This window comes from Pezoporus occidentalis, unplaced genomic scaffold (assembly GCF_034315485.1).
Source record: "Pezoporus occidentalis ecotype Australia unplaced genomic scaffold, CSIRO_AGI_Poc_V1 ctg213, whole genome shotgun sequence".
In the NCBI taxonomy this organism is placed as follows: domain Eukaryota; kingdom Metazoa; phylum Chordata; class Aves; order Psittaciformes; family Psittacidae; genus Pezoporus; species Pezoporus occidentalis.
In genome coordinates, this window is record NW_026913997.1 from 1,856,710 (window position 1) to 1,983,034 (window position 126,325).

The 126,325-nt window shown below is 40.4% G+C and overlaps 1 protein-coding gene across 2 annotated transcripts; it reads left to right on the forward strand.

The window, feature by feature from the left end:
• The first annotated feature begins 37,348 nt into the window (after positions 1–37,348).
• SPATS2L (spermatogenesis associated serine rich 2 like) lies at positions 37,349–121,443 on the forward strand. Of its 2 annotated transcripts, none has more exons than XM_062619708.1 (13): positions 37,349–37,456; positions 57,208–57,277; positions 76,120–76,181; positions 87,980–88,088; positions 92,792–92,841; positions 93,817–94,057; positions 98,476–98,676; positions 99,109–99,244; positions 111,817–111,875; positions 115,213–115,322; positions 116,593–116,695; positions 118,624–118,844; positions 120,017–121,443. In XM_062619708.1, the coding sequence occupies exons 3-13, from the start codon at positions 76,143–76,145 to the stop codon at positions 120,413–120,415; spliced, it is 1,668 nt and encodes a 555-aa protein (XP_062475692.1). In that variant the 5' UTR covers positions 37,349–37,456; positions 57,208–57,277; positions 76,120–76,142; the 3' UTR covers positions 120,416–121,443. The 2 variants fall into 2 exon arrangements, with proteins under 2 accessions (XP_062475692.1, XP_062475693.1); XM_062619709.1 differs by lacking the exon at positions 37,349–37,456 and adding an exon at positions 77,530–77,668.
• The last annotated feature ends 4,882 nt before the right edge of the window (positions 121,444–126,325 follow it).

Genomic DNA, 126,325 nt, shown 5'->3' on the forward strand with positions numbered 1-126,325 from the left:
CTCAATGGGTGCGTCTCATTGTGTGATAATGCAGGCCTGGGGTACCCAACCCAGGCTGTGACTGAGGAGAGGTAATCCTTTAGGGTCTTCCTCAGGAGTGTTTGCTGACAATTTTAATTCCTTGTCTTTCCAAGAGGACTTTTCAGTGGGTTCAGTGTGATTTTCATCTCTCGGATCTTGCTCTGTGAAATGCAGGTTGTACAGTTATGTAACTTACAGCCAGTGGCAGACTTACTGTCTTCTGTTGTTTGTTGGGTTGTTACTTATCAGGCTGTTCTCTACCTTTCTGCTTGTTGCTCTCCAGTTCGCCTGTTCAACTGAGCAAAAGCATTCCCTCATTTCAGTAGCTGGGTATAGCTCTAATAGACAGGTCATGTATTCATAACCACAGTGCTGCCCTTGTTCTCATTTTAATTATTTATTGTAGCAGGCTGCAACCTTGTGTTTCCCTGAATTGCCAAAACCAAAATCAAAGCTGATTGACTCTTGGTGTCCTTGTAACTTATCTTAAATGGCATTAACGTTACATAGAGAGAGAGTTGACAGCATAAAAGAACACCTCATGAGCTCTTCTGGTAAAGAGTTGTGCCAATTTTTGCTGTGTGAGAATCTAATCCATTGTATGGCAATCTGTGGTATTTTTCTAGATGTACCATAACGCCTGGTTCCTGTGAACGTATGCACATGCATCCTTGCTTATTGGTGCCATTGCTCTGTGCTTGTCTGTCCACTTATTCAAAAGAATAACATTACAGAAAGTATTGCTGAATAAAGAGCTGTAAAAATCTGTGTTGAAAGGGGCAGCCAAGTTCTGTTTCCCCCAGAATTATAGGACCCATCCAAGTCACCTAGAAATATTCATGGTTGTTGTTAAATCTGTTGTGTGATCTGATGGATAAGCACACACAGAGAGCTATGTATTCCATGCTTTTAATTATTCACAGTTTCCCACAACTTTTGTCCATGGGCATCAAACGTCATTGTCTCAATAGGCAGTTTAAATTGAGAGCAATAAGAAAAGGTTACTGTTAGTGTCAAAACAGAGTTGATTATGTTGTAGCATGAACCAGATATTTCTTCTTGTGGGAAGACCCTTCCAGCTTCAGATTTAAAAACAGGCACTGATCCAGTATTTCCGAAGCTTTTACTGACAGCTGGAATAGGCCTTCAGTACTCACTGGCCCACTACCTGCTAAGTCCTTGGCTCCTCTGTTTTCTGGCATCTTCTGCAGTAGATTAGAGGGTATGAAAAAAAAGCCTTGGCTTCTAGTTGCAATTTCACATATGGTAAAGTGAGCTCAGCACTTAGTTATGTGGTGTTTTTCTTCATCTTCCCTCCTGTTGACAATTCCAAGAGCATATATGGAAAATGGAAGCGGAAAATAGGAAAAATCGAAACAAGTAGTGGAGATCTGACAGTATGTGGAGGTCTTGATACAAGCATTATATGTCAAACAGAAAAACCTCTTCAAACTACCTCTGCAAAGCTCACAGAAGAAAATATGATGCGTGGGGTTTTGAGTAAAAGATGAAGAGTCTGGAATGTTAATGCTCTGAGCTAAGTTGGAGGTATTTCTGCTGGCCTGATACAGAGGCAATAGCATGAATGAGGAGGATTCAAACCTGTTAGTTAGCCAGCACTTGCTGCAAACAGACATTGAGTGAAGCACCAATAGAGCCAACAGGACACGAAATATCTATTATACTGGCATGGTCAGCATTGTAACCAAAAAGGACCCTACCTTGCAGACTTTACTAGGGCGGGCTGAAGGATTAATGTTGAACTATATAGTTAACATCTTACAGAGCTGATTCCAACTTTTTGCATCCGTGACAACCATGTATTATTTTAAGCTTACCTTTGATGAACTAAAATGTATGTATTTGGTCCTGGATATTTGGTGGGATTTTTTAAGCTGCCCTCCTGATAGACCACTACTAAATGTCTTCCTCACTCATACACACATTTGCAGTTCAGCTACTGAATTAAAATTCTAGTTCTGTAGTCATGACCATTATGTTGAAACATTTATCTCCTTTCAAGTGCAGTTTTCCTAAAGTCAGTAAATTTTTGCTTTTTAACTGGGAGAAAAAGCAGAATTGCTGCTAAAAGTCAGACACTGAATTTATAGAGATACATCAAAGTACAGTAACCACAGTGAGTCCAAGTCCATCACCAGTTCCACTCTGTGGGATAATAATAGAAAGGAACTTGCTTGTTAAGACCATGTGCAGGTAGGATCACCAGATCACTTTACACAGGCTTACTGAGCAATTATCTCAGCTCAAGATGTAATTACCACTCAACTCACAGCATTTGTCAGGACATGCATGGTTTTGACATAGCTTGTAGCAGACGTACATCTGTCTTTGAGCCCACTCTCAATTTCCCTTCCTTCCATAACCGCTGCTGCTGCTTTAAACTACAAAATCATATTGCTGGAGCTAAATGTAACAAAATTAGCACGAAGATGTGATTGGGAAGTATAAAATAACTTTTCAGGTGACAAACATTAAATGCTTCTTAACAAACATCTCTACTGTGAGGCTCTGTTTACGTGTTTAATGGTTAAATGATTAACCAGCAGTCTGTTCCAAAAATGTCTTTCAGTTTGGCTTGCTCCTACTGGTTTTCTAGTAATTGAGGAAAGTGCTCCTAGCCATTCTGTGAGGCTGACAGAAGAACAGACCCACGAGATTTCAGGGATACAAGCAAGTTCCTGGTAGCTGTAAATAAGAAATGTATTATAATGTCTTCATGTTAGGTTGTATTTAGAGTTCTAAATATATGCTGCTGTGGGCTCTGTGGGAGATGTGCTGCTGCTGTGCATCTCCCCAGGGATGCCAGGCTATTCCAAGGTCATGCAGTGCTCCCAGTCCTGCTCTGTAGTGAGTTTTCCTCCCTGACATGCAGTGTCAGCAGTCTGTCCACAGCAGGGCTCTGCATACACACACCGAAGGGGGAGGTTTTATTTCTGCACTGTGCCGTATGGAGTTGTATGCTTTAATGCACCCTGATATGTTGGCATTCAGCAGACTTGTCTCAGACCATTATGGCTGATGCCTCGCTCTTGAATGCAAAGATCAAACAGCCATGATTATCAGCTGGGCATTTTGAAGAAGAGGGTGCTCAGCTCCTGACGAGACTTGAGACAGGTGATTTTAGATGCACAAAAACACTCTGAGGATGAAGGGAACTGGGTATCTGTGTAGCTGTGGTGGGGCTACTGCTGCAGGGGTCTGTACAGCAGATGGCTTCCTCCTACGCTGGTTGTTGTGGATGCAGGCACAGAACAACTGTGTATTGTCACTTTAGCATGTCCACCAAATGTCCTAGGAATATGTGCCCCCTGTGACAGGAGCTGAGAGGGAAGGGACAGCCTTCTCAAAGGTTTTCTGGTAAGTCTGCTCCAGATATGGGACACTGGCTAGATACTGTGGCTGTAGTGGATTTGTGGTTGGGTTGAAATTAACCTTTAACCTTTACAAAAGAGTAGGGTAAAAGAAGCGAAAGCTTCTTGAACTGTAACTGACTTAATCTGAAATCAATACCTACATTTCCTGGAACTCCTTGGCAATGATGACAGGGTTTGGGTTTCTTGAAACTGAGTTCTCATCAGCCTCAATCCTTGCTTTTGCTGGAATAGTATTATGTAGGTGCATCCTGGGACCATGGCATCTTACTAATGCAAAAATTAAATCACACTGATGCATTTTGAACCAACATTTTTGTTTGCCTGTTCCCAGTTGTTAGTATAGCATGGGAGTATGTGATGTGATTTTTGTTGGTTGTCAAGAGGAGGATGGGCTGAAGTCCAGTGATTTGTGAGACTTCAGCATGACTTTTGTATACAAATGTCTTAAAATAAAGGAATTGTTGTTCTTGAAGCTTTTGATAGCTGGAACTGCCTGAGATTGCCTTAATACTAAAGTTTTGCCCCACTTCTGCAGCAGAACAATGAACTCTTGTCTCTGTTACCTAGCAAATGTCAGCTTTTTAAAACAACCAACGTTAGCATCTAAGAATTGTGACAGTTTTAGTAACCATTATAGCTTCAGATGGAAAAGCAAGATTTTGCTCTTGTGAATTTTTCTTTCAAATGAATGATACAATGGCTAATCGCTGGCACTTAACTGAGTAGTTAGAAGAAGGGCTGGTACTGATAACACTAGAGTTGAACGATTTTTACTGTGGCCGAAGTGATTCAGTTCCAAGTGCTATTTATTTTCCTGTTTTGAGCACTGTTGGTATGTTTGATGCACCAGATAACCTATTGAAACCAGCAGGGAATTGTTAGGAATTTAATGGGTCACCCAGTAAGTTGCTGTTTCTGGAAGGACTTAATGATTCATACAGGATACATACATCCGTACATAACAGGATGACATTTTTTGTTGTGTGGGCAAGCACAAGGTACCTGAGTTCTGGCAGTGTATGTGGTACAACTTTGTGAAATAAGCCACTAGTGAAATGAGTTCCAAGAATCTATATAATTAATCTGCTGAAATACATAATTGAACTGCTGTAAAACCACTGTGTTAAAGTACTATGTACTTATTGTAATGGAGGATCTGTGAAGTTTCTGGGATAAAATCTAGCTACAAATTGCCAGTATTTTTTTAGTCTCTTATGCAAAGTGACTTTTTATTGGGAAGTTTTCGTAGTTTGATAGTAGCTTCGTTTAAAAAATTACAGTCTGTCCTCTCTTGCTACGAGGGAGGATTATCCAGTGGAAGTTAAAACTGTTAAGCAAGATAAGGATCTGAGATTGTTCTTCTTGCTTCTAATGTAAGTAAGTTTTTGGTACAACTAAGCCAGAAAGTGTTGGTTTATAATGTGTCACAAAGTATTTAAAGCTTTGCCATGAACTGCTTTATATGTGAACTGTGACTGATCTTCTGTGGTGCAGGTCTCTGATATGGAAAAAGGTGTGGGGGAAAGAGACAGATCTTTCCTGGTCTGTGAGTGTGGATCTGTAGGGAAAGGTTGTGAAGATTACTGAAACCATGAGTACTCAACTGCTTAATAAGTAGGGGAGAGGAGGATTCCTCATTCCAATACCCTGATATAAACTCATACAAAGCTTATTCGGGTTCTTACACAGGGGAAAGAAACTGAATCATCAGTACACATACAGCAACATTTTATTGCCTTTAGGAACTGGATTTTGCCACCTTTATTTGCCACCTAACAGTAATAATTCCCAGGTTTCTAGTAAGTCAGCTCATGGACTAGGACACAATTAAAGATATATGTGTACTCTGAATCTGGCCACTAAATGTTTAACAGAGGTTTTAGATAAAAGGTAACATATATGTTGTGAGGCTGCCTTGTTGAGTCACAGAACTGGAATAACAGGACCTTTTTGTCACTGTTCACTGAGCTGTTCATTTGCATGTGGAATTCATTTGCATGCCATTGACATTTGGGGAGAGTGCTGGGAAGCGTCTGGGAGGATCTGCACTCGATGCAGAACAGATCTCTGGCTGCAGTTGGACAGGAACAAAATTAGCTTGTCCTGTGGGAAAAAAATGACAAACTTGGCTTCATGAAAATGTCTCTCAAATGTACACTTTTGTTTGGAAAGATGCAGCAATGCCATGTAGCTAAGGCATAAGTCCTAGGTATTGGTGGGAATTGGTAAGAGAGTTTCATTGCAAATCACTTTCTGGGCTGCATGGGTAACTTCCGTCTTTGGGAAGTTCTTGGGGATTCACTTTTTCCATCTTCAAAACACTTTCCTGGTTTATTGAAGGGCTCTGTAGATCCTAAAGTTTTGTTCCTTATGGTGCTGACCTGGTTAATCTTGTATGAAAAAGACTTTTTCAGAGGTATCCTGTGAATGTTTTCTGAAATACACCAGCTGCATGCTTGTCAGCAAAATGTTCCTTTGGCTTAGTAAGTACAGGAGCCAGGAAAAGTTGCCTCATGTTTACCAGGACCAAACAGTCTGGTGGAATGAGTATTCAAGGTAGTGAACTATGGCTGGAGTGATGCAAATGTGTGTGGACACTCAAAGCTGCTCTTTTGCTTGGAGTGAATGTTCATGACACTTCTGTGTCTCACGGTGGATTCATTCAGACATTAAGTCACTGGAAAAAATACTCTCTGAAAAACAGGCACACGTTCCTCCTGACTAAAAGCCTTGTAATAACAGCATGGTTACAAAAAAAACACACTAATTATTTTGTGATCTTAATAATCAAATATTGCCAGAAAATACCCTGGATTCTGACTGACATGGTCATTTCAGTTTGTCCAGGATATTTAGCTTCCCTGTGGTTCAGTTAAAGACTAGGATCTGGGATGTCTATTGCGTATAACCGAAGATGGCTTGGAGCAATTGGTGAAGTTGGACTGAAGAGAGGATATTTATGTTAAATTGCTGTATTGGGTAAATCATTCTTTTGCAAAAATATTTTTCAAAGATGATAACAAGGTGACGGGAGTGATTTAATTTATTATTTCTGTAATAGCATTAATTTCTAGCCTGGCACTGAAACTGTGTAGAACCTTAATTAGTGGAAGACTACTGTCTGAGCAAACAGAGCAGCACCTTTGGGGCTGCACCTGAGGTGAATATATTAGGACATTTTCAACACAGTCAATTACAGCAATTACAGTAAAAGTAATTGCTCAGCTTCTGCAGTTGTGGTGTGAGTGTTCTTGGCAAGGAATAGCCAGTTCTGGATTTGATGAGTCTTCCTATGTGATTTTGGTCAACTTTTATTTGCTCTTTCTCTGCCTTGGGTACATCTGTTTGAGGCTGATCATTCTCCTAAATTTATTGGTTTGGTTGTTCTTTAAGGACCTTTACATTCTTCCAGGCAAAGCTGTCTCCTTCCCACTCACTGGGTGTATAGCAGCTGGCACAGTATGTCCTCACAGGTGCTATTGTAATACAGAGCTCACTACTATTAATAGTTGTAAAGAATTCCCATTCATGTGAGCAGGAGCTGAGCCTCAGTAAAACCGGGGAAGAGGCTTGATCAGGTAAGGTGGAGGGTGCGTTGGCCTTGTGCTGGTATCCCCCAGAGGAGCTTGAAGTGTCTCCTGCATAAAACAGAGTTGGCCACTCCAGTGTGTTTTTTCATGAGAGAAAGTTTCAGATTCATGATGAGCTTTAAGCTCTATATTTAGCACAGGCACCTGCTTCATTCACATTGCATGTAGTAACTGTACAATGAGAGTTTAAGGGAGTTCAGTTTAGGGTAGGAGTGGGAGAGGAAGAAATACACCTATTAAAAAATTCCTCTCCACTTCTACAAAGATGCTGGCCACATGAGCAGTGGCTGGCATCTCCTGAATGGGGAGTACCTGCATATACCATAGAATGGTTTGGGTTGGAAGAGACCTTAAATCTCATCTAGTTCCAAGCCCCCTGCCACAGGCAGGATCAGCTTCCACTAGACCAGGTTGCCCAAAGCCTTGAACACTGCCAGGGATGGGGCAGCCACAACTCCTCTGGACAAACCTGTTCTAGTGCCTCACCGCCCATATATGCTCATAAATGAGCTACCCTCCTACTAAGATGCTTCCTGCTAAGAAATTCATAGCAATATGCTTAAGCAAGGAACAAATAAAACCATCACAAAACAGTGACTTGCCATTTTCTCCTTGCAGGCTTTGTTGGCTTTAACATATATGCATGTTCTTTATATGTATTATTTTAAGTATGGGGACAATACCCACCAGCTTACAAATCAGTTCAAACCTAAGTGCTTATCAAGCTTGAAGATTAATTTGCAGCATAAACTGCTGCTAGCTGAACACTGAAAGGAACATTAGTTTCCAGTTTCTCCTTCAGTGAGTACTGACAGGAACATGGATCCCTCAAGCCTGACATAACATAAAACTGTTATTAGGATGTGGATTCCATATTTTGTCTTTTGGGTTCTATTCTGTTAGATTTAAGCATATAAACCCAGACCTTGGAAATGTCTGATTGGTGTTGATTTACGTCAGCTAAGGATCTGGTTCAGGGCACATGTTGGCATTCTAACTTGGACAAATTCAACTACAAAGCAGTTACTTTCAGTTCCTGTATTCCTATAGCGACTAACTTTGATTTTCACAGCACACTGTAACTGAAATATAGTTCACAGTTAATCCAAAGTCACTGCTGAAAAGCTGTTTCAAAAGGGAGTTTACTTAAGTTTGAAAGATATTCAGGCACTTAGAAATGGCAGGCAAATCCCTCAATGCTTTTGAAAATCCCATTTGGTGCTTACTCCTTGTTGACTTCCATGGGAATTGAGCGTGTTTGTGTTCTTTAAAAACCCCATGTGTACTTACATGCATCTTTACTTATAATTCTGACTCTTGTCATTTTGGAAAGTGTCATCTGATTGCTAGCATAACTGGAGAGTTCATTTGTGTTCCTGTCCTGGATTTCAGACACAGTCCTGTCTACAGGGTGTAGCTTACTCTTTCGCTTAGCATAAATATTACCTTATGGCAAATGCCAGTTGACTGATTTGTTGTTAATTATGCATATGTAATAATTATTCTTCTGTGTTTTAAGGTGTGTCAGCTGCATGGGACAGAAGGGATTTCTGTTCTTGGAACTAAAAGCATACAATACATGTTTATATACATACATGTTTAGAGATGCAGTTCCTATTGCATTGAGCAGATTTTCATGAAACCAGTCTGACCTTTAGAGTGGGCAGCACTGTATTTAATGTGCTTGTAAGCTATCTGAAGGCTTCACTGATTTTTGTTTTACCTTTTAATATCGGACACATTTCCATTAAAAGGGATTCTGTCAAGAGCAATCCAAATCACAGTTGAAAAGGAAAAGATGCAGAGACAAACACCTCATCCCCCTTCACTGTTCGTAGCAAATCTGTATGAATGAGTATCAGGTATCTGCCTATGCTGATAGGTTGGTGATTTTTAGGATGAGAACCAGCCAGCTTGCACGTGTAAAAAGTGTTTCTCTTCTGAAGTGCAAATAAATACCTAGAAATGCATGGTAAATTTAACTTTATGAAGTGTTGGAAGTGAAGAAACTGACAGATTGTGGAAGTCATCCAGCCAAACTAAGCTGGATTTGAGTAATTTAAGAAAGGTGCAGAGTAATTTGTTCATTGAGCGCTAGCAAGAAGCTATGATATGCAATGATACTCTGCAAAAATATGCAGCCAAGACAGGACAGACAACTGCAGCTGACACTGGCTGCTCAGTGAAAGAGCTCAGATGGGTTTTAGCCCTGTGGGTTTTTAGCTTTCTTACTGCAGTTCCAGACCTAGAAGTGCTTTGAGACAAGCAAAACTTCAATAGCTAATAGAAAGTCACAAACACTGAGTAGGAAGATTATCACTGATCTCCTGTCCTTTCTAACAGGGGAGGTTCAAAGGCCTCGGAGCAAAACACAAGAGTTACTGTGTCTGTGATGGGTCCCACCAAATACTCATCCATCTTATTATTCTTCTTAGCCTTTTGGCTACGATTGTAATGTCTGTTCTTGCCTGCTTCATAGCTCATAGGTCTTTGCTGTGAGGACTTGCTATTAAATAGATCTGTGGAGCTCAGCTATGGCCTGTGGCCTTGCTTTGTCTTCCCTGTTCAATGAAACCCTTCAATGACCCATCGCAGTAGAGTACAAGGGAGAACAAGGCAAATAAGGCGGGGAAAACACTGCTTTCCTGTATGTCCTCACATCTTCTGTCATTTGCAGCTCTGGGATTTCCTAGACCAGTGGCGTTATCCTTGTGATAAGCTCTTGATGGAATGTGATTGTCATCCTGACAGTCTTCATCCCTTCGGGAAGCTGGGGATACATGTAGTGATTAAGAACAGTATCTTTCACTGGCATTCTCTCTGGATCTCAGTGGATTGCTGATCTGCAGTACACAGGTACAGGTGGGGTTTAGAGGCTGACAGGAGCAAGCCTGAAGGTGAATTGTGTGAAGTGTCTGTGAGAGACTGCTGAGGACCAGAACCGTCTGTGGGAGCTGCCTCTGAAACAAAGGCTGATCTGCCGGGTGGTGCTGTGAGGACTGCAGTCATAAGGATTGTTTGCAGCAGAGTTTATAAACCTACACGTGGCACTGGGCAAGAGGCGAGCCGTGGTACATGAGACAGGAGGAGCCTGTGCAGACTTACGCTTTAGGCAAGCCAGAAGGCAGAAACCAGATGCTGGAGGGCCTGTTACCTGGATAGAAGACTTAAAAACGTGGCAGAGCCAATGGGCTCCACATCATGCAGCATTGCTGACTGAAATGAGTTATTTGCCTTCAGAGATGAGTAAGACTGTACAAATACAGAAAAATAGTGCTGGAAATGAAATTCCTGCCAAATTCAAAATTAGCAACCGTGAGTGACAATTGTTAGCAGATGTCAGGTTTCTATTTATTTACTTGTTTTCTGGGATGTTTATAGGTTTCATTTTAATCTTTTTTTGTACGTTAGTCTTTCAAATTTTCTCATGTGAGATGTAGAGAATTTGTATACCAGCTCTTGGCAATGTTGAGACACCTGGGCGAGATCCTACATGACAAGGAAAACTCTGTACGTGTTTATTGCAGCTGTAGATCTTGTTTATTTACTGAGTGACATGTTATTAAACAACTTGGGTGATAGGCAGAATAACCAGTCTACCCTCTCTGGGCTAGTATTGACCATCATCTCCCACCTGGCTTCGTTGCAGAGCCTGCAGAAAAAAATTAACATCCCTCCAAAACCTACGTAGCTGTCAGACAAGAAGCCTGGGCACTAGCAGTGCAATGGCAAAACCATTCCCTCCCCTGGAAGAGAAGAGCAGGGACTTGCAACTTAAGGATGCCACTGAGCCACAGTGGCTCAGTGCTCTGGAGCCACCCCATGAGCTGGTGTCTGCAGTGCAACTGCCAGGCCTCTGGGTCTCTCGACATTTGCAAGGAAAGCATGAAGGGAAAAGGAAGACTGTAAAATTTTGCTTCCAAGATGGTCCTTTCGCTTGCGGCTGTTGACACTGTTCTTGGTCCAATGAACACGGCAGAAATCCGTGTTAGCAGCTGTTTTCCCTATCAAAGCATTCTCTTTGGATGAGAATGTCAGCTGGCTGAAAACTGTCTCCAACCATTTGATTTTCCATGGTGGGGGTGTTACTTTTATCACCAATAAAATATGAGAACCTTTGGATGTGGTATTACCTGGCTTACTTACACATCCTGGTAAAATTTCCAACAGCTTCTCCTTTTTTGTGACTGTCAGCTTAATTTAAATCTCTTATTTTTTCTGTGCAGGGAAATGAGCAATGCAAGCTGAAGGGTATATTTTCAATATGCTTCTTCCCCAAAAGGGCATACACTTTGTGTGCTGAGTGGGGGGAGATGGAATGGGATGGGATAGGATGGGACACAAACTTGCTTCTCTGCATTTTCAAAGGAAACCTGAAAACTTGTTTTCAGTTTATGTGCAATTTCCTTGTGTAGGCAGCTAGACCCTTGGCAAGGACTTAGTGTCCCTCACTTCAGGAGGCTTGAGAATTTTCCTTGTTGACTCTGGTTTCATTCCATTTTAGAAACATATGGAAGAGGGGGGCAAAAAAGAGTTCAACAGCCCACTTCAAGAAAACAGCAAGGTGGACTGGAGAGGACAGTATGCTGGGAGGGCAGAGGCATAGGTCCTATCCACATATCTGTCATTTGATGCCAAGATGAAGGCAAATCTCTTTAGGTCTCCCTTACATTTTATTCTCATGCTTTTTTTTCCCTTGCCTATTGAGCGTTTGAATGTACAGCACTTAACACAATGAGAACTAGAGGTCTGGTTGGGGCTGCCATTACTGGTAGTCATTGCGACAGTGTCTCTGCAATGTGTCAGCTGTGAAACATCTGCCATTCCTATTTGGCAGTGGCAGCTTGTTTTTCTTACATATATTGTCTGATGAAAAAAGTAAATTTTGTTGATCTGGAAAGTTCTACGGTAGTGAACAGTTGGGCCAGCATCCAGGATTCAGACAACTCTGTTTACCTTTCCTATGCTGGTTGTCCTTAGGTTTAACCTGTCACTCGTGCTTTTTGGTGACTTTGTTCTCTCCTGAAATAAAGTGTTAGAAAAATCTCCTACATACAAAGGTGTTACCCAATATATACCCAGAAACGCTGTCTATTACAAGTACTGCTGTGTGTTTGACGTTGCTGTGGAGTATACAGAGAATGAGTGGTTATAGTAGAAGATACGTAATCTTTCTGAAGCCTTTGTATGGAAAAACAATGCATTACTCCATAATGCTCTTGCTTTTGGTGGGCATTGATGCAAAATGTTGGCATTAGCATTTGATAAATATCATCTTTTGTCTTAATGGGTGAAATGGGAACTCCAGGCAAGACAGCAGCAGATCTGTCAAAGACATAACAAAGAGCTCACCTTCTGCTTTAAATCGTGTTGCAAAGAAGAAAATTGGATTTGAGGCTGGAGGCCACTGTCTGCAGCTATTGCTTATTCTGCTTATTTAGTGCTCTGATATCTTGCAGAGACTGGAAAGCAGTTACGTATGTTTCAGTGCACAGGTACTCAAAAGCCCGTCTTCATTGCAATGCAGTGTTCTCCCAGCCATAGGCAGAGCTGCCGTTGCTTAGCCCTATCTGCACCTGCCCACAGAACAGCATCTTCCCTCTGTGCTGTCAGACTGCTCTGCTTAGTTGGCTCTGACAGGGTCTCCAGGGACTCTGTCCTAGGATTCAGCCTTAATTTGAATTTACCTCCACTCCCAGAAGCTAGGCTATGAGATTATTTTAGGAGTGTAAATGTATGTGTGATAATTCTCATGTGTCTGCCTCAGCAGGGTCTGATAGACTGCTGTGCTCTTTGACATCATGAATTACAGCCACACTTGCATAAAGCCATCTACTAATTTTTTCCAGTGGTGACTTTTTTGTTCCAGAAGGTCACGGACTGCGCTGCTGCTCGCTGTTTACTTAAAGAGAAAGAATGTAGTCACATATGTTCACATATATAAAGCATAACTGGTCTGATACTGTACTTTGTACATTGCTTTCCTTTGAATAACTGAAAACAGACTAGCATATGTAGCTTCAAAAGTTGAAGAATGAAAAAGGAGGAAAACAACTGAGTGCATTTTGTTTTTCTTTTGGGTTTTTGGTTTGTTTTTTGGTTACTTCGTGTGGTTTGGGGTTTTTTTTGGATTTGTTTAGTTGGGGTTCTTTTAATCTTATACCAAGTATGTGGGTACTGTAAAGCAAATAAATGTGTAACTTGTTTGAAGTTTCTGCCCAGTCAGGACATGGCTAACTGATAAAACTGAAACCCTTTTGCAAACGTTTGGAAAGACAGTTACAGTGATGTGAGAACCCCTGGCACAGTGTAACTGAAGCATTTCTGAACAGGGCAGGAATGGCTTTGTAAAATCCTGCTTCGGTGGTGATTTTTGAAGAAAATAGGTCAGGACTCTAGATTGTAGTCTTGTTGAGAAGTCTTTAGTGCCTTAAGATAACTTCAATACTTAGCTGAATGGCCTTTGTATCTTCCTGCCAAAGGAAGCATGGCTTTCAAATTAGAGTGAATCACACTAGTAGGTGATTTCTGAGGTCCGGTTATGACAGCTGAGTTCCAAAGGCTGAGAAGCACATTACATTTCCAGCTATCCAACTCTCTCTCTCCAGGACTGTCAAGTAACTTGACTAGTACAGTTCCAGAGACCTGGCAGAAGCTTCTTTTCTGTAAAAACTTGCTAGAATGATTACTATAGCTTTTAGTTTAAATTGCAGAACATGAAAGGGATTGTGCAGAAAACATCAGGTTGTAGATAAGACACTGAGCTGTGGGGGAAAATAAGCCACAAAACACTGTAAAGGAGTAACATGGACTAAACATGGGAAGTAATATGGGAAGAAGATAGCCTGGTGTTGGTTTATCAGAGGCTGACCTGCATACCAACCGTGGTTTAGTCCATGCATTATGTAACACTCGGGTGACTCAAATCGTGCATCCCCAGGACCCATGTGGTTCTCGTTGAAGCTTCTGAAACGTTTGATTCCTCTCCTGGTAATTCACAAGTGGTCTGCACGTGCAGACCTTGCTGCTTACATCATGGTATTGTCATGTGAACTCTTTTTGTTTAGCTGTCAAAAGTACATGATTTCATCCTTAAGAATAAGGAATGAGGGTTACAGGAGCAAATAGGAGACCTAATACAGGTCAGTAATTAATTTTATTTTTATTTTTTTTTCCAAGGCTTATAACTGTGCATTAAGATGTGCTAAGCATATGGATGTTGTTGTAAGTGTATATACAGCATATCCATGATCATAGAAGTGTGCAAAAAAATTATGCATGCACAGCTAGGAATGCACTTCACTAGGACATGTACCCTGGCAGTAATGCACATTCCCTGCTAAATGTTTATCGTATCGTATCTGTGTTTATTTAGATGCCTTAATGTGTTTTTTGAAGCTGTGGGGCTCCATTTGCAATTGTTTCCCCGACCAAATATTATGTGGTAGACAGGCAAACTAGCTCATTAGTGAAAGGCACTAAATAGAAATCAACACATTGATGTCCTCTGAGTACTGATCTTCTTCTGGATTGAAGGGTTGTGCTGTTGATAGTGAAATGATGGATAAGGACAGAGGATGATCAGTTAGAATTCAGTTGGAGTAACTGATCTAGCTTAAGAATGCTGTCTTTATAGCTGACATTGTCATTTAATGATAAGCATAGAGTTGTCCATTGTTGGACTGGAAACTATGCAAAGAAGGTTGCTATGTGGTATGCACTGCCTTTCCTCTGTGGAGTAGCTGTGAACAGACTGAACTAAGACTATCTGCTTCTTCTGAAGACCTGAGAACAGGATGTCTAACTAGCATGGTTAAAGCATACTTAAAAATAGCTGAGAAGAATGTGTCCTTCAGATAACCCTCAAAACTTCTTGAAGGACAGAGCGTTCTTTTACATACCAAGGCCCAAAGTAGTGAATTCCAAGGAGAATAATCTCTATTTCTACCATAGCTGCTGCCACAGGTCTGGGCTGCCGCACTCCATCAGATACTTAGTTATTTTGTCCTTCTGATTTATGCACTGTGCTTTCCTCCTCCTGATTTTTGCCCTGTGGTTTCCTCTGGTGTGTTTAAGTTGTCCATCACACTGAATGCCTTGTGACTAAGGAAAATAGGCTGAGGCTCCTTCAGAGCTCTTGGCTATCTCTCTAGTCATAAGGAAACTAATTGAAAAATTAAGCCCATTAAGCCTGAACTATTCTTTCTCTGACCCCAAGACTTTTCTTCTCCTCTGGATGCTGTGCTTGGGAGAATTGTTCCTTTGCTGCTTTGTAAGGGATTTCAAGGAGGATTTCAAACCAAATACTTTAAAAATGAAACAAAAACTAAACCCCACACATGCAAAAGAGTTTCTCACTCTGCTGTGAGTATTATGAGAGTGAGTGTAGCAAGAAAAATATGTGTCCTTTTAGGGAAGTAAAAAAAGGAAGGCAAGAACCCATCTGAGCTTACAAGAGTATAGAAGGAATTTCTGCTTTGAAACAGGAGTAATTGTGCTGAGAGAGGGAGGCTGACTTTATACCCAGTTACCTATCATGTGATTGCATTACTCCACAAGATCTCCTTCACAACTGTATGCAATATGATGCTGCAAAATCAATCTGTTGGTTTCTGTATGCAGTGTACTTAGTGGCATTAAAAAATGCAAATGATTTTGTGTGAAATAGAGAATAGTTTTAAGTTGGTAGAAAACTAAGTGAAGCTTATGGTGTCATCCAAAGTCCACTAAATTCAATAGCATGATTTGTATCGAGCCTAAAGTAACTAACTTAAATTTATAGATGATCAGCATGTTAATTTTCTTACTGACTTTCTAATGGAGAAGTAGATTTTTCTAGTAATGCTGAAAAAGACTTCACTGTCTTACTCACAAGGGGGAAGGAAGAACCTCCGGTTACACATTGATTTCAGTATGCATAATGCTGCATATTCATTTGAAATTGCTAAAAATTTTCCATAGGAAAAGTGCCATTCACGTGCTTAGAAAGTAAGGCAATCTTGAAGATAATTTATCTGCTGTCAAATTTAAAGAAGAAATCCACAAACGTTGTTAGTGAAAAATGGTGGATGAAGAACATTTCAGAAGCATAACATTCCTGTTCCACATCATGAGCTATAGTTGGAAAAGGCTGTTAAAACAAATCTGATTTCTGTAAATGTAAACCAGCCATCTCATGACAGATTTTCAATTGCAGTTTGTAATCTAGTCTTAGGCCCAGTTAAAAAGCTGATTTAGTAGTAATGTAACCAAGGTTACAGCATATGTGTGTACATAGTCACTAGATTCATAATAATCTGTGCTACATAATACAATGTGGATTACTGTGAGTTTAGCAACTATGAGGAATCTAGCTTAAAATAGAAGTACAAGCATTTTGATACTGTTTTGGACATGTGTATCTGTGACCTTTGCAACAGTTTTGCTGGAAGACAGTCAATTGTTCAGCTGCTGTAAATCTACCACATTCCAAAACCATCAGGGCATCTGCATTCTTTTGCACAAGCTGACAGTCTCTCTCAGAGGATACTGTATTCTTCTTATACTAATACTAATAGCAGAAGCATGTAAATAAATTAAGGGGAGAAAAAACTGTTGGGTCACAACCTACAAAATTAACTTCAGCTTAACTGGAAAAAAATAGATCATTGTTTTCTAAAATGGGTACTTAGCAATAGATTATGATATTCATATTTGGGCAACTCTGTGAAGGAAGGTGCTGAGAATTGAATTCTCCTACTCATATTGGCAGTATTCCTACATATTCAGCATACTAATCTGCTAGGCTGAGTAGAAAAACGAGTGCTTAGCTTTCAAGAAAACAAGAGCTGGGCATTCTTGGTCAGTGTAACTCCTTAATTTAGTTTAGTTCATTCTTCTGACATCATAGGAACAACTGCTTACCATTTCCATTTGCTCAGACTTGAGGCTTGTAGAAAAGAGATGCTGGGAATAAAGAATCTGCATAGGATTCAGTCCATGGAAACAGAAGCTAATTGTCCAGATGGTGCTGGGAGTGATGGTGGTTATCAGCAGTCCATCCCTGCACTGGCCTCCATTTGTAAACTGCAGGTCAGCACTACATTTCCTTCATCTCCCTTGACTTGGTAGGGTTTCTGCATTACTCCTGTGTTCACACTATTGAGAAGTCATATGATATGCTTTTCTCTGTGCTGTTCCATACTAACTAAATCCATTGATGCAGTGTAGGATCTGGCCAGTAGCATCAGAGCCACAGTTCGGTGATGTTTTACGTAGTCATTTGGTCTGTGGTGTGACAGAAACTTATTCATTTGAAAAACAAGTACATTTTTCTACTTGAAGAGACCCTGCTTTTCCCTTGTGTGTTCTTCTGTCACCCACTCCTTCTCAGCAGTTTTAGTACCCTGGCATTATGCTGTGAATAGCTTCAATCAGTGCTGTGGGAATCATGGAGCAGCAAGTCATTCGGGTATTGTGCATTCTTGTTCTACTGGCATTAGTCGCAGTATAAAGTCATTTCACATTCACATGAAATAACATGTAGTTCTACAAAAAATACCACATACCGTACACTACTCTAAATTGCAGCCTGTGAACCTGAGTCTAATACCTGAAGCAAGAGTGGGGTTGGAATTTGAGAAGTGGTCAGTAGTGGATAGTTTGTTTGGCACTGAAAGAAAAGTATTCCTGATTCTATCATCAAAGGAAGAATCTTTGTCTATATAAGCAGCCCCTGAAGCCTTTTCAGTGGGATTCTGCACTCTTTCACTGCAGTGTAAGGCAGCACTATTGGGCCTTCCAGTAGTAGACCTCAGTCAGGTGAAGAGCCCTATGACTTCTTCCAAAGCTGATTCCTTTACAGTAAAATTCTAATACAGTAAAAATCTTTCTGAAAAGGCACTAAAAACATTTACCATGACCCTGTTTTCTGTTACAAAATCTCATTACCCAATAGGACTTGCAGAAAATATCCCGAGCTATGGTCAGCCCACCTGTTGTGTCCTGGCCTGAGAGCGCCAGTGGTTCAGTGAGCAGAGCAGTCAGCTAAGAAATGCAAGATTTTCTGATTTGAGTTTGATCTGTGTTGACATGCAGGATGTGCAACTCGCTAGTAAGCAGTTCTGCCAAAATGTTTACAAACATCATGGTGTTCTCCCATCAGCCAGGTATGTAGTGAGTCCATCACTAGGAGCTGCAGCATGTGTGAGAAAGGGAGGGACCCTTTGTTGCTGTACCAGAAAATAGAAAGATAAACTGGTTATGAAATTATGTGAGTTGTCTAGATAAAAGATTAGCATAGTCTTTCAAACAGTGTCACCTTTTCCATCTATAATAGATTGCAATTATGAAATATGCTCATTTTGAGTTATATATATATTTTTATATATAAAATTAATTTGGTTCACATTATAAGTACCTCTCCAAGCTTATCTGCATATTCCATTATAATTCATAGTTTTCTACTAAGATAGCCCCAAACTAATCAGTGCTTTACAAGCTAATCAGCTCATACCATCACAAGGGGCATAATGCAAGTAATTAATGCTTTAATTCAACTTCCAAACAAGGAGAAAAAATCAGATTGAACAAAAAGAGGCTTATCATGAACTCATGAATTGATAATCATGCTTAATGGAGGTTCACTAGGAGAAGATGTGGTTCAGTCTCTTACCTGTGACCCTTTCATTGGGTTTTCTGTACGTCACATATGCATTCAAGTGAAAGGACAGACTGTTTCTCTAAAATGCTTAATTATGACAGTGGATTCCAGGTCCTGTTCTTCACTGTGTTCTTCAATCTCTGTAAATATATGGACAATAAATCTCTCTGTTTAATATTTATATAGCGATCTGCAAGGAAAGGTGAATAAAAGCACAAAATAGTTTTGCCGGAGAAGTTAACTTTTAGTAGGCATTTTGTTTTAGAAAAATGCTTTGAAAGTAAAGAGAAGTAGTAAAAGTTCCTTAATTGTGTAAAAAATGGTCCGTATAGTGCCTACTCTATATCAGAAATCACAAACCAGATAAACCGTTTTTCCCTGGAAAATGTATCAATATCAAGGCAGAAGCTCCATTTTATTTAGCACAGGTATGATTTTTCTGTAACTTGCACACATTAGGCTACTTAGAAGGCATTCATTAGAACTTCTGTTGCATTAAGACTGGTGTTTGAGGAATAGATGGATTAGACTTCACTTGTATATTTGCATTTGCCACTCGGCAGAAATAATGAATGGCTTAAAAAGGATAAATCAGGGTAAGATCCGGGCACGTACTGTCTGTCAGCTCAGCAGTTTAACTTTCTTGGGAATGAAATTGAGATCTGGTGTGCCAGAAGAGAGCAGGGGACTGACAGTGCAAACAGTGTTCTATTTCTCTGGACAGTGTGCAGTGTAATACTCGGGATTTTTTCCTGTGCCAAGAAATTCCGCATGATATTGGATTTAAAAATCTTATTATTTTTAGAATTTACCTATTCTCTAAACTGAAAGAAGAGAATTATAGTTATCCGATGAGACTGAAATAAAGATGTTTTAAACCAGTTAAATTAAATATGTTCTTGTATAATATATAGTGTCTTTTGGCAATGAGTTCCATCAGTTTAAGTCCCAGAGATTAACAGGATTTAAAAATCATTAAAGTATAGATGTTGACATTAACTGTTACATAAGCTTTTAAAGATTAGCTTATATACTCCTGAACCTTGCAGCTGGAGGATATGAGAAGAAATCTCACTTTCATCAGGTCTCCAGCGAAACCAACAGCTCAGCTAACCAGGCTAGAACCGGGAGAGCTTGGTTTCCATGCTATGCTATAAATGTCATTGTTGAAATTGGGTCACAGTAAAGAACTTTAGTGCTTGCGTTTCAAGGACATGAGCTTAGTCGAGATATTTTGTAAGTCTTTCTGTATTTGTAATTTCCTTCTACACAGGTAATATTTTTCTTGCTTTTCTGGAGAATGACGAAATAAGCAGGGAGTAATTGGTTTGTTCATTTATGTCTTAAGGTTTTATAATAGGTATATATGTAGGTAAAGTGTTCCTGAAACTGTGCAATATTGGATCTTGAAGGATTCTTGTACTGGCTGAAGATCCAGGCAGGTTCTGTTCTGGTTGTAGTAATCTGGGCAGTTGAAGTGAATGCAAACATTGCAGTTTGCATCACACGCCACCTGCCACAGGCAGACCAATACCCAGGCAGTCTCTAAACAGCCACTTTGGAAGCAAACCCCCATCTTTTCCTTCCTCTACCTCAGTTTATATTCTATTTCTGAGGATGCACGGTATGGAATGTCCCTTTGGCCAGTCTGGGCCAGCTGTCCCGGCCATATCGCCTGCCAGCTTCTTGCCCACCCTTAACCTACTGGCTGTGGGGGTAGTGGGAAACAGAGAAGGCCTTGACAGTGCGAGCACAGCTCAGCAATAGCCACAACACTGCTGTGTTATCAGCACTGCTGTAGCCACAGAACCAAAGCACAGCACTGCGTGGGCTGCTATGAAGAAATTTAACTCCATCCCAGCCAGACCCATCACAGCCCCAAATCATGCTACTTTTTAGTTTATCTTTATACATCCTACTTTACAAATTCCAATTTCCCATTTTCTTTGGGATCATTTTCTTGCTGTAGGGACATCGAATACGCTGTTTTCCTCAGGTGATTATCACATTTCATTGCTGCTGCAACTCCTTGGCCTATTCACTTCAGTTACTATTTCTATACTGTTTCCCACTAGCCCCCTGGGGCCCATATTTTCTTATATTACTAGCAAAATCTGTCTTGCTTAGCCTGGCTTTCTTCTTGGTACATGTAATAGCTCTTCACAGGTTCTTCAAAACTCTTTATTTAGGGCCGGTAGAAAAAGCTAGTAGCAGTCTTTGTTTTACTCAGTCAAATGTCTTTTAAATCTACCTATCTATTAAATATCTCCAAGCGATCTCTGTTAAGATAGACATCTAGCCCTGTTTTGGCAGACTGTGGGCTTGCAGGCACAGCGAACATGCTCACTCTATGCCAGTTGTCAAAGTCATCATGACAAGATTCTGGGGCAATGCTCCATCCCCATTACAGTTTACTACCAGGCAAGGTGTGTCTGGTTTTTAATCAAATTGCTGTGTATAATGCCTAGCTCTAGACTGCTGTATCACTGCATGTTTGCATATACTCTGTATATGCATTTGTGAGCAACTTATTTTTGCCTTTATTAGTTTATTTCTCCATGACTGGAACCCACTTAATTTCCTCAGGTTCTAAGGTTTAATAAATGTCTTTATTAAAACAACAGCCCACATCCATTGTTATCTTTGCACAGTGATTCTTTCAGGTTACTGGTTTGAGCAGCTGGATGCCAATTTCACTCCTTAATTCACAGTGCTAAGAAGTCTTTATTTGCCTGGAGGAACAACCCCAACCTTTCATTGACCCTCTCGTACCTATTACTCTGGCAAGGACTTCTTGCCCAGCTTCAAATATTCCTAAAATAGATGGCTGATTCCTTCTTCTCAGGTCAGTTATACTCTCCTCTAGACTTTCTCTGCCTATCTTTTCATATCCTTATGTTAAAAACATTTATTAGGTTCAGTTTTCACATGGAGTGAAATTAGTCATACAATTTGCCCCCTTCACCTGCATTAGCTGAAAGATACTACAAATACTTGGATTTGCAGAAAGGAAGGCTTTTGATCTCTTTCCCTTTCCTTGGCATCTGTGGCTCAAGACTTTTGAGCTACTCCCTAGACTTCTCTCTGAGAATAAAATATATATGTTTGTTGCAAATTTCGTCACCTTTGTAAGAAAATGAAACATTCCAGTCCCTTTAAAATGTTTAAAATTCAAAACTGCTATTGATATTATGCATGAGTTTTATAGTGTCTGAAATGTGGGAGGTGCATTACAGAATACGCATCAATAAAGTTCCTATACCAAATGTAATTGGAAAAATACTGCATGACAAGACAAAGACTGTTATGGAGGGATCATGACTCTTTTGTCAGTGATGAGACTCTTGATTGGCAAATTAATGTAACTATATTAAATGGTAATGTATTTTTTTCTGATGGACTTAATGTAGCAGTGCTGTTCATATATGTACTTTTTGGGGCATACGTAAAATAGGTCACCCGTTTTTTGTGAGAACTGCACAAAGAACCTGAGCCTGGGGAAACTGGGATAATAATGAAAGCGAAGAAAATGAGGTTTATGAGATAAAGCAAGGGAAAGGGACTTTTTAGTCTAAAAAAGAAAAAGCTGAGTGAAGATAAAAATGAGAATGTAAGAATTGTTCTAAGAGGAACAGTGATAAGTTGTCCTTCCACTGGACATGGGGAATTTGGTTTAATTTACAGAAAGGAAAAAAGGAGTTTGATGTGAGGAAAGATTTTCTGACTATACAGGCTTTGAAATGCTGGAGAATTCAAAGAGGCTCAGAAACTTCCCTCGGCAGTGTTGGAACAGGCACCTGCCAGGATAGGCTGGGTCTGTTCCTTTACTTGTGGGTGTACCTGGAATACAGTGCTGAGTCTGTCTCAACTGTGCTAAGTCAGTTTAATGTATTTTTCCAGTGTTTCAGATAAGAGAACTGACTGGCACGCACATGATTTCTGACTTCAGGTCCTATGCAGCAAACAGGAAATGTCTCCACTTTGTGCAAATGGCAGAAGTGCCAGCTTTTGTTAAAATGAGACTGTCAGGACAAGGGTTTTGTAAAGTTCTCTCCATTTATACTGATGTAAGTTGCTTTCATTGAAATCTCTGGGTAAAAGTGAGCTTGCTGAAAGCAGCTCTGTATTTGATTTACATCATTTGGCTTTTAAAACGATATATTTTTTGTATGCATTGCAAATTATTATGAAATATTTCTGCTCTGCATATGAGGAAAAGCCTAACCTGATACATTTGGCTCTTTCCCTGGAATTTGAGCATGTAATAATCATAATTTCCTTTTTTCCTTTAATTCTGTGTGTATATAATTTAGAGTAATATAGAAAAGTATTTCTCCCCTTCATTTATCTTATACTCGAGACAATATTTTCTGATTCATTTTACTGAGGGCTTTAAAAACATGCATTTTCCTGTTTGCAGGAAGCTCTGAGTCCCAGACTTCTTTTGGTGTTTCAAACCTGCATTCCAAGAAACAGTGCAAGAGATAAATATTCAATAATCATTATATGTTTAGTGTTCAAGAATTTGGGATAAAATTCTCCCTTACTGAAGTCAGTTTTTTTTAAAGCGGTTAGATTTGACCCTTTCCTAGGATTGAACAGAAAGTAAGTTTTCCTTTTAAGCTTCATTTGACTTAGGCTGAATTACTATAATGCTTGCATAAAATCTAGTTAAAGTTCTTTTGAAGTTTGCAGAAGTAGAATGAATGAAATTTCCAGAGTCTGGCCTGCTGTTTCTCCAGAGTGCACCTTCGACTAAAGACAGCCTTTGGAAACACCAAGAACCTAACACAGTTTAGGCTTACCTTCTTTCAAGCTCTGGCAGCCTCAGAGCAAAATCAGACAAGACCAAGAAAATGTCCTTCTCCTCTCCCTGTCTCTCAAGCGTTAATCTTTCAGTTCTGCAAGGGGCTTAGGAGCCTGGCCTTGGTCAGTATGGAGACTTTGGGATTTGTCACCCATATAAAGTGACACACTCCAGTGCTGCTTGGCATTTCTCTTTTTCAAACCCTGAAAGATTAAAATCCTGATAATTTCCACCATGCCAGAAGAAATGTGCCCTAGATGAACTTTTCTGGAAGCTGGGAAAGTTCAGTGGAGAAGGCACACTGCATGCTTTCTCTCATTACACTCCTTTTTTAAGCATCAGTTACTGACTGTGATTCTGAGAGATGAGACACTGAGGTCAGACATGTGACCTGACACTCTGCCACTGATATGCTCTTTTCTGGCTGAAATGTCATTTTTGCAGCTGACAGGAGGCGAGTCTCTTCATCTTTAAATTCTAGAAATGAGCCTGCTTTACAAGGTAGACAATATCTGAAAACCGTGAGACTGACAAATATGCCTTTAGACCTGGTGCTGCAGATTGCCAGGTTGCCAGGTTACAGAAGGCGAAATCCAGGTGGCACTAATGGCATTGGGCCCATTAGTTTTTCTCTCTTACATGTCTGATATGATGGGAAAAGATCTTGATGTCTTAAAAAAAGTTCCTAGTTTTTGCACAGTTAATATTCTTAGGATATGTGTTTTACCAGACCTCATTTCTGCAGTTATCATTCTAATTATTAAATGCAAACAGTCAGAAACTGGCAGTAAATGTAACTGTACTGAAAGTTTGTTTCAAGAACCCTCATAGAAACTTCTTGGCTCATTCAACAATCAGATGAGCAGGTTGACTAGCAATAGATCACACTTTTAAAGTGACAGTTGAATATCTTTTATTCGGAATGATGTATCATGGGGCAAGAGTAAAAGATATCACAGTGTTACATTTAAATGATACACAGAATGATAAAAAATGGCTGAAATTTGGAGGTCCTTACTGGGTTTTTGATTCCGTGCTCTACTTTAATGGAAGTGCCTGAATAAACATCAAGTAACAACTGATTCTGAACCTCAAAACGTGACCCGGTAATACTTACCACTTACGTTGTGCTCTAAACTTTCAGAGTTCTTCTGTGGGTCAAATCTTGAACACAAAGGGGCTATTGAAGTGAGCATGATTTGGTCAATTAACCTGTTAAATCTTTGTGTGCAAGGCAGTCGGAGGCCAACTGTGGTTTTGGAGAGGGGTTACTCTGATCCAGCAATTTACAATATGTTGAGAATCGCTTAGAGGTTGTATCCAAGTAAGGGACTTGTTGGACTCCTGCTCCTCATGGAATAAGAAATCACATGGTACTTTTTCAATTAGAAAAACATATTAACATATCTGCTGCTCCAGCTGGAGAGAACAGAGTCATACTGATGTATGATAAATTGCATATATTACTTGTATCCATACCATTTGTGAAATATTGTTTTCCCCTCCAGTTGAAACCACAATGACATGTAGAAAGGGTTCTCTATAATGCACCATCGTTACAGACTGGAGGAATATTAAGGACTAATTAAAAGCATAAGTCACCAAAGTTGATTACAATACAAACTAGGCCTGAGTTCATGCAGGATTTATTAAAGGCAGACAAGGTTGTAGTAGAGAGACAAAAAGGCTGAAGAGCTGCTATATTTAGATAAAAAAACCCTGTACACTTAAGCCAAGAATCCCACGGAGAAGAGATGAAGGGTCAAAGTGACAAAAGCAATAGGAAGCACAAACCAAAGAGAGGGAATACTGTTGCTGCATTTCAATCACATTGAAGGCTTCTCTGAGGTGACTTACTGGAGCAAGCTAAGCAGGATTTGGTTAGAGTCAGTTATCTTGAATTGGCCAGCATGCTGATTCTTTCTCCTGATGCTCCCACTCTGAATATAGCCTGTGTTTATAGCTGCTGGAGGCTAGTTACTGTGAAAGCACTGGAGGTAGGGCAGTGGTGGGGAAATCATGCACATTGCTCAATATGGACCAGGACCAATACTGACTGGGAAGAGAACTAAACTTTTCTGCCCAAATCAGGTGAAGAGATGTGTGGACACATCCTTTGTTTAAATTACAGCAGCAGACCTATTTTTTCCCCTTCAAAAATCAGCATGGCAGGATAGGGTTTGTTTTTAATAACCCTTTTGATATCCTTGCTGTGTTGTGGTTCTGAGCAATTACCATGCTGCTTTTCCCTTCATCCAAAGCTTTCTAGAGGCTGATAGCAGCTTCACATATTAATTCTTAGCACCATCCCTCCAGCCAGCTGTGTCATCACAATTGCTCAGCCATTCGACTCACTGTGGTTACTGGTTTGATGAATTACAATCAGGATTTTGATCTCAGAGCAGCTTTGCAATAGCAATGAATGCTGAGCATGACAAATGATATCTTCCTGAATCCACATTTGGCTAACCGTGAGAATTTAATCTTACTCAACCACTATGTAGCTTTCTATCTTGTTAATCACAATTCTTTGATGAGAGGATTGTAGCCAATTGTTGATGTCCCTGGAACAAGTACCAGAACTGCATTTTACTGCACTTTTAAGTCCGACCTTAGATTTTATTCTAAATCTGGTGTTTTCTCCCTTCATGGAGCCATTTTAGAAGAAATATGTACAGGCTTGTCTCTGTGTTATGTTTTGTTGTTTTGGGCTTTGCTTTTGGAAATGCAGCTGTTGCTTTACATAATTTAGTTAAAATTCACAACTGATTCCTAGCCTGTTTCATTACAACTCACTGCTTCTGGGACTTGAGGTTTGACATTGCACGTAGTCAAGTTTGCAATCCTTAATTTACAGCCGTTACTCATAAAAACACGACTGGCATTTGGTGAGGTCCTCTTCATTATTCATTGATCTATACAATAGATGCAGATCTTTAATTTTTCATGGGGAAGATGAAACTTTGGGAATTCTGACATGATTTGAGAGCTGTCAAATCTACAAAGTCTGGAGATGAACCCTTTAAATACTGAAGCAAGATCTATGCAGTAGAAAATAACAATGAAGTTCTCCCGTTGTTCTCTGTGGACATTACCCATTGGTTTGAGAGCTCCCTTAAGCATGCCTCCTCTTCTTCAACTTTGTGCTTTCTTAACAGAAGAGTAGATTATGTGGATTAGATTGGCAAGGCTACCATATTTCTTCAGGTAAGTGCAAACTTACTCTGTTTAGAAAGTTATTAGCATTTCTGCTTGATATTTATAGTCTAATTTTATGCGGTGTAGGAGACAGAAGGGAAACCCAGCTCAACAACTACAGCATTTATTTGTTCACATGGTATATTCTCTTCTGTGGCTCTTGATCTTTTCAACACGTGACGTTCACAAAGATGCTACATTATTTTTTACTGTAGTTTATTCAGGCGTTTCAATTGTGCAGCTATACCATTCAGCCTGTGGATTGTAGGGATCAAGGTGAAGTTTCTGAACTGTGCCTGCAAAACAATGTCAGCTGTTACTGTAACACTTATTACTGCCGCAGCTAATAAGTGTTGGATGCGGCACGGGAGCTGTGGGAATGGTGGGGTCTGCACGTAAATTTTCCACTGTTTTTTTCCAACACTGAATATCCAGTTTAGAGTTCAAGTGGAGTCATTTCTGCAACCATAAACAATGATGCATACTGAAAAGCTGTGCTTTTTTTTTTTTCACATAAAAAACCTGTTCTACTTCAAAGGGTTTATTTAAAGCTGGGAATCAAATGGCATAGCTGTTGCAGCCTGCAGCTTAGCTCTGTCTAGCTTTCTTTCTGTGTCTTTCTCTGCTCTGTTCCTGTGAGGAAATTAACTCTTACTTTGCTGTAGACAAAACACAGCTTATGTAGTACTTGTGACATAATGGGGGAACAGCTAAATACTTTGTTATTTTGTGGCCAGCTGAGCAAATGATGATAGGAGAGGTTTTACAACGGGGCACAGGTTGTTCAGGCAACTGTCTTCTGAGACCTGCATGAGCAAACTACTTTGTTGGGTGGAGAAGGCCATCTGGATCTTTCATGATGTTCACACACGCTGAACCTCTTCTCCAGGAGACTAAGACCTGCTTTATTCTGCTTCCCCTGCATCCTGTCTTCTCATCCTTCCATTCAGGTTGTTTTCCAGCCTGTTTGTGCCACAGTTCTGTTTCATCAAGCCTTGCTCACCTGATTTCTCTGTCTCCTCCTAATTGCTTCTACCCAGGAATGGTGGGAGAATTTGTATCAGTAGTTTTACTTGTGCAGCTTTAGTGAATGGGATTGGTAGAGGAATTCCTTTAATGTGAGAATCTTTAATTGTTTGACTTGTGTAGAGCTGGATAAAGAGCCCGACCCAGCTGGGAGGTGGTCGTTACTTGTTATCCATCTGTAGCATTCTCTCCCTCTGCTCTTTATTCCTTAGGGGTGGACTGTCTGCAGTGTGTCCAGTAAATCAGGAAATGCAGTTCTGATGCCCTAGCAGCTGCCTTCTGCACCAGTTGTCATGTTAATATTTCTAATCTATTGGGTATGCAGATCAGAAGTATAATCATGGCTGGCATGTTACATGGTCTTGACTACTCCTCACTGTTTTATACACTTTCTTGATGTACCATTATTTCATTGTACCATGCTCTTTCTTCTCAGACATACCATGTCCTGTAGGCAGCAGCAACATCCTGATCGATGCACTTGTTTGTGGGCAATAAAAGAAGATGCAGGTAGTTTCTGGCACATTTTATCCCAGCAAATGCTTGTTCTGAGTTTTGTTTGATTCTTCTTATCCATTTTGTACTGTAAACAGCACAATCAGCCTCTTAATGTTCAGTTAGCCTTATGAAAGGACAGCCTTTTGTTCCACCTTACCTTGTCATTAAATTTCGTATCAGATTGAGCTTTTAGGACACAATGCAAAATCTGGCCTCTAATTTCTGTTAAGGTTCTGAATTTGGAAGTCAACTGGCAGTTCTGCTGAGGGACAATGGAGCAGAACAAAATGGTCTTTGCCTTGCTGTCATGGTAATGGCAGTGAAGTGCTGATAAGCAGCAATATGCATCTATGTGAGTTAACTCCTTACATGTCCTTCTGGCATAGTGTTCTGGCATAGAATAATATTTTTCTTCTGAAATTCTGAAGCCAGCCTAAGGATTTTAATTAATAAAGAATTATATTCTCATATAATACAATGGGTTGCAAATGCAAAATGTTCATTACATTCTAGAAGATTTGGGAACCACGGCTACGGAAGTATTGCCTGAATTCTGTTACACGCAGTAGGGCACTTGTACAAAGGATGACCCCAGAGTTGTGTTGGGGTTTTTAATTATGTGTGTATATATATGTTGCTTTTTCAGTTTTGTCTTCTGTTCTTGTAGTGTCAGCTCTGTCTTCTTTCAGCCCATGAGCTGTTACTTCTGGTCTTTGACAGTAGTAAGCTGTATTTGTCATTAAATCAAGAAACTGCACATAGACAAGTGGTGTTCTTGTTTTAGCCAGAGTGCTGTTTTAAGTAGATTTAATTTAGGGTAACTTTCAACAGGTGCTATAAGGTGGAGTCCTGCTGGAGGGCTGCCTTCAATCCTTGGTTCTCATAAAGCCTTCCTGTGCCGCCATGGGTGAGGCACTCGCTGAGCTGGGACTCCCTCCTTGTTAAACAGCAGTGCTGCTTTCCTAGTGCACAGAGGCATGGGGACACTTTCCTTTTGCTTCTGAGGAATTTGGATTCTACCATGTTGAGCTTCACTTGAGTCTTTTCAGAGATAAATGAATCTGTGCTTGGCATCATTCCGAATTAAACCTTGTTACCTTCTAAATCACGCTGCTGGTGTATTTTCTGTTATGATTGTTATTCTCCTAAAGCACACTGATGATTGATCAAACCTTGTTACCCCTTGTTTTTTTGATACCTTTTAGTTTCATCCGTCATTATTATCTACTTTTTACTACTTTAATTCCTTGTGTGCTGTGTAATAACACTGAAGCTGTAATCCTTGCATCTACTGGGTGTTTTCCAACTTGATTATATGTTTCTGCTTGTTGACCAATCCTCTTTTCAAATATTGTCAGCCATTTCACTGTATCAACAACAATAATCTCTACCGCCAAACCTCCTGACTGCAGTAGTTAAAGTATGATTCAAATTTGCTGCTTCCATTGTTTACAGTACTTCCCAGGTAAGTTTCTGTCCTGGGTTCAGCAGTAGCAGTCATGTTTCTCCTTCTTGGTAGCTGGTGCAGTGCTGTGTTTTGACTTTCTGCCTGGGAACAGAGCTGATAACAATGATGTTTTGGTTTGGCCAAGGACTTTGTGAGCCTCATGCTCTGCCAGGGAGGAGGGGAAGCCAGGAGGAAGCAGAGACAGGACACCTGACCCAAACTGACCAAAGAGGTATTCCATACCACAGCACGTCATGCCCAGGATGTAACTGGGAGTTAGCCGGAAGGGCTGGGACTGCAGGGTTGAAGAAGGTATTGGCTGGTGCTTGGTCAGGCTGGGGGGGTGAGTTATCGGTTGGCTGGTGGTGAGGTGATGTATTCTCTTCCCTTGTTATTTCCTTTATCATTATTATCATTGGTGGTAGCAGTAGTGATCTGTGTTATACCTTAGTTACTAAACTGTTCTTATCTCAGCCTGTGGCAGTTGCATTCTTTTGATTCTCCTCTCCATCCCTCTGGGAGTAGGGGGAGGGAAAGAAGCAGGGGGAGTGAGTGAATGAGTTGCCTGACTGGGTTTAAACCACTACAGTTTTGTATTGAATTCCAGATTTTGAAACCACGCTCCAAAGCACTGAATATTTTTGCTCTTCTCTTTTTCCTCCTGGCGAGGATTATCTTGTGCAGATGACTTTTTCTGAGTACCATCCATATGCAAAGCCAGCCCGCGAGAGTAGTCCCTACTTTGCATCCTTCCGTTACACACCTTCTTTCATTACACCGATGTAAGTGTCAGTTAAACTCCCACACATCTCCAGCAGTGGAATACTTGCTATCAACCTCAGTGCTTAAGGGAAATTGTCTTGATTTGTGTGATTAGTAAATGACATGGTGCTCTTTACCTCAAGACTGTTGTTTGAATTAAGCCTGGCTTATTAGTAGCAGAAAGTAAATTACCATCTATAAACTCACCCAGCCCCTGTGGAAATCTGTTGTAAATTACTCTTATTAGCAGAAAGAAGGACAAGGGATGAAATACCATTTTGTACACTGCCTAGGACAGAACTCGTATGTAGAAATTGGAATTGCCACACTTGTTGTGGAACACAGAGTTTTTTTGTTCAGTGGTGTAGGAGAAAGGATTGTAAATAGTTTCTACTATGCTTCACACTGCAAAATTTGGAAGCAGTTCTATATCTTTGTGTGTCAAGTTTCTTCATCTGCATCTGTTCTTGGCTCCCACATGAGATTGATCAGGCACTAGGATTGAATCCACTTTAGGGAAGTGGGACAAGGTTTAGTAAATAAATAAATGAATTAATTAAAAAGTCATGGTGCACAAATTAAGCATTCTCACGGAGTTGCAGTATTTGTATACCACATCTTCAAAGCTGCGGTAATTTGCTCACTGGACTATGACACGGTGTTGAGTTTACATGTGTTAGAGTTGCAGTGATGAAGGACTTTTCCACTAAATTTTATTCTGTCAGTGTGTTTGCTTTACCATCAACACTGAGACGTGACCTTTGTGTCAAAAGAGCCAGCTCTCACAGCACCTCACTTATTTGTGCCGGGAAGACTGGGCTATTTGGTTATAAAATGAGAGTGTAACGTTCAAAAGCTCTCATTTTGCTTATGAATCTGCAGATGTTCTGCTCACAGTATTGAGTCCAGAGAGGGCAGCAATCTGCTAGTGCTACCAGCTAATGGACATTCCCTGTTCTTTTGTTGCTGGAGTTTTGGAGTGGACCAAAGCCCTTTTGGAACATAAAGCAGTAAGGTGCTGGAGTCAGACTGCGGCAGAAGGCCTCTGGGTCACTGAGGGTAGTTTTCCTTACAGGCAAACAATGCAAGTAGCACTGTGGCTGTTTAGGTCATCCCTGCACTGAGTTTTTTCACAGTCTAACGTCAGGCACCTGACTGGTGATTGTGTGGCTGAAGGCTCTTGTAGAGTCAGTGGGACACCTATAGCTTCCCTGACAACATAGGCACTGAGGCTGCTGGCTTAGGCACCCGTGTTGGATGCCTTAAGCTAAATAGTGAGACTAGCCTCTCTAGCCCAGTGTCTAGTCCAACCACAGAACAGAAGTTTACCATGGCTGTGAACTAAAGGATCTATCTCTTCAGCTGTTTCCTAGTGCTGAATGCATACCAGCATCCTGAATGCATGGTGGAAGTCATCAAAAGGTAAGAATACAGCTTAAGTGTCCAGGAACATTTAAGTGTCCAGTTTCAGCATGCTTCTATCAGAAACTCTTCAGCCAAACACATCCTTTTTGGGGGGTTGGCTGGTGTCAAGGAGCACTGAGGTGGGGGAACTTAAGATATGAAGCCTCATATGTTCACACACTCTGCTACAGCGCAGACTGCTGCTGTGCAGTGAACCTCTCTGCAGTCCTGGGAAACACGGTGAGGAAGAATATGAGGTTACTCACCCTGTGTGTTGCTTGAGCAAGAATGGGGGCTGAAGTCAGAGTCAGAATCCCAGGACCTGATACATCATGGTGTATTGTTAGCTGTGTTTGTTTTGGGAGGGGTTGGCAATTTTTCTTCTAGGTTTTTGTCTCTCTATTTAATTATCCTTTTCATTACTGATTTCCTGACTTAATCTGAATGTGCATAAATCTCCACCATAGATTTATCATCTCTATAGAAAGCGCTTTCAGAGTGGTTGTGCAGCTTCCCAGAAAAGGGACACTGTTGGCAAATGAAGCTTTCAGATTCAACAATAAGCCTACTATTATGCTGATTTTTGCCAAGCTCTCCCTCACTTCTTTCCCATTTATTATAAGAGCGAGCTCAAGGCTTCTTTTGGTTTGTTTTTGAGCTTCAGTCATTCTTAAGTGTTTACCACCCTGCTCAAGTCCACTCACTCTGAAACATTAGGCACCACAAGGTACTGCTGCATTGCTTCTGGAATGAGAAAACCCTCAGGTTCTTTTTCCAACTGCATGTTTCATTGAAGGTTCTAAACAGCTTGTTTGACAATCTTTACAAATAAAAATCTTTCTTGGAATATTGTACTTTGACTGTCACAGTTGTTTGAGGACATTTTGTTTTTTAACCAAACGTAAGATCTCAGAGCAGCAGTTGAAATTATCTTCAATATAAATAATCTCATTGCAAAACAGATTTTTGTTTATGTAGTATGTAGTCTGCATGCCCATAACCATTTAATCAAATTCAGGCCTTGTCTAAGCAAACATAATGGCCATTAACTTACATGTGAGTTGTGAATTATCCTTTCTGAATTTGACTTGTAGCTTTCAGAGCCAAAAAAAAGCTGTCTTCCTTGACTTCTTTGCTTGGGATCACACATGTAAATGCAAGGGCTTTTTCTAATATATCTCTGAATGTTGAATACAGCTTTCTGCTGATAACATGTAGCAAGACAGCCACTTGAGGTTTTTGGTCTATTGTGACTGACTGTCAGAATCTTTACAGTTATCACGAATCTTCTTTTTCTTCTTTCCATGTTGATATTCTGTATAATGCTCTCTATGACTCCACACAAGTCCCCTGAAAGGACCTTCTGTCTTTGCTTGGTAGCCTTCTCCTAAGCCAAGCATGTAAACATCTATCTCCTGAAGACATATCCCTGTTAATCACTTCTGGTACTTCTCTTTGAACTTTTTTTTCTGTTGACGTTGCAGTTTTTAACTGCAGTTAACAAAAGCCAGGATAAAATATTATTATCAGTCCTTCTCCTGGCTTAAAAGAGCCATGTTACATTTATGCCCCAGATTAGCAGCTGCTGTACAACATGAGCTATGTAATTTGCTGTTTTCCATATCTTCACCCTCAGATCTGTTGCCAGACCACTGTGACTGTACCAGTTTATTTCCAAATTCCTGTGTTGAATCAATTTTCCCCTCTGGCAAGCCAGAAACAATTTTGTGCCAGGGGAATTTCAACTGATTTAATTTGTTGCCAGTTAACAAACTTTTAATCACTGATTCTGGTATTGAAACCAACAAACAAATGCATGCTTAGAGCAATGCACCTCAGCTCCCCTCCAGATGCCTCTCCTCCCTGCTCTGTGGTCTCCAGTCCTGTACACTGCACATGACACCCAGTCCCTTTGGGGGGCCAATGGGCCTCACCAAATAGGTGAGGTGAGGCTTTGTAGCTAGTGCATTGGGCAGGACTTAGAAGACCTGTATTATTTCTGCAGCTGGGAAGTTCTCTGCACCATTTCTTTCTGTGCTGCTGTCTCTTATCTGTAGGCCATGAAAAAAAGCAGTGACCTGCTTTGGGCAGTACTGTGAAACTGATTGCTGAGAAGCAGTCCAAGAGGACATGGTGTTACTGATGTAACTGAAGCCTGGGACTCTGGCAGTCTTGTGGGAACAATAGGTGTTTGAAAAAGCAAGGAGATTAGAACAATTGCATAGGGATATATTTTATTACTTTGCCTTCAGCTGGTTTTTCTTCCATCCCTAGCCCCAATAGCAATTAAGTGGCACCAGACATAACCCCGTATCTGTGTGGCAGTGTGTTCTTTTCCTTCAAAAACAATGAATTTACAATGGTTGTGTTGTGACATCCCTCTGGATTACTGCAGTTCATTATCTCTTGTTAGAGTATGACATGTCAGTTTTCAAGGTCCTTTTCAGGACAGGTCACTAGCTGTTGGAGCATCAGTATCTAGATCTCAGTTAAAAAATCTTTACAGAAAAGGGGGGGGGTGTGGTGGGGGTGGGGGTGTATTTTTAGCCCAGATCATTTCAATGGTCTGGTCTGCAGGGAACTTTCACAAACTGAGTAGAATAACAGATCACAGTGCACGGATGGAGGCGGGGAGATTGCAAGAGAGCAAGAAATCACTAAGGCACCTTTACTGCCAAAGTTACTGCATTGTGCAGCTACACCTGGGGTATCTCATAATCTTTGTCATATACATGGAGTTTTGGAAATTCCTTTCTTCTCCGTGATCACATCAGAATTACAGCCATGGTTGTATAGGAAATATTGTGTACTGAGGATTTAATGCAAAATCCAAAGTCTGTGCTCTGACCAGGCCACCTCACTTCTAATACAGTGCAAAGGTTCCAGCTGGGATGTCTAATTGTTGCTGATTATCACTTTACATTTATCAGTGAATAACCTCTGCAGAGGAACTGAACACTGCAACATGTTTTGGCCATAAGGTTCATACTGCTATTTGGCATAAACAGGAGATGAGAACTAAACTCTGGGCAGCTGGTGTCCTCTTTTTGAAAATGTAGGCTCACCATACAGCCAAATATACTGCAAGTCAACATGGATTTGCACATTTGCTGCAAAATTTAAGAAGCTGGTGGAGTAATGCTAAAACTCCTTCTATACCAATGGAGAATCTCTGCACCTTGTCTGGAGATCAGCTTCTAGATATTGGCCCTTTATTCCCTACGAAAACATTGGCAGATGTTGCATCAGTCTCTGTATGAAGGGCTCCTGTTTCCTGAAGATTTGTTTGAAGCAGCCATTCATGATCCTCTCTGCAGAATATTCATGATCCCTTCTATGTTCCCATTCCAGCCTCTGCGTTCAGTTTCTGTGGATGGCAGTTTCCTTGTGCCAGATTTTGCATGCACCTGCAGGATTCCCAAAGCTGTTATTCCTTCTCTATTTGTTTACAGCTTAGCTTAGTACTTAGTGTTTTCCTCACTTGTGTTTAGTACCTAGACAATTCACTCTCAAAACTGTCCAAATTACACCATTTCTCACCAACAGTGGTGGATAAAAAAGCCACAAACAGGAACTGATTTCAGTGTACAGAGGGTACAAGGACTTTAGTGGAAAATACATAAAAAGTAGACCACTTGATTTTTGTTTAGCTTTCTAAATAAATTTACAGTTCATCTTAAATAATTAAGTCGCTATGTTTTAAAAAATCAAAAGTAAAGATACAGAATGAAGTTGCAGCTCAGGTTTTTCTTCCCACTATGCTGTCACGCAAAAACCTACGTTATTTCTGGCTGTTCCTATTTTTAGATTGTTCTTCATATACCATCTACCGTCATTGAAATTAATGAGAAAATAAAAGGAGTGACCTTTGCCTGAGCACATACAGTTTATGCATGAGCTAAACAGCAGGATCCTTTTTCATTCTTCTTTTTCCCACATTCTCTTTCTCCCTGCTCTCCCCCATCCAAACATAATTTGTAAAGCCTTTAAAGCCTTTCATCCTATGTGTTTCCGCTGTGTTTCTTTAGAGGAGTCTCAGGCCCATGATGCACATCTATTCTCTTGTACTGAAAGGTCAGCAGCACCCTTGTTTTATGAATATAATGTACTGTTCTCTTGAACTTCAGAATCATTTCCAGAACTCCGAGGCAAAATACAGCTCAGGTTGTGGATAAACACAGGAATGCTATAAAGAGCACTCTCAGAACACAAATGTAAGCGTGGACATTCAAAGTTACATTGTTTAAGGCAAACCAACATTTACTGAAGATCTGAATAGTTCGGAAGACATGATTCCAAGTTAAATGTTAATTCTGAACCTGTGGCTTCACCATAACTTGACTATTTAATTCATGCCCGGCTTTCTGCAGTAGGTGGATGAGTCCATTCAACAGATACTCATCCCATGAAGCCACTGCGGCTGAATAGAGTAGAAATTGCCTGGTGAGGTTCACTTTGGTACCACCATCAGAGGGAACTGTGTGTCTATCACACTTGGGTGGTTCTCTGCCAGCTCTCTTACCCACTGTGGGGAAATGCTGCCGGCTCTGCCTGATTCGCAGGATGGGTTGGCTGTGGACTTGGTGTAAATCTCACCTTGAATTATTTTCCGTGCTGCAGTTTGTGAATCCTTGGTTGAAAATAGTAAGAACCAAGTGCTGCCTTCAACCTGTGTTTGCAGGTGGAAGAAGTTAGTTTTCTGGCTGAAGGTATGGAGTTCAAGTAAAGGTGCGTTATGACCAGAAGAGTCGTCTTTGCATTAGCAGGAAAAGACGTATGAAGTGATTTTAATGGGTAATGCTATGATTTTCCAGGCTTTGTGGCTCTCAAAAATGAGAACTGATGTGTTTGGTGAAGGGAAATGCTGATTGATGGTGTAAGACAACAATACTGATAGTAAATCCAGATTAAGTTGTTTATGGAAAATGTGCTGATTTTTTTTTAGTTCCAAGTGTGTGGTTGTACCTCCACATTCTAGTGTTTAAGTGGATAGGTATTTATTGCTCCTTTAGCTTCGTGTTAACCATGCCTCTGTATTTTCTTTGGAGCTTTTCAGTCATATTTTAAAACACTGATTGCTGAAAACGTTATCGGTATGTTTTTATGTTCTGGTTGTTTGCCAAGAGTATTCACAGGTAGGAAGGCCCATAGGTTAGTGATGATTTATGTTGCCTGTTTCCTCTTGCTTACTGAGGAGGTCTTGAACAGTCTTTACATGAGCACTACCGGCGTCGCTGCACGTCCCGGACCCTCATCTGTCTGTGCCAAGAGGAGCACACGTAAGCTATAGTCCCGCTGCAGGAAATGCTCTCTCCGCCCCACAGAACTCTCCCCACCCGGCACCCGGGAAGCGCACGACACGAGCTGCGCTGTCGGAGCCGTGCTTCGGGCAAGGGCAGGTGCCGGGGCCGGGGCCGGTTCCGGCTGAGCCCCCCGGGGCTGCGGGCGGGGGGACGCGGCGCCGCCGCCCTTGCAGTGAGCGGGGTCCGCTGCGCCATTACTGAGGCGGGCCTGGGGCGGTGCGCGCGTGCAGAGGCGGGGCGGGGCGGTGCGAGCCCCGTCCCCACGAGCCGGCGGCAGAACCACAGCCGCGACTCGCAGCCGGTCGCTGCGCCCCGTGCGCCCGCAGCTTCGGCACCGGCCTCGCTGCGGCCCGGGCGGTACCTGGTAAGGCACCGTTCTGCTCCCTCCTCGCTTCCTTTCTCCTTCTCTGCACCTGCGCGGGCCCGCCGGGAGTTTCCTGCCGAGGGGTGCCGGGCGGGCGGGGCGGTTGCTGTGGTGCCGCGCGGCGCCCGCCCGCTACTCTAACGCTTCGGGTCCCGGCGCCGCGGCGGGAGCCCCTCCTGGTGGCACGGGGACGGCAGCGGGGCCCGGCTCCGGCCGCTGGGGCTCCGCCCGGCTTGCTCTGGGACTGGCTCCGCAGCGCCCAGGAGCCGCTTGTCGCGGCTTCCCGGCTCTCCGCCAGGCCCCCGGCGCCGCCGGAGCCGAAACTGGGCTGTGGCGTGCGAGGCTATTCAGTAACAGCCTTGGTCATAAATGATTAACTGCTCACCCCGGGAACGGGGAGCCTGGGCTTTCCGGACGCAGCCGTTTATCCCCGGCTGTCTTGGCGGCCAGACGCGCTGAGCCAGCGGTATGTTTGTTCCTGAAATGCCGCCTTACGTTTTTGCATGGGCTGTGAAACGCTGCTGCGAGTGCTGACATACCACAAGGCAGGGACGAAGGTTGCTGTGCCCTAGTTGCTGTTTTTGCACAAATCCAGCCGTTTGAGGGTTTGTTTTGTCAGCACGAAGATGAAAGACCGCTGAGGTGATAAGGGGAGTTTGGTTTTGTGCGTGTTTTTTCGTTTGGGTTTTTTTTTCCCGTGTGTGTGTGTGTGGGGGGGGGGGTTAGCATTCCTTTTTTACTGTGCATGAGAAATTTAATCATTAGGCGTGGAAATCTTTGATAAGCAGTGGCAGCTGGCAATATCCTTTTTTTCTCAGAGTGCAATGCTTCCTTTGTTGAACTGTAAACGAATAGTGTAGGCATCTTCCCCACCCTCAGCCTCATCATCCTGAGATGTGAATCACCTGTACCTGCAGATTTATTTTCTTGAGGAGAGCTGAGAGGCACCACAGCAAATCCATCTTTTTTCATTCCAGGACATATTCCCCTGGAGTGATTTAGTTGATTCCACCTTGAAAAACATGCTTCAAGGCAACTAATGATCTTCTGTGGGAATTCTTTTCTGTTAACTTTTAAATTTGGATTGCTGGTTTCTGCATGATTCATCTTTCTTCCATTTCTTTGAGCTTCTGATAGATTTTCCAAAATGTGATGATTCAGGGAAGGTAAATTGCAGACTTTATATGCAGCAGAAGACTGCTGCATACAGAATGTCAGGGTTAACTAGAAACGCGTTTGCACTGGCCATGAAAGAAATCCTGGGTGATCACCTGTTGAATGCCGCTAACTAGAGTCTTCAAGCTGCTGTGAGCAGGATACTGTGCCCTTGCCACAATTGTTTCTGTGAATGTGGTGAAACTGTGTAAATGCAGAATAATTTCCAGGTCAGAACAGGTTGATGCATTTGGTGAGGTGCCATCACAACCTGCTGGAGCTGAATGCTGCCGCTCGACTGAGCGCTCTCCCACTAATTGTGTTATGGGAGTTGAAGGAGTTTGGCCCTTCAGGAGACCAGCAGGATCTGTTAAAGGTAATGAGACACTAATCAAGATAAGGTTTGTACTGTGTCAGGTGCTGTATAAACATGTAAGAAGGTAAGGTCACAACTCTGAGAAGTTAACGATGTAAGAAAGTCTTATGATTAAGATGAAGTAAATTAAGTACCCTTCAAAATGTTCTCAGGGTTATCCTGAAGTGAAGGGTCTGTTCCCAAAGTCCTTACGCCCAGGCAGGTGTCTGAGAAGGAACATGTGCATAAGAGCTCCTGTTTTGTCTGACATACTGTAATAAGCTTAAAAATTGAACACAAGCATCTTCTGAGTACTTTCTGTGTTGAGGGAAGTTTGCATCTAGATCAGTTATTTAGTCCTTCTTGCTCAAAGAAATGGAAATGAGGCTATGTCAGGACACCTTTCTGCCATTTCCTGAATTTTAAGGAACTACCTGTCCAGTACAGAAATCAGTTTAGGCCTATTTTGAAAAGAAAGCACGACAACATTCCAGTGGCCTTCAGTGTGTTTTATATCTTTGAGTTTTCTTCTGGCAATGGTGGAAGCACCAAAGCTGTGCCTGTCAGCAGCTGTAGGCAACCTGTGTTTGGTATTAACTTCCCTAGGCTGTTATATTCATGTTCCTTTTCACCCACATGTGTGGCCTCTGTTGCCATTCTGGGAACTGCTTTTCCTAGTATCTTTTCAGGGCCCATGTCTTAGAGATCTTTAGTCACTGTTAAGTAATGTTAGTCATGCATAAAACAAAATCCTCAATCATTTTCTCAAAACAATCTGGTGTGATGCTTTACACATCTGAAGGGAAGGTCAAACTCCACTTTTCACTGCTCACTGGAGGATAAAAGTAAAACTGTGTAACAGTTTGGATCAGAGGACCCAGGAACAGTAAGGCTTTGCATAAAGATCAAGGGAAGAAAAATAACTAATAGTTAACTGTTAATTTTAGTTAACTTGTAGATAATATTAGGGATTTTATTGTCTGTATTACTCTGGGGAAATATGTCTCCTCTGTCTTCCATGTTTTTCTGCACTGTTTCAGTCCTACAGTTTCTCTCTTTTTACCTTTTCTTCCTTCTTCATGTGCTTCACCAGCTTTCTCACTTTTTTCTTCTTCATGTACAGGAATGAACAGTGCTGAGATAGTTAACTTTGATAGCAAAGTGCCTTTATTTTAGTCTGGGCACCTTCCCTGCTAATAGTTGTTTGGAAGCAACACTTCATAGCATTATTATATCAAAGCATTTGGCTCTTCACTGAGACTAGCAGGTGGCTGTGCAGTTCATGTCTCTTTGCCTTGTTTGTTTCTGAGTCCCTTGACCTTCAAGAAGGTGGTGGCACATTGTTATGCCTCTGCATTTGCAAGATCTTTTTTTATAGTCCTGAGGACCTCTGGAGGACTGTATGTTCATGTTTTACAGAGTTTGAGATGATGGGTGCATAGTTACCTTGTATTACTTCCAATACATATTTGAAAGAGGCATCCTGGGCAATTCCCACAGCAATGATTTTGGCCCTGGTAGTGCTTGTCTTGTAGCATGCTAAAGACCAGCTCCTTGACAGATTAACTTGATGGGGTGATCAGAAGAGCTAAATCCAGCTGGTACCTTGACCAATGGTGTGTGCAAAATACATTGCTTTTATTTCATGAGGAGTTGTGGCAGCACAAGGGATATAAATTCTGGGATGCAGAGAGAAGCTGGAGGGGTGAAAACTGACATTTTTTGACTGTTTAGTTTCACAGTCTATGGGTGGAACAGACGGGTGACGAGGGCAAGTCTGACAGCTGTGACTTTTCTTTCTGAGTGGAAGTAGAGTAATTCCCTAGTTCTGGATATGGATTAGAAGAAATCTGGTTTTGGTTATTAGCCCCCACTGTCTTTCCTGCTGAAAGTTTGTCCATGTGAAGCTTGTTTAGAAACTCCATAATGAAATCCTGTGTGCAAATCCCATTTTGGGTGTGTGCATTTGTGTGTAAAACCTGAGAAATGAAAATGTGATTGGGGCAGTTGGAGAAGTAAAACATTTCTTCTGAGAAGTTGTCAGCAGATGTAAGCTACTCTTTTTTTTTTTTTTAAGAGATTTCAGGAGGAGACTTCAAAATTCAAGAGTCAGATGTTGGTTTCTCAATGTAAGAAATGACTTCTTGTTGACTAGGCCACCGTATACTTTATGGGTGATGGCTCTATTACTCAGTTACTAAAGTCATTATTAAGCAACAGTGACAGTGCTTTCACTTATTCTTCCAGTGCAATTATACTTTCACTAGAACTCGTACCAAAAAAGTTTCTGATGATTTTTTGTTTAGACAAGGCAAATAGCGTTGCAGACCCTAATTGGGGTTTTGGAATAAAGTCAAAACTCTGCATGTGTTTTAAACATCTTGTAAACAACAGTAATACAGAATCCCTCCCCATCTTCTTATAATACGAATTAGAGACTAATCTAAAAATATACTTTGCCTATACACAGCAGGAAAGGACTGTGGCATAACATTTCCAAAGCTTGGAAATGCCTTGGTAAACCAAAGCTTGGTTTACTCTTAGCTGAAGGTATACAGTTTCTTCAAAAACCATGAGTTAGAAATGAATTTACAGTACTTTGTGACTCCTTGTCCTTTTCCTTCAGACAAAAGGCCCTTTCAATCCATTGTGGAACAGTCACTGATTTTCATGTGGTCATTCAAAAAAAGGATAGTGATTTGCCTTCATAATAGGCCTTTCAGTACTCTCTCTAGTGGTTTGTTGACTGAAAAAAATGCCTATGGCTGTGTACTGTGTCCAGTGTTTAAATTACTGATGAATCTAATTTCCCAAGTGTTGAAAAGTTAAGAGTTCAAATGGCAAGGAAGCCTCACCTGTTTGTGAAGACCAGTGTGCTGCTGCTCAGAGTTGAGGACAGATTTTGCCCTCTGTAAACTGATACAGTTTTATGTTCACTGCTTGAAGGTCTGCTCTGTTTATTTCATTTTTTTAAGAAACCTGGTGTTTCTAGGAGCTGTGCTTCTAAGAGGGCTGATGCAATGTTACTTGTTTGTGCTGTGCATGGCCAAGATGACTGAGTAAAATTTCTTGGGAGGTGTCTTATCCTTGAAAGCTGTGGGTGTGTTTTGAGTTAGCATTAAAGAAGCTGCTATCACTGTTGTGTTTACAGCACAGTCTGACTGTGGTGTTATCCTTCTGTGTTGGTAAGGCCAACCTGCCTGGCAGCATTCAAAATAAACACCCCACAGTTGGGGCAGGTAGACTGGTGGTTGTTGTTCCAATGTTATGCAAAATCCATGCATGGATTTATGATGTTTGACCTGAATCTTTCTTGGAACAGTACCAAAAGATGTTTGTGGTATGAGACATTTCTGAATGATGGTAGATCTTCAGGATCCTGGTTGATTTTGTTAGAAACCGGTGCAGATCTTGAAGGTTCAGTGCAGGAGTGTGTGTCTGAGTATTCTTTGTGGTATTTTATGGCTTTTATTGCTGAAGACTGATGCATGTTGACAGCTAATGGGGGTGGCAAATCAGGAGTTAAGGCTTTCTTAGGTACAACTAAGGCTGGTTTAGGTACAACTGCCAAGAAAGAGTATTTGGGTTCTGGATGACTCTAAGCTCAAGCAGGTACTCAAATGGTCATTTCGGACTGAATCACTTTTAGTAGTATATAAAACCAGCTTTTAGTATGTACTGACCTACACCCATCCAATTCATGGCTTTCACTTCTGCACTAGACTTAAACTATCCACTTAGTGTTTAAATTACAGTGCTGTGTATGGTTTTCTGTGTAAAATTAAATGCAATAAAAGCCTTGCATGTGCTGTCTGGGTGTGGTGGTACTTCTGGGTGGGAATGTTTCAAAGACTGTGCTTTATAGTAGTGCTGGAAATACCTGCAAATCCCAAATTGTCATTACTGTGTTGATGCAGGGGAATAACTGTCTTGTGCAGTAATACTAGCTTGCACAGATTTTGATTTAGTGATCTTTACAACTCTGTCTGGATGAAATGTTGCCTTTTCTGTAAGTTTGTTTTCCAATAATAACTTAGTGCTGGCTAGAAATTGTTTTGACTGTTTTTTAAGCTGCTGGCATGAAGTTGTGCTTTGGTGTTTAATATCAGAGCTTGTGCTCCTTGTTCTGAAGTTGATGAGGAGAGGGATGATGTGGACATAGACTGCTTGCACAGCATCCTTCTGTTCCTGCAGCTCCTGAGGTTTTCCATGTACTGCAGCCACTTTGTTACTAGAGTGAAAGAAGGCAACCTCCTTCTCATTAAAATCATAAAAGAGCTAGAGGGTTGCTTCCTCCACAATAGCCAAATTATGTTGTGTACAAATGCAGTGGGAGCCAGAAATGATTGGATGATTCCTTTGGCCAACAGAGAAGCAGCTGTTCCAAAAAAGATTCAGTCTGTGTTAGGTCTATTTGCCAATGGTGCCCTGAAGAGGTCTGCATTGTGAGGCAAATACAGATGAGCTAGAGCAGCTCCTGTATACGAGAGGCTTGTAGTAGCAAAGAGAGTAGAACACGGTGGTTGGAAGGAGCCTTGGTGAGGGAAGAAGGTCAGGGAAGATCCCATGGGCTGGAAGGAGCTTTGGCAGTAGGAAGGCACCAGGCTTTTGCTTAGGTCTGTTTAGATACCCAAGTGTGAAAGGGGAAGCTTGTGAGGTGAGTTGGGGGAAAGGATGGAATTGCAGGGAATATCTTTTCTGTGATGCTAATATAAGATCAGGGCTTCCCTGGCCCCAGTTGGGTTTTCCTCAGGTTTGGACATTTGGTTAAAGAACTGATGGAAATGGTGGGCTTACTGCAGTTCATATGTTATGGATTTACAGCCACATTCTGTTATGCACTTATGTCTACTGAAATCCACAAGTACAGAGTTTGGGCCATTATCATTGCTTCCTTGTCACTCAAGCAAAAAAAGAAGTTCTTCCTTTATTATCTCTTCCTGAAACCACACACCTGTCTAATATCCATGCTCTTGTGCCTCGTTGGCTTACATATGCTGTTTCTTTACCAAATTGCTGGTGGATTGGAAGATTTTGAGGAAGGCCAGAGAACATTGTTGGTATAGTCGATTGCGATAGCTGCTCTGACTTTTTTCAATGTGGTAAATATTATCTTATCCTAGAAGAAGTAAAATAAATATCCAAATGATGATGATCTGGGGAAACTTTGAGCTGAGTGGACAATTAACTTTACATCAGAAGAACTCTGACTCTAGAGTGTTTATCTTTGTGTGAAAGGGGACTACAGAGAAAGTCACCATTTTTCTGGCGCATGCCAAAGCATGAAATCCTCAACATTGGTGGAGTTGCACTTTTGTGGTTCTGGTGTAAAATCAGTATCTTGCCTTATGTAATCTTTCTAATATTCTTTTTGCTGTGTAGTTGTATTTTACATTAAAAAAAACAAGAATATGGCATGAGACACAGCTGTGGAGCAGGCTGCAGCAGTGTGCTGCCTTTCAATCCATTAGTCCTGTGTTTATCTAGTGCTCAGTCCTGAAACTTCTGGCAATCCTGTTAGAAGGTTCACAGTCTACAGAGTGTTTTGGGGTAAAGGGTACTCTCTAATGTGAAGTGTTGTATTTTGTAGTAAAGACTAAGTCTACAAAACCAAGGAAGTTTTGAACAGGCATTTTGCAGTCTGGAAGGTCTCTCTGCTGTTGCTTCCTCCGGCAACAGATGTTAGCGTACAAAAAAGTAACCCATGACTCTTTATCAAGTGGTGTCAGTGCAGTGGACGGAATTAATATAAATGAACAAGACAAATGGAGGTTCCCGTGTTAGCACATTGATATGTTACGCTGTACCCAATCCTGATTATTTTGCACATTACAGTATAGATTAGGAAAGGTTGAAAACATCTAATTGCCTTCCTGGTGTTGGATTTTCAGAGGTGTTGAGTGCAGAAAGTTTTAATTGGAATTGTGTGCAGTCAGGTCCTCATGAAAATCATGCTGTAGGTGAATGGTGGTACCTTCCAAAGCATTTTAATGAGAATTGCTAAAGAGCAAAACCAGATTTATTAAGCTCTAGCAAGGGGCTTGTTAAATGAAAGAGGGATCATCTTACGATTGCATGGACTATTAAACTGCAAAAAGGTTACTCATTACCATTGGTGCATCATCTTAAAGGAATGAAGCAGTGTAAATGCAATCATTAATTAAACTGAATAGCGCACCTTTAAACTATCATTCACTGTTTTAAGTGAATAATATCGTTTTCCTTTTGGAGAGCCACTCAGCCTTAAAAGATTCATTTTCTGTAATTAAAAAAGAAAAACCTCAAGATGTCTGTTTGTTGTCATAAGCAACAGCAATTTTGTATCATGGTATGATGCTCATTCTGGGCTGAACTAAGCCTGCTGAGCACTGCATCCTCACTGAGCTGCCTGCAATGTCAGAGCCTGGCTCTTCAGAAGCAGTTTAATAGACGGAAATGGTCAAACATCATGATAGCAAGAGCTCTTTTTTTTGCGGTGCCAAAAGACCTGGGCAGGGACAACTCATTTTGAAATCTTGGGCTACAAGGCAGGAGCCTGGTGAAGGCACTTGACCACACTTGTATGAGAGTGAGGCCCCTGCAGAGATGCACTCTGCATGACAGGCTTGGGGAACTGCTGGAACTGCCGCCAGCTGGCAGCTGGGCTGGTTTGGGATGGCTGTTGCTGAGTGTGCTGGTTTTGCTGGATTTTCATCTTTAAACAGATTTGGTACCAGACTCCATAAAAGGCTTTGCCTTTTGCTAGTTTAGGATTTTTATGAGAGGGACCTCAGGGGCTGTTATGTGCTACATTTTTGGACATTTTCAGTTTGCAGTACTGGCCACAGAAAAGAGCGTTTGGAAGGAATCTGCTGTTAACTGAAATGGAAAATACAGGGATACACAGGCTCTTGAACAGCAGATGGGCTCCTTAAGAAGCATGCCATAAATTATTAACTCCATGTGTTAGTGCAAATGTAGAAAACTACCTGTTCATGGGTTAAAGTTTAAAAGACTCGACAAAGCAACACCACTTCTTCTCTACCCCCAGAAAAACTCAAATCACAAAAAGCCAACCATCCCACACACACACTACACAAATGAACTGTGAGTAGTTAAAAGAAACATGCAGAGAGCAGTAAGATGGTGATGATGGGATGGGAATGTATCAGCCACTCATATTCAGCACTAGCTGAACTCTGCTACACTTGATTTTTCAGGACATATGATACATTAAACTTCTCGTCACCAAAATGACAGAGAAGAAAAGCACCCATACAAAGAGTGCGTCTTTCAGAGCTGTTATAAAAATGGTCCTGCAATTCTGTTTCATATGCAATATGTATGTAAAGAGTAGTGGCAAAGCAACACCTTGATCTCTGGAAGTTTATCTGTTGCAGATAAATGTTAATTTATTAATTTCTCTTGTGGCATTATTGCTGTGGAATTACTGTTCTAGTAAGGAAATAATTTGTCAGTTTTTAAGTTTGTCTCTTGCATAAAATATAAAAAAACACATCTGAACAGTGCTTTGTTTTATTGGCTTAAGTAGTATTTACTAAGCAACCTGGATTGCAGGTCCTGCTCAGCTCTGGCTATGTTGCCTACCTCATCCCGGCTCCCTTACTGGGACTTTACCTTAGTCAGATTTTGGGTGATTTGATTACTTTTTGGGGGTTTTGCTTGACTTTCTTTTCCCAGTGGCTCTCTATCTTATCCTCCCATGATAACATATTAGTCAAATTTAGGTCAAAGTAGTATCCTAAGGAGAGGCTGTTTCCAGAAGTCTTATCTTACTTAAACACCAGGTGTCTGAGAGGGACCAGCAAATGGTATTTCTAGTGAAATGTTAGACTTTATATTCTAGTACCAGACTGCCTTCAGGCTTTTGAATTTAACACATTATCTTTATTTTATATAACAAATAATAACTATAGATATATTTAGACTTACCTGAAGTTTAAAAGTTTTTCTTAAATTTCTGTGATCATTTTACTTAACCGTAAGGCATCAGTGCTGAAGGCAGACTGTTGCAGTGGTTTCATGTTTGTCCCTTAATGGCCTAATGTTGAGTATTGTGTTGTATAATGCTTCAAGTTTCACATTTTTGCATTTCCAACATGTTTATTTTTAGGGGTGGGAATGGACAGGTCACTTGTGTTGCAGACTCCTCCAAGTTTTTCCTTTATTCCTGCTTTGTGTTGGAAGTTCTGACAATGGTCATAGGGAATTGGGTACAAAATTGGCCTCTGATACAATGAAGAGTGGCTGTTTTGGTTTTATCTGCTACCCTTTTTAAAATGTAAGAGATTAAAATAATTATTTGCCTCTACCACCCCTTCATATAACATCCCTTGCCCAGATTAAAAGTATTTGTAATGAATTAAAAACTTTCTTAAAAAACAGTCATGTTTCTTCTCGTGTTTTGAAGGTCTTCTACTCTAAATAGGAATTGAAATGAAAATTTTTAAAGTCTGCATTTTTTTTTTCTTTCTTTCCTTTTTTCTTGTTCCTTCTTTCTAAGCTCATTCCTGGAAATCACATCATGTAGCATGCACCTGACATCCCATTTCTGATCTAGTGGGTCTCATAGTCCTCTAGGTTTGTCAGCTCCCTAATCAGATCCTGCTGGCAGGAAAGAGGAGTAACAGCAGTGGATTTTCAGCTGTGCTTCAGGCTGACTTGAATATGATAGTTCACTGTTAGTTTGTTTTATGTCAAGTGAGGCTTTTCATTATATATAAGGTGTGAAAAGTTGTAATCATTTCACCCTTGTTTTGTAACTTGGTAATTCTGCTTTTAATTTACAGCTTTTACCATGTGCTGTAGTCCTGTCATACACCAGGAGTTGCTTGTATGAGTTCTCAAGTGTGTTGTCTTCAGTAATTAACTAGGAGCAGAAATATACTAAGGTGGCTGAGATAAATTTTATTTTATAACAGATTTTTAAACCTTTGTGTTACTACAAATGTAGAAAGGTGCCTGTTTGTGGATACAAGGTGGTCAGGCAGCGTGCATATTTGAAATCTGCGTGTTAAGGTATTTGACACATGAAAGCTTCAGTTGTTCGTACTGAGGACTAGAGTTAAAAGGATGATGCTGAGTTGATTTTATGGGTGATGTGAGCAGAACCTATACCATGCAAGTAGATCTGTGAAAGTCGGGAGACTGTGGAAACACGACTAAAATGACTGTAGTGATTTTTATTGTGACCCCTCCCCCTTCAATTTAATCAGCAAAAATCTTAAGAAATAAAATGGAAAAACAACATCAATGTACTGTGAGTTTTTAAAGCTAAACCAGACAGAAGCCTGATAGTTCACAAAGCAAAGGTTGTTTAGAGATGGTAGTTTGGCCCTATTGCATGTGCGTAATGTTTTCCTTGCAGTTTTCTGTTAAGTGTAACGGTACTTTTTTTAGTGCATCATAAAATATGCAGACTATGTCTTGTGGGTGAGTGGATATTACTGGAGCCAGCTTTACTCTCAGTATCTCCAAAGCACTTGGAGCAGTGGTGCCAAGTCATACGATGGTTTCTGAGGCTCAGTGTCAGCAGTACACACGTTTGTTCTTAAGAAAGTAAATACAAACAGGAATTCTGCAAAAATGGTCCATACAGAAGGTGCTATGCCAATAAACTGAGGCAGACTGATTTCCTTTAGCATAGAGTCTGAGTTCACTGAACTCATTCCAGATTTGTACCAGCACTCACTTTTATCCAAACTCATTAATAAAAAAGAAAACCAAGCTGTATTTTTGCTTTATTTTAGCCAAATTCCTTTGTAGGTAAATGAGTGACATAAGTGTTTCAGCTGAGGCACAGACCAAAGTATTTTAAATCATCAAAGAAATGCTAAGTTCCAGCATGAGAAGTTTGCTTCAAAACTTTGGGGACTGTTTTGTTAATTGTATGTCATTCCCATGAAAAGGCTGCTTTGACGCACAAATGAGTGTTTCGTGGAACCTTCTGTCTGAGGCCTGTGAGAGCTCTGTGTGCTTTCCTTTGTGATGTGAAATACCACATGGGAGCAAGATTTCATTTATACTCATGACTGAGTCTGACTAAGATTCCCCTGGGTAATTTTGCGCTTCCTTCCTATTAAAACTTCAAAAGAGTCTAGAGTTATATTTACATTTGTAAATTGATTGTTATTCATTTTTGTTCATTATGATCCCATTCTTGGAATTTGTATGCAACAAGAAAAGAGGGTATTTCCCCATTCTAAATGGTGAGAAAGAACGATTGTAGTTTTGTGTAAGAAGGAATGTATCTAATCCCAGGAGCTCTGTACTATAAAACATGCTTCATGTTGTGTTCAGCTCTTGTAGGAGCACCAGGAAGGAGAGAGGAGTGTGAAACTGTTCAGTCAGTAGCTGTCTGGTAGTTCTCAGTCCTTTCCAGAGATCAGGCCAACTAGGATGGAGTTTGGCGGAATCAGACTTGAGGATCCTGTGGCCGCTGCTGTTCTAGACCCTGAGTAAAGTGCTTGCTCACCAAGCAGGATGACGTTCTTGTTCTGATGGGGATTCCAGTAAGGATTCCTAGGAGATGCTGTCTTGTTCTTTGGACTTCATGTCCACTTACACTGTGTAAAGGGACACCCAATACTGTCATTATGATATGATGTAGTGTTGATGGTAAGTTCTGCTTTTCACATTCATGATGTGATGTTTTTTCACAAGCACACAGAGTATCAGTAGATAAGTCCCCTGAAGCCCCCTTATCTCTGTGTCTTAGTGTAACTTGGAAGGGACACCCTTAGAAGTCTCTTACTGGGGCTTTTTGATTTTAATATAACTATATTGTGTTGCTTTTGGTACTGCTGCCTTACCTGTGATATTAAGCTGCTGTAATGCTGTTTACAAAATTGCAATGTAAACTCAAGGTCTGCAGCCTTGCTGTATTATCCACCATGCACTGATTATGTTCAGTAGATGTCCTTTGCCTCATAAAATAATCTCTCATCCAGTTAAAAGCATGAGCAGTCCTTGAAAGTTTCTCCTAGCAGAGAGCCAGCAAGCCACTCAGACGTATTTTGTCTGCCTGCTGCTGATTTGGATAAGCAAATAATTTTAAATTTTAAAAAAGAATAATTTATATTGATCTCTTTCTCAGAATACGATTATATCTTGAAATGTGTATAAAAATACAGACATTGGCTTTGTTATTAAGAAAATGTGTATTTTGGGTTTGGAGCAGTTTAAAAATTTGCTTTATGAAGTTCTGAAAGAAAACCATTTGGTGGACTGAGGGCATAACTGATATCACTGGTGTTCAAAATATGAAGTAATGCTTCCTTCAGAAGATTCTGTCTTTTGTTGGGAAGGCTGAAGACACTACATGGGGGATGTACCAGTTTGCAAGCAGTAGTGATTGCTCTTGAATTGAAAATTAGGTATTTGAGCTGTAAAATGCTTAATTGTTCTGATTTGCTAGAGATGAATGGGACCATAGGTTTTGCCCAGAAAATAACATTGTGGATAGTCTTTGCAGCTTAGTTACAGTCTTTATGATTGTCATTTGGAGTTAAAAGGTGATGTTCTGTGTAACATACTCCACTTTACATGGGTCCACAGTGAATTTTCTAATAAATCTGTGGAGGTTATGTTGAACTTGTTAACACTTACCCTGTCTGAGGCACAGTATTTTTGAGTTCCCCAGCCTCAGTAAGGGGAAGCTTTCCTGGCAGATTGACCTTTTACTGTGCAAAAATGACAAGTAAAACTCACAGTGGAATCCAAGTGGCAGCAGAATTCATTTCAGAGGAGGGAGTTTTCACATGGAGGCATGGAGAGTCCACACACTGTACAGAATCTTTTTGTCATTCTCTTTAGGATCTTGTGAGCCCCAAAGTGTACAAAAATGGAGATGGAGCGCTCCTATAGGCGTTGAACATATCCTGGCTCATCAGGGTATCAGCAGTTGTCTTAACCAATGCTTTCCAGCTTTGTGGTGTTGCTTGGTTACCATCATTCCCACAACTCTCAAATAAAGCAAAGCAAATGTAAAAAAAACCTGGTTTCTATTTATGGGCTAGGTTACTAGATCCAAACAAAACAGAATTGTAAATCCTCTACAGCTTCTTTAATGATCGTTTCTTTTCCTCAAGTATTCCACTTGGCTACTCACAAAGGCTTTCTATTTTAAATATGGGGTTTTTTTTCAATATACTGGACTATTTCAAGGATACTGCACAAACTCATTGCATTCAGAAGCTGGAATCCTGACGGGAAGCAAGGAATAACAAATAATGGCTTGTGTTTCAGGCAGTCTTGCTAACTCCAGCTGGGATACTGCCTTTTCTGATATACTTTATGTGCGCCCTCAGTTCAGGGCAGGGAAAATGTCGCAAAGCTTAGTTTGGAATGTGTTGAGGAATATTTTCTTTAGTAATGGTAATAATGAGGAACTGTCATAACCATTTGGCTGAAGATCTCATGTCATCTCATGTCATTTTGTGAATATATCCTAATGTAGCTTCGTAAGGCCTCTCTTTCCCTTAGGGGGAATAATTTTGGCATGTGGGCTCAGGGAAAATTCGCCTCTTAAATCAAATTAGCAGATCTTGACAAAGTATGCTCAGAGAACTGAATATAGCATAGGTGTCTGGCTGGCTATTCTGTTGTCCTGCTCCACAAAGACTTCTGCAAAATGAAAAGTATAATTTTTCTTTATCACCTACAGGTTGAAATGGATAGCTATTCTGTTGATTTGTCACAGTTGAATATACATTTCTTTTCATGAAGTTAATTCCCCAAATAAGGCATCTCTGGGAAGATGTGGATGAGTTTCTTGGTGAACGGAGAGCTTTCCCTAAATCTACTAGGGTCATTAACAGTATATTTAGAGTTGGTTACTGAAACCATCTTACTGTTTCTGAGAGTGGAGAAACTTAAAATAAATGGAGATATCTGAGTCAGCCAGAGACTGAGGAAAAAATAAACACATCCAAGTAGAACATTCCCAGCTGTGGAAAAAGCTATCCCCATCTATCAAAAGTATGGAAAGTATAGGAAACGGGCAACAATTCTGCGCTGCTGAGTGCGGCGTTATGCTCATTGTCTGAGAGCTAGTGCTTTAGTGGGGTCCACAACTCAGTCTTCTAACCATTTTGGGTTTCCAGTGGGTCATGTTCTTCTGACAGTGGTCTTTTTAAGAGAGATTTCTCATCCGGTGTGTAACTGCGATGTTGAATTTTCAGTGTTATATGGCTCGTGTGTCTGTGTTACAGGTCCATTCCAGCTTCAGTTCTGTCAGTAGGAACTGGATTAGGCCCTTAATGCTTTGGGAGGAAAATGTTGACTGGAATTAAGTTAGGAGGAATAACAGACTAAAATAATGACAGATCACTGTTGGGAATAAAGGTACTTACAGACTTCTGCATCCGGGCTTTTTAAAAAATGTGTATCTATAAAGAGTCTGAGGCCCATCTTGATGCTTTTGCTCACAGCAAAGTTCCCACACAACCAGGAAGACCTTCATAGGCTAGAAGGACTGGATATTCAAGTCTTTTAAAATGTATAGATCATAGTAAACATCAGAGTTGGTTTGGTTTTTAAACCATGCTATTTCATGCTGGCTGAAACTGTGCCAGTGAAACTGGCTGAAAGTGGTGCCAGTGGTATGTCTGATTGCATTGCTGGTTCTATGCTATGAGAACCTTCAGGAACAGTTTTTCCTCTTGACAAGACTACACAGCATTTGCAGGTTTTCTTCCTTATTGCAGCTGTTCTTCATTTACTGTAGTTCCCTCCTGGACCAGTGTTGAACATAGATCCTCTCCTTTGCCCTACTGTGATATTATTCTCCTATTAGTGTCACTGAACAGAAACCTGGCATAGGATGAGAGCTGGTCCAGTTCTGAAGCTTTTGTTTGGTTGTTTCCCAGTCCTAGAGTCAACAGATTCTTTTGCTATAAAATCTTGGACGAATATCAGATTAGGGTGCTTTTAGTCAGGGAGCTTATGCTGTTTTATAATCTTATGCATCTTTTGTTGTAGTAAGAAATGTGTGTTGTAAATGTCAATATGAATTGTCTTCTGAAGGCTGGATGCTGCTGAGTATGCTTAACAGTGCATTCCCTGGCTGGAGTTAGAAACTGCAGTGTACAAAATGGAACGCCGTGGGTTAGTTGGAAAGGCAGGCAGAGTGCAGCTTTGGAGGATGTTGTTATTAATTCACTGAATACTGAGATGCAAAACAGGAATCTTGCAACTGTATTGAAGTGTAGCAGTGCCAGACAAGGAGCACCCCTTATTTACTTTGACTACATCAGAGCTTAAAGTCTGTTGGGCATAAGGTTGAGGCTAAATGTCTTAAGATTTGACCATGTGTCAAAAGACATGCAGGTTTGCTTTCCATATGCTAACGAACTGCACTGGCAACTGGGGAAGTGTGATTGACTCACTAGCCAGGCCAAAATAAAAAAACAAAACAGGTCCAGAAAAAAACAACTGCCAAAACCCTCAATGACATCTTACTTTTTGTGTGTGTGTATGTACTAGCAGACTCCAAATAGCCTCTACACTCAGTCGTGTCAGCATTCAATAGAAGATTCCCTGCCTTCTGTTGTTTCTCACATTAGATGTTCTATCAGTGGCCTCACCAGAGAAATATCCTGGAACGAAAAATAGCTGTAATCCATTGTATCCTTGTGTTGCCAGCATTTATCGCAGTGTGGCATGCCTTTGATTCCAGCAATAAACCTAGCTTTTAATTTTTAGGAAAAGGGGAGAGGAGAGAAGGAAAAAAAGTGAATGAAAAAACCACACACACAAAGAAAACACAAAGCAAAACCAGATCAAACTATTATTAACATTAAAGGTACATTAAATGTAGAAGTAACAGGTAGAGACTAATATTAGAGGTAACTCTGAACAGTGGACCCTGAAAACTAGCAGAGTCGTCCACTCATTATGGTAGTCTTTGAGCTTGTGAATCTGTTGTGTTGAGTTCAGTTTAATGTTCAGCCCTGCAGTATCACTCTGTTTGTATGCAGGCTGCTGCAGGTAGGATCTTGAGGTTTCTGCTTAAATTTGGTGTTGTGGTGGATGATAGCTATGTTTTAAGTTGAGATTTTGGTTTGGGACTGGAGGACTTTAATTTACTGCTGGCTACCACAAAGGTAGGAGGTGATTTAGGCACTTTCAAGTAACTTTCAGTTAACTACAATGCTAATCTTTGGCACTGGGCTATACTTTACACTGTATTTTGGACTCTGGTTAGGATATGTACTGAGGAATGGAAGGATTGAAGGTTATGTTTACTGTTAGGATCTAGAAGGTTTATAGGTCTACAGTGGAATTAGCAGAGTGGCATGTTTAGTGTTTTGAGCTCTTCTGTGTGACCAGGTGTATTGTGAAACTTTAGGTTAAGGTTGGGGGTCAGGGTTAAGCATAAGAAGAGAAGTGGTCAGAGAACTTGTTTTGCTCTTCCAAAGAGTATTTAAACAGGATGAGGACTGCTGGTCAGAGTGTTACATACCTCGTGCTATGCTTTGATTCCACTCTTTAGATTCTTCAAGACCTGCAACTTTATGAATAGCTGTTGTGATCTAGATTTAATATTAGTATCTGGTTCTGGTGCTTTTTTGTGTCCTATCACTTTAATACTAGGATTAGGGAACTGTTAAAAAAGGTCAGTTCAAGATGGGAAGGGATTTAAGTGTTTGGTGTATTTATATGTTCTTCAGGGCTGGAGCACTGATTCCTGCTGCTTTTTTTGGCTTATGTTAGTTTTGGTGCAGTTGTTTGTCGCTGAGCTCTGCTTCAGATATTGCATCTGGTGGTGTGATACCTGAAGCTCTGCTTCTTTTTGTACCCTGCACTGGGGGCAATGCATTGGAGGTTCTGAGAGGGTGTGTCATGTCATTTCCACATGTATGGTCTTGCTGGTCATAGCTCTGCCACAGAAGGGGTATGGGCCACTGTTTTTAAAGTCTGTACAGAGCATGTTTTCCTGTTTCAGAGTCATTGTTGTTTGAATCTAAAAAACACCTTAAGATTTAATCTTTCATTATGATGGGAGATTACCTTAAGCATTTGCAGATATTAAGCAACAGTATTTTATTTGATAATAAGGAGGTGAACTAAGTTTCCTTTTAAGTGTTGTACCTTTACTCCTGATTTCCATTCTCCTCTCTCGAGTCATTATTTCCTGCATGTTTTCTTTGATGGTATGCCGTGGAACATTGAGTAAGGACAAAATGGTGAGTAGGAAGGTAATCGAATTTATTGAGACGTGTCCCGTAAGAATCCATTTAATTTTCTTCAAGGTATTACATCTTAGTCAGACTTCATAGATATGGTATTGTTTGGAAAGAACAAACTTTAACAGCATCCAATAAAACATGTATTTAATTTTACATAAGGTACATGGCTGTCCTATACAAGAATTACAATTCTAACTTGAATAATTTCATACCAGTGACCATATTTCATACCCGAGACCACATCAAGAAATGGGATTCTGAGATTACCTGTCACTTTGGTCTTCAATATTTCATGAAGTTCCAAGGACAAAAATTGTTAAAAGAACTCACTGAGAGGGGGGGTGGGGGGGTGGGGGGTGGAAATATGATATGATTTGTTCTGTTTAAATCCTAAAAATACTGGAAGGAGTTAGATGGCCATATGTTGATATAAGAAATGCTGTAACTATTAGCAATGTTGCTGTGCTTCTCTGTCTTAATTCAGGTGCTCACTGGGCAAAAGGGATGCACGACATCTCTCTTATTCTCAGCTCTTCCCAGTGCCCTTCTCTGGTGCCCTTCTGAAGGGAATAAATAGCTAAGTCTTCCCCTTGCTTGCTTGGAGAACAAAGCACTGGTGGGCTATAGGATAGGCCTCTTCCTGAGCTCTTGCTTAGGGTATTGTGACCAAAGGCAAGGAAGTGGCTATGCTTCCCTCACCTGGTTTCTAGCCCCTCTATTCATCTCATGGATCTGTGCCTGTTGTGTAGATTGCTTCCAACTGCAGTAAATGCTCTTTAACACTGTGACATGTGTGAGTTCTTGTATTTCTTCATCGAAGCATCACATTTCAAATTGCTCCATTCATTCCTTTGATTTTGAACATAACTGTGACTCAGCAAGCCATGCAGAAATGTGTGTTTAGATTGCAGTGGATTTTGGGACCTAAGCTGTGAGAGGCTTTGTTGTGGGAGCCTTTGGTAGGTGAAGTGCTGCAGGGAACATCTGGCTCTTTCAGATGCAGAAGCACTTAAGAACTTCCTACCTTCCTTTAAAATGAAACCTGTGACTGACAGGACTTTTGCACTCCAAAGCTTCGCTTTGGCAAAGTATGTCGTTTCAATAAGGATAAAATGAATTAAATAGGACAGCAGTCACACTCTTCTAGTCTGTTACAGAGTATTTTGTAATTCAGAAGGAAAAATAAGTTTGCAAAGACAATCCAGTACAGGCTGATTTCAGCAGTCAGGATGACTCAAGTAGGAACTGGAAAGGAATAATTCCTGTCTGGCATGCATAGTTAAATCATAGACCAGTTCATGGCTGCCTTCTCCTTGTAACTGCAGAAGAGAGTACAAAACTTATCTTTGCTCTCTGCCCCTCCACCACCCCCACCCCCTTCTGCTAATGAAACCAGGAAATCAGTTTTCATTCATCTGTTGTGTCCATAAATAGGCACTCAGCTGTCCATGTAGTTGTATGTTTTTAATTTGGGGGGGGAAATCCTCTGAAATTTGTATGCAAATCGGCAAAGGCCTTCTACTGTGAGCAAAGTGCTGGTGTCACTCTTGACACTTCCCTTTATTTCAGCTGAGTTAGTGTTCTTGAGATAATAGTGTTGCTTTATTGGAGAAGACCTAACTGAAACTGCACTGGTATTGCTCAGAGGGATTTGATTAGTAACTGGTGAGTTTCTGTAACTTGCAGGTATGGCCCTCTTGCATTAATGGGTAGAGAGGTTCACACTGCTTAGGTTTATCTTTCTGCGCATCCTCATGCGCTGGCTGTTTGAGTTTAAAGTGTTAGTTTTAAAAGTGGGTTTGTTTTAGCTGGGAGAATTGTATATGGTCAGGAATGGGCTAACAGCAAGGCTTAGTTAATTGCCTACGCTTGCACGGCAGTGAAGATAAGCCCTGTAAGAACTTGTAAGGGCATCTGTCAGCACCCCCACATGTTGACCAGAGCAGTAAGGTGATGAGGGATGTTTTTTTTGCACTAAAGTCTCCTGTCAGGAGAGAGCAGTAAAGTAAATCAAGAGTAAATTAACTAATTACTTTCTTTTTAACTTCCAGCTGTTTTTGCAGGAAATAGAATCTATTGGAGAAGACAGAATAAGAACAGAAACTGAAGTCATTCACAGTGGTAAGATAGCTTCTTTATCTCTTTGCTAATCATTGTGACTGACATGTGACTCGGTAAGTTCAGAAACTTGTAAGTCAGACTTGCAATCATAGCACCACATTCCATAGTGATTGTGGGTGTGGGGGCCAGACAGAATGGACGGAAAAATGCAACAACTAATAAAATGATGCTTTCGGAATTCCTTACTGTGTAGCTTTGACTTCCTACAAAGACACAGATTAGCGGGTAAGCACATATCTGCTTTCACATTGTGCATCTGCGTGATAGATAACAAATAGGAAGGTACTTTATAGGTCTGTCAGTTTGGGAACAAGAAGCCAGGAATTTTGGGGGCTCCTTTCACCAGGGCAGTGGAGTCTATCTGAACATCTTAGAAGGTGCTTTGGTTCCTGTTTTGCTTGCAGTCTTTTATCTTTCATCACTGCAGATAAATTTCTTTCCTTTATCTTCTTTCTCTGTGTCACTAAGTTGACCAGCTCATAGGATATTGTCCCACTGCTTCTCTTCATCCTTTTTTAATTGTGTGAACTGCTGTGAAGATGTATCATGGTTTGCAGCTGAAAATCCTGCTGAACTGGTATTCTGAAATCGTCTCTCACTTAGTCCAAGGTGATGTTCAGGTAGGAAAGGGCAGTTTTGTAGTAATACAAAAAAATAAATTGGATAAATCAACAGACTACAAAACTGAGAAATATGATCTCTGCAATTGCCTCAGTTCAGAGATGGTCTGAACCAACTGCCTTTGTTCTGAAGAAAATACTTGTTTAAGCATACCAAGTATTCCTTTTGCTGTTGTGTCTGAAAGCAGGCATTTTCTCTCTGTCCAGCATATTACAAAGGCATAAGTCTGTTTCGAACCTGAATCTGACAAGTGGGCTCATGACCTCATCATTCTGTGTAATTCTGGTGGGAATGACCATTTTTTCCAAATGTCTTCAAGGTTCTCCAGTTTACTTGCAGCTAAGGACATCTGGATTGTGTTCCCTATGAACAGTTTCCTGAGAAATCTTCAGTGAATTGCTCAATGCCTCATTTTTAAATCTGTAAAGTGAGATAACAGTACTACTGCACTTGAGCACGGGTGTCAAGATGATAAATAGGTTACGTATTGAGGTTCATAAAATACTCAGACTTTATAATAAACAGGCAGGAGGAGGACTCATTTGCACATTACTCACTGCATGCACACTGTTTCTTTGGTGGAGGGCACTTACACTGTTTCTTAAGGATTTCCTTTCTGCTTGAATTTTATTTATTTTTTTTTAACAGAGCTGCTACATGGCAAAATTCCAAAGCTTTTGGTAATGTGAGGCTTGCAGGGCAGGGAGTGGCTGGCTAGAATCAGTCTGTTGGTTAATAGTTCAGTGTGCTGAGCTCAGTAGTGTTTTCTACTGAAACAGTGTGTGACTTCCTCAAACGAAAGGATAAAAAAAGATACGGATGCCCAAAGTAGTTCTTGCACATCTGCTGATCCCAAGTGTGGCCAAGTGCGTGATGAAATATTACTTGTCTGGCTATGAGCTTTATTTACTACAGCTAAGTGAATCATCGGGTCAGTTCCTGACCAGACCTTGAGCTCTCAGAAACAGATGGCCTGCCTAGAGAGCAAGATACCTTGGAACCATCTCCACCCTTGTCAGCAGTGTTACATAGCACAGGGATTTCTCAGAAGAGCAGTGCTGGTGTTCAATGATTGCAGTGAAAAGAGGGTAGTTTTTCAGCTGTTCTTGGTCTTCTACATCAGAATAGTGTCTTGTGGCTCTGAAAATAAGGAAATTGTTGCTGGCTTGTTAGTGAAGATCCATGTTTGTGAACCAGGTCGTGTATTTGCAGGGGCAGTAGTAGGGAGGTCAGTGAAGCCTTCTTGTTTTCCAGTTCTGAGAAACCTTCAGGTTGCTGTTAAAAGGTGGCCGGTGCATATGAATGTTCTTCCTGGAAATGAGGCCAAACTTCTAATCAACTCTGAAAATCTTTTTCCGTAGACTGTCTTGACCTTTCTACCATCAGTGAAGTGACATTAATAATAAATGCTTCCCCAGACTGTAGAGTTGTGCTGAAGATTACGCTCGGCTCAGATACTTGGATGTGAAGTGCCACACAAATACCTACAGAATTTTAATAGAATATTATAGACAGTGAATACTGGGTCAAGTTATACATCAGAATCTGAAAACAGTGTCATACACCAATGTGGAGTGGGTTTTCTGTATGTGATGGATTTACCCTGGCCAGCAGCTAGGCACCCACATAGCTCCTTGCTCACTCTCCACAGTGGGACAAAGGGAGAAAACGGAAAGAACAAAATTCAAGCAAAGACTTGAGTTTTGAGTGGGAAAAAAAAACAAAAAACAAAAACCAAAAACAACCAAACAAAAAAAACCAACAACAACAACAAACCCCCCAGTTAAATAAATAAGTGAAGAAAATGGGGATGTAGGGGATATGGAAGCACAACACACACAAGTGGAGCAAAGGAGATCAAATACTATCTCTCATAGGCAGCCCAATACCCAGGCAATCTCTAAACAATTGCTTTGGAAGCAAAACCCTATCTTTTCCTTCCTCTACCTCAGTTTATATTCTATTTCTGAGGATGCACGGTATGGAATGTCCCTTTGGCCAGTCTGGGCCAGCCTCTTGTCCACCCTCAGCCTACTGGCTGTGGGGAGTAGTGGGAAGCAGAGAAGGCCTTGACAGTGCGAGCACAGCTCAGCAATAGCCACAACACTGCTGTGTTATCAGCGCTGTTGTAGCACAGCACCACATGGGCTACTGTGGAGAAAGTTAACTTCATCCCAGCCAGACTCAGTATGCTTACTTAATTTTTAATGTAGCACTAAAAAATTATTAGAAGAACAAAATCCTACTGTAAGATCATAAAAACAGTTTTCTTGATTAAAAAAAAATTCTAGGATGTGCATATGTGACATTTTCATTAGTATCATGAGTACTTCTGAAACAGTTCAGAAAGTATGAGCTGAATCTCATTTTTCTCTGAAAAATGTCTCAAAAGATCTGTTTAAATTTAATGGAATGTCATGGAATTCAGTAGCACTTGAGTGCTTTTCTGAATAGGGGCTGTATGTCCAAGCTGACTGTCCTGCTGTCCTGCAAAATTAATTCTGAAGAAAGGTCCAATGTTCACACTGAGCAAGTTATCTCAGAAGTGGGTAGTTCTGTAATTAACTATAGGTGCGTCTTGTTTGTATAAATCTGAATTTTCTGCCTTTGCTTTTGATCATGTATGCTGCTGTCAATGAAGAAAAACTGGCAGCTGTGTGACATAGAGAGCTCAAGAAATAATTCAGATTAGATTTCAGCGATCACTTTGATCAATATCAAAGTGTGAAACTGAAGGTTGAGCTTTCACAACATTTTCTGAGGAAATCATCGAGGTTAAAGGAGGCTCTTGAGATTCTTTATTTTTAGCAGCTTGGACTGCTCTGTTGTTACTGCTGTCCCCTTTTTATTCCACTTCTGTTAATGTTAAGATGGATAAAGCATTTGTTCCTCATGGTGAAAACATTGCAAAGGCTTTGGTAAATGTATAGCAGTGTGACAGTCTGAAAGTAAGACTGCTAAGTGGCCACCTTCAAATCTCTTACTGGATTTGTCAGTTGATGCTGTTCAATTCTGGGGGAGATATGATGTGGGATTTGGTTGGTCATGTGGTGAAACTGAAATTTCAATGTCTTCATAAAAGGTGGTATGTAATTTCTCATGGCTTATCAGTACTGAAGCACTGACTTGAATGATGGTTTCCTTGAATGATGGAGAAGAGTGAAATGATAAAAAAGCATCCTACAGTGAAGGCAGGACAGAATTGCTCCTCTCCATTACGTTCTGAAATAGTTCATCCTGTAAGGGTTCATAATCAGAGCAAATAGTTTTTCTTTGCCAGTGGTAGCTTGTGTTTTTGTGTTCTCTGTGGAGCAGGCACTTAAGAGTAGGTTAGAAGACCTGTGCATATCTTTATCCTCAGAAGCAGAGGAACAAACACCTTCTCTGAGGGTGGTAGGATGGAGTGTACATTCTGCTAGAATGGAGGATCAGGGCAGTAATTTGTGCCCTGTCCAAAAGCAGGGTGTATGTGGGGATAAAGTGGTGGAAGAGTTCTTGTATTTTTCCTCCAACTGCATGGTTCAGGCAGTTTTAGAAAGAGCCAGAGCATTCCCTGCTCGCTGTGCTGTGATTGTGAGCAAGATGGCTAGACCGTCTAGTCTCAGTTAATGAGCAGAACCCCTGGAAAAAATAATGATGGATAAAGTTCAGCTCTTGGAACAGCTCTACCTCTGTCAATATTATTGGGAACTTGCATAGTTTAAGGAAGACAGCCAGTGGGGCTGAGTCTCATCCTGTGTGAATTGCTTCTCACAGTCCTGTGCAAATTGCTTCTCATACATGGGTCTTTTTTCTTTTCTTTCTTCTTTCTTCCCACCTCCCTGCCCGCTGTTAGAGAGGAGAGTCCAAATATTGAGCAGTTATAAAGCTAACTCTCTCCAGCCAAAATCCTTAGTTCTGTGGATGCCAGTGATAGTGCTCTCTTAACCACAGAATCTGGCTGCAGCTCACATCTGCTGCGTGCGGAGCCAGCCCTGTGTGTTTTGCTATGTGGCTAAATGTGAATCTGTGGGGGTTCTGACTATGTGGTTCTGCCTACAGTAAGAAATGAGTGCGAGTGACTGCCAGTGACTGATGCTCTGTGTGCATGAAGATAACTTAGTGAGTGGCTTCATGAAAATATAGTCAGGCACTTAAAAGACTAGCTGTTCAGGATTAATTACCTTTGCATTTACTTTGAATGGCTCTTGAAGAGTGAAGGAAAGGCATAACTGATATAAGGCCTTATTTGACAATAATGACTGGTCAGCTCTTCTGCTTCTGGTTTGAGTGCACAAGCCACAGTAACTTCCTGCTTTGATAAGTTGAACTCCACTTATCCCAAGTTTTGCTGTGGGATCCGGAGAAGGATAACTGGCTCATAGGGAATTTGATTAGTTTTTTTGGAGGCGCCTTGTTCAGTAGATGTTTGAGAAATGTTTCAGTTATGATGAAGTAACTCCACCCACCCCATCAAAACCCTGGTTTGACTGGAAAATTCCTGGCCAGCCCAGTTTATTGTCTGCCAGTTCTTACAGCTTACAGGGTGGTTAGAGCAAACTGAGATCCTGAGCATTCGGCTCGCTTAGTGTGGTAACTCTGTTAACTGCCACTGTTTCTTTGATAGTGCCTGCATGCAATATATAGGAGCTTGTAAATGCTATTGTAAGGTCACTAATTAACAGAAGTGGGAAGAGCAGTTAGGACAACTTTGAAGTTCTATACAAAACATGCTTTTCTGTGTACTTCTGGCGAGTTGATCCCGACTGGATGCCAGGTGCCCACCAAAGCTGCTTCATCATTCCCTCTCCTTAACTGGACAAGTGGAGAGGAAAAACAGCAAAAGGCTCGTGGGTCGGGGAGAACACTCAGCAATTACCGTCACGGGCAAAAAAGACCAATCAAATCGGAGCAGGATATTGAGAAATAAACCCTAAATCTTAAAACACCGTCCCCCTACCCCTCCCTTCTTCATGGGCTTTAGTCCTGAATTCTCCATCTCCTTCCTGCCAGGCAGCGCAGAGGGATGGTTAATGGGGGTTACGGTCATTTCATCGCATGTTATCTGCCTCTTCAGGGGGATGACTCCTCATGCTCTTCCCCTGCTCCAGCATGGGGTTCATGCCATGGGAGGTGAGTCCCTTCCTTGGGTGCAGTCCTTCAGGGGCAGGTTGCTTCATGGGGTCACAAGTCCTGCCAGCAAACTTGTCCCAGCATGGGCTTCTCTCAGCTTGGGTCCACAGGTCCTCCCAAGAGCCTACTTCAGTGCAGGCTTCTTATGGGATCACAGTCTGCACTGGGCACCCAGCTGCTCTGGTGTGGGGTCCTCCATGGGCTGCATGGGCACAGCCTGCCTCACCACAGTCTTCTTCAGGGGCTGCAGGGGAATCCCGGCTCTGGTGCTTGGAGAGCCTCCTCCCCTCCTTCTGCACTGATCTTGAAGTGTGCAGAGCTGTTGCTCTCACATATTCTTGCTGCTCTCTCCAGCTGCAATTGCTGCTGCTCAGTAGCTCTTTCCACTTCTTAAAATGTTCTCATGGAGATGCTACCACCATTGCAGGTGGGTCTGTCTTGGAGCCAGCTGGCATTGGTTCTGTTGGACACAGGGGGGAAGCTTCTAGAAGCTTCTCACAGAAGCCACTCCTGTAGCCCCTCGTTACCAAAACCTTGCCACACAAACCCAATACAGCACTTATCTGAAATGTACTGCTGTCCATTTTTGCCCAAGAAAAGTGGAAATGGTATCCTTTAGCACACTGACAGTTTCAACAGTTAGGGCCTTGCTGGTAACTGCAAATGAGAGCTTAATTTGATGCTTTTGAACAATAGATTCTGTGGAGGAAATGGTATATTATTTCATCCTAGAAAGCTATGCTAAATATTCCTTTGCAGAAATTCCGGACAGATGCAAAGCAAAGGTCTGTCTAATGTGCCACAGATTTTATCAGTTCATGGATTCTGGCATGCCAAGGATTGCCTCCAGTGAATGGGAAAAAACAGAGGAGCTGAGAAATGCCCAAGAGTTACGTATCTATGCTGTATAGTGTAACTGATCTTACCTGTCTTCAAAATATAGCATACATTATTCTCTTTAAAATGTTCCTCAACAGCTGAACAAAATACCTTTCTTTTTATTCCATTGATGAAATTACTCCATTTACTGCCCATGTGTTCATTCCCATGGCTAGTCAAACAGCGTTCTGTATCAGGATTGCCTTTGTCAAGTTAAGAAACGTGTAATTTATTTTTTTCTTTTTGAAAGCCCCCTCATGCCTGGCTGAACAAGGGCCTCAGTTCATGCTTATCAGGCAACGCTTTATGCGCTGCTGACCTTCAGAAGCAGGAGAGTGTTCTGGTATTGTCTCCTGACTGTTGGGGTGGATGTGGGGGGAGACTGGCTGAGGTGCCTTTGCGTATCTTTGGCAGTACACAGTCTGCACTGAGTGAATGTACTTTTACAGTTAATTTTGATGTGCCTGGGTAGCATGGGTTTCAGCTGAAAAGAATAATATGTTTCCTTTTTGCTTTAAAAAAGTGCAGTTCAAAGCCCAGTAAATACTGTAAAAGGAACTTATTTCAATATGTAATAGTAATTAGGTTGAAGGGCTGTCTGAACAATAAGTAATTATAGGTTAATTTGCTGCTGTTGTTTCCAGGAATAGCTTTTGTTAACATAGAAAATCACCATTTTCCTTAGGAGTAGGAAGGTGGGGGAGGAGAAGGCATCTAGCATTTGTTATGAATCTGGGACTACCAAAATATCAGGGGTATTGTTTCCAGTGACTCCGTATGGGTGCTGTTAACATGGGAATACTGCTGGGCCTGTGTCTGTTTATCTTGGGCATACATCGGGTCATTTTAATAGAGGAACTTGTAAGCATTTTTAAGAGTTTATGTACATGCATTTTGTGTGTGTGTGCATATATATAAAACAGAATGTTGTTCAAGGAAAACCTTGCATATTCTTCAAAGGACCTATATGGGGTGACTTGGTCTTAGAAAATTAAAGGCTTCATTTAATTTTAGTGTTCAGTTTTGGAACGTTCAGGCTGCTCTGACACCTTTAGATCAAATACTTACCTAAAGCATATGCATAAACTCAGTGAATCATAGAGTATGCTTACATACACTTTGAACATACGTTAGTCACCTGGGGCTGGCTGCATTAGGGCCTCCAGTTGAGTATCTGATTTTATAAGTTTTCATCAAAGGCACTTTATTTCAGGAGCTCTCTCAGAGCTCTGGTAAAGTTCTTCCCTAAGCTCACCATAAACTTGCCATCTCATCATCATGAGCACGATGCTTCCCTGTGTGCTTGTCGAGCCCAGTTCTGCCAACTGTGCTCAAAATGCCACTGTCCAGAGGCTCCTCCTCTATGTCTGCAGCCAGGGCTGGGTGGGGGGGTTGTTCTGCTGTTTTGTCCTGTGGAACTAGCAAGAAGCTGGTTCAAGTCCATGTAGCTCCTTGAACTGAAAAGGAGTTGCTACAATCTGCATTTGCTGAGAATCAGCCCTGTGCATCTAGCAATGGTAAACTGGCTCTTCAGTGTATTAAGTATTGGAAAACTTAATAGAAGCCTGAAATGTGAATAGCTCTAAGACTTTCTTTGAACCTGATATTTATTCCAAGATTATGAGAATTTGCTATAACAATTACACTGTACAGGGCTGCTGGTAGAAGTTTAGTTCCTTGTGGTAATTTTATTTCTTAACATCTAAAGTGTAAATTTGAACTTCTCCTGACATTCACTTTTGTTCCTCTGCTCTTACTGTTTAGAGAAACCACTGTGATTGAGGCAAGGTATACTACTCCATTACATACTTTGCTGTTAGCATTCACATGCCATACGCTTCTAGCAGTCCACATTTGGGCAACTGCAGAAGCAAATTAACTGGCACTGTCTCTTGGCATGCTGTTCTGAGCTGAAATAGAAGCCAGCATAAATGACTTGTAATGATTTGAGCACCTGGCTAGAATGACTTGGACAATACTGCTAGTAGGTAAAAACTGAAAGTTAACCTTCTGTATTGTCTTTTGGTTTTGCAGGAAGTTCATGCAAATGTAGAATTTGAGTAGATTGTATTTGACTATTTCACTGTTCTTTATCAGTACATTTGGCAAGATTCCTTCAGTAGCTTGAGGAAGAGCAAGATGCTGATGTTTATATTGGCAAGCACTGCTGTAGAAAGAGAATTTTCTCAGTCAGAAGCTTTCTTTCCATATCCTCCATCCTTCCTGCATACCAGAGAGGAGCATTTTACTGGTTGTGTAGCTGAATCCCCATATTCTAAATTGGGCTCAGCCCTACTGATGAGATATATGTAGTAAATGCAGCAATTTTTGACATCTTAAGTTTATGCTAAATCAGAGTGATGCTCCTCTAGGATGCCAGCCAGCAGAACATAGGCTCTAGGTCCGCAGCAGTGATTCTGTGGCTGAATGGGGAGGATATTAAAGCCCCTGGGTGCAGTCCCTAGAGTGGAGAGCATTGGTAGCCAAGCAAGTTGCTACTTTATCCTGAGCACCTGCTGGTAGATATGGTTATTGATGGAATGATGCTGTGATTTTTGCCTTTGAACCTCTGGAGTGGGGAAATACCTTTGTTTGTTCTTTACTGGTTCCGGGAAACTAGTAAATGGGTTTGAGGAGATGATGAAAAATATTTAGAGAAATTCCCCTTCTCTTAAGAATGGCCCAGGGGTTAAAGCACGATTCTAGTGTAGCAGGAGACTTGTTTGGAACATGTACCTAGATCTTCAGTGTTTGTAGGCTAAAGACATTGTCTTGTCCCGGGGCTGATGGGATGATTTTTTCAGTCTCTTCTGTTTGATCTGTTTCATTTTGGTTAAATATCAGATGGATTTATAGGACAGGACTCTTCATTCTTTCTGAAGTTCTGATTTTAATGAATGATGATTTCCTACTCTGAAATAAAAAATTGTTGGGAGATCTGCTGACTCATCATATTTCAGTATTTTTGTAGTTCAGGATAGCTTCTTAATGTGGAGTAGAGTTTCAGTGCCACTGCTGAGTGTTTCCTTGTTAGGTAAAAGGGTGGTATAAATTGTATGGGTCAAAAAGAATGGGAAACACTGTAACCTCAGTTTTGAACTGAATGTGCATTCAACCCCTAGCATCCTTTCAGTGACATACTTGATAGTTATTCGGGTCAAATCAGATTGTGTACCTCATCAAGGACACAAACCCAAATGGATACGGAGTTCAAACATGTGATGAGATATATACTAGTTGAGGTGGGAAACTTGGCTTCAGCTTTCTGGCACTCCTCTTCAAATGACAAGTTGTGCAGCTTTTGAGAGGGTCTGGCTTGAAATGTTTGGCTACTGATCAGTATGGTAAAGAGGTTGGGAGAAATTTTCAGAGGCTGTGCTTAAGTCACTTGGTTGTTCACTAGGAAACAGTTCTTATATCATGTAAATGCCCTTTCATGGAAAGACCTGGTATTGTGCAACAAGACTCCCAGGAATTTGACCTTTTTTGAATCTGAATTATAGTTTAGTTTAAGAAACATACTGTTACATGTGTTTGGGGAATGTTTCTAAGTGTTTAGAATGCTTTGTTTCTAATAACTCTAGTTATTTTCAAACTTATTTTACTTAAAGTACGATTGTTTCATTAAACATTTTATTACATTCATAGTTTCTGAACACTGAACTACTATTGAACTGTCTAGAATGTGTTCTTAGAATGCACCAAGTAAACTTAATATCCAGTCTTTAACAAACACTTGATTAGCTTTTTTTATAGTGGAATGTGACTTCATGAAATTTGAACGCCTCTTCATCCTTATTATCTCATCTGAAAAAGATGGAGGGTGGGAGATTCATCTGCCTTGCAGCTTTATCTCTGGTTTTGCCAACTGCATGACAATCTTTTGGTTTTAATTCATAATATCATTAGAACTGCCATGACTGAATTAAATGCAATTTAATACAAGTTTGTCAAATAGCAGAAAAGAGAAAGTGAGCAGTAATGAACCCCACAGGTCTCAGGACTTATAATTGCCTGCCCACCGTGCAAAGAGATTGGGGATCGCTCATCCTAAATTCGTTGTCACCCTGGAATAGTTGATGCCATCCTCTGGACTCAGTGAATGGATCATAATAGACCACACAAAATCAGTCTTGGATATTTGTATTATATGTATTTTTAATGTACAGATGCAGAATCTGAGATAATGAATCAAAGATCCTTTTTATGGGTGGGAGCCAAGTAGCCATCAAAGGAAGCCGTACTGCTCCCATTGCATGGAAGCAAGTTGTTTATTAACTGTGTTAAGTACAGAAGGTGACTGCTGGTGTAAGAATGTTTGCTTATTCATATGGAATATATGTATACCCTCATAAGAGGGTTGCTGGACAGGGGAAGCAAATGTTTTTTTCTAGTGAAACTTAAATGATGCTGTGATGATTCTTTGTCAGACAGTAAAAAATGGGTGCATATATATATACTTATACACGCACACACTGTATTATATACCTTGGCTCATGGGTTATCACAGAACAAATTAATGGAAGTAGCACTTCAGGCGTGCATTATGTGCCTGCCTGTATACATGTCAGCAGTCACACAGTATCTACTTTGTACTGGTACCTGTCTGTTGAAGTATGGGTACTTGCTCTTCACAGAACATACATGTCCCTTTCTGTCACCCAGTTCTTCATTCCAGTAATTTGCTGTAATTAATGCAGAGCTGGCCTTTCTCTCCACTTAGCGGTGGGATGGTTTTTTTTTTTTTTTTAGTTCTTTTAACAAAAAAAGTATTTCTATTGCTCAGATGCAGGATGGTGTTTAATGACCTAAATGAAAGCAACTGGTATGAATCCTTCTCAGCCCAAGGTATAGTCTACAAAGTTAGCAGATTCTGATACTTGCGCATCTCCAGGATGGTAACTCTGGTAACTCACATGGTGTCAGTCACTTGGCACAAATGAGCATCAGCTTAGTACACTGACAGTCACTGATCTCTTGGGGAAGCCATACTGAAACCTGTGTTAAAGAAGAGCTTATCTTGGATAGGACATTTGAAGACTGTACAACAACAGAATTTGCAAGCAGCCTTTGCTGTAGTAGCAAGGATGTGTTGTGGACCAGTGACAGGAAAAAACAATCTTTTTTGATGTATTAAGATGTGGTCATACCACTGAATACTTTTGAATTGTTTGGATGAAATAGTACTGGAGCTTGGGAAAGATGCCAATCAAAGACTTTTTTTCTCTGACCCTCTCTCAAACTGACCTTCATAAGGGTTGGAACGTTCCTCTGCAGAACAGTCACAGTGAGGGCAGCAGCACCAAGTGTTTAGAGGACCTGAGCATCCATCACAGCACATTGTGCTCTTTCCATCATGAAAGCACAGAGGCCTGTGGTGCCCACATATGTAGTGGCCTGGTTTTGCAAAGTGTTACATCAGAGTGAGGTACAGGACTTGTGGGTGCCTGACCATTTTGTTGTGACACTGGTTGGACATCACAGTGTTACTGCGTTAGCTGCTGCCTTCTCAGATTGTAATGTTAGTCATTCCAGAAATCATGGAGGAGGTGATAAGTCATGGGGGAGCATAAGCCTCTTTTCTGAAGGAATCCAGATCTACATGTGGAATCAGTGAGACGTTTTATCTCCTGCATCCTGTTTCCGGCTCTGCTGCCAGGAGGTTTCAGTCAGAGTGTGGTGACCATCAGGGGAATTGGACTGCATTAGCTTAGCAGAAGGGAGAATGCAGAGGCAACAGCTGCATTCTGTGGTTCAAACAAGCATGACAACCCGGTGGTAGTGGGTCTGGGCTCTGCAGATGGGGGATATTCTGCAATGTTTATAGCATGCCTTTAAAGAGAAGGATACTAAAGAGCTCAGATATAATCAGACTTACCCAGAGGCACTTGACTAGCCTGAAGTGGGTAATTTCAAACTTCTGAAAACCCGGAAATACAAAATGGTGGTGTGCCATTTCTGGATACAGCCTTTAAAAAGGCCATAGAACAGTACTGGAAAAATAGCATTTTGTATTAATTATACTTTACATTGTTTTTAGTAAGTGTGTTCATTTATAATGAAGCAGAAGGCTAAAAGGACAGCTTGGGAGGACACTCAGTAATATGTCCTGCATGCTTTTGATGCTGGTTATGTTTATGCTCTTTTTACCGTATGCATCCTTAGTCATTAGACTACAGCAAATGAAAAATTACACCCATTGCTAATCTGAAGACAGTGAAGATGTGTCTTAAATCTCATGCTGCCTCTTGCGGTATTGCAACTGCAATGGCGGGGCTTTGTGCACAGCTAATGGTACTAATTCTTGTAACTTAAAATCATATGCACTCTGATGTTTGGCCTTTGACCTCTTGAGGTTGTTTTTTCTTCTCCTATTTAAATAAAATCTAAAGATGAGAAGAATGCCTTTCAGAAATACCTGAGTTTTGGAATCACACTCTTGCACTTTTGTTTGTCTTTCTGATACAATAATGTTAACTTAAAACTGCATTAGAAAAGGTGTCTTCATCTCAGCCTTCATCTGCAATTCTTCAGTAGCAGCTCTTTATAATAAAAGACAAAGTAAAGTGTGGAATGGAGGCCGTTCTCTGATTCTGCTGGTTTTGTCTTTACCTTTGCAAGCAAAGCAGTATAGTATAATACATGTAGGTAATTAGGAATCCCATTTAAAAATGCGATTGAATTCTGTAGAGGCAGTAGAAGTGCAGGCAGTGAAAGCATAGTGCAGACTGCTACAGTCTCATTAGATACTGACATGGCTTAACCCCAGCTGGCAACTAAGCCCCATACAGCCACTTGCTTACTGATGGGAGGGGGTTGAGAATTGAAAGGGTAAAAGTGAGAAAACTCATGGGTTGAGGTAAAGACAGTTTAATAGGGTGAAGCAAAAGCTGCGTGCACAAGCAAAGCAAGCAGTTCATTCACCACTTCCCATTGGCAGGCACCTCTAGGAAATCAGGGCTCCATCACACATAACAGTTACTTGGGAAGATAAACAGCATCACTCTGAATATCCATCCCCCCAGCTCCTCCTTCCCCCAGCTTTACAGGCTGAGCTGTGTCCCCTCCCAACTCCTTGTGCACCCTTGGCCTACTTGCTGCGGGGTGATATGAGAAGCAGGAAAGGCCTTGACTCTGTGTAAGCACTGCTCAGCAGTAACTGAAACATCCCTGTGTTATCAACTCGGTTTCTCTCACAAATCCAAAACATGGCCCCATATTGGCTGCTATGAAGAAAAATAACTCTGTTCCAGCCAAAACCAGCACAAATACTTGACATTTACATGTTATTTTTTTTTAAATTGGCTCCAAAATTGTGATTGCTTTGTTCCACCCGTACCTTGCATGCTAGCTCTTTGGAGCTGTGGGATTTTGACTGAACTCTTTGGAAATGAGTAAATGATCTTTAATTAAAAATAAAAGATCCACATTCTAGCACTGATCTACTTTATGAACATATGAGAGGGACAAAATTGTAAACTCCAGTTCCTCTGTTAGCAGTGAAAGCTTACTAGTGACCTTGCTTGGTAGGGCTGACAAATGGATCTGTGGCCCTACCACTGGTAAACTTAACGTACCTGTAGTTATGGGATTGCCAGGCTTGGAAGAGGAGGGCAGTGCAAAAGAGCCTGGCAGAGGGTTTTTAGGCAGTGCTGTGTGTATCTTTGAAAACGTTAGCTGTGGGACATCTGAAAGAAATTAGCACAGGGTGCAGCAGGTGAATACAGAAGCAGATAGGGGCTAGAGAAGCATTGACAAGAGTCAAGTCAGTTAGACCTGGGATTCCTGTTACGCTGTCGTGGAGGGAGGCATTAAAGGAGACGGTTGCAGTGGGCAGATGATCAAATATGTTATCTTTGGAGTGCAGGAGATTTCATCCATAAACATACAGGTGGGAAACCCTTCCAACACCGGATTATTCTGTGCTCTTTCATGGGGAACCTTCTGTTCCCTGTTTCCAAAGATAAATTGTATTCCAGATGTTGGAAATGGTGGAACAGGTGTCACACAATTTCCTCCACTCTGACAGAGCTTACTGCTGAGGCATTTTCACACATCCTGTCTTTCTGGCAACATTTCTGTTTTCATAAACACCTCCCCTCTGTGTATTTTTGCTTTGTTGGAGAGGAGTACGTTTCCTCTTCTTCTGATACTAAGTCTGAAAATGGAGTGTGGCTGGTGGTCATTGCCAGGGTTTGCTGGTGGGGCACAGCACAGACTTGCGATTCTCTGATGCTTGAGATGCAGGCAATCCCAGCTGTGCAGAGTGTAGTGTAAAATGGAGCATTTGTCAGCTTTACCTGAAGGCCTGTCTAGCTGGGAGGTGCCTGTGAGCCAAACAGCTCCAAAGCTGGTATTAGTGGAAACGTGGCAGGTGTTCTTTGGAAGTTGAACACAGCAGTAGGGGGATTTCAGAGCTGTTTGAAGAGAGAAAAGAAACTTCTGTAAAGGCTGGGCGAGCAGCCACGTACTTAGGGCTGTGACAGGTGAGCTCTGGCATATTTGCTGCAGTGCTTAGAGACTGTTCCTAACTGTCTGCCTTGCTGGATATTGCTGCTTGCAGTAAAGTCAGCAGGACGGAGCATGTGCCAGCACCATAGCAGCCCTAGTTCAGTTTCATGTTAGCTTAAACCTGTGTAGAATAATATGAACTGCTTCATTTGGTAGAGGGGAGAAGTAAAAGTTGTGCCAAACATAATCCAGTCTTCTCTGCAGTATTCCCCTGAATACTACAAAAATGCTTCATTTTACAAGGCAAGTAAATGCGTATAATAGGCATAGAAATAACACTCTTCCATCAGTATTTGAGGTCTGGGTGTGGCAAGCAACTGAGAGTGATCTCCTATTCCAGGTAGCACATTTGGAAATTGGTGTCAGAAATTAAGGACCTGTAGTATGTCTTTCATTCCTTTTTTGTGTGGTGTGACATGCAGTGACATTTCAGGAAGCAGAAATACAAGCAAGAGATGTGGAGAAAGACAAAGCATGTAAACTGACATTCGAGCCGAGAACCTCTTGTATAGAGGATGTTTTGGGCATTATAAATGTAGAAAGCCTGGAGCTAGAGCTTCTAAACTTCGGTGGGACTGTTTTGTTCATGAATATTTTCATGCGCTATAATCTTTTGTCACAGGATTAAAAATGAAGTGATTGTTCAGTACAGAGATTAACAATATCAGAGGAAAAATAACAATGTTTGTGTTACAATGAGAAAATTAAATTGATTAGCTATTAAGTATAGCTAAAGGATATTTTTAAGAATTAGTGCTACACTGACGTTTTCCTTTTAATGTATCATTTGTATTTTATGTAACAAGCAGTGCTGGACTGTTATGTAAATGAGCAAGTGTTTTATGCAGGTTATTTCAATTATCTGCCCTTGAAGAAGGTGAATGAAAAATAGCGCCAACTCAGTTTCAGCATCTTCATTTTGACAGCTGTAACATGCATATTAATGAAGAGTCTGAAGTGTAGAGGAATGAGTCCATTTGTAAAAGCTGATGTCCTCTTAGTTCTTGATCTTAAAAGGAAGAAGAAGAAATAAAAGAGGAAGAAAGAGAGAAACTAAGGGTATGTTTTTGTGACTGCCAGGTCTTCTTGAAACAGCTTCAGTTACAAGCTGACTGGGTCAACAGCACATTCATCAGTGGAAGACTATAATCATAGTAATACCTGGAGCATTACAGCAAAGAAGAGACAAGTCAAATCTGGCAAAGCGTTGCGTGGAGCTTTTATGTCTTTTTTAAGCTGAGTCAGAGCATTGCTACAAAGAGTAAATTTGGCTAAGTGCTATAGTAGGGTTTAATCAGTGAATTCAATTTGAATTTGAAGAATTATTTAATATCTTTGAAGCAACATCAGTTGAGAGGTGTGGGGCTTTCACAAAGTATGGTTATTGGGATTAATTTGCTTCATACAAGATGCAGTTTTAAAATGTATGGTTTTGGTATAAAGTTAGTAAATTATCTGCTGACAAAGCAGAACGTGAAGATTTCATGTGGCAAGTATCTCTTCCCATTATTCATTGTTTCGTTTTTTTTTTTTTGTAGATATTTTTTAATAGACTTTTAAAGCCAGAAGCATTTGTTAGCTCTAATCTGTCAATAAACTAGTCAAATTCCTTAACACAGGATTATTTATTGAAGAACAGTATCAGTCAAGTATGGTGCTGATGTTGCTTTGTGGAAGGCATGCTTTTTTGAAAAGCAGTAAGGGAGGTTAAGACTTACGGAGTAATCTTAGGGCTAAGTTTTCCAGTCTGCATGAGAAATGTGATGACCTATATCTCATGTTCTGTGCCTATTTGGCATGAGAAATAGCTGAGTGCAATAGACAAGAAGTACATAAAAAAAATGTTACATAGAGACTACAGACTACAATAATTTTTCGATGCTTTCCTTTAGTCGTTGAAACACACTAAATACGGGGAATAGGGTTGCCCTAAACTCATACTCTGTGTGATCTTCCTGCCTGCTCTGTCCAGACATTTTATAACTCTGGTTTTAGCTATTGGGTGGGTTTGGCCCAGAAACTAATTTGAACTCTTTCATCCTTGATTTAAGGAGTGACAGGGAGGGGAACCTTCTGATCTGAGATACGAGCAGACAGGAAGGCATTCAGAGTCACATTGTGGCCCAGTTGCCAGGAAGAAGACTTGTTGGGCAGAATGGGATTCCAGCTCAGTGCCTTGACAATGTGCTTGAGCCACTGACTAAAGACAGGTATGAGGTATGTGAGTTTTAATGGAGAGTTTCTTTTCATGGTAAAGTAAAATAGAGATGGAAGGAGGAACCTTATTCATTTCAAGCACTTTTTTTAATAACTGGCAATAGAAAGGGTTTCTTTTTTTCTCCTGGCACCTTATTTTTTGATTGTTTATATAATTCAGGGTCTGCTTTTCATCAGACCAACACTGCAAAATTCATTCCTTTTTCTTCTTCCTATCTTCTTTCTGCATTTCCCACAAAGTCACATTATTCTGAAAATGTGCTTGCTTGAATTTCATCTCTTCAATTAGAAAATGGATGCACATAAAAACTAATAACAACATTTAAATGCTATCAGTGGATACTGTGATAGAAGCACTAGTTTCTGGAGTTGGAACTCCACTGAAGTGCTGTGTTTTAAAGCAGGAGTTAAGGGAGGATTGTTTAAGTGCATTAGAAGGATTTAGAAGAATTATGGAAACTTTCATATCAGCCCACATAGCAAAGGCTCTCAAATGTGGACAAGGAGGAAGTGTTTCAATTTAAAAACTTGAACTAGATTTCACTCTCATTTATGTACATCTATATCTTCTTGTCAGTGTACAATAGAGTTAAATTTGGTGACTAAACCAAGCTTTTATTCCATTTGACTTAGTCTTTGCTGTAGTTCTTTGCGTGTGACTTAAAATGTGAAGATTTCAAGCCTGTTCCTGGAGCTGGTTTTGATGGCAGCAGGATTAAGCAACTGGACTCCTTTTCGTGTGTTAACTCTTCATTGTGTGTACAGTTTCTCTCACCCAGCCACATAACTGGAAATAGAAAGCATATTGTAGGATTTTTTTAATCACATGTAAATTCCATTCATGTGCCCAGGTTTTCAGAGCAGACTTGGAGATTTAACTGTACAAACACTGTTAGTTTCAGTAGGAGCTGTATGGCTAAATCCTCTGAGTTACTTTTGAGAAAACAAGAAAACCACCAAAACAAAACAACAACAAAGCCCCACAAAACCAAATGAAACAAACAAGGAAGCAAAGGAAAAAACCCACCAAAACCACCAGCCATGCAGCACTCATCAGTCTAACCGCCTGGCACATTTAGCTGCTTTTTTTCAGATGGGATCTTCAGACAGATTTCCTGGCAAAATTTAAGGTTGCTGGTGAATGAGGAAAAAGGAGCTGTTGAGTTCATCTAAGGTGTTCCTCCTCTTTAAAACCTCAAAGTAATCAAGTAATAGTGAATAGAGTCCAAGAGACATGGCTGGGAGAAGTATGATGCCTTTCTATCCAGATTCATATCTATGAGGCATTTTTAAAATGTGTTTACAGAACTAATCTGGGGAAAGTATGAAATTTGGACTAGCTTTGCTTTTTGGCAAGATTGAGCACTGTGTTCATTAAGTGTTTTCATGTTTCTCTAATGCTTAGAAGTAAGCACATGCAATTAGTCTTTGTAAGTATAGCTTTACTAGGTTGGGATTAAAACCTCCAAATTAATCTGTTTGGGTTTTTTCTCCTTTCACAGACAATATTCTCACCTGAAGAGAGATGGCAGAAGTAAATTCTCCTGTAAATATCAAGGAAAAGGTAGGTTCAAGTCACAGTACAGTGCAAACCGAAATGATATTTGCATACATATTTTATCCCTGCTCCATCAGACACTGCTCACATACGTAACTTTAATATGCGTTGACTCTGTGCATAAAGTTAAGTACTCAAGCAGCTTTTGGTGAGATTAATAGATTAATCTTGGTTGATGAGAAACTGAGAAACATTTTTGCTTTTCTGTAAAGAGGCAATGTTTTGTCAGACAGACTTCTATTCCTCTGTGATTCCTGTGCACGCTGATGCTGTGGAGAATTGCAGTCTGTGGTGATTGCTGCTGTACAAAACACAGCCTTTGGGTAAACACATCCTTTAGAAAACAGTTTTTCTGACCAGAAATGTTACACCTTTACTACTTAAAAGACAATTCCTAAAATTACAGGGTCTGAAAACAGTCGATTTTTCTTTTCTTTTTTTTCCTTTTTTTTCTTTTTTTTCACCTATATGAGTAGCTCTGTATTCTGTGTACTTGCGTATGTCCTCTCCATGTCCTGGCTGTTGCTAGGGCTTTACCACCCTTCCAGGAGCAGTAAAGGACCTAAACCTAATTAGTATACAAATATGAGGTAGGTCAGGAGATCTTTTGTGATTCTCAACAGGAAAGTTGTGAAGAGACAATTTAACGTTAAAATACTCCTCACCAACATCAACAGGAAACCATAATGCCTCATAAAGAGTGAGAGAGAAGTGGGAATATAACACGATAGGGTTGTATTTTAAAATAAGCCAAGATTTTGAGAATTCACCTGAATTGTCTTTTGTAAGATCAGGTTTTGTTCTATTTCACGTTTGGTAAGAGAAAGGGAGCTTTTCATTTAGGTATTCTAGAGAAGGCTAATGAGCTCCTTGATTTACAGCTTTATTAAGCCTAAGGTAACATAATAAAGATGCAGTTTTTAAGGCAGTGTGATAAATGCTGAAGGCCAGAATGCAGCTCTGTCAGTGAGACCACGTTTGTTCAGGTATCAGTGAAAATTTGATTAGGCCCATTCACTTCACGAAAAATGCGCAAGCAGAAAGGATCAAGAAAAAAATAAATAAATTAATTACCAAGATTAAATAGCAAGAAAACACAGTAAGGGCAATGTGAAACTGAGAAATGTAGTCATCTTGCACTGTATCATAAGACCTTTCTGTGGCAGATTATACATTTCGCAGGGCAGTAGGAATGTGAAGTGCTCTCTTCTCTCTAAGCCTGTTAATGGAAAGGAAAATAATAAAAATTTGTGTGATTCCTTGGATCAACTCTTTTCCTGAGCTGACAAAAACAGCAGAAAAAGATTTGCCTGCCTTCAATTTTGGCAGTTCATAACTTCAGTTTTGCAGTTAGGTGGACTGATAACAAGGAAGAAGATGCTATTTGGCCTGGGGAGCGTGTGCAAGGTACTGTAAATGTGACTTTCCAATCTGGAAAAGTTTAAAGAAATGATAGTTGACACAGCATGACAGGAAAAAGAAATAACCTTGAGGTCAGTATTCAGTTTTTTAGTTAACTTCCTGGTTTGCTTCTGAGTTCACAAATAATGAACTTTTGAGTTGGGTAATGTATTTCCCAGCACTGATCATGACTAGTAGTTAACAGACATTGCATTTGTTTTGTAAGAGTTGATAAGCCGTGGCAAGTAATGAGCCTGAAACTAGGTTTCCTCAAGTTCCAGTTTCCTAATGACGTTTCCTGAGAGAACAGTCACAAACTATTACCTGCCTACCAATACATGAACGAAGCTGCTGAGAAAACAGCATAGCAAGTGGTTCATACTAAGTAGTTCAGGTGGGAATGAGTTCCTGTTTGAACTGTTGTGTCCATCTTTCACTGCTTACTCACTTTCTTTGCTTTCAGAAGACAGACCTTTTTTGCTTCATATCCCTGGTAGGAATCACTCCCTTACCTATTGCTCTGCCCAGGTGCCTGCTTTTTGAGTAGTTTTTATATGTTGTAAACTACTGTGCTTGAGGACAGATGTGTCAACTTGAATCTGTATTTTTGGTGACGAGTATATTCCTTAGTCTTCAATAACAGCACAGGGTTTAAGTATTGAGCAGCATGATGGATTTTGCAACAGAAAGTAATGTCATCGCATTCTTTCCCCTAGAGCCAGAGTGCTGGAACATAAATTAAAGTAACTCTCAAAATGCAGCTCAGTAAATCAATTGAAGTTCTACTGATTCACTGTGTAGCCTGATTTTATTTCATTTTTTAATAATTAATTTAGTCAGTTTTCCAAGTGCAGGATTTTAAACAGCATCTGCTAGTTCAAGAATGAAAGGGTCTTTATTTACACTAGATATCTGCTATTCCAAGTATGATATCTGCTGGGAGTGTCTTAAAAATCAAATATTTATAGGCATATACATTTTAAGTCAGGAAAATAATTGGATCAATATACTCTGTTACAAATAATTCCTTTCTTTATTCTTGTATCTTCTATCAGTATTTAGTGCCACTAAATATCTATGCCAAGCAGCAATTAATATTTTACTGCAAAATCACTGGGTTTTGTTCTGGAAGATATAGGCTAATAACTTACTAAGTAAAGGCTTAATGACTGAACAGCATAAATCTCATGAACTCTACATACATCAACTGAGAAGCTAGCATGCTCAGTTTGCCATTTCACTTGGACAAGACTGTCTTGTTTTAAAATGAGACTGTGATAGCACAAGACCATTTGACATCTTGTATTTGGTTTACAGTATGGTGGCTCTTTCTGTCAGCAGCGGAGTAACTAAAGCAACTGTAGCTTTAGAACCCTCTGAATAATGCGTTAGAAATACGAGGAAGGGGTTGAACAGATATGTCCTGCAGAGTTAGCTTTAATTATATTTGCACATAGACTGCTGAAATGTAAGGGCCTCATTTGTATGTTTGAAAAGCAGACTTATGTACAGTGTCCTGGTAAAAGAGTCAAAATCAAATCCCTTTCTCACTTAAAAAAACAGCAGTGCAAGTTGCGGTCATGCTACACAACACTGAAGCAGCAACTTTAGTGTTTACTTTTACCTACCTTTTGGGCATGAGTATTTCTGGGAAACAAAATGAAGATTTATAAGTTTAGTTACTCTTGCTGAGCTCAGTAAAAATCCATTGCTGTCAACACAAATGTAAGCAGGCCTTGTTAAAAGCAGCAGAATAGAATACAGTTCCTTCCCACTTCTTTCTCTTCTACCTCAGTGCTTGCAGATCATAATGCATTTAAGACTGATCCTGCTAGGACCTGAATGAAGCCAAAGGAGCTGTACATCTGCACACAAATGCTTATTCTTGCAAGTTTCCGCAAAAGTAGAACACAAGTTTCCCCTTATATTGAACATTGTTTCTCTGACAAAAATGTAGTACAGAGCCCATGAAGTTTTAGCATAACGTTTGTTGTTCTGGTTTGTGGCTGGGTTTCTTTGTTGTTTTTTTTTTCTGGGAGGGGAGAGGAGGTGGCTTGGAGGTTTTCTTAAATGATGGCTTTTCCCCATGTTCTCTCCATGATCAGCTAGTCATTCAAGAATTAAGACCTCTGTCACTGTTTTAAGTGATGTGCATCTGAGGGAGACATTCTGGGTATTATGCTCACAGCCTCTGTAAGACCCTACTCTGAATTTGAGTCATAAAAGAATGCTACTGTAGTGCTGATATTTGTGTAATTCATTCTTGGCATTTTAGCTGAAATAGATCATAAAGTCAATAGGTTAAACATTCTCCCGCCCCTACCCCCCGAGAGTTTTATATGAATGTTGGCCTGTGATGTCAGGAAAGCTAATGGAAGTTTCCATAGTTGGCAGAGGCTCCTGCAGCTGTGATACTCTATGTGGGGAGCCAGGACTGTTCCAATTACCATATTTTCATGCATATAACCCACAGATTTTCCAGAATAACACAAGTTCAGCATTTCTGCAGCCACAAGGTTCATTACGTGCCTGCATAGCTAGTACAAGGAGTTTAACATCAGGGTCTCTCAGAATATTTCCCTCTTCCCTGACCCTTGCAATAGTCTTCCCGCACTGCGCCACTCTCTCTCTCGCCTCTGATTATATTGATGTCTGTGCCTGAAAATACAGTATAAATAAGAATTTATTTTCTAGTATCAGGGTTTTTCAGAGACTGGGTTTTACATAGTTTAAATCATATGGACACAAGTTCACTGGATTAAGGAATAAAATAGGCCAGATTTGGTGTTTTAAATCCAAAATAATTCCATAAAATTAATGGAGGTATTCATGCATTAACTTGGTGTATCACCAGAAGAGGTGCTGAGATTCTGAATGAGAAGGCCTCCAAAGCAGCAATTGAAGTGAGGAATTCAAGCACTGTGTTTTCTCCTTTAACAATTAGACCCTCTTAGTTTAACAAGAGAAGAGTATCAGGCACTCCCCAGGGTAACCATTTAGCTCTGGCACAAGAGTTTGGGTTTGCTCCAAAGAAATACTGGGAATTGTTCAAACTTTGAGACTTGTCATTAGGCCTCTTTCCCCGCCACCTCCAGCCCTCCCACCCCCCTCCCGATTATTGTGTATCTAAACATGTTTGAGCAAGTGAGATCTGTGTCAGCTGGAATTGGCAAAATACCCATTCAGATTAAGGTCCTTTTCGTGGGATTCTGTTAGGAGTGCAGTTTTGTTGAAGTTCTGAAAGGCTTGCTTTTTCATTTGCCATTTCAAGTGTCAGAGCTGTAGGAACAGATGGGCAGGTTTATTCCATAAACTGCAAGAAGGAAACTTTATTCAGATGTAGTTTTGGGGGCTTCACAGTTTTGTTTACATTATACCATAACTTAAGCAATAGCATGCAAGGACAGAGTAGGGTTCATAGTGGAAGGAATGGAACAGTATATAAATTTAAAATCACCCATTACAAAAGCAGATAGCTTCCAACCTGTAATTTCATTAGGCTTTCTTAAAGTGGTCCTTTGCAGCTGTTCCTTGCCCATGTGTTGAACTAGATGGACAAAGTTGAACAAAATGCACTTGTGTCACTTGATGAGCCATTTAACTTGGGTTAAGAATATTATAGATTCACATCTGCAAGTGTCTGCTGTCATTACTCAAGCAGAAGAGTTCTTACTGAGCCAAACTTCTTAATATACTCTTTCAGGATTCCTTAAATGTCTGGGTTTTCCATTTAATTAGTTTACGAATTGGCGGGACAAGGGTGACAAAATAAATCCATGATGACTGCCTAAAGTAGTTTATTGCAGCAAGTAAGTTGTTTTGTGCTTCATGGGGATAAATAATTCAAAGGTATCCATGTGATAAATGGGTCTTGTAGTGGAAAGAGACATGCAGACCTGATCAAAGCTGTTATTTTGCTCAAACAGGATGTTAACAACACTTGGTCAGTGTGTTGTGATGAACTGTTAGTGAAGTTTCTGGAAAATTTCTCTGATGTAACAAATGGGCTCTTAATGCAGCAAAGTCAAATCGTATTTATGAAATATGTTTGTGTAGGAGTTTTCAAAACCTCAAAGTTTTTAAATGCATTTTCCTTCTCAATGTAACCAGGACATATGCTAATGTCCTAGATTATAGAAACCAGCACGGTTCTGCAGACAGCCCTCCTTGCCTGTTCCTCATGCAGGATTTGAGTCAACTGCAACTGGAGGTGTAATCTAGTTGAGCATGGTGTACACTGCTACCTGTCCTCAGTTGCAGGGGGTATATACAATGTGTATGTGTACATAAAGATTTGCTACTAAAGTAGGAAAATGTCTGTGTATTTGTTGATAACCATACTTCTAAATGAATTTGGCACTTCACGGAGAAAATCCATTTATCTTCATGTTTAGTATAAAGGGAAGGTGGATCTGCATTTGATGTTCCTAACCAAGCATAAGTAAGAATATTTCTAAGTGGCCATGGTAGTAACTTACTACAAGGGAATTAGAACAGCTGTGTTCAGGGGTTTCAGAACAGCCGTGAGCTTTCAGCAAAGAATTTTAATTTGTCACTATGTCAGAGATATATAAACAAATTCTCTGAACCCCGGATATGTTACTTACTCAGGAGAAACATCCTCTTTGAGATGATGCCAAGGGGGAGCAGATGGAGTAGAGCAGCAAACAGGCAGCGATTGGTTTCATGTTGTTACGGTTGCCTGGGAACCATTTGGAATTTGACAGAGAACCTAAAGGACTCACAGGAATACACAGCAACATCAGCTTGACTCTGGGTGTGGAGTAGGTAATCTGCTGCCACAGTTTTCAGGCAGGCTGTATTTCTTTTTGAGCTTGACTTCTCAGGAAGGTCTCACGAGGCGGGTGTTCCTAAGAACTTTGAGTAAGACACCATGAGACATTAGAATTTCAGTGCCCTCTCCTATGTGCCGTGGTCCTCAGAAGTGAACTGATTTTTTTTGCTTCAGGAGAGCCAAAACTTTGCCCCAAGTAAGATTGCCTATAGTTTAACAGTAATTCTCAGAAAAATAGTCACTTATATCTGATCAGGCTTTGGGGATTTTATTTTTGGGTAGAAACAGCTTATCTGAGGGGACTTGGAGCCTTTTTCAATTTTTATATCACTTCTGGGCAGACCTCAGCAATTTGTGTAAGAGACAGATAAAAACAACCTCATGACTGTGGAATTTTGGTCTTGATGAGACGCAACCCAGCTCAACTTGCAGCAGCTTTAACTGTGCTTGAGCAAGCATTTCAAGCTAACTGTGTGCCTAAGACTTCAGCTCAGAAAAGTGGTTAAAACTCTTCTGAACTTTGAACTAACTTTAGACTTACCCAGAAGAGAGTAGGTAGGTCTGCTGGAATTAAATGCATGCTTTAAAAAGGTAGTCTCTGGATAGTGAGTTTAAATAGAGGTGAATGTGGGTTCTGCCTTCCATGTGCTTGAGCATACACAGTTGTTTTTGAGATTACATCTCTGTAGTTTAGATCTCTAATTGCTTTAAAGTAGCTTTTGTAAGCTGAAATTCTGAGCAAGTTGTCTTAGTAGTAAAGAAATAAATGTGCTTTCCAGTCAGGCTACAGGAGGGAAAGCCCAGGAATTTAAATACTCTCAGTGACACCTTCTGAACTAATGCTAACAGTAATGGCACAATTAACTGTGGTTCAGAAGGTATGTTACTGAATTATCTTCGTGTCCCGGAATGCTTGTCCAGCATCCAAATGGTGACAGAAGTTCACTGGGAATCTACACTGGATAAAGACGGGATGATTCACAAAATCGTTAGAATAATTGACTTCCCTGTTGTCTGTCTGGTAATGTTCCTCCTATGATCAGGTTTCAGTGAGTAGGAAAAAACTCTATTCTCCCACATACACAGAAGTAAATCTAATAAAGTAGACTGCTGTGAGTTTGTTCTTGCAGACATCTAAGTATTAATGAAGAATCACTGTATGTTAGGGGATTGTTTGGCTCTTGTACTTTTTTCATCCTTTAGGATGTTAAATAATTTTTCAAAGGAATTTGTTGATGAGAAGTTTTCACCATTAGATTATTGTAGATCCATAACCTGTTGCTTACTTGTTGAGAAGACGGGTGTTCTTGGTAAGTTTGAGGACTGAAGCTTAGAGAGATAAAGATGGGAATTACCTCCTGCCCTGGTATCTCCCTATCACACCTTTAATAAAAATAACTTTATAGTTTTCTGGATTGCTCTCAAAGCTGGAGACTTGTAAGCAGTTGAGGTATATAGCTGTACTAGCAAAAGGCCTGCTTTATGACCTGAACTAGCAGGTGAACCAGAGAGGAGCCAGCATACGTAAGCTGTCTAGATCCAGCTCAAATCCAGCCCTTTTAATATATCTCCCACTTGTCATCTTGTATTTCCTGGAGCTTTGTGGCTCCATTCATCACAGTCTGTGATATGTCTCTTTAAGGCCTTCAGCTGTAGAAGTGCATTTGTTAAGTTTACATGGTCAAGACGGTTGTCTACCCTCCCTTTAGCTTTTCCTTTTGTATTGCTGTGTCCCTTTCCAGAAATATATGGGACATATTTTGCATATGGGGATAGACCTGAGCTTCAAGCATAGAAATCTATGCATGTTTCTGAAACCAGGGTGGAAGGACTAAAAGGTGGAATATCAGGGACCTTGAAATTTGCATTTCTTGGCTAAGGCTGTCAAATGGCCTGGTCTCCCTCAACACACCTTGCCCTTCCCCGGATACACTGTCACATCACAATTTGAGAATTTTAACCATTTGTCAGTAATTTCTGGATGTCCAGAAATCACTGACTTTTTTTGATGTCCTCTGTACAGTAATTGCAGTGTATTCTGGCTGCAAACATTATTCGAACAGTGCATATGTTGGAGATCTGGTGCCTGATACATGGATCTGTATGTCTTGGAATTTGAAAAAAATTGTGGTAACATTATTCCATTTTGTTCCTAAAAGTTTTTAAGGCAAAATATTTTATTTTGGAACAAAACCTTTTGGGATTTCTCCGCTGTTGGAATTCTGGGTTTATATCTGCTTTTGTTATTTCTGAACAGAGTAGTACATTTATTTTTTTTTCCTTAATATTAACATATTCTGGTTGCAAATTTTAGTTTTCATTTGTCTTATCCCATGTAAGTCACTGAAGAAATCTGGAAAGCAGAAACACAACTTGTAGATATCGTGGGTATCACATCATACATACACAAGAGAAGCCTATTCGAAAAGTGTAAGCGACTTCTGATTTAGTGTTTCCTAAGCCCTGGATGCTGTTCTTTGCAATCTGATGTTCTTTTCTGAGGAAAGTTTTTTGATGAAACTTCGTGAGATAGAGAACTTCTAAATGGAAAGATAAACAAATGTATATTCTGTACAACAGTCAACAAAGGATATTGTTGGGGCAGTAAAATTGTTGAGCTCTGCAGTACATTAATATTACCTAAATTGTATTTTTACATAGTCCAACTAAAACAAGACTGTGTCCACAGTATTGGTCATATGCTTAATTTCCTTTCTGTGTATTGGCAAGTATTCTTCCTGAGGTCATCATCTTGCTTTTTTTGGGTTATCTCCACAACTGTAATGTTCCCATAACCTTTTTGTATTTAATCATAGTACTAGTCATATGAAACACAGTTTAGCTTTTAATTCTGGTTTTTCTATTAGTCGGAAATTTCTTAACAAAGACCACACAGTGCAAACAAAGTCTGCAGTAGGTTCTGTAGCCTAAAACATAGTCTCCCTGATCAAGTTCCTGTGCCTTGGTGTTCTCCACCCCACAGATGTTCTTAATGTCTTTAAGAAGTTTCCTAGCTGCAGTGTGTGGCACGTTGCCTGATCCATCCTGTGGTCTTGGCCTCACTTTGTTGTTTCCAGATGCTTCTTGAGGCTTCCAGACCTTTCATAGCAGAGAAGGACCTAGAAGCCTTATGATATTCCCATGCTTATACTTAAAGCTGGTTAGAATACACTAGATATTTCCTTTACTATTTTTCCTGTAAGCAGTTGCCACAAGGAGATTATGCAATTTTGAGTAGGCAGAGGTGATCCACATGATTGTGAAAGAAGATGGGAGGTTTTTGTGAGAATACGGAAATGTAGTCCACATGGTGGAAACCTTTGGCATCTACCACCATAGAGCATAAACTAGACTGCAGTTTGCAGCCTGATCTACCCTCGGGTCTTTGCCAACTTTTATTGTTCATATTTGTTGCAGCTTTATCAGTAAATAGCATGCCTGTGCCCACAATCAGATGAGTAAGACTCCTTTTTCCAGGGCTTTTTCTGCACCTCCTGTTCATCTGGGTTAGTTTTCACTTGAATGCCTGCAGCACACAGAGAGCTATACTCTCTACTTCCCTCCCCATGTGCCCAAATCAGCTGAAGAGATAAGCTTGAGCAGAGGTTTTCTGGGTAGTTTCTGGCAACAACAGCCAGTTGACAGCCTAGCCTGTCTGAACTTCCAATAGTCACTTGTGTTTAGTAGAACCTCCAAAGCAACTAGTTGTTGAGAACTAGCTTGTGAGCATAGGGCAACAACATTAGACAAGTTATTAGATAGGCCTTTGGAAAAGGTCCTTGGGAAGCAGAGAAGCCATTTAACTCCACTGCCCTCTATGCCTGTGGCCTGAGTTGTCCAAGGCTAGCCTTGCTACTTGAAATGTATTGTGGGCAAATGTGAAGCTGCAAAGACATGAGATGATGATAGGATGACAAACAGAAACAGGGTAAATTGTACTAAGTAGACATACTAGAGTTCTGTGCTGAAGTCAGAAAGTGACCTTTCTTACACAGTGAAAGAGATGAGCTAATGTGAAAGCGTCCCCCAGAAAGTTTGACCCCATGTGGATTTAGCTGAAGCAAGTATCAACTTTTTGTGGTGCTGAAGCTATGTCCAGCAGGTGTCATGAATCAGAGCTCTCAGTCGCTGTGTATTAACAGAGCTTGAAATGGGTCGTGGCTTCTGTTAGTACATGGGACAGGGAAATACAGTGATTGAGGAGTGGGGTGAGCATACGACAGCAAAATAAGATTCTTGGTCATAAGTCAGAGCACTTAAGTGTTCTGAATCAACTTCTGGTGCCTCCACTGATGGAGACTCCACAAAGGGAATCTGGAAATATTGGTCTTCAGCGTCTAAATGGTCAGCTAAGACAAGGTATTGTGAATGTTCTCACCATGTAACCCAGCCTAGTTCACTTAAAGAGTTCTATCTTCATGTATTATTTTTTCACAATTATTTTACAGTACAATAAAAAGACCACCAGTACTTCACAATCAGAAATTAGCATGATGACACTGTAACACAGTAAATAAAGTACGCCCTAATCAAGGATGTGTCCCATAGAAAGAAGGCCATCCACAGGGGAGCTGGATGACCATTTGCAGTACAATAAATACATGGTGGATAGCTTGACATGGTACTCAAAAAGCTGATTTGGAACAACTAGATTGGTTTTGGCATGGATTCTCTTGTCTTTTCAGAGTACTACCTTGCCCTTTTGTTAGTTTTGCTGATTATATTTAAGTATTTTTATTTTGGTACTACCTAGTAAAGCTTGTCTAGCATTAAAACAATATAGCACTTATGTTACATGGGCAAGAGAAAGTAAATCATCAACATGATTCCAGTAGGAACATTTTATTTAAAGCATAGTGGGTTGAATTGCCATTTGGTGTAAATGGATACTGAAGACAATACAGCAGTAGGAAATGCTGTGAAATATAAGCATGGTGTGCCAGAATCATGGGTGGGTGTAACACCTCGTCCATCAGCAGTTCCCTGAAGGAAGCATTTGGCTTCCCATATCCTTTGTTCAGGATTTTGGTACACAAGCTTCCTGATCACATATGTATGGAACAGAAAACTGAAATTATGCTGAGCAGCCACTAGAGCTTTTAAAACTTATACTGTTTTCCCTTTAGCCTGTGACTGTTTTCATGCATATGACTGTTTTCCAGATGTCAAAAAGCACTGATCGTAACTAACATAGCAAGGCCATGCAATAGCCTTGTCAAAGTACTTGTGTACTCCGTAAGTTTGTATAGGTGATGTGTCTTGTCAAGTTGCATGGGAGCAAATAGAACATTTAGGAAAAAAGCATAAGGTCAAATTCTGTCAGTTCGGATAAACTAGTTCTCCTGCTGTGATTGAGGTAGGATTTGGTTCCAGGCTTACTGGCTACCAGTTCTGTGATTCAGTCTCCTGAGGAAATTGTTTTCATTATTTGCATGGGTCAGTTAAGGAGAGGATGGGTATTGTTTCGTACAGACACACTGTTGTATACCTGTCAGTATGTCATGTATAACATGCATATATATAAACATCTCTTGGCACAGATGTACCTTGCTGTCTAAAGGAGCATGATGAACCCATGTGTTAACGTATTCCTGTTTTTTCCTTCCAGATCAATGCAATCCGATCAGTTGTTCCAAACAAAAGCAATAATGAGATAGTTCTGGTGTTGCAGCAGTTTGATAACAATGTAGACAAGGCTGTTCAAGCTTTCATGGATGGTGAGTAGAGCATACCTTTTTCACTAAGGCATGAGGCATTCAGTTGCATGCTGAAGTATTCATTGTCTTTAGTGGCTTAAAAGTTGTTCTGATAAAATACTGATGATTGTGACACTTGGAAAGCTCATTAGTTATAATTGTTACTTCTGTCTGCATCTTTACTTCTTCACAGTATGAGTTTGACATGGCTGTTTATTCTACCTAACTGCCAATTTTTGGCGCCATTCTTTTGCAGGCCTTTTTAATTCTGCATTAAAGTTAATGCTTTTTAAAGTGAATATGTCAGAATATGATTCGCTGTTGAAGATACAGTAACTAATAAGAAGTTGGAATAGTTCTGAAGCAGATAACCAGGCCTCTAAACCCCTGAACTTGATGCATACATTGACATTCAAACCTCAATCTGAATTTTGCAAATAGCCTTGACATTTATAATGGCTGAACGAAGACTCCATTGAAAGTTTGAGCCATTCTAAATCTGGATCTGTTCGTATTTTGCATTGTGAGACCAACTCTAATGAAAGGTCACTTGTGTTTAAATAACACTTCTGATAAATATATAATAGCAAGTATTTTGAACTTTCACCAAAGACTGTGGGAAACCCTCTGCAGGAATAGCAACATACCAGGAGCAAAACCTCTCAAAATCTTTGTAGTTTCGGGCTACTTAAAAGATACCGGAAGTTCAGTGGTTTTAAAAGCCCTGTATATCTGTCATGGTTTAAGTCCAGCTGGTAACTCAGAAACATGCAGCCACTCACTCACTCCCCACTCCCTTCTTCCTCCCCCCAACTCCCAGAGGGATGGGGAGGAGAATTGAAAGAATGTAACTCCCACGGGCCAGATAAGAACAGTCCAGTAACTAAGGTATAACACAAACCACTGCTGCTACCACCAATAATAATAATGATAAGGGAAATAACAAGGGGAGAGAATACAACTGCTCACCACCCACTGGCCAATACCCAGCCCGACCCAAGCAGTGATCTAGCCCTGACGTGCTGTGGTATGGAATACCTCTTTGGCTAGATTGGGTCAGGTGTCCTGTCTCTGCTTCCTCCCGCCTTCCTCTCCTCCCTGGCAGAGCATGAGACTCTGACAGAGTCGGAGTAAACGTTACTGAGCAACAACTAAAAACATTGGTGTTATCAGCGCTGTTCCCAGGCTGAAAGTCAAAACCACAGCACTGCACCAGCTACTAAGAAGGAGAAAAATGACTGCTACTGCTGAACCCAGGACAGTATCCTAGCAAATGCCTCATAGTGTTGAAGTGCCATCTCAAATTTGCTTATTTCTTATCTATTTTACTTGAGAATAGTTTTGCATTTGGTTTGGAGTAATTTACTAAGAAGCATCAGCCAGAAAGCTCATGATGTACTAGGAATTACTCACCAATACACAAAAGCAAATGCAAACAAACCGGACTATTTATAAATACCTCAGAATTCTTCCATCCCGTCTATATGATGCCTCTTGATTCAGGTATTTGCATCAGTCATATTCCTCTGGAAAGAGGAGTTTGTTTGTTCACACACAGAGAAAGGAAAATGTGATGCATCAATTAATTTTGTTCTCCTGTAATACATGGCTTGGGAAAAGTAGTGGAGAGGTTGCTCCCTAATCGTTCACTAAGTTCCTTTCATGCAATTTATTTTGTCTTAAGTTATTACTGCTTGCTTGAGTTGTTTCCAGTGATTCTTTCAAAGGGGAAGTGCTTTCATAGCCATGTGTTGTCATCTGCTATGAAAAAGAAATAGGGCAAAAGCAAGTGCAAGAATGCAACAAAGTCTTGGAAAAAAGTAAGCTGTTGTAACCTGAGTTCAAATCATCTTTGAGCTTCACCAGTTTATGATCACTGTGTATTGAGTTCAGAAGTCTTTGCAAGTGAGCATTTGAAAAGAGACAATATTTGTAACTGTCTGGAAATGGCATGAAAAAGGTCATGTCCTTTCAGCTACCAGTATGGATAGAATGACTCTAGCACTTTGAGTGCCTTTTCACATGAATGAAAAACATTGCTAAGATTGAAATACCACAGTCGCAGAGCACACATTGCTACAAGCAGTGAAAAACATGGGGATAGCCATGCTGAGTGAAAAGGCTGAGCACCTCCATTCAGTGGTGCTGCATGCTGAACCAAGAAATGTTCAAATTTAGTTTTCTGAGATCAGCTCCTATCAGCTTCATATCTGGAGTGGTGTATAGGTGATGTCTGTATTATAAATTTACTTCTATATTTGAAGTATGAGTTGAGTTAAATAAAATAGTGGTTCAAATTTATTATTTGCAATATTTTTACCTAATTAAGCATAAACAGAAGGGCTGTTCAGCTGCTTTCTAGATCTAGTCAAGAAAATATACTGGTGGGTTTAAATGAGGGCTTTGGGACTTGCAGTTAGTGCACTTCCAACAAGAAGAAACTAGGGTTAGTTGGGTGAATCCTTAAAATAATCCTCACCGTGCATAGTATTTGCAGGGAATCTGAGGGAAGCAAAGCTAAGACAACACCAGCCAACACAAAAAGAGTGTTGGATGATACTGTGAAAACAGTTAACAAAGCTGTCAAGTAAAATCACGTATTTTCAGCAGCACAGAATAAAATGGGCAGGAAGTGTCTGGGTTTGTTTCTTCTTTGTGAAACGTGGTGTCTATTGAAAGACAGCATATCTCTAGGAGAGGGGATTGCATTTGTATTTACATAAGTATGTATCTGTGTAACTAAATATAGTTATATGTATAGTTATACACATAAGTTTTCTTAGCCTTTGGTCTGCATTGTAATGGAAACAAAATATGGCTTTGATGGATTCACAGAATCATAGGATGGTTTGGGTTGGAAAGGACCTTAAAGACCATCCAGTTCCAACCCCCTGCCATGGGCAGGGATGCCTTCCACTAGACCTGGTTGCTCAAAGCCACTTCCAACCTGGCCTTGAACACTGCCAGGGATGGGACAGCTTCTGTGGGCAGCCTGTGCCAGCGCCTCAGCACCCTCACAGGGAAGACTTTTTTTTCCCCAATATCTAATCTAAATTTGCCCTAAATTCCATACATGTTTTTTTTTCACAGTTTAACAAATTTGGCTTAGCACTTATAATGTGCATGGTAGACTTGCCAGATAATTTTGGATCTGTATTATTGAGATAGAAAAATTATTCTGATACATTTGAAAATCTCACATGTCTTTGGCTGAATCCAAATTGATGACTCATGGTTATCTGAAAACAGGATTATTTCTTAATGCTAATATTGTCAAGAGTTCACTGAAATGAGTGAGAAGAGTATGAGACCCATTTGGAAAGGATGATAAACAAATATTTACTAGAATTATGAAGGGATGATAAAGTGATTCCTCAAGCAGAAGACCTTTAACCTGGTGGCGATGAAAAAGGGTTATTGTGGCAGATACTGCCATTGTAGTTTGAATGATGATTCGGACTGCATGCTTTCCATTGTCCTGGGTTCAGCAGTAGCAGTCATTTTCTACTTCTTAGTAGCTGGTGCAGTGCTGTGGTTTTGACTTTCGGCCTGGGAACAGCGCTGATAACACCAGTGTTTTTAGTTGTTGCTCAGTGATGTTTATTGTGACCAAGGACTTTATGAGTCTCATGCTCTGCCAGGGAGGAGGGGAAGTCAGGACAAAGTAGAAACAGGACTCCTGACCCAAAGTAGCCAAAGAGGTATTACATACCACAGCACGTCATGCCCAGGATGTAAACTGGGGGCAGTTACACGGAAGGGCTAGATCGCTGCTGGGGTTGCGCTGGGTATCGGTCAGTGGGTGGTGAGCGGTTGTATTCTCTCCCCTTGTTATTTCCCTTATCATTACTATTATTGGTGGTAGCAGTAGTGGGTTTGTGCTATACCTTAGTTACTGAACTGTTCTTATCTGAACCCATGGGAGTTACATTCTTTCAATTCTCCTCCCCATCCCTCTGGGAGTGGGGGGGAGGAAGAAGGGAGTGGGGAGTGAGTGAGTGGCTGCATGTTTCTGAGTTATCAGCTGGGTTTAAACCATGACACTGTGAGCATCTGTTTTCAGCTTTAGAGTCCAGGAGAATAAAATGATGGTGTTAACTGGGTGCAGAAGAGTTTTCTACTAGTATGGCAGCTAACACTTGTCTAAACCAAGGCTCTGCTTGCTTTGTTCCGTAGATTTCTCTAACTAACTCATTAAGGCTGCAGACAGAATTCCAAGTATACAAAATTGTAATAATTTTTCAAAATTCATTTTTATGTTCTTATGTCTTCTGACTATGACAGATGACACACAGGAAGTATATGATAAAAATGGCAGAAGATTTAAAAACTGTGGGAAGCTCTAGGGTCAGGGTAGTCTATGTATTTTACACAGTATTTATACTAGCATGCTGAGATACTTCGCTTTTTCAGGCAAGAGATTTGAGTGTTAATTCTTCTAGGGCCTATGCTAGTGCTTTAAGTTAGACACCCACTTAATCACTTTGTGGAATGAAGACCATGTAAAGCAGTAGTGCCGGATAACCCATGTAGCGTAATCAAATAAAATGGTAACTAAAAAGAAGAAAGGCAGCAGTACCTGCTTTGTTCTCCCCACATAAGCAAGTTCACAACAGCAAATGGAAATGCTGCCCAGGGTAGGAGAGTAGAAACTGCTCTTGAACACACTTGTTCTTTTTCATAGCTGAACTTTTCTTAAAATGTTTGATCTTCTCTTTCTCTAGGCAGCGCAGCTCAGGTTCTAAAGGAATGGAATATGACAGGGAAAAAGAAGGTAAGAACTTGCTCTTGAGAATAAAGGCATTCAGACCGTTTATCAGCTGTCTGTAGTTGAATGTAGTGCTTTTATTTTGGCCACTGCTCTGTCTGCCTTTGCTAACATAAGTGACTTCATTCACACCTGTAGTCAGAAAACTTGAAAGCAAATGTGTGTGTTATTTCTAATCTATTCGTCTGTTGTCTCTCCAGCCCAGTGTTCTGAGAGAATTTCTGGGACAGCGCACGTGTATACATGTGTGTGAAACCCAGATGCTGGACAAGTACAGAATGAATCCTAAACCAGCCCATGTTCAGAAGCACTTATGAGCAATTGTATCCTGGATAATCACAGCCAATTATAGTGCTAGGGATTTTGCTGACAAGTGTAAAAATAACATAAGCATAGGAGTCATCCATTAGGAGTCACGCATTACTGACACCATCAAGTCAGATACTTCAAGTATATATTTGGGATGTGATCTTCATGCATATGTATCTCCAAGCCGGAGCTGTACCAGGAGGCTGCCCTGAGAGTCAGTGTCATGGAGGCTCCTTTTTAAGGCTGAGAGAGCTACAGTAGCAGTGGTCAACCCGTGTCCTCTGTGATTACTTTCTACCTGATCAGAGTGATGCCTTAAGTGTTTGTCTCTGTTACTGTGTGGATGTCCCCTGAATGGTTAAGAACTGCTTGTCCTAAGTAACTGCAAACAGTTTGAGCAGCTTCTTAGCAGTGGTTTTATTATAATTTGCAATGCAAGCGTTTTGTGTGGCAGGGAAAACCAGTTTGGGGCTCCAGGTTTTGTTTGAAACAGTTTATATGTTCAGCTGAACAGATGCATTGTGTTTGTATAGCACAGCATGGCCTGTAAATTGCATTACTCTGTTGTCACTAGTATAGCATTTTAAAAGCATGGGCATGTTACTGATTGTATTTTGAGTTTATGAATTGCACTGAGTGATGTCTCTGTTCTTGCACTGTTTCTCCATTTAGAACAATAGGAGAAAAAGAAGCAAATTTAAACAGCACCCGGGCAATAAAGATCCTAAAACTAAGAATGGTGGACCTGAGAAGGCATCTCACGAGCCCCAGGGAATATATGATTGCCATCTGAATGGATGCTCCAAGGACAACTCTTGCAGGGCTTCTGCCAGTCAGAAACGGGAAGGTGCTTCCCTTGAGAACAAAGGCTCAGGGTTTGCAGACTCAGCACTGGTCTGTCCAGAAATCACAGGTCAGTTCATCTGGCACAAGACACCTTTAACTGGCAATAGCTAAGCCCCCATTTACATTAAGAACATGGCATGAAGCCATGAAGCAGAATATAATAAAAACAATAAATTGGAGGGAGCTATTTATACAAAATAAGGCACCTAGCTATTAAAGTCATGCAAGTAGTTCTATATCTGGGCACAATTCACCTTGCAGTATGTTTCCTTGCAAAATGTGTTTTTTTTCTCTTCTAGAGACAAAATGATCAAAAAAATATAATTAAAAGCCCATCTGATACAGAATATTGCAGATACAAATACACAAGAATGCAGGGTTAGAAAATGGCTTGAGTATTAAATGTTTCCACATCTGGAGCAAAGATATCAGGGTAGTATGAGCTTGAGGTGTACCACAGGATTTCTTTATTACCTCATTCAGACTAGTCCATTTATTTTTTTTCTCATCTCCCCCTAATAGGCTAGTGGTAGTAGATCTCCACTGGCTTTCTCTGACAGGGAAGGGCCTTTGTGTTGAGGGAAGGCAGCCTGATAGCCTCTTAGTACACACACGTTTCTGCTAGGGTGTAGGTTCTGATTCTGGAACTCTGGGGGACAGTAATAAAGAAAGGTCTTTCCTACTGGTTTGTAGTAGGTACAGAGTTATGGTTATAGCAACATCAATGACAACAAACTTTCTCCTCTGGGGAAGAAACTGTGTGAAAGCTTTCGCCTTCAAGTATCCTTTCATAAAGCTCATATTTAATTGCTGTCAATACTGGCAATGATTTTTCAGCTCTTCATATTTCAAACTTCTGATAGCCCTAGACTATTGCTGCTGCTAGCATTTTCTTCCTGTGTTTTAAGCAGTATGTAAGACTGCATTAAAAAAACTTTACTTGAAATCCCTTTTTCCATGGTTGCAAATACAGCTCTCAAACCTCATTTTAAAGGTATGTGCCAAATGGATAATTGTCCTGAAATGAATTCTCTGCAGCTTCCAGATAATTTTGGTGGTGCTAACCTCTGAAATGAAAACTCTGCAACCTGTATCAGCCAAATAGATGACTACTTACCAAGAAATTTTGTCCTAAGTATTTGGTGCCTTACAAAGTATCAGAGATACTCTTCCTGCCCCTGCCAAAGACTCCCACTTAGTTTGGATAGAATATGCCATAAACCAGAAAATTCTGCATTTCCATAATACTAAATCATTTTTGGCACTTACTCTGCAAGACATAAACATTTGTGGTATAAATATATGTTATGTCAAGCTCTCATGTCAAACTTCTTAGAGTTGCTGGTTTTGAAACGATACATGTATGAATAAATATACATAGACTGAATCTGTCCATACGTGGGGAGGAGTTCTTTCTAGGGAGTAACAGACCTGAATGCAAGAATACCCATGCTTTAGTGATCTTTTCCTGCGGCATTGGTATTGAGTTCTTTCTTTTTCTCTTTGACATGATACAGTGAAGAGTTTTACATACCAAAGGCAAAAATTATCACAGAATTTTACTTTGTTTTTATAAGTGACAAATGAGGTATTACCACAGCTTTACAATGTTTATAGACATTTACACATATCCCCTGTTTCAGAAACAATGAGAGAGGGGCATGAAAGTGAAAGAAAAAGGTGGGAAAAGAAAGGAAAGGTAATGGAGAGAAAGGAAAACCTGAAACTTTTCTATTCAAGTTTCCCCTGCATAGTAAAATAAGTTCCTGGCAATTTGTTTAATACAGAGAAGGAAAGAGCTGCTGCTTCACTTTGAGTTGCACTAGATTCCTTGTCTTTACAGCCAGTATAATAGCTACTTCCTTAAGGTCAAAAGCCACCTATGTACATATTTCTAAATTTGTGCTGAAGTGCATGCTACTAAACAGAAGGGTGATCAGAATTCCTCGGGGGCCAGCAGCTCAGCCCTTGTGGTTTCTGAGCAAGTCACACAGACTTGGAGTTTGGAATGCTGAAGTCAGTCCAAGGTGCACCCGTTTCATATTGCTCCCTCTTGTGTTGTAATCTCCTTTGTTTTGTCCTTGTCTGTCTTGTTTGTTTTGGTTCCTTCTCTATCAAATTAATGTTACTGCAGTCATTTCACCATCACCTTCAGACAGGTCACAGCTTAGAATGATCATAGTCGGGTGTCTGCTGACAGGCCCCTATTCTTTCCTCCCCATGAGGAACATGAGATTGAAACTTTGCTTATACCAGCTCACAGTCTGTGAGATAAGGTCTTTCCGAGCCATAAATTCCTGGCTGCCTGGAAGGGACTTCAGGGACTAGAAGTGAGGATGCAGTGTGTCTGGTGTTTTTCCGTGAGGTGTCCCATGCTAGAAAATGACAGGGGAGAACATGTGGCTCTTACTTTTAGTTCATATCTGCTTATTTCTTGCCATTATTCCATCTTTCTTTCTCTCAGAGGTACTTGGTTGTTGCTTTTTTGTGTTATGGTTTCCTACAGGGAGTTAAGACCTGCTAGAGAAAATGAAGCACACAATTCAAGGCCCTGGAAAGCCGAATTACCTCATCATGGAGGGCCATGGGGAGTGTTTTGCTTAGTTATGAGTCAGTTCAAGGGCTCTCCTCAGTATCTTGAAGGGGAAGAGGCCTTCAATAAACCATATTACTTCAAAATGATGGCCATAACAAACTCTCCAACTTTCTTTCTTGTCCTTGACAACACAGGATCTGAAGGACTTAATGGCTGCGTTTTCTGTGCATGCCCTTGTAAAGAGGGGGCATGAATGTGCTGAAAGAATATTTAATGCTTCCTTACCATGCTTTTTGCAGGCACTTGGGTAAACCCAGACACAAATCAAATAGTGATTTCTTGCCTACTTTTTAAAATTGTTTTTCATGTAGGATGATTTTCAGTGAATTCTTTGAACTTTCTGTTTATATCTCAAGGGTTTGGTTTTTTTTCTTCTTTCAGTCAAAGAATCCACAAGGTTCACTTTATTTAAAAGGTGTTAAATGGCAAGCTGTTACAAAAAGATAAACCACTCGTTTTGAAGATAGTAGCTCAGCAGATTTCAAAGGAAGTTTATTTGGGCTGCTGCCACTACGGGCAGGTCTGGTAATACTTAATGGCTAATACAGAGGAGGTCACACATTAGACTAGTGCTGAAATTCTAAGCCACCATCTACTGACCGCTGCAACAGTTTACTTGTAGATATTACTACCCAGAGGTTTGACTTCTCTTTCAAGTATTTGAGAGAGACAGAGTTTGTTATACATGTTGCTTAGCTGGCCCAAGTCTTCAGGGATTTGATGCAGGCTTTCTCAATCTATTTTCAATTGTGTTGATTGTCCTCAATCAAATTTGAAAGTTCAGTAGCAGCATACTAAGGTATTGTCTGCTAGGTGATATTGATCATTGTGCTGCTGGGTTTCACAATAGCTCATGTATCATTTGGAAGAAACAGTGTCGAAATATATTGCAGAGAAGAGATTTTAGAGTATAACCGTTCTTCTAGATGACTTTCTTTAAGAAGCTGTCAGTTTGCCATTTGTCTTGGCAAGAATACTAAAGCTTCTAGTTAAATGCAGTAAATAACAATTTTGCACTATAACAACAAATTTCAAAAGGTCTTGAGGACAGTAGGCCTGGCCTTTCTCTATAGTTTAGCAGACAGATTGTTTATTTCTAACTATCTTTTGGAGTTATTTAATAAGGCCGATCTCAACTGACAGTGGCCTTACCTGTCAGTTTTCATAGTCATTCTTTGACTCCTTGGCCCTCTGTCATGATGCTGGTGTCTTGAATCCCTTTGGAGTCTTGGAAAGAGTAAACCATGTTGTCTTGTGACAGCAAACAGGCTCAGGCATTATTTTAGCCCTCTCAAGCTGTTGAACCCAAGAGCCTAGTCTTAGATGTTGTTTCATTTCCTGCTTGGTCCTCTTAACAACTGCTTGTGATAGAAAGCTGTAGTCAGGCAAGGTAAGTATTTCAGATAGGAATGTTTAATTGGTGCTTTTAAAATGCTGGCAAAATGGTGAAAATTGTTTTGTGTGAAGTAGATACATACAGACAGACAGATATCAATATTAAAGTCTCATGCTTTCCATAGCAGACTTCCTCTCTAGTTCTGTTCTCTAATATTTGGGCAAAGATTACAATTATTAATATGCTTTCTATGTTATGAGGTATTTTTTCAAGTCAGCATGGAAGAGTTGATTTTTTTTTTAATGGGTTTTTCTTTTTAGACTGTTGAAACATAGGTGTGTTCAGATTAGTGTTTAATAACCAAAACCTTTTGTTTCCGTTCTGTTACTGCTTTTCAAGGTTCTGTAGAATGCCTGCCAGTGGGAGGTGGGGTGAAAATCCACAAAACAACTTGAGTTTTCCATTGTATTAAGTAGTTCAGACTAAACAATATGTCTTCATAGCTTTCTTAATATTCTAACTCCCTGTTTTCTACCTTAATGCTTTCTTGCAGACAGGGAACGAGAACGCCAGAGAGTATCCACGGAATTAAACCCAAAGACTATGAATGGAGTAGAGCAGCATGAGTCTCCTCAGGCATCAGTTCAACTCCAGTGTAACCTAGGCAGGCCAAAGTCAAAATCTTCCTCAGTTAAATCACCCAATGCTACAACCCAACTTGAGACAAAGACAGACGATTCAGTCAAAAAAAGAGGTAAATTGGGTCCCTGGTTACTGTGTGCTGAGGTGATCAGACAGTTGAGGCCTCAGGGGGCAGGGGGAAGCACCTATGTGAAGAAGAGATATGTTGGAAAGTGAGAGCAGAATCATACTCAGCATAACAAAAATGAATAGAACAAATCGTAGTCTATTTAACTTTATAGTGAATGAAATTAAAAATAAAGAATTCGAATCAATAGTGCTGTTTCAACACTCACTTGCTTTGGAGAATGACTTTGAGCAGCGTGTTTAAAAAACTGAAAAGCACCATGGAAGGACTGTGGAAAAGTTGAATCTTTGGACTTCAGTAGGATAACCAGTTTGCCCTAATGTGGGCAAATAAAATGTTGAATTATTCCTGCTCCCTCATTCAGAAAAACAAAAAACAGATTTCTGACTTTTGTGCAATTTTTGCTTTCTATTTTAGGGCCAAACATTGAAAAATCAGTAAAAGACTTGCAGCGTTGCACTGTTTCTCTAACCAGATACCGTATGATGATTAAAGAGGAAGTGGATAATTCAGTGAAGAAGATTAAAGCTGCTTTTGCAGAATTACACAGCTGGTAGGTAAATCAGCTGGAGAGATCCATCAGTACCACCTGAGAAGAGGGGCTAATGAGGCCACTGGCATTGGTGGGGAGGGGTCACTGACGCCCTGTGTGTTTGCAGCATTTTGGTTTCATCAAACAAAACCCATGTGGTACCCCCAAGTAATCCTCACCAACCACAAATATATGCATAAGTGTATATTTACATACATAAAAGGGGACAAAACTACAGTTCTTTGGGGAAAAAAAAGAATCTCATTATGTTGTTTGGGTTTTTTTTCCCCCAAGTGATCCATCTTGACTTAATTGTTTTGTATCAAGTTCAGTGGCAGCATATCTGATCTGCAGCTTTTCTAAAAATCCTGTCTATGGGGTTTTCTGAAATCTCTTTACCTTCTTTAAATCTCTTCTTTCTATACTACTACTTTGATCTTATCTTCTTTGGCAGACAGTCCTTTACTGTCTCTTCATTTCCCATTATCTTTGCTACTTATCCCACCATTCTTTGATTTTTCTTTCCCTCATAGTTTCTTCCCCCATCCATCACTTCATTTCCAGTTCTCATCTCTAATCGTTCTTTGTCTTCGTTCTTTTATCTCTTTCTTTTTTCTAGTTCTTTTCTATTATAATTTTGGTTATTCCTGATCCTCAGCGATGTCTACGCCCTTTGAAAATTTGTAGCTGAAATAATTGCTGTAGTAGCGAGCTGTATATTTTGAATATACTTGTCATAGAAAAATGTTTTCTAGTTTGAGTTTTACTTGGCCTTTCGTTAAGCATAGATCCTATATAAAACCCATGCATTATACAGCATTGCAGTAAACAAGGAATCGTATTAAAATATACAGGATTTGGTTACAAATCACAGAAAAGTACAAAAACCTTTCACCCTTAATTCATCCATAATATTTGTCAGTATTTTTATGAGCATACTTTGTATTATGAGCATACTACAAAAGTGCTGTAGTATTAGCAGAATTTTAACTCTGGACTTCAGTGGTGCATTCGTTGTCTTCAGTGATGCATCTGAAGTGACTTCTGTGCCACTGGGGCTCCGCTTCTATATGGGCAGAAAGTCGAAGCACTGCTGAGCTGATTAGTGGAAGATTCTGTTGCACTGAGCCAGCAGTGCATCTGGCTGTCTAGCAGAGAGTCTTGTTTCTGTCTCTGTACTCCAATGAACATAGGCTGTGATCATCAGTTGTACTAAACTCTAGTATTGTGAGGAGTGCTCTGGAGCCAGCATAGCGATGGTTGCTTACAAACTAAAGTGCAGTAATTATATTGTAATTATAGAAAAATTAAGTAAAATTCATCAGTCCCCTGCACTTTTTTATGGTAGTTCTCAGAGGTGGTTTTATATGGCTTTAGAAAATTTATGAAACATTTATGGTTTCTATTAAGAAGGCTGTGACCTTTTCTCTGAGTAAACTTACAGTTTGGTCTCATTTGCTGTGTAGTTCTCACTATAATATTTTTTGTAACAGTGTTAAAAATACATAATGTCCCTTGTATCTAATCTTGTTTCCAGGCAGTCATGGTCAATTCGGTCTTTAAACAATAGTCACTCTGGGCATGGAACAGGCTTAAAACTATTGTAATCTAAAACTGTGGGGTGAGGTGCTATATTAGTAACTTCAGAACTGAAATTCTTCATTATTCGTGTTTTAACTTGAAAAACACTGAAGTTGCATTGCCTAATCTATAATATGTTCTTTAATAGGTCAGCTTAATAGGGGAAACAACAGAATGACCACAAAACAGTATGTAAATCCAGGTCAACTTTAAATGATGAAAAATAGCCTGGAAGAATTTTGAACATTCTTCATTTTAATTTTTCCTCCTACCAGCTTCAGGGCATAAATTACTGGAATGTAACAGACCTGAATATTCAGGCCTCACAAAGCAATTTCATGCATGTAATATTGCAACATAATATTGCAACAAGAACAGCATAATGTCAGGACATATTTATGAAAATCTCAATGTGGGCTACATTGCTTTTGTCATCTCATAACCTAATATTTAGGGTTTTTTTCTTCAAATGATTGAAGAGAAAATTTGGTTTAAATACTAAAGTGAATGACTTAACACCTTCTTTGCTAAAATGAAAAACAGGTTTGATATATATTACGTGACTTTGTGGCTTAAACTCTGAAAAAGATGGGAAGAGCTGTCTTTAGTATCTCATTTATAAGAAGTTGCTGCCAACTGCTCTATATTAACTGGATTTGAGTAAAAAATCACCAGGGCCAGCGATGCATACAGCTTCAGACCTCATGGAGTCAAAAGATCACATTCCCAGGCTGAACAGTTTAGTTTGTGTTATTTACATGGCAGTTTCCTTGCTTCAGAGTTGGACAAAGCTTCACTAGTGGTAGCAGGAGGATAGGGTAGCTAGGCATGCAGACTCTTGCTTATTTATCACCCTCCTTGGGCATTGGAATTCCGCTGTGGCAGTCAACTTGTTTATCATGGGAAAAAAATTATAGAATCGTAGAAGTGTTTGGGTTGGAAAGGACCTTAAAGATTATCTAGTTCCATCCACAGCTGAACTGTTGTTCCCAGGATGCTATGGAGTGACCAAAATGACAGTGATATCTGGTCGTCTTTGTGAGAGTGATTCCAAAGCTTTTTGCAAGTTATTCTTCCAGTTGCTGCTGGAGTGTGGATTGGTTGAGGTGTAAAACAGATAAACATACAACAGCGGCTAAGTGCTGTCTGTGGTCAGAACTGCAGGGAATGCTTTAATGGGATGAACACAGTAACCAAGATGGGAGCTTAACCGGTTCGTGTTACACACAGCTGTCACCACCCAAGAGGTTTTAGCGAAGCTAAATGAAGTCGGAAGCTTTAATCTTGTATTGCAGCTGAATGCTAAGGCACATTACTACTTTGTTGTTGTTCTTTGGTTTTCTTCCTTTGGGAGTAGGATAAAAGATCCCTTTTTTAGCCTTCTTTTTGCATTTACTGTCAAGATCAGAATCAAAACTGCATTTGAGGAGGCAGTAATCTTCTGGACTTCCTTATAATCTTTTTTTAATCTTTTCATGATTTTACCAATCACAGAAACGATGGAGAAGTGAAAAGATAACGTCATGTATCTTCCTCCTACCTCCAGATAGTATAGCAAACCATGATCATGGAGATAAATGAATAGCATGTGTGGCCTAAGATGTCCCGAAAGCTTCAGCAGAAAAAATCACAAGAACTTTCCCTTTTAAACAGCAGAAACTTCTAAGTGATAGTTATCAGTAGAAGTCCATGTCTCTGTCTTGCTCAGTATTTCACAGCTTGTCCTAACTGATGAAGGGAAATTACTCCTTAATACTCTCAGTCAGCACTGTACTGCAATTTAAAAGTCACCTACCAGTGCATACCACTGTCCCACAATTCAAAAAAGGAGTGGTATAGAGCAGCATGCTGTGGACACTTGTAAATGCTTGGGAAAGAAAATACAAAGCTTGCTTCCAGGTTTAACCGTTTAATGAAATGGGGCCAGAAAAAATCCCATAAAGATGTTTTTTTAATAAAGCTGCAGTGGGCTTACTTTCTCTTTCAGGAGTGTCCCAGTTGGAGTTCCTGCCAACTGGAGTAATTCTCTGAATGCTCAGAACAAGTGATAACAACTTGCTTTTACACAATGCTTTTCATGCCAGAAGTCACCAGAGCATTTTACAGGCCATGGGCTGGACCACACAAGGCACTTTGCCCTACTCTGTGAGAATTCTTTTGCAGTCTCACGTGGATTGTGCTTCTGGTACGATCTGGCACTCTCATCACCCCTGCTCGTGCAGGGCTTTCTGCCACGTTGCTTTCCCCAAGGCTATGAGAGCACAAGGCGGAGCAAGCTGAAAGGCACTGTTTCTCTGATGTGCATCTGAAAATTATGAGGAAGATTCTTCTAACAGTGCTTCTTGAGCCAGTATTTCTCCCCATTGCATCTTGGTTTGGTGTATGGTTCTCAGGAACACTTGTGTGAGTAAGAACGTAAGCTGCTCTGCTTACTGCTTGATGTAAAACATGTTGGAGCATAGCCATGTCTCACAATAGTGTAGGGCAAGAAAAAGAGTAATACCAAATAGTGCTTAAGTTGCAGGAAAAGGTCAGAAAAGCTAGGTGAACTCTCTTCTCAATAGAGTGAGCTTGAGGCATTTGTTGCCAGGGTTAAAGCCCATCTGATATAATTATGCTCTTGCTTTTCTACCAAGAGACTGAATAATAATCTTTGGGGTAAAAAGAGAGCCCCAGGAATCCGAGTGAAATGTGTGGAGCACAAAAGAAGCCATAGTTCCCCATAACACCTCTTGCCAGAAAATCATTTTCACATACTGGGCATCCACACAGTCATATGGAGCACTAAAAGGAAACATCTGCCACTTGCCCATACAGTCTGCTTCCAACCACAAATGGAAAATAGTCTGTAGAAAATATTAAGGCCAAGTTTAATTACACTGCACACAGAACTGGACCAAAGACAGACAAGCTTCCTCTACTCTTTGCATCTCAAACACATTGGTATGTTTTATAAAGAGCATGAAAACCAACACAGTTGATTTTTTGAATGAACAAAAAGCCCTTGAAAGCTGCACCATAGGCTGGATAAAAAATTGCCTCTGACATAATACTGGGGAAATTGAGTTTGGTAATACTAACAATTTTTAAATCCATTTTAATGTATGTTTTATATTTTTACATGATATTTTAATATGTATTTTTATACATTTAGGGAACAACTGGAAAGCAAGTACTGTATGTTTTGGGAAGATAAAACAGTTTTTCTATTGCTTTCTAGGTTAAAATCAAAGCAAAGGAAGAATGGGGAAAAATGGGTCATTTATAAGAACATAATTGTGTCTGTACTAACTCAGTGCTGGGCGATGAGCAATGCTGCCAGTGCTCACAGGCTCACAGTTGCAGAGCAGTGAGTGAACACAGTCGTCCCTTTTCTGGGACCCTTACTTGGCAAATGGTAAAAGATGATGGTTTTCTGTTACTCAGAGCCCAGAAACAGTGGCACCAGATGAAGAACTGCCTGTTTGTGTTAGTGATGTGGCAGTATAGAGCATGGGCAGATGGCTGGAAAGGCCAGGACTGGTATTGCTTTATACTGAACAGAGTTCCTGTGCTATTTCTTTGTGTTTCCAGGCAGTTCGCATTAGCTTTCTGCCTCTGTCTGTCAGCTGACCTGTGGTAGTCTTTATGCCTCTGAAGTATGGATTTTCAAATCCTCTCGCAATTTGTTCTGATATTTGTTTGCCTGTCAGTCACGCAATGCAGTCTGTAACCTTGCCAGTGCGGAGAAGGAAAAAATGGTCTCCCAGATACTTAGGTTTCCTTGAGCACAGGTGGGTTTTCAGGTACCTTCAAAGCCCCTGGACCCTGCTTCTACTGCCTGGGGGTCTGGGAGTCTGATCTAATAGCTCTGGCCTCAGGCTCACTACTGCCTGCAGAGCTACAGCACTGGGAGAGGGGCTTGTGCTTGCTCTCTTCTCATGACCTCCAGCAGTTTGGGGTTACTCTTGCTGTGTATTGGCGGAGAGAACAGACAGAGCTCATGAAATTGGAGGAGTTGGGTTTCAGTGAGATACATCATGTCCCGCTTCTGGCCCCTTTGTCTTTTACAAATACTTGTTTTATCCCTGTGTTTTTTACTACACTTGTGAAGACAGATTACAGAGGTGAAATCCAGAGGTGGATTACGTTGTCTCTTAGCATGTTGTTCATACTTCATGGCTTCATGTCTCTCTCTTTCCTCCCAGTCATTCGTAGGTATTTGTTGTCCTCAGTAAAACACAAGCACATGTCGTTTTTGGGGTCCTGCAGGTAGGTTGTTGCTTTTCATGCATGTCATTGTGGATGTAAAGTGAATATATCCTTTTTGATCTCATCAGACTAAGGAGAAATCTAACTTATTAAACATATGTAGGGAGTAACAGTCTCAACAAATTTCAACAGATGTTAGCCCAAAGAGCCAGACTCTTACTTTCTTTGTGGCTACTTTCCAGGGTGCTTTTGGGAAAGTTACCTCTCCTCTGTAGCAGAAGCCCAAAAAGGACCACAGCCTTCTGCCTTGCCAGAGTGTATTTGGGCTAAAGTATGTAAAACCAGTAAGATATTCTGGTACCGCAGTAGTTGTATCAGAACTGAGGGTCAGATAGGAAATAAATACTTATACAAATTTGTGTCAAAATGCGCAGGATGCTATTGAGCCATGGTGCGACTCGCACTCAGTTGTTGAAACTGCCAAATCCAGAGGTGCAATGCCTTCATTTCTAAATAAATAAAATTTGGAAGCATTCTTTCAGGAAAAGGTTGTCCATGTCAGTTTTCAGCTTAAACAAGTATTTATGATCAGGCAATAAACTTCTAACTGTTTGTAAAGAGATCTTAAAAATGCAAAGAAACCTTCAATTACGATGGCTTTGCCAGGCCCCACTGTGATAGCTCTCTGCTAAACAGAACATTAGTGAAGGTACATAAAGAATAACACAAAATCACTTGAATAACTGAAAGCCTTTCAGTATTTTTACTTCTACCAGATGGTACACTGCAGAGGGAAGGATTTCAGTGAAATTGATTTATTCTGTCTTTTGTTTGTCTCCTTATTGTCAGACTGTATTTGTGGTCAGAATGAAAATTCATGTAATCTGGTTTGCTGTGTAAACATCCTGCGTGTGCTAATACAGTGATCAAATAACTATTTTCAAGCACCATGAACATTAAAATACCGTTGAGCTAATACTGGAAGAATATAATTTCCTGAAACATTGCAAAATATGTAATGTAACAACTGCTATTCCTACAGGTTTATTAACATAAGGAAAACCTGAAGTATCATTTCTCCAGTTACAATATAGCACAGCTGTTCTGTAATCCTATACTATCCTATAAATCCTTTTTAATCCTATAAAACTTGTAGTCACCCATTACAGGTTATCGGGCTTTATACTTACGTTCTCAGCACATCATTATAGCTCCTTATGTTTAAAGTCCAACAGAGTTCTGGTGTTTTGGATTCAGGTGGGTGATTTGTTGTGAAGTACACAGTTGGTTTAGTGGTTCTTATCAGTTGTCTTTTCACTCCACCTTTGGGTCAAATATGTTCATGCTAGAAGGGAAATGTGTACAGGAAATAAGGCGTAATACTTAAAAGACCAACACTGATCTTGTCAGGACTATCCCATGAATTTGTATGTAATCTCAGTTCAGATAGAGCAGCGACAGTAACTACTGACGTCCCTCAAACTTGCTTAAGTTTGGCAGCAGGTTGTTAACTAGCACAACTTTAAGGAGCTACTGGGGTCTGTTCCAAAGCCCACTAACAGAAAAAGTTACTGGAGAATAGTGTGTGTTTTGGGGGTTGGTTTGTTTTGAAGCTTAAGCTGGCAGACTCTGGCTGTGTCCCACAAATAAGTCCCTAATGAAAAAAGGACTTGAATTGTACCTCAGTGTTCTGGTGTCTCACCTGCTGAAGCAGACCCCCGAAGGTGACCATGAAAAATAAAAGCTCTTTTCCCCTACCAGATGAAAAGCCCTACTGCAGTTGTTCAGAACGCCACACCTCACTGCTGACTGTGTCTTCCTCAGTCTCCAACATTGATTTCCACTGATAGATAAAGCTGGTTCAGGGCAGAGCAAATCTTATTAAACACCTCAAGGAGAAAATTGGCATTTTGGGGAGTTTAAAAGGGTTTTGAAAGGACTCATTTGAATTACACTCTTAACAATAACTTCTGTGCCATGCAGCCGTGGCTTACCTTTGTGATTTGTGTCAGCATGTGTGCCTCCATGTCAGCTTGGTCTCTTTATTTCCCCATCTTTCCAGACGCAATAGGTTTATCATTATCAGAAGGAAAAAAGATTCTGGTCATCTGGAACCCTTGTGACTCTCATCAGTAAAGCTATAATTCAGCCAGCCTAGCAATTGAAGCAGCTTTTCTGAAGAGGCACTAATAACTTTAATCATTTTTGTGGGATTTTGAGGTATTGCAGCTGACTGAAAATTTCTTTTTCACTGTGCAAGCACCAAATTTCATGCAGTAAACTAGAGGAAGATTAATCGGTTACCAGTAATGTCAGAACAAATTCAGAATTTGTTCTGAGTGTGAAACTGTGAAATGAGGCAGCTGTCAGCGTAATTTACCCCTGTCATTGCTGTGCTGGCAGCTCACTGCAGTTTGGCATTTGCAGCTCTTTTGCCATTGTATGCTAGTGTGAATTCTGCCAGCCTGCGTAAGTCCAAGGCACGAGTACTGTCCATTTGACCAGGAATACGACACTTACACTCTTGTCTTCAGACTCGGTTCAGCAAAATGAATTCTCAAGAGCTGCTATCTCTACTGCTGCATCTCGTATCTCTACAGCACGAGCACTGGCTGTTCCCTGGTGCCATTTACATGTTCTCTATATTAAGCCTCTGCCTTGCTGTGTTCCTTCAACAAAATTGTCTCCTTCCTGAACCCCATCTCAAAATTTCATCTGGTTATTAAAATCAAACAGTGCTGAATCCTGTGCTGCAAACTACAGATACTCACCTGCGATGAACAATGATACGATGCTGATAGCTTGAGCTTGGTGCCCGAGTCCTGATCCTGAAAAAGTGAGGGGTGAGAGAAGAACAGAATCAGTTCTTTCAGAAGAGGGGTGTGGCAAAGGCAAACAGAAAAGAAAGAGGTATTTCTTTTCTGGCTTAACCATTGGTCATGGATTATAAGACTTGCTTGATTCAGATCTGTCCTTGAGCCTGGTCAATGGGAGATGGGATTTGAGTCCCAGCATTTGCTCCAGTGTGTATTGTAAATGTGTATTATAGATAAAAACCTGAACATCTGTAGCAGAACTGACATACAGTACAGCAAGGGATCCTACAGACTGATGATGAGGGCGTGGATTCAGGTACACGCAGAGAGGGAAGTGGTAGAACCAAGTTCTGCAGTTATCACAGGAGTCTCAAATGGTATTATGGAATATACTCAAGTGCTGATATTGGGAAGGAGAAGAGACAGCTGAAGCCTGATAGAATGTTAGTGCTAAGAATACTCAGAGAAAATTGACAGTGCTATGACCTCTGCAGAACCTCAGCTAAAGAAACATCTTTGTGATCTTAACCCTGGCTCCTACCATCTGTAGAAGACCCAAGAGAAACAACGTAACTAGAGAGGAAGGAATTAGCAGAATGTTTGCCTTGAGGTGTCTTTAGATCTGAAATGTACTCTGTTCCTTGCTCTGCTAGAGTTCGAATCTGGTGATACGTGAGTGCAGAAAGTTCTAATAGCATCATCCAGTATCCAGTTCTTCTCCAAAGCACAGCAGTGGCTGCAGGCTGTGCACTGGAGTGTATCAGCTTGGTGTAACATGTTGGTATCAAGTGGACACTAAGAAACAAAATGCATTTCCAGGAGGCGTTGCTGAGCCAAGCTTTGAGTGATTTTCAATGATAGTCAATGATGAACACTATGATCTGATCATAATCAACCTACTGAGCCTGAGTAGGGCATTATTCCAGAAAATACAGTAAAACCAGTTAAACTTCTCATGAATTAAGAAGCTGCTCAGCTTAAGTGGCTCTCTGAGCTTCAAGTGAAAGCAGTAAGATCTTAGCAGGAGCTAGAGATAAGATTTGAATTGTTGATTTTTCCATAGTGTTCTTGTCCTTTCTTGTATATCTGTTAGCATTTAGTTTTCTCTTTGTGTTTATCTTTTGCCCTTTTTTTATCCAGTTTTCTAGCTTGCTTTGTTACTTTCATTTGTTCCTAACTTTGCCAAGTTCCTGATGAAGAGTTGATCAGTTTTGCACTGAAGTTCTCTTATGTGACTAGAAAGTAATCAAATTGATTCCTACTCCATTTCCTAAATAATTGACCCTTAAGCAAACTAAGAAGAAAACAGCATTTCCTCATGCTAGTTGGCCTATGACATTTCTAAAGAAATATTAACTTACCCCATTATTCTGTGATAGTAGTTCTTGATTTCCAGGCTGAGAAATGTGCCTATACGCTTCCAGATGAGGAATGAGTGTGTTTCTTTCCTTTTGTTTAGAGGGAGTTAATTTTTTCAGCTGGTATAAGTTAGTACAGCTGCATGGTCTTCAGGGAAGGGCAACCTCATGAAGATCTGTCTGTTAAAGAAACTAGTCTTATGTTGGCAAAGGCACCAAATACTCCTCTTGTTTTATTCTTCAGTTTTCCCAGTTAGTTTGTATCTACAAGCAAAGTACTCAGGTGCTTGTTCTTCAAATTCATCGGAGTCCTGGCATCTACTACTACACCATCCAAATGCTTTCCTGGAATGTTCATCAGAGACCACACAAAAACCTTAGGAGTGGAAAACTGTCTAGTAACAGATGAGATATAAAATACGATAAATACAGGACTGATGTGTTATCATTCTCATTCTGGTGTTAAAAGTGCCTTTATTTGGCATCAAAATAAGATATTAGGGGCCAAGCAGTTTAGCAAGGGTCTGTTGTTGGAGTGGGCAGAGAGCAGCTATGGAATGAGCTGGGACAAAATACAGTACTGATGAGCTCTGCTGTTGTGAACTGGCTGCTTGTGTAGTTTTCCAGCCAGAAGTTTATGCTTATATAACCTGTGTAGTACACTAGGGAGGTGCTTTTGTGACAAAGATGGCTAAGGAGAAAACACGTAGACTCTCTAAATTTAGGAGAAAGTACTAAAGACCATTAAAATCTTGTATTTGTGTAGAGGGTAGAAACAGGTGAGAACTTAAAAGACTCATTTCAGCCACCTGCTGTGAAAACCAAGAAACTTTATTATATAATGTAGTTACAAAAGCTAATTGAAAACAGATTAATTCTGAAAAGCTATTGGTATTTAGATTAGCAAGATGGAATCATCACCTGCCTGTTTGGAGTCCAAGCTTAATGCCTATACCTGGAGAATATTGAGGGCCAACTGGGACAAGTGTGTCCTTTCAGTCCTTAACTGATTTGCTCTACCATAGAAAACCCTGATGGTTTATTTCCTCTGGTGTGTAGGTCAAACTAAATTGATCAGGCAGTCCAAAACAATGGTTTTAGTGTTGTTTATATGTATGAAACAGAAAAATGTGCTATGCTCGGTTTTATTGTATTGCTGCATGCTTTGCCATCGCCCAACCTGCTTCTGTCCCTCTTGTTGGCTATTGGGAGGCAAGGTAAAGGTAGTAGCCTCTCCTCCTCCAAGTGTCATGGTTGATTGGTCAAACCCAAGGGTAAAACTTTGCAGAACTTCTGTTGCAAACCTCCTGTACGAGCTTGGTTAATTTCTGGGAAGATTTCAAGGAAAATTGCATGGCACTCAAAGATATTCTGGCTGGTTAATTTCTGGTTAAGTCAGCTGCCATGTGTTTGCCACACTGCAGGCTCCCTAATCTTTCTCTGGTTTAGTTAACCCATCAGTCCTTCTCCCTTCTGTAAGTCTTCTATCTTTGATTTCTGCACACTGAACTCTATAGGATCCTTCTTTCTTTCCTAAGGGCATTCTGGACAAATGTTTTGTTCTTGAGTTTTCTGTAATGTCTTCCTTCTGATCAAAGCTAGTTCAAATACAACTCAGTGTCTTCACTGGGTACAAAAGCTTATGTTTAAGGATATATTTTAGTGCAAGGGTTGAGAACTCCACTCTTCCCTTGAGTGTGTGCCTGGCATTTACTCCTGATGTTTGACCTGCTTTTTGCGATTTTCCCCCAGCTGCCTGAGTTTACTCACTTATGCAAACATAAACATTAGCATTGGTGGTGTTTATTAAACGTGAACATGACTAAGAATAACCCAGTGAGGGGAAAATGGAGTGGCACACCAGAGCACTCTCCACTGGAGCGCATTCTGCAGTGGTGCTGTTTCATTGAACAATGTCTCTGGGTTGATGATGTGAACAATTTACCAGACCTGCTGTCTGCTTTCAGTAGACCAAACTGATCACGTAACACTTTGATAGCTTAAAAGCACTATCAGTGCTTGCACACTAGACATTTGTGAAAGGAGAGTCACAAGAGACCTTGGGGAAAGCCAGGTAAAAGTGGAACCTCACCTTCCCAGTACTGGAGAGAATTGCGGGTGGGGGCATGAAAACTGATCTCCATTATGGAGCCATATTAATGCTTATTTACATCACAATTTTCTTGTTACCCTGCCATATTTTGCAAGAATATCTCTGTTTAAGGAAGAGAAGAACTTCTTTCCACACAGCTCTCACTTTGTTTTGTTCTTAATATTGTGCCAAGAGTTAAGATGGATAAACCTGGGTGGATATTCTGCAATGGAATATCTAGCTTAATTAGGAAACAGGCTGTTTAGTCATTTGACAACTGCTGTGCCCAGGTAAAGCCAAGTGACTTCCACATCAGAGCAGACACATGGAGAGGCCAGTGAGATGGTTATGTAAATCAGCATACACTGATGATCACTAATTTCTTGTAGCCAGCTTGCCTAGCTGTTTCTTCAGTTTTCATTAAGTCATATTAACTTCAAAACTGCCCATAACTAAGGTCTGAAGACTTTGTGTAGTTATGTCTTTTGATACTGATGGAGTTCTAGCATGGATTAAATTATGGGTTTTTTTCTTTTTTTTTTTTTCATTTTCTAGCATCGTAGACAAAGAAGTGTCATTAATGGCAGAAATTGATAAAGTTAAAGAAGAAGCCAGTAAGTAAAAATATACACAGGGAACTTTTGGTATAGTCATGGAAACATTTGTTTTGTTTGGCAGAAAATTGCACAGTCTGTAAGTTTGGTTAGCAGCTTTCCAGTGTCTTTCATATAAGGATTGTGCATCAAAATTTCAGGATTATGAAATTAAGATAAACCAAAGGTTCATCTGAAGTTAGATTTAAATTATTTATTATTACTGACTGCTCCTTTTTTTCCTATTGTTTGTCAATTACTTTGTTTCTATGTCTTAATCACTGTTTGTTTCCTTATATTAGATATATGAGTTAGAATACTGAAACCTACTAGAGAGTAAGTTACTGTGTGACCTTGCATAGCTTTAAGGGATAGTCATCAAGCATATGTATTAGAACAACAAATAAAAATTAAACCCCCCAGATGTTTACTGGAGCCTGTTTTCTTAACTGTCTGTGGGAGTTGATCTGATTCTTGGCTTTCCTCATCTCTGATTTTTGCACAGGTAAGATATATTTTGGTTTGTGGGAGGAAAAAAGAAAGAAAAGGCAAGATGAGCCATGTGTCAGAATACCACAAGATTTGGCTTACGCTCCATCTGAGACATGGTATTTGTGGCCCAGTAATCCAGGGGATGTGTTTCAATAGAGAGTACTAAGCAAGAAACCAAAGACTAACTGAAGTATTATTAGAATGATACCTTGCCTGGCAGATGACAGTATCACTGATGTGTATGCATACAATCCTTTTATTGATTTGTGAATTTAAGGCCATTCCAAGGAGGATGAAAAATATATGTAACATTCTTGAATGCTTCATTTGCATTTAGACCTCTCATTTAGCTCACAAATGTATACTAGTTAAATATTTATTTAAAAAACATCTAAATCTGCCATTGCTAGGCAAGTGTCTTGCGATTGTGTATGTGTGGAAGCTAAATGGTACAAGATTGCCAATAGTTTCAGTTTGGAATTTTGTATTCTAACTTTTCTAGTACTAACAATAAATAGATGTGGATTTAGAGGTCTCTGTTATTCTCGGGAGAAGTCGTGGATGGAAATATACCAGCAGCATTTTGGTTATGTGCAGAGAACAGATAGCCGTAATCAGCTACAGAGCATCTGCTCACTCCCAGGAAAACCAGTGGTAAAATTCCCATTAATATCAGCAGACATGAATTTAATCCCTAACTGCATGAACAAACACGCTCTGGAAATCCACTGACCTGGGCTGATGGTATCCTAGAGCCCCTTCATTAATTTTGGCCAGGTATAATAGTAGTTTTTGTGGAAAGTAAACCTAATTCATATCTAGAATCAGGCATGTGAAGTGCTGTGTTTGCACATGGCAGGTTGTTTCCCTGCTTTCATGCCAACTCCACATGTGACACTGGATGGCCCCTGTACCTGTCTAACAGTTTCTGCTGTCTCAAGATTTGTAGGCTTATAAAGTGCCTTCACAACCTTAGGCAGAAAGTTGTTTTAGGACTGTAATATGCTAACTGAGATTTACATTATTGTTTATTTTCACATCTCTTTGCTGCACTGGAGGACTGTTTTACAGTGGGTAATATTATTCTTACTGTCAATGCTAGGAAAATTCCAAACATGATAATTTCAGGGTCTTTTAGAAAATGGGTATTTGACTGACATCTCATGTGGCGATAAGTGCCAGTATGAAATGACATGGTATGGTTTGGGCAGTCACTTCAGCAAAGGGGATGCTGACCTTGGGGGTAAACAATATTAGCATTATCTAAAATAAGCAATAAAGCAAAATTAATGAACAGGGGAAAACAGCTAACAATAAACTGTTCTTTTAATCTGATAAAAGTTTCTCAGACTTGTAGACTGTATTCCACAAAATGAAATTAAAGGATCAGCTAGAGACATAAATACACACCTGTTGGTAGCATAAGTAACAACATAGGGACAGATTTATCAACAGGGCTAAAGGAACTATAGCCACCCTCTGCCTTCCCTGCCTTGTGAGACACACGCTTCTCTATCGTACGGTTTGGTTGCTCGCACACAGCTGTACAGCCACAGCTTTGTCTCCCTGTGCCTGCACTAGAATAGGTTGCCCATAGAGGTGGTAGATGCCCCATCCCAGGAAACATTCAAGGCCAGGCTGGATGTGGTTCTGAGCAACATTATCTAGTTGGAATATGTCCCTGGTTATTGCAGAGGGGTTGGACTACGTGACCTCTGAAGATCCCTTCCAACCCAAACTATTACATGATTCTGTGATACTTTCAAAAGAAGGTGATTAAGTAAATGCTAATGGGTTGAGAAACAAACTCTCTCTGAAATATCATTATTTCTCACCTAAAAAAAATGGCATTATGAAGTATGAGCTAGTAAGGTGACTTTCTAAGTCTGCTCTGGAAATCTGTGGCAAAAGAAGGCAAAGAATCCAAGGTCTCCACAGCTGTAACGGAGTCTGTGGTCTCAGGGTAGTTTACAGCAACTACCACTTACCCTGGCTATAGGCGTAAGCTCTAGACAAAAGACTGTTTGTTATTATTTTACCTTTAGATGCTGTCTTTCCTCTCTGCCATAAATACTGATCCCAGCAGCCTTCAAAAAAATCAGTTGTTGCTTTTACATTAAGTCACCATGTAGGTAATAGAGTTTGCATATATTAAATTTTCCACAAAAATTGTAATGTCATATTATCCTGCATGTAAATAGACTGTTGCTTTGTGGTTTGTGATTTATCTTTTCCTAAAGAACACAACTATTCACCCTTTCCTTATACAAAATACACAGGATAGGAAGTAGTGAATATTTAGTATTTTTCATAGAGACTGTTGGCCTTTGCAATACTGCTTTGCTGTTGAAACAGCAACTGTGTATACTCTGTACTTAAAAGCAGAATTGCAATGCAGGTGATTTTCAAGTCAGCTATATATGAGCAGACTTTTTTCAGAGGAACTGAAGTGCCTCTGTGTAAATAAATACAGTGTGTCTTCAGAAACAGGCTGTTGACTCAAGGTAATGCTGCTTTCCATGTCTCCATGGAAGGCTCCTTGATCTCATGCTTAAAAATAAAGCACTGCAAATCTCAAAACAACGTGTCTCTGCCCTGTTTGTCTAAACGTTGAAAGATTGGTTTTACTTTGATTTTCTGAGAACTATCCCATTTCCAGATCTTTTTTTACCATCAGGCAGTTCAGTTAAATATGCTGATTGACTTAATCTGTGCAAGCAGCATATTGGAAGTCCAGTTGAAGTCAGAGATCAGAGATGTGTGTTTTCATCTCACTTGTGATGTACAGTGTTAATGCCCAAAGAGTAATGAATTACAGTGCACTTTACCTTCCTGGCATTAATTATTGACTCTTGGTATTTGGCAGTGGAAATCCTGACTGCTCGGCAGAAGAAAGCTGAGGAGCTGAAGAGACTGACAGACCTAGCCAGTCAGATGGCTGAAGCACAACTGTCTGAACTCAGGGCTGAAATTAAGGTCAGGCATTGACTTCTGCTTGGGTATTTCTTCACATAAATGCCAAGAAAGAGCTGTCATGTTGACATGCCCATGCTGTTCATTCCTGCTATGGGCCAAAGGGTAACTAGTGAGTAACTAGTGTTACATGGGGAAAGCATAGCTTCTTAAAGCAGCATAGCACCTGTGAGCAGTGTACAGCCACTATCAGAGAAATGTAAGCTATCCCTTCGTAAGTGTAGCAATGGAGAGTTTTGCTGTTTGTGTATCATTTCTCAGACTCAGTTAACAAGTAAACGTGTTAGCATCAGCTTCAGTGATCAAACACATATACTCCATTGAAATGACCCACTTCCCAAGTGTGGGAGTGATCCACCCATCATTGGGCTATGAGACATGTAATTTGGTAAGGATGGGAAAATACTTGGTTCTGCAAAGAGATCCTGCGTACTGGGCAGGGTCAAGAGATTGCTGAGCCTTGAAGTGAACTTAAGATAGAATTTAGGCAATCCCAAGCACAAATACAGGCTGAATGGAGATGGGACTGAGAACAACCCTAAGTACTTGGGAGTGTTGGTTGACAAAAAGCTCAACATAACCTGGCAGTGTGCACTTGCAGCCCAGAAACCAACCATGTCCCAGTCTGCGTCAAAAGGGGCGTAACCAGCAAATCAAAGGAAATGATCCTGCCCCTCTACTCTGCCCTTATGAGACACAATCTGGAGTACTACATCCAGCTTTTGGGGTCCCCAACACAAGAGGGACATGGGCCTGCTCAAGCGAGTCTGGAGGGAGCCACGAAGATGATCTGAGGGCTGGAGCACATTGTCTGTGGAGACAGGCTGAGAGAGCTGGGCTTCAGCCTGGAGAAAGCTCAGGGGAGACCTGATAGCAGCCTTCCAATAGCTAAAGGGGGCCTACAAGAAATCTGGAGGGGACTTCTTACAAGGGCATGTAGGAATAGGATGAGGGGGAATGGCTTTAAGCTGACAGAGGGTAGGTTTAGATTAGATATTAGGAAGCTCTTTACTGTGAGGGTGGTGAGGCATGGGGACAGGTTGCTGAGAGAAGTTGTGGCTGCCCCATCCCTGGAACTGTTCAAGGCCAGGCTGGACATGGGTTTGAGCAACTTGGTCTAGTGGAAGGTATCTGTGGAGATGGCAGGCAGATTGGACTAGATGATCTTTTAAGGTCCTTTCCAGCCCAAAGCATTCTATGATTGGTTTTCTATACCATCCATGTAGTCTTGCTCAGAATGCAAATCACTGTTAACTTGTCTGTATTTTTGCAGCACTTTGTGAGTGAACGGAAATATGATGAAGAGTTGGGCAGGTCTGCACGATTTTCCTGTGATACAGAACAGCTGAAGACCCAAATTCAGCTCTGTGGAGAGAGTAAGTGCTGGTGATTTCTCCCACCAAAGTTCTCACAAGATAGTGTTCCACATACCTGTTCAGGAAATGCTGGCAGAAATAACGGCATGTGCACTGCCAGTGTGTGTGTGCAGCAAGCCTGACATGAATGGTGTGTCTGGATGCAGCAGTCTTGCTGGTAATTCGCAAGTCAAGTTTACAGAATGCAATATGTTACACTCGCTTTACATGTGCTGCACAGTCAGTCCATCTGCATGTGCACAGTGCCCTCTTTGTCAGAGATTTCTAGGCATTACTCGGAAGGAAAACAGTTTCAGGAAGAGAGATAATGTTTTCAAGCAGTTACTAGAAATAGAAAAAAGATAGAATATCCCACAGTCTGCCAGTGATCCTGTGAGTGCACAGCTGCAGAACTGTCGACTTGAGGCATAACCAGTGTAACTCATTAGACTGTTAGAATTACTTTTGCAGAACACTTTGAAGATGCATCTAACCCCGTATCCTGTCCCTCATTGAAGCCAGTGACTCAGGATGTGTCAAAGGAAGGCATAAGCTTCCCAGTAATATATCTGATTGTTCACAGTCACTTCATAGACCCTTATACCCTGAAGCTTAAGAGATTGAAAATTCTACCAAGGTTATCCTGGGTAATATAACCACAGCTGCTGTTGATACAGCCATGGATGATTTTTTTTTAACTCGCTGAACTATTTTCCTAAATAACCTCCAGCTGCAGTTAATTCTGCAAGTTAATTATTTATACTTCATTTCAGTAAAGCATTACATAAGCATAGTTTGCAGACCTGTTGAAATCAGGTCAGTAAAGTCAAAAGAACAGCTATTGCAGGGAAGCAGTGCAGTCTTACAGATGACTGATAGTGCACTGGCCTTCTGAAGAATTTAACTGTAATCTGCTCTTTGTGACCTTAGATAAGCAACTCATGCTGTTGGCATGTCTTTGATAAGAGCTGCTTGGTGCAAAGCATGTTTCGGTTTGGAGCATCACACAATGAGGCCTATGCCCAATGGTGGGATGTACCTTTCTTTTTACATCTTTTCTGTTAAAGTACATTTTTATGACAAGCACCTGTTTTTTTTTTATGTGGGCTTCCATGTGCAGCAGTCTGGTTTAGACAGGAGACAGGAGTAGTATTCAGTGACATCTGCCCTCACTAAAATTAGGACAGAAAGCTCAGTTCTTTGTGCAGATTGTTGCATTGTTTTTCTGAAGAGGACACCTTGTGGGAGAAATAGCTGATGTTGATGTAAGTAAGAACCTCAAAAAACCTAACAGATTATGTCAGTAGCTAAAATTATTCCGCATCTTTTTTTTTCTCTGTACTAAAAGGGGAAAAATAGAAGTACCTTTTAGATAGAACGAGAGGTGTCTCAGTGAAGTGAGCCTCTGGTTTGTCATCTGTGCCACAAGGAAATGGGAAAATTCCATAATCAGAGAAATCAGAACAGCAAATTAAGATCAAGAACCTACTTCAGTATCCTCAGAGTCCTCTTTGAGACTGCTTAGGGACCATTGCACAGAAGCAGGCAGCTTGGAAGAGCTTGTGGAAAGGCAGAGAGGTAGGAATCAAGTATTTGACGTGCTTCACATCCAGACATGGAAGTGGCTAAAAAAACAGGCAGTCTCAAAATACTAAGAATTGGGAAGCAGGAATGTACAGAGCAGAGGTGAGCAATACTGGTTCCTGATGGTGCTTACATTGCTTTCAGTTCCAGTTTGTATAGATATACATGGTTCAGAAGAACCTTTGTTAACCACCTCCTTGAGAGGAATGAGCCTAATTCCAACACTAGTTATCTGGCTTACTTCATTATTTAAAGTAAGGCTGAAACAGTACTACCAAGATAAACTGTAAGCAGGGTAAGAATAGAGCCTTGTGTTTAGATGTTGATATTTAACTGATAATATGGAATTCTTGGTTTTTTTATAGTTTCCCATCCAAAGAACAACTATTCCTCAAGAACACCATGTAGTTCGGTGCTGTCTTCAATGACCTCGCATGCAACAACTGGCAAGCAGAATGCTCACACCAGAAAGTTCTCTAGTAATGCCAAGAACTCTGATAATAAATCAGCCAGCGCTAAAGTACAAAGTCATCTTTCTCCCAATCCTACAGAAGCTGCTTCCCAAGGAATCCCAGCAAATAAGCAGGTAAGAAACAAGTTATGAACTAAACCAAATTATTCTTAAAAAATCAGAAAATAGGCAGCATTGACAGTTGTTAATACAAAATCAAATACTGGCTTGCAGTTTGTATATTTAATGCCTAATTTTTGAAAATATGGAAGTATGTATTTTCCAGCTTCACTTTCAATGCAATGTGAACACACAAGGTGGAAATACCAGAAATGCCATAGCAGCAAAGACCACTGTTTGGTTTTCAGAAGTGACTCATAGCAGTTAATAAGTGAAAAAGAAAACCCATCCGTAATACCTGCTAATTGCCCTATGTGCTACGATGGAGAAACATTTATTCCTGAAGCTTGACAAATGTTAAAGCATGATTATTAGATAGGCTTCAAAACTGGAATCCTGCCAGGTTTAAAAGCATGTTACTTCAGAAGCTTTAGAATACAGCTTTTAATACAGCTATTGTGGTATACTGGTACCTGTTTCATTATAAGAGCACCTTAGAATGTCCTTGTACTGTTGTGCTTAGGTAAAGCTGCCACTGAAGTGTCTCTGAATTTTATCCCAGTAAGGATTTTAGGCTCAAGTAGGTGCTTGAAGGGAATCATAGGAGCATTACATAATGTCAGTGCATGTATGGAATCAGCTGCCTTTGCAGTCATGCAAGTAAAGCGATTCAGCCACTCCCACTAAGGATCAAATCTTCCTCTGAGCAAGGTACCACAATGAACATCTCTCCCACCATGTGGATTTTTAACTTGACTTTAATTTACATATTTCTGTTCTTCCTGCTTACTGTAGTTTTTACACAATACTAGCAGAGGTATTTTTGTGATTTTGGAAAAAAACAGCATTAAGTTCTTCAATGCTTCTTAGCTGCTTGCTGTTGAGATGTCCAGTATTTCATTCCCTTCTCTGTATTCTCTTGAATCATGGCAGATTTTAATTTGGCATCAGTAGTGAACCTGCCATCTATATTTCCAGGCTACTCAGATGTAGCATGTTACTCACAGTTCAGTTTTCAAGTGTTATAAATAGAGAGCTCTAGCAACAATTGAAACCGTATAGTGTTTTCCCCTCTCCTAGTTATGCTGTAGATTTTATTCTGCAATTTTTGGTAACTGATTGCTGTATTTCTTGTCCTGTTGGAAAGACTCAGATAATATAAAAGTTATCAATTTCTTTCTGGGTAGAATGGGCCTTCTAGCCAGAGACGAAGATTCAACCCACAGCACCAAAACATCCGGCTCAATGGATCTCTTAAGTCACAAGGTGCCAGTAATGAGGCAGATCAAAATAATATAAAGAGTGGTTCCAGGTCTGAACACAGAAGACAGCAGCATAACACCTTCAGATCAAAAAACAAAGGAGCTATGAAAAATCAAGAGCAGTCTACAACTACAAGGACCACAGAGAATCCAACACATTCAGAAAAGACCCGGCGAAAGCATCATACACCAGACACCGCAGATCACAGGCCTTTCCAAGGCAGTGTTGGCAGAGCGTCTCAATGCAATTTATGTCCTGCGAGGATGGAGGTCTCTACTGATAACACTGTTCTTTCAGTTCCAGCTGTGACTTTGGTGGCTTAAAATGTTACCGTGATGCCAGGCAGAGAAGTCTAATCTCTCCATTTTAGTTTCTTGCTCAAGTTGCCTGTTGGTGAGGAAGATAAGTCAGAATATAATCATTTAAAATCTGTTGCTGCTTAAAAGTTGTTGGTATTTTTATTATTTACTAATTATCAAAATTAATTCATACTTTCAGGGCTTTCCCCAATATGTTCACAGTTATTTTCTCATGACGGTATAGAATCTTATCAAAGCAGCGTTTACTACTTAGAAAAATGATTGGAGAAATGAATTGATAATTAAATTCATAATAGTGAAAACCTGTTGTAGATACGTGGTTATACCAGTCAACATTATTGGGTTTTAGAGAAGCCAGTGTTAGAAGGATCCCAGGAAGTTTGTCTGCTGTGGTCTGCAATGAAATCAGATAATCTTGTAGAATTTTTCAGCAAATCTCTATACACCTCTTTCTTTCTGTGCGTGTATACACGTACATGCATGCACACTGTATACACAGAGTATTGGTATATACGAGAACATTTGAAAAAGCACTACATTTGATTTTAGCTTATTATTCCATAATCTGAGATCTTTAAATTCAAGTATAAATTGTATTAAATGTCTTACATATTGGTATTTTTCATTGACAAACTATTTTTATGAGGCTGAGGAAAATCACTCATTTCTTGAGTTTGGAATGTATATAGTCATGGCTATTCAGATGCACAACCCTGTTTTCCATCCTTATCAGCCACTTTTCTATGACTAGTTGGATTTATTTTTTTGCATATGAAAGCTGCAGGTCTTCTAGACTTGAATCCAAATTATTTTTCTATATTTTTGCTGTAGGAACCATCTGTCCATAACGAGAGCTATGACTAATAAATTTGTTACAGCAACATGCACCAGAATGTGGAGGTACATATTTGAGCAGATGCTACATCCGTCTGAGTTTTTTATTGAAATAAAAATCTTACTTAGTCTTAATGTTCTGATTCTGTATTTCAGAAAACCTGTTTCTTCAGAAAATTAAAATCTTCTTTCTAAAATGCTTTGGTGTTTGCTGCTTTGCAGTGTCTAACCTTTGTGATGTCATTCAAACGGTATTTGATTAATACAACTGGTATCAGTGAGAGGCTTTCAGATGAGTTTGGATTAAGACCAGGCTTTTGCTTTTAGCTACATTCTAATACCTCAAGTGCATGGAACAGAACCTTCACATGAGAGCCGCTCCATCCTGGACATACTTCTAATACAAGTTATTATTTAACACAGTAAGGTGCCAGAATCCAGACCTGGCATTAAGTGAACTAGTGGCCTGAGTGTCAGAATGAGAAAGGTGTAAAAGGTCAGTAGGACAGATCTCCCACTTAAGTCAGTAAGAGTGGGACACTTGTGGACAATGGCAGAGGGATGGAAGAACATGATCTTTAAGGTCCTTTCCAACCCAAACCATTCTGTGATCTTTAAAAGTTTATTCCTGGGTTATTGTCTGCATAATTTCTGTTAGCTGACTGCATGCTTCCTTAGGACTGACTGGTTTATTTGTCCTCTGTGGCCTGTGAAAAACGGTCTCAAAGTGTAGCGTGAGGCACATTCCTTATCCGGGCTTATTAATTTATTATTTTTATTTCTCTTGATATGTGTATACAGTTTTCCACCTGACTCTAAAAGGCAAATATCTCATCTTCATCTGGAAGACTGGTGAAAGAAAAATAAACATGCCTAGGTAAACACTGGCTTTCTTAGCATTGTAAGCACTGCTTCTATCCTAGTTGATTACCTACCCTGCTTTAAAGCTGAATGTTTTGAGTACATGGAACTGAAATTCCAGAATCTGTGTGATGCACACCCATCAGATAGGCAGCTTTTCAAAATCTATCTTCTGCCTTCAGTTTGACCTGTAACCTCACTTTAAGAGATGTAATCATAATGTCTATACAGATATTACACAGGAATTTTATTACATTGTCCTTGCATAATTCGTGAAATCTGTCTCTTCTTCTAACCCCTCCTAAGATAAGATAATCTAATGTATAAATAATGATGCTTACTCCTTCCTTAATATCTTCTCCAAATGACAGGATTATTGAAAGTTATTTTATTCCATAAATCAGCTTCTCACAAGCAGGCTTCTGCCAGTAAATAAAATCTGTAACATTAGTCATAGCACAACAGGACCACCTTGCACTCCTCAGTCCCAGCTAGCCTTTGATGTACTGGAGGCTCAGTATGTGACAGACCCAGGACTAACAGGTGAGAGAGAGCACTTTCCTTCAGGCTGTGATACAAACACACTTTGTTTTGAGAGATACAAGTGTAGGTTTGAGTGGGCTGGGGAGCAGGCTGGTTCTGGGAACACTGTAATCCTTGCACCTCAAGTGTGGGTTAGTATCACAGTATATGTTTTAACAGCATTCCATGGCTGTGCCCTGAAGTGTAGCTGTGTCAGAATGGCATCTCTTCATTTTCCATTTCTTGTGTCTCTGTATGCTTGGAATGAGATCTGCCAGTTTCCAGGAGGTTTATTTTACTGTTCACAATACTTTTAATTAATCGGATGCTCTTGGGCCCATCTTCAGTAGAACTCTCTATCTCCCAATTACACAGCTAGCTACATGTGATACTGCTTTTAACACAAGGATTTGTACAGGGGTCAGTGAGGGAATTAAGGGCAGGTCAAGGCTTGACTTTCAAGCCAGCCGTCTTTTAAAACAAGATCCTCAATTTGCAAAGCAAATGCAGCTGTTTGGCATCACTCAAACACAAACACTGGAATTCTCACTGCACTTTGTATGCTCTTTCAAAAGTGGAAACACACCTTAAAGAGTAGTATTTTAAAGCAGATACTTCTGTGTAAGATTAAACTTCTGTGTAAGATTAAACTTCTGTGTAAGATTAAACTCAGAGTAAGAGCAGAACTCAGCAAACTGAGGGACCAGATACACAGTTGGAAAATCAGAAAAAATAAGGTAACATAAACAGCCATTTGGAAAAGATAGGTTATTTAGGCATGTTTGGGAAAAAAGACAAAAAAGAGGTATCACACAGTGTGTTTGAAAATGTGACTCTGAAAGAGAACCTTGTAATTCTGGAAGAGAAACGTTATCTTGTAGTGCTTTAATGGACACTCTTGTTGTAGGGGAGAACCTGGGCTGAGCTTGTACAAGAGGCAGTTCTTACTGTGAGTAATGAGTGGGCTGCATCAAGATTTTCTGACATCCTTCCTGTTCATGTACTTGTGACTACAGCAGAGGCACCGCAGGATCCAGAGGTCTCAAGTTCCAGTACCACTACCAATTACCCACGTGAGGGTAGAATAGAAACTTTCTGGAAATTTGAGACAGTACAGCTGTTTTATTATGGAAAACTACTAAAACTGAACTAAAATGATCATGTATGTTGTACCAGAGACTAGAATGAGTGAAGATATATATGTATGTGTGTGTAGGAAGGGGGAAACTTTGAAAAGGGCCAAATTCTGATCCAAACTCTGGGTACACTACACAGCTGATTATGTGAGGCATGAATTTGAAAAGTAATTTTCAGCCAAGAATGATCAATTCTGGTATGAACAGCCAGATTTTTTTTGGCATGAAGAAAATTCTGTAAGAAGAGATACCCAAAAAGCTCAGAAAGCAGCAAAGGTCTGTAGCATTGGCCTTACTGTTTGTACTGCTTAACATCTTTTATTAAAAGCTGTTGCCCAAATGAATCTAGGGTTTTGTGGGGATTTATTATCACAGAGTGTTTACACGGTTTTACCACACATTGACTCTGTAACTGCAGGTAAAGAACAGGCAGCTTCACTCCCAAGTTTCTGATGGCACAACTGGCTTCCTGTTTCTGTCATGTGAGAATTTGTCCTTCGTGGATTGGGAAGAAGTAGATGAAATCTGCTTACTCCTGGGTAATGTCAGTATTTCTTTTTAGCCATAGTAAAATTTGAATTATGTGTTTATTATCTAAGTGATTTAATGTAATTCTATTTTACTTCCACATTTTAAAAGGCTTTGTGTAGATAAGGGCAAAGCTGTTTTTATTGTGAAAGTCACTACGAAGGTTAATGCTGCTCAACTGTCATAAAACTGTTTCGTATCAGTCCATCAGTTAAGAGAAACTTGGCAAGATGCACAGGTATAAAAAACACACTGAAAGGGCCTACTCTGATCTAAGTTACAAGGTCACGTTTGCACCTCATCCGATTAAAAATAAGGAAATAAAATCAAGTCCCTCAAAAAGTAATCTTGCTCTGCTTCCCCACCGCAGCCACTTTCCTGTTTCATCTATTGAAAGTCAAGTGAGTTTTTTCTTTGCTTTTTTTTCTCTCTTTCAAACATAAGCCAGTATGTCTAGGATAATGAGAAGACTCATTAAAGCAATTCTAATCAAATGATGCAAATGTTACCGAAAAAATACTCTGCTACCAGAATAATTAAATAACCACTGGGCTAGTGCAAACTCGGGAAGTCCTGTAGGATTAGTCTCAAAGCTTTTTTGTCTTGTACACATGCAAAATTCCATACTTTTTGCAAGATGTAGCATGATACTGGCTTTGATGATCTTTGTGAGCTTTAGTGCTGGTTGAACCCAGTGATCTTACGGGTCTTGTCCAACCTACGTGATTCAATAATTCTATGTTTATAGAAGCCTTCTAAATTCATCAAAAGTTGAAGAGGAGGGAGATCTGCTTAAGGAAGCATTGTAGAAAAGAGTTAAAGATGCATGGTATAGTGCTCAGCTATTCAATAAATAGTGAAGTGGAAGTCCCACAAAAGGTAAGTATTAAAAACTGCTTTTTGATCAGATTATTATGAAAAACAAGTATCACAAACTTGACATCAGTGATGAACTGCATGCTCAAAGAATAGGATATTACATTATGTTAGTATCTTTCCATAATTTTTGCCTTGTCCTTCAGTGAAACCTTATTTTGTTGGAAGAGCCTTGAGATTGGTGCTCATTAGGTTTATTTCATAAGAAAAAAGCACTAAAGATTCTAAAGGTAAAGCTGGTCTCCAGTATACACACTGATAGCAGAAAAGCACAATGCTGTGCACCTCTGCAGTGACTTCTCTTCATGACAAAGCGTCTCCTTAAATCTATGTTAGTACATAAAAGTTTGGTATTTTTACTTTTGCAAATGATGTTTCAAGTCCTTGTGGTTAGGACAAAAGCCTGAAAATGGCTTCAAAATGATCTAGAAAATAAAATGTTTAAAGAATCCTTCCGTAACTGTACTAGTCTCAGGAATGTTAAGAATGTGGCATTTTGGCAATGTCATAGGACTTCTCAGTGTGCAGGGACAGCTGTATTTACTGGGCTGGAAAAGCAAATGCAGTAGCAAAACCAACAAAAAACACGAGCACCCAGCTGTAAGCGAGGAGGGGCACAAAACAAAGCCAAGGTTTCTTTCCCAATTTAAACAACTAAAAGGGCTTTTTAAAATCATCAAGCTGAATTCAGTTTTCCTCTGCTGATAGACACATACAGCAACTCTTCAGTGTCATTACTCAGAATTCACCCTGGCACCAGGTGGTCTCCTCTGTTTTTCTCTGGGGGAAGGAGGGGTTCTTCTTTAAAGCAGGGCACCTCTATTAATGGCTTTGCTGCACAGAAGTGGAGGTTGTCCCCTCCTCATTTGGAAGGACAGGGGAAGGCCAGCTGTAACTCAGACCCGTGAGCTTCCCTGCAGCTGCAGAAAACACACCCCACACTGGTGCAATATAAAATGTGAAGGCTGCACCAGCTGCCTGCAGCAGCCTCAGCCTAGTAGCAGATCATACCACATCGGGACAGTAGCACGTGTATGCCTCAGGTTTATGGGAAAAAATGTCTTGTTGCTCCCTAGGCATGCTTCTTACCTGCCTGAATTTTCTCACAGCACACAAGCCAAGGCGGTCCCTTTCATTGCTGTTAATAATACAGTGA

Coding starts and splice junctions, on each gene's coding strand:
- SPATS2L (XM_062619708.1), top strand. CDS start 76,143: ATGGCAGAAGTAAATTCTCCTGTAAATATCAAGGAAAAG. Junction 76,182..87,979: donor CTGTAAATATCAAGGAAAAG/GTAGGTTCAAGT, acceptor TTTTCCTTCCAG/ATCAATGCAATCCGATCAGT. Junction 92,842..93,816: donor ATATGACAGGGAAAAAGAAG/GTAAGAACTTGC, acceptor TTCTCCATTTAG/AACAATAGGAGAAAAAGAAG.